This window comes from Pseudorca crassidens, chromosome 15 (genome assembly GCF_039906515.1).
Source record: "Pseudorca crassidens isolate mPseCra1 chromosome 15, mPseCra1.hap1, whole genome shotgun sequence".
NCBI classification, from domain to species: Eukaryota; Metazoa; Chordata; class Mammalia; order Artiodactyla; family Delphinidae; genus Pseudorca; species Pseudorca crassidens.
In genome coordinates this window covers 40117761-40257554 of record NC_090310.1, presented here as the reverse complement: position 1 = coordinate 40257554, position 139794 = coordinate 40117761, and the positions used below count along the sequence as shown (strand labels likewise).

The 139794-nt window shown below is 44.3% G+C and overlaps 2 protein-coding genes across 5 annotated transcripts; both read right to left on the bottom strand.

The window, feature by feature from the left end:
* Positions 1–35326: 35326 nt before the first annotated feature.
* On the bottom strand, positions 35327–101045 carry KAT14 (lysine acetyltransferase 14). Of its 4 annotated transcripts, none has more exons than XM_067707317.1 (10): positions 100787–101045; positions 98244–98362; positions 93671–93792; positions 78424–78605; positions 76419–76838; positions 75739–76304; positions 66477–66613; positions 65398–65573; positions 63427–63617; positions 35327–35620 (listed from the first exon to the last, which is right to left on the bottom strand). In XM_067707317.1, exons 1-10 carry the CDS (start codon positions 101043–101045, stop codon positions 35486–35488), a joined length of 2307 nt encoding a protein of 768 aa, XP_067563418.1. In that variant the 3' UTR covers positions 35327–35485. The 4 variants fall into 4 exon arrangements, with proteins under 4 accessions (XP_067563418.1, XP_067563416.1, XP_067563417.1 ...); XM_067707315.1 differs by lacking the exon at positions 35327–35620 and adding an exon at positions 60481–61447; XM_067707316.1 differs by lacking the exon at positions 35327–35620 and adding an exon at positions 60481–61447 and having other exon boundaries at positions 76419–76835.
* Positions 101046–101346: 301 nt separating this feature from the next.
* PET117 (PET117 cytochrome c oxidase chaperone) lies at positions 101347–104606 on the bottom strand. The gene is made up of 2 exons (XM_067707319.1): positions 104406–104606; positions 101347–101496 (listed from the first exon to the last, which is right to left on the bottom strand). Exons 1-2 carry the CDS (start codon positions 104499–104501, stop codon positions 101347–101349), a joined length of 246 nt encoding a protein of 81 aa, XP_067563420.1. The 5' UTR covers positions 104502–104606.
* Between the last annotated feature and the right edge of the window lie 35188 nt (positions 104607–139794).

Sequence of the window (139794 nt, the reverse complement as noted above, 5' to 3'; positions counted from 1 at the left end):
TTAATAAGTTAATTAATCAATTAATTAATTAATTTGTTATGCTGCACACAGGCTTTCTCTAGTTGCAGCGAGCAGGGGCTACTCTTCGTTGCGGTGCGCGGGCTTCTCATTACGGTGGCTTCTCTTGTTGCAGAGCACGGGCTCTAGGCGTGAGGGCTTCAGTAGTTGTGTTGTGTGGGCTCTAGAGCGCAGGCTCAGTAGTTGTGGCGTGTGGGCTTAGCTGCTCTGCGGCATGTGGGATCTTCCTGGACCAGGGCTCAAACCCGTGTCCCCTGAATTGGCAGGCGGGTTCTTAACCACTGGGCCACCAGGGAAGCCCAATAAGTTAACTTTTTAACCATATTCATAGTTAAGCAAGACTGAGCATCATAAAATAGATAACTAACAGGGACCTACGGTATAGCACAGGGAACTCTTCTCAATACTCTGTAATGACCTATATGGGAAAAGAATCTAAAAAAGACTGAATATATGTATAACTGATTCACTTTGTTGTACAGCAGAAACTAACACAACATTGTAAATCAACTATACTCCAATAAAAAGTTTAAAAAAAAGACAACAAAAAAAATGGGTAGGTCCCAAGCAAACCAGAACAACAACAAAAAAGACTGAGCATCATGATCAGATTTTTTTTTTTTTAAGGACAATTGCCAGCGTCAGGAAAGAGCAGATCCTGAAGAAGGAAGAAATTAGGGACAATAAGAAGTAATATACAGGAGTAAAGCCCTGGTAAAGACAAATGAGATTTATTACCAGTGAACAACTGGGAGTCATCAGAAAACTCATCTAATGTAGACTAGCGTCTTCAAACTTGAAAATGCTGGGGATTCTGACAAGATGCAGATTGTGACTTGGGGACCTGAGCTCCCAGGAAGGGGGATGCTCCTGGCCAGGCGGGGCCCATGGCAGTTGTCAGTCCCCTGGAGGCACCTTGTAAATGACAGGAGGGTGTGGATAAAGCGAACTACAGAAGGAGCAGCTGAATGAGGTCAGTCCTGGAAATGGGTTGACAAGATATCTCAGTCTAGATGAGAACCTAATGGTTCCTTTGGGATTTTGTTCTCCAATAGTTCCACGAGGGCCCGATGGCCCAGGTATGACTCAATTTCAGGTATAGGCTACTATTTCTTTAAGCTCTTCTCAGGAGCCAGATACTGTGCTTTGCCCATATTACCTTCTTGAACCTTCAGAACACCAAATGGAGATTCCCCCCTTCTTGTGGATGGGGACACAGAAACAGAGCTGGCAGCAGCCAGTAAGTTGCAGAATCCAAATCTGAACCCCTGTCTGGCCCCCAAATCCTGCTCTTTCCACATGTTAATGAAGTGCCCACCACACACCACTCGCAGGGCTCATTAAGTGAATGTGTTGCATTCCCCGCTCCAGCAGCACAGACTATCGGGGAGAGGGATGTGTCTGCAAGTAATTACCGTCCGGCCATGTTACTAGACAAAGGACCAGAGAGGTACCAGCTCTCCACTCTGCAGAATTCTTTGGTTAGAACTGTAACAAATGTCCTTTTCCAATGTAGAATCTTGACAGTTGAATAAGCTGGAGTAACATTAGAGATAATAAATGACTGCATCTATCTTAATTCTTTTCCTCCCAACATTTTATTGTGAAAATCTTCTAACACAAAATATTGGAAGAATCGGGATGTCCAGACGCCCACCACAGTTACTATTTTACCATATACATATATATTTTTTGTCACACCCCTCGCTATCTGCCCATCCATTAGTCCATCGAATTTTTGGATGCATTTCACAGTCACAGACATCAGTTCACCCCTAAGCACTTCAGAACGCAGGTCATTAACTAAAGTTCAATATTTGTTTACAGTCCATTTTTTAAGTTTACTTACAGTGAAGTGCACAAATCTTAAGAGTGTCATTTAATAAATTTTGACAAACGCAGACACCCATGAAACCCAAATCCTTCTCTAGACACAGAATGTTCCCATCACTCCAGGAAGTTCCCTTGTGCCCCTTCCAGCTAAATCCTCATCCCCACAGCCTCAAAGGCAATCACTAGATCAGTGATTCCTGTCCTAGAACTTCACATAAATGGAATTAGCTTTTTTTTTTTTTTTTTTGAGAATCCTGTGGCTTTAGCAAGCAGTTGCATACGTTCAACACACCTTGACTAGACTCCAGATATATACTTGGAAAAGAATTAGTTTAGGGAATTCCCTGGTGGTCCACTGGTTAGGACTCTGCCTTTCCACTGCAGGGGGCGCAGGTTTGATCCCTGGCTGGGGAGCTAAGATCCTGCAAGCCGTGCTGCGTGGCACGGCCAAAAAAAAAAAAAAAAAAGTTTACAGGAAACGTTAGTTTTAGCCGAGTGGTCAAGTTTGGAGGGTTGCACAGGCAAGCCCTTCATACCAAGGCAGACACATCTACAGACTAGATCAAGGAGCAGAGTGATCCCCAGGGTGGGAGATTCAGTGACTTACAGCGGTCAGCCCCAGGGTGGGGCTGCTGGGCCTCCGGGCATCCTCAGATACCTGTGTCTGTACCTGCTGTCAAAGATACCAAGATCCTTTGAACTCTTAAGATTTTTTTTTCAGTATTTCAAGGTATCAAATAGAAGCGATACACTAATCTTCCACAAGGCAGCAGAGACTGACAAAAATACCCTTCTCCCCTTGGCTTTTGGCTGTGATGACACAATCCTGATAGCTAACATTTTCGGAAAGTCCACACTGTCCCAGTCACTGTTTGAAGTGTTTCACACGTCGAATTTCACTTGGTAATATCAGTCAGTACTATAACATCTCATACATGGCAGGGTGTCTGTGCCTCTAAAAGTGAGAAAACACATTTCCTCTAAATATGCACTTTGTATGGTAGATTTTAAAAAAACTGAGGCCTATGGAGAAAGATAATGAAAGAAATGGCTAGGCTAGACAGAGGCAGGCCTTGGGACTTCCCTGGTGGTGCAGTGGTTAAGAATCCGCCTGCCAATGCAGGGGACACGGGTTCGAGCCCTGGTCCGGGAAGATCCCACATGCCGCAGAGCAACTAAGCCCGTGCGCCACAACTACTGAGCCTGTGCTCTAGAGCCCGCGTGACACAACTACTGAAGCCCGCACACCACAATGAAGAGTAGCCCCCGCTTGCCGCAACTAGAGAAAGCCCACATGCAGCAACAAAGACCCAACGCAGCCAAAAATAATAATAAATAAATAAAATTAAAAATAAATAAAATATGGGCTTCCCTGATGGCACAGTGGTTGAGAGTCCGCCTGCCGATACAGGGGACACGGGTTCATGCCCCAGTCTGGGAAGATCCCACATGCCGCAGAGCGGCTGGGCCCACTCATGAGCCATGGCCGCTGAGCCTGCACGTCCGGAGCCTGTGCTCTGCAACGGGAGAGGCCACAACAGTGAGAAGCCCGCGTACTGCAAAAAAAAAAAAAAAAGAAAGAAAGAAAGAGGCAGGCCTCTATTTCATTCTTAAGGAAATTCCTTCCTGGGGAGACTCTGGGATCCAAACATAATGAATGATTTTTTAAATCTATTTTTTAAATCATTTGATTTTTTGAAATCATGTATTGAAAATGTGAATAGTTCACATTATAGAAAGTTGAAGGTATCAATCATAAGAAATGGGCACAGTAAATTTATGAGTAATTGTTCTTAGGCTTTAAAAAGGCAAAAGAGACTGGAGTTGTGAGTTCCATTTCCCCTTGATGGGTGGCACGGGTTAGGAAATCCAGCTTTTAACCAGCTGTGACCACAGCCAAGACATTTGACCTCTTTGGGCCTCAGTTTCTCCATCTGTAATACGTGGGTTTGAACTAATCACCTCGCAGGGCCTTTCCAGGAAAGTCCAGGGTACTCTGACCTTTGACCTGAGACCCCCATCCACTGGAAGCCCTGACCCTACTCTCAAAGTGGCTTCAGCACCACTGAACAGCAGGGGGCACCCTCTACCTGGGGAGGCATTCCCTCACTGTAGGCCTCTGGCCATCCAGGCGGAGACCGGGCACAGGCCAGCAGCTCAATAGTCAGGGCTCAGCTGTCCGGAGCAGCCATCCCCTGAACAACCGAGGTGACCGCCGCCTCAGAGGAATCCACTGATCTTGTATCTTTCCAAATGTCTGTGAGATTGAAATATGTAATTGTATTTTAAGTATGGATACCATTGAAGAGGATGGAAATCATGACAAGGCCACACTCCGGGGCCTTGATCTTGGACTTCCCAGCCTAGTGAACTGTCGGAAATAACTTGTTTAAGTCACGCAGTATTTTTGTTTTGGCAGCACAAATGGACGAAGCCATGTGTTCACGTAAGAAAACATCTTTCACTTAAGGAACCGATACAAGAATCCTAGCAAAGAACTCGAGTCAAGGCATCTTCCAGCACCCTTCACCTCCACAAGATAAAAGCAGAAGCTGGAGATGCTGCACATTCTCTTCTGGTTAAAGAACATTGCATTTGACTGTAACAAGAGTTTAACCCTGATTATATCTTAAATTGTGTTTGTTCTGGCTAAAGACTGAATTCCAGGCTGGTGTCTATAGTAGGATTCCAGCAACTTGAGAATGAATGGATTGTGTTTCCTTTCAGCCTTCTAATGTCTTGGTGAAATGAATATATGTTACTGTTCTTACATATCTCACCAGTGAACCATCTTCAACAGGAAAAGAAAGCTTCTGCTAGCCCGATAGCATTTTTGTGCAAATTAGAAAAAGATGCCCCCTTCCTTAAGGCATTTTGCTTTTCCTGAAATTTTTCCTGATAGATATTCATTTCTACAAGGTCTAAGATGTAAATTGCCCTCCTTAGTTTTGTTCAGTGTACACACTGCACGGTGATATCAAACCGCTCTCCTGATAGGTCCAACCAAGAGACAAGGAGAAGAGCTACTTATTTCATAACACTGTTTTGTAATTGCTTTCTTTCTACCCTTTCCCCTTGTCACGAACTTTTCTTACCTGGAGGCAAACATAAAATTTCACCCCAGTGATTAAGAAGTCTATACCAGGTCCCAGCAATTAAATACATTCTTGGGAGAAGACACTCAGCTAATAGCTAGATGACCATAACAGCAAGCAAAGAAAATTGTGCACACACACACCCTCAAACAAAACAAAACAAATTAAAAAAACCCGGAAGACATCCCAGTCTGGTCTGGCATGGTGGGGGGAGGAGAGTATCTTTTTCAGCGGCCAGATTAGCTTTCATGCTTTTATCACATCTTCTGAACGTGTATTGCTCCATTGTTTTGGAATTACAATCGTCTGCGATCTCTTGAATCAAAACCAAGCTCTATCTGTATACGTGGGAGAATATAAGATGCCTCCCATGGGAGTGTTCTGGAGCTCCAGACCTAGTCTCCAGTGCCCGGTGGTGGGCATCCGGCAGCTCAAGCCTGTTCCCTTCCTTCCCAGGCCTCTTTCTCCTCCTTGGTCCCTTGATCTCCATTAATTTCACTGCTCTCCTCTCAGTTTCACCGATGATCACCCACCTTCCCAGAGCCTTTCCCAGCATCAAATCAGTTACCAAGCACACCCTGCCTGCTCCAGATTCTTAAATCTGTCTGATTCTCTCTGTTGCCTTGCCTCAGCCTTAGGTGTAGCCTTGAGCCCTTTGTCCTTTCTCTCTGGGAGTAACACAACAGCTGCTCAGCCCTGGCATTTGGAAAACTCCTGACCGCCTTTTAATTTTCTGCTCTCCTGTTATCTAAATAGAGCTCTGACGATTTACCCAAACTGCTTATAAACCCCCAGGGGCTCCTTGCTGCCTTCAGGATAAAATCTCAACTCTGTTCCAGTCTACCCCGACTCAACCCTAGTTTTAACCTTCACTGTCCTACTTTCTGCTTCCCCTCTGCACCTCAGGTCTTCCTGGCCACTTCGAACTGCTTAGAATTTCCTCAAAACGTTGTGCTTCTAGCTCCCCATTGTCCAGGACCCCATGGACTGAATGTCACCCCTCCTTCCCTGGCAAGCTCTTACTCATCCTTCAAGGTCCAGCTCAAGTGTTGCCTCTTCTCAGCAGCTTCCCCATACCCTCTTGATCTGACTTTCCTAGGGCAATTTACAAACCTCTGCCTTAATATATTTTACCATGGTGTGTTGCAACATGTTTCTCATGGTTTCTCTCCCATCAGGAATGATCTCCCCCCAGGCAGGTGCCGGGTCTCATTTTAGCACCTGTCGCTCTCAGAGCTGACACTCAGAAAGGACTCAAGAGCTGGCTGAACCCTTGAAATGCAAAGATAAGAACAACGAGGTGACTCCATGGATGCTAAGCAACTTCTGATGAGCGTCAAAGATGGAAGGGAGGAGGCTGCTGTGGCCTTGGTGGGCCACTGTTGTTCAGAGAACCAGAAAACTCAGAATGTGTAAAATCAGAACTTTCCAGAATGTTCTCCTGTTTTGTCCGCTTGACATTCGGGGGCTCTATGGGACTGTGGCTTTACAAAATGAAATAAAAGGATCTTTGCTGTTGACTGTAGAGTGATCATCCTTAGAAAGACAAACACTAAGAAAGAGAAAATCACCATATCAATGAATTGCAAGTTCAGAGTTCTACAATTGATTTATGGTCTACGGCAAGGTGGTCTGACAGTAAACGGTGATCTTTTTCTTCTTCCAGTTCAGTGTTCAAAAATATTACAAGAGTGAAATCAGTCTTGCTGATATATTTTGAATTCCTTGGAATTCAAGATTCTACTGAGAATAAAATATGAATGGGTCTCATTATCTTGCCTGCCAAATTCATTGATGCAATGTCAAATTCATTTTCTTTTTGCCTGAACACAGGGTTTTTCAGAATTTTTTTTTCTTAAGGAACAAAAAGATTATCTTAGATTATGAATAGTTAAGTAGATTAATTTAAAAATACATCTATTTATATCTATTTATATAAACAGATATAAATATATCTATTTATATTAGTTTGAAATATTAGTTGTATGTCTATACTAGTTCGATAACATGCTATAACATATACACAGCTGAAACCATGCATTGGGTCCTTACCGGGCTGCTGGGATTCAAAGCAGGGGGTCCTGCTCCTGCACCCAAGACACTCACAAACTTACTGGGGAGATGATGAAGTCAAGAAATACATCAGGGGCTTCCCTGGTGGCGCAGTGGTTGAGAGTCCGCCTGTCGATGCAGGGGACACGGGTTTGTGCCCCGGTCCGGGAAGATCCCACATGCTGGGCCCGTGAGCCATGGCCGCTGAGCCTGCGCGTCCAGAGCCTGTGCTCCGCAACGGGAGAGGCCACAACAGTGAGGGGCCCGCCTACCGTAAAAAAAAAAAAAAGAAAGAAAAGAAATACATCAGTGTAGTGAGTATAGAAAGGTCTTTAACACGCTGTTGGTGCCCAAAGCTCCATCAGATAATTCTCTGGGGTCCACATCAAAGGGGAACACAAGCTGGCTCCAGGTGTGGCCAAAAAAGCATATAGTCTAATCAAGCAGATTCACATATAAGCAGGTGGGAGCTCAAGAAGGGGGCTTCCGAAGTCTTCCGGTTTGGGCCTGCTCCTTTACAGTGAAGGTCCCAGGCATAGGAACCGTGGTTTGTGCAAGGTCACGCAGGTCACCACACGGTGCCAGTCCTCCGAGCCAGGTCCAGTGCCTCATCCCACTTCACAGGGGCCCTAAGTCTGGAAGGGTGTGCTAGGAGAGCTTGGCGTTCCTGCACCAGGTGGAAACCAAACTCTAAACTCGGTGCATTAGAGAGGTGCTTTTGGTTTTATTTAAAAACTGTGCTGTGTTATAGATTTAGTTAAGTAACTTTTCTGCCTTAGGAAATCAGCTTCCTATTAACCACAGGCTCAAGGGTAGATGTTTATGTCAACCACATGGGTCATGAGAACATCACGTGTGTTGGGGGCATGTGTATCACCTGGGATCCCAAGACGCTTCAGATTCTTGGTTGTCACTGAACGATACACCAGATAGGAAGAAGACTGCAGTGAACTGGAGAAAAAAATTAGATGTCTTAAAAAGGCAAATTATGTCGATGCAGTTCTTTCCCTTTTTTTGTTTCCCTCTCATGTGTGAGTATTGCAACGAGCTCCAGAAGGAATCTGTCTCTCCCTTATTTGCAATATTTTCTTAAAGGGAATGTTTCTTGATTTCATCTCTTTGTTCTTTATTTGTATTTCTTTTCCTTTTTTCCTTTTATTTTCATGGTGTGACACTTGGAAGACCCACGTGCTTTTGGCATGTGTATTAGCCAGAGATATTATTCTACAGCCTCTTTTGGTGATGTGTTAGAGTCTTCTTTGTTTCCTCTTTTGGAGAGTGTTTCAGACACCTAGGGTTTGATATTGCTGTTTTCACTTTGGATGGCAAAGCGCATATGCATTTCTCCAAACGTTCCAAAGTCTTTCGTGCCTTGTAGCCAGTGGCAACAAGCTCTAGCTGGTCCAGAACAAAAGTGAAAATTGCAGGACTAAGTTTCCAGTCTCATCTTTATGGCCAGTTTTCCAGGCAATCTTGAGACAGTCCTAACTGCCTAAGACATAATTGGGATGATAATACCCAGCCTATGGATAAGTTTGTCATATAGGTAAATGAGGTCATGTCTGCAAAGGATTCTCAGCTCCTTGAAAGGGGACAATATTATAGAGCCATGGTGATTATAGCAGTCAAAAGTCTAATTGTTTTTAGTGAGATCGGCTCTGGTGTACTTTGTCTCTGTCTGGTTTCATTGTAACAATGAGAGGTCACAGTGGGGTGAGGTCACAGTGGGGTGTTTAATGAGGACACAGAAGGATAAGAGAATCAGGAATGTCAGTCAACATGTAGTGTGTTAAATGCTGCATGTTCTTACCACTATCTTTAATACCTGGTACTCTCCAAAAGGCACTGACGTGTCCCAGTGTGATCATTCTGGACTCAGCAATCTACTTCAGAGGGTCCTCACCACCTTGTCTATGCCACCATAGACCAGGTTGGTGCATATTCCCAATGTCTTGGGAAGTGGCAGATGGGATAAGTAAGTGTCGGCCAAGGAGGCTGCACTGTCCATTTCTGCCCCAGGAGACTCTGACCTCAACAACTTGATTCCTTCTGAGGCTGCCAGGTGGCGGGGTGGGTTTCAGAATTCCCACCAGGCTTCTGGACGATGGGAGGTGGGAGGGGCTCAAAGGAAAGCTTCCTGAACTTGGGAGTCCTTTTTGTGAGTTGATGGACTGCCATTCTCAGGAAGCCCACAAAATCTTACAGGTTGCTCAAGGGGTCTGTGGGGTGTCAAGGCCAATGTCATGGAGGAGACTTTGTTATAACCTTCTCAACACTGTGGGACTCAACGGTCAGAGGTCCTATTACAATTAAGACTCCCTATTACAATTAATATTAAGTAAATCCCTTTTTCTGTCTGGAAATAAAATTTACAGATAATAAGCATATATAATAAATATTACATACATACACAAATTATATCTATCATATATCATATATGTGATGTATATATATCATATATTTGATGTTATATATAGGCATATTCCAAACCACAATATAAAGAAGTAGAAGAAAAATAATTTATAAAGAAATACTATGGAATACACATTTCAATATGTAGTTGCTCCAGCATGACTACACTAGAAAACATAATAAAAGAGCAAATACTTGCACCTCTTTGTAGAAGTTAGTTATATTTATAATTAATGAGTTGGGGTTTTTTTTGGCTTCGCCACGTGGCTTGTGGGATCTTAGTTCCCCGACCAGGGATTGAACTCAGACCCTCGGCAGTAAGAGCACAGAGCCCTAACCACTGGACCATCAGGGAACTCCCTAATAAGTTTAGATTTAACAGTAAGTGAGAAGAGGGACTTCCCTGGGGGTCCAGTGGCTAAGACTCTGAGCTCCCAATGCAGGGGGCCCTGGGTTAGATCCCTGGTCAGGGAAATAGATCCCGTATGCCGCAACTAAGAGTTTGTGTGCCACAACTAAGACCTGGAGCAATCAAATAAATAAATATTAAAAAAAAAAAAAAAGTAAGTGAGAAGTTCAGAATTACGGTCCAGATGAGAAGTACAGAAAAATAAAACAGAAGAGTTAAAGGTGGAGGATAGAATAAAAGCTAGTGTTCAGAGAAGACAGACCAGACTTACTTGCATATAATAAGAGAAATAGGGAAACAATCTTACCATGAGCAGGGATAACACTTCTACAGAGAGGAGATGATGGGCATACAAGGTATCAGCGGGCGCCCCAGAAGGAAACAGACGGCATGCTTGAAGGAGGAAGTAAGGAAAGTTCCATGAAGGCCAAGGCAGGCTCTAGGGAAGCCATCAGGGAAGGTGAAGCTCTCGAGGGTCGAGCAAAGGTTCCCGAAGCTTCAAAGGGGAGGCAGCAGTGGACAGGACGCAGTCAGTCGTGGAGCTGAAGGAGAGGGTCCCCCCCCGCCCCACCCCGCCGCCCAGAGCTGCAGCCTGAGCAGGGGAACGTGGCCACTGCTGATCCATTGCTGGTCGGGAGGAAACCAGGAGCAAGTGCCCTGTCCTCTCCTCCATGCTCCACTGTGCTCTCGGGGTCTCCCACTGCCAGATCCAGCGGAAGCTGGGGGCAAAGCACATTTGAAAGCAGCGCGGGACATGAGCTAATTCTCGACCTTGCGGGGCTGCCTCGCACATTGCTGCATGTCCAGACTCCCTGGCGGCACCTCAACCACACTTCCGCCAACTTCCCAACCATCCTCTGGGAATGGTACGCTGTTGAGGATCCCTGCTTTACCTTATCAAACTGGAAAATGCTTCTCCTGTCTAGACCCCTCGATGGATGTCACCTGCAGCCTGTGTCTAAGCATTGCTGAGCAGGTCTGATCAGCACATTGCTTTCAGATGCTCTAACTTGGCTCAAAAAACTGGCTATGTTGGTCATCCATTCCTTGCAGAACCAATCTAACCAAACCTTGGTGGCTTAAAGGAACAGTAATCATTTCTTGTTTCTCAGTTTCTGAGGGACAGGAACTCAGGACACAAAGGAGTTGTTTATGAGACTCAAAGGTTTGGGTCTGGAATGATCTGAAGGCTTGTTCACTTGCGTGTCTGTGGCTGATGCTGGCTATGGGCTGAGAGCCTAACGGGCTGCGAGGGGACAGCCATACCTCCCCTTGTGTGTGGCCTGAGCTTCTTTACAACGTGGTGACTGGGTTCCAACAACCAGAAAGAAGAGAGGTGGGGGAAGCTGTATGAGCTGGTCTCAAAAGTGACAGGCCGTCACCTGTGCCACGTTCTGCTCATCAGAAGCAAGTCACCAGGCCCAGTCCACATCCAAGGGCAGAGGGCAGGGAAGGGACTAGCTCCACCTTTTGAGGGGAGGCATGTCAAAGAATTTGCGGACATTTTGTTACTTTATTATATTTATTTTTTAGCCGCGCCAAGCCGCTGGCGGGATCTTAGTTCCCTGACCAGGGATGGAACCGTGCCCATCTGGAAGCGCAGAGTCTTAACCACTGGACCACCAGGGAAGTCCCTGCGGACTGATTTTAAAACTACCACACTGACCTTCCAGAGATCCAGCTCCTGCCCAGGGAGAGGGCATGTCAGAGACTCATCTGTCTTTTCTTTATCGTCTCCGAGCGCATATGGCAGGCACCTGGTTATCTGAATGCTGGCAAGCCAGGTGACAGCTCCTAGTCCCACGGGTAAGTCAGAAGCAGACCTGGGGATCCCAGCTTAATCTTCTCCAAAGGGACCTTGAGACAGCTGTGGAAAGAGGGGACCGACACGGACTCCATCCGCTGCACGTTCCGCTTCTTCCCGAACTCCTAAGTGAGCGTCACTGCCTGCTCTGTGCCTCCATCCGCCACCTTCGGTCTGCAGTTTGGCTGCAGATGTCACTCTCTGCAGAAGCGCCCCCCCACCCCGCCCCCTGGCCCTGGCAGCAGCATCAGAAATCTTCACGTACGGGCTGGACTTCTGGAGAGAGCACTGCTGGGAGAACACCCAGCCTTCACCAAAGCTTGTGGGCATGTGTGCCTGGCAAGCATCTTTAAGTGACCCTGGTGTACCATGCGTCCCTGATAAAAACATATGATGATAAACTTGAACTCATCACTTATTGACGCACTTATTGATCACCTACTCTGTGCCAGGCACTGTCTCCCTTATATAAAATGGTGTAGTGTTTGCATATGATGCATATGACCTACACACATCCTCCCTTATATTTTAAATCATCTCTAGATTAATTATAATACCTAGTACAATGTGAATGTTATGTAAATACAATATAAATGCTATGTAAATAGTTGCCAGTGTACAGAAAATTCAAGTTTTGCTTTTGGGAAATTTCTGGAATTGGGAGGGGGTGTATTTTTATCCACTGTTGGTTGAATCCTCATATGTGGAACCCAGGTTCACAGAGGGTTGACTGCAATCTTCCCTCACAAAAATCGATGTACTGTCCAGAGAAAGCCAAGGCTCCTCCTGTTTGGGGACAGAGGTCACCTCACTTAAGCACATGGAGCATCTGTAGACTGTACCCACTGGAGGAAAACTGCTCATTAGTAAGCCCTGGACAGAAGTGAAACTCCCAGTTAGTACTCCTTCCAGCCACTCACAGAAAATAGGCCTTCGTGCACAGCAGCACAGGAAACCCAGACCAGCCATACCACCCTTTACATTAATGGATTAAAAAACATGCTGAGGGCACCAACTTAGTTGTTAGGATTAAGCTTGGATTCAAATGCAGGTCTCTCTGTAAACGTCACTCTTTTAACTGCAACCTGTTGCTTCCCCCAGGAAAATGCCAAGATGAGAATTTCAAAATTTGAAGTTTGAAACCTAATTATTTGGGTATTTTATATCTTGCATTTTTATGTCTCTTGTGTATCTTTTATCATGCCCTGAGGAAGATATCCTGCCCTAACAGTGATTATACAGAAAGAGGAACTAACGGATAAGTAACATAATTACTTTAATGTTTTTAATGAAGCCTTTTATAGACACTATAAAATAAGTACTAAAAGTACTAACACAGCACAATGAAGTCATTTCCTCTAATTCACAGCAGGTCAGGGATCAAACCTGTGTGAGGATTTAGGCTTTTTAGTACCGGCATCACCTCTTTTTCTCTATCCTACTTGTATATACTAATATATAAGAAGTACGTAAATATATGTTGAGTGAATAATTTTATCTGAAATTAAATCCCTGTGTTTGCAATTTATTAAGTGAAAAAAATCAGAAGGTATATTCTTTGTTTAAAAGTATATGCATAGGTAATCAAAATGCTGGAGCTGGAGACCCCAACCTCCATTCCCTGACAAAGATCAACAATTAGACAGGGATCCATGAGTGAAAACAGCTCTAGGAGAGCTCTGGAGTCCACCTACAAAGCTTCAGCAACACAGTGAAACAAAAAAACCTGAGAATAACCGCATAAAAAGAGTAGAAAGGACTGCTTCATTTTGCCACGACATCCCGTACTCCAGGATGGGATGATCAGCAGCAAAAGAAATACAAAACAGCCAGAAAAAATTAATAAGATAGGGACTTCCCTGGTGGCACAGTGGTTAAGAATCCGCCTGCCAATGCAGAGGTCACAGGTTCGAGCCCTGGTCCAGGAAGATCCCACATGCCGCGGAGCAACTAAGCCCATGTGCCACAACTACTGAGCCTGAGCTCTAGAGCCTGGGAGCCACAACTGCTGAGCCCGTGTGCCACAACTACTGAAGCCCTCGTGCCTAGAGCCCATGCTCCACAAGAGAAGCCACCACAATGAGAAGCCCACACGCCACAACAAAGAGTAGACCCCACTTACCACAACTAGAAAAAGCTTGCATGCAGCAACGAAGACCCAACGCAGACAAAAATAAATAAATAAATACATTAAAAAATTAATAAGATAGTATTAGTATCCTTACCTATCAATACTTACTTTAAATGTAAATTAATTAAATTCTCCAATCAAAAGGAATAGAGTGGCTAAATGAATTTTTATTTATTTATTTTATTTATTTTTGTCTGTGTTGGGTCTTTGTTGCTGTGCACGGGCTTTTCTCTGGTTGTGGCGAGCAGGGGCTACTTTTCATTGCAGTGTGCAGGCTTCTCATTGTGGTGGCTTCTCTTGTTGTGGAGCATGGGCTCTAGGCGCATGGGCTTCAGTAGGTGTGGCACACGGGCTCAGCAGTTGTGGCTCATGGGTTCTAGAGCACAGGCTCAGTAGTTGTGGTGCACAGGCTTAGTTGCTCCACAGCATGTGGGATCTTCCCGGACTAGGGATTGAAGCCGTGTCCTCTGCATTGGCAGGCGGATTCTTAACCACTGCGCCACCAGGGAAACCTTAGAGTTGATTTTTTTTGAAAAGATAAACAAAATTGATAAACCTTTAGCTAGATTTACCAAGAAAAAAAGAGAGTACACAATTAATAAAATTATAAATGAAAGGAGACACATTACAACAGACAACAGAGAAATACAAAAGCTGATAAGATACTATTATAAATAAACATACACCACAAATTGGACAACCTAGAAGAAACTGGCATACTCCTAGAAGCATACAACCTACCAAGACTGAATCATGAAAATATAGAAAATCTGAACAGATCAATACAAGTAAGGAGATTCAATCAGTAATCAAAAACACCCCAACAAAGAAAATCCTAGGACCAGATGGCTTCACTGGTGAATTCTATCAAACATTTAAAGAAGAATTAATGCCAGTAATTCTCAAACTTTCAAAAACAAAAGAGGAGAGAATACTTTCACATTCATTTTAGGAGGTCACTATTACCCTTATATCAAAGCCAGATTAGGTCACTACAAGAAAAGAAAACTGCAAGCCAATATTCCTGATGAATATAGATGTAAAAATCTTCAACAAAATACTTGCAAACCAAATTCAACAGCACATTACAAGGATCATACACCATGATCAAATGGGATTTATCCCCAGGACGCAAGGATAGTTCAACATTGGATAGTGCAACGGGGATAGTGCACTGTTGGTGGGAATGTAAACTGGTGCAGCCACTACCATTTCCACTATGGAAAACTGTATGACAGCTCCTCAAAAAGTTAAAATAGAGCTACCGTATCATCCAGCAATCCCACTTCTGGTTATACAGCCACAGGAAATGAAAACAGGGTCTTGTAGAGATAGATACCTGCACTCCCAGGTTCACTGCAGCATTATCACAACAGCCAAGACATAGAAACAACCTAAGTGTCATCAATGGATGAATGGAGAAAGAAAATGTGGTATATATACACAATGAAATATTACTCAGCCGGAAAAAAGAAGGAAACTCTGCTATTTGTGACAATATAGGCAGACCTGAGGGCATTATGCTAAGTGGTTGGCAATGGCTTTTAGATGCAACACCCAAAGCACCATCTATGAAAGAAGAAGCTAATAACTTGGGCTTCACTGAAGTGAAAAACTGCTCTGCAAAAGACATTGTTAAGAGAAAGAAAAACAAGTCACAAGGAGAAAATTTTTGCGAAACACTTATTTGATAAAGGAATGTTATTGGGGCTTCCCTGGTGGCACAGTGGTTAAGAATCTGCCTGCCAATGCAGGGGACACGGGTTCGAGGCCTGGTCCGGGAAGATCCCACATGCCGCAGAGCAACTAAGCCCATGAGCCACAACTACTGAAGCACACATGCCACAACTACTGAAGCCTGTGTGCCTAGAGCCTGTGCTCCGCAATAAGAGAAGGCACCACAATGAGAAGCCCTCGCACTGCAACGAAGAGTAGCCCCCGCTCACCGCAACTAGAGAAGGCATGCATAGCAATGAAGACCCAACGCAGCCAAAAAATAAATAAATAAACTAAAAAAAAAGGTCTCTTATCCAAAATATACAAAGAACTCTTAAAACTCAACAATAAGAAAACAAAGAACACATTTTTTTTAAATGCGCAAAAGGGCTGAACAGAAATCTCATTAAAGAAGATATACAGATGACAAATAAGCATACGAAAAGATGCTTAACATCATATATCGCTAAGGAATTGTAAATTAAAACAACAATGAGAGGGCTTCCCCGGTGGCGCAGTGGTTGAGAGTCCGCCTGCCAATGCAGGGGACACGGGTTCGTGCCCCGGTCCGGGAAGATCCCACATGCCGCGGAGCGGCTGGGCCCGTGAGCCATGGCCGCTGAGCCTGTGCGTCCGGAGCCTGTGCTCCGCAACGGGAGAGGCCACAACAGCTCCGCAACGGGAGGGGCCACAACAGCGAGAGGCCCGCGTACCGCAAAAACAAACAAGCAAACAAACAATGAGATGTCACCACAAACCTAATAGAATGGCCAAAATCTAAAACACTGACAACACCAAACGCTGGTGAGGATGTAGAGCAACAGGAACTCTTAAAGTGGCTGGTGGGAATGAAAAATGGTACAGTCACTTTGGAAGACAGTCTGGCTGTTTCTTACAAAACTAAACATACTCTTACCATATGATCCAACCATCACCTTCCCCGGTATTTACCCAAAGGAGCTGAAAACTTATGTTCATGCAAAAACCTGAACATGAACAGCTTTAGTCATAATCAAAAAACAGGAAGCAATGAAGATGACTTTTAATAGTTGACAGAATACACATACTGTGGGACCTCCATACAATGGCATATTATTCATTAATTTAAAAATATGAGCTATCAAGACACAAAATGACATGGAGAAACACTAAATGCATATTGCTCCATGAAAGAAGCCACCTGAAAAGGCTACATACTGTATGATTCGAACTATGTGACATTCTGGACAAGGCAAAATTACAGAGACAAGAAGATCAGTGGTTTGAGGGTTGGGGGTGAGGATGAAGAGGTAGAGTACAGGAGATTTTTAGGGCTGTGAAAATATTCTCTTTGAAACTGTCATGGTGGATACATGACATGACACATTTATCAAAAACCTACAGCTCTGTACTATACAACACAAAGAGTAAATACTAATGTAAATTATGGACTTCAATTTTCAGTACTGTATCAATAGTAGTTTATCAATTATAACATATGTACCATACTAACTCAAGTTGTTAAAAATAAATATTGCATAAATAATAAAGATTGTGTGGGTATGTGTGATTACAAAAGATACAGAGATGTAATATTTAAGACAATATCATAAGCGAGGGGAGGGAATGAAACTCTATTGGGATAAAATTGATATATTTTATCAGAATTAAGGCAGTATTAATTTGAAATGAGTTATGATAAGTTAAAAATGTATAGTATAATATCTACAGCAACCAATGGGGGAAAACTTTTAAAAAACTAGAAAAGCGACAAAGTAGTTAAAATGACATACTAAATATTTGTTCAACACAAAATAAGGTGGTAATGGAGGAACAAAGGAACAAAAAAAACCAAGATACACATAGAAAACAAAAAGCAAATTGGCAGCTGTAAATCCAACATATCAGTAATTGCCTTACGTGTGAATGAACTAAGTATTCTAAACAAAAGACAAAATCAGACTTGATTTTTAAAAAAAGAAAAGCAAAATCTGACTTTATGCTTTCTGCTAGAAACACATTTGAGATTCAGAGGCACAAATAAATAGAAAAAAGTAGGCTTCCAATTTTCCCCCAGATGGAGTAAATAGTAAATCTATTTCATTCAGTGACTCCAACCAAAAACTCTGCACAAAATACAAAAAACAACTACCTAAGTACTCTTAAGAGTAAGCAAAAACAGTGTTGCAGAGATACATGGTGATTGCGTGAGTGGATAAAACTCAATAGAAATCTCATCTTTGGACCAAAGCATCTATGAAAAGGGGTCCCCATTGTAAAAGCATAGAGGAAATTACCATTTTCCTTTTTCTCTTTCATAGCTTAGCCCTGAGGACAATGGAAAATACCCCAGTCACAGAGCTGCAAGGTGGTGTAGGAGTCTAAAATTCTGATGAAAAAACTACCTTTCAGGCAAAAAACAAACAAACAAAAAACCCCAACCAACCAGAAAAAGAGACCTCTGAAGGCCAGAGTGTGTGTTTGTATAGAATTCAGAACTGGAGTGAGGTGGAGAGGGGGACCCCTTAATTCTGTGTATGTATGAAATGGCCCAAATTGAATGCCAGAGAAGAAAATTACAAAGTTTGAAATGAAAAATACACTGGGTAGGATCGACAGAAGATTTGACATTGCAGAAGAAATGATTCATTATCTTGAAGATGTAGGAATATAAACTATCCAAAATGAAACACACCAAGAAAAAAAAGCTAAAAAAGGAAGAAGAACGGAGTATCAGTTAGCTGTGGAATAATTTCAAACAGACAAATACATATGTAATTGATGTCTTTGAAGGTGGGGGAAGATAAAAATAATAGAACGGAAAAATTAAAGAATAAATGGCTGAAATATTTTCAAGTTCAATATAAACTATAAACCCACAGATCTAAGAAACTAACCAAACTCCAAGATCAAGAAATATGAAGAACGGACTTCCCTGGTGGAGCAGTGGTTAAGAATCCACCTGCCAATGCAGGGGACACGGGTTTGAGCCCTGGTCCGGGAAGATCCCACATGCCGTGGAGCAACTAAACCCATGCACCACAACTACTGAGCCTGCGCTCTACAGCCCGTGAGCCACAACTACTGAGCCTGCATGCCACAACTACTGAAGCCCATGTGCCTAGACCCCGTGCTCCACAACAAGAGAAGCCATCGCAATGAGAAGCCCGCGCACCACAACAAAGAGTAGCCCCTGCTCGCCACAACTAAAGAAAGCCTGTGCGCAGCAATGAAGACCCAACACAACCAAAAAGAATTAATTAAAAAAAAATTTTTAATAAAATAAGGAATATGAAGAAAACAACAAGGTGCAACATGATCAAACTGTTTAAAAGTAATCATAAAAAGATTACTTATTTAAAAGCAGCTACAGAAAAAAAAAGACCATTGTGAATACAGAAACAAGCATAAGCATGACAGCCCTCAGGAAACAGTACAAGACAGAAGACAGTGCAAGAACACCTTTAAAATGTGAAAAGAAAAAAAAATGTCAGTCTAGAATTCTATGCATAGCAAAAAAATATTTCAAAAATGAAGGCAATATACTCAGTACACAAAAGCTGAAAGAAATCACTAGCAGACCTTGTACCAGAAGAAATGTTAAATCCTTCATACAGAAAGATATGATATCAGATGAAAACTGGAACTATAAAAAGAATGAAAAACCTTGTAAATGGTAATTTATAAGGTAAATATAATATACTTTTTCATATTTTTAATATCCTTAAAGTAAAATTGAACTGTTTACAGCAAAACTAATAAAAATGTATCATGGGGCTTCCCTGGTGGCGCAGTGGTTGGGAGTCCGCCTGCCGATGCAGGGGACATGGGTTCATGCCCCAGTCCTGGAGGATCCTGCGGGCCATGGAGCAGCTGGGCCTGTGAGCCATGGCCGCTGAGCTGGCACGTCCGGAGTCTGTGCTCCGCAACGGGAGAGGCCACAACAGTGAGAGGCCCACGTACCACAAAAAAAAAAAAAAGTATCATGGTTTTAATAAAAGTAGAAATCAAAGTATGATGTTTTATGGTTCTAATATTGTATGCAAAATGGTATAATATTACTTAAAGATAGATTGTGATAAGTTAAAGATATACAGTTGACCCTTGAACAACACAAGGATTGGGTGCCAACCCCTGTTCAGTTGAAAATCTGCATATAACTTTACAGTCCATCCTCCGTATCCACAGTTCCACATCCATGGGTTCAACCAACTGCGGATCGTGTAGCACTGTAGTACATATTTATTGAAAAATGTCTGAGTACAAGTGGACCCACGGAGTTCAAACCCGTGTTGTTCAAGGGTCAACTGTATACTATAACTCTAAACCAAATGCTAAAAACCAAAGTGCCATATACAATAAATCAACAAAGGAGATTAAAATGAACCCATAAAAGTACTCAATCCAAAGGAAGGGGACACAGAGAAAAGAGGAAACAGAACAGATGGACTAGAAAATATCAAGATGGTATATTTAAACCCAGTGACATAGATGACCACATTAAATGCAGATGCTCTGAAGACTCCAGTTTCAATGAGCTGTGATTGACTGGATAAAGAAGCAAGACACAGTCATATGCTGCCTACGTGAAACTTACTTGAGAAATACAATTTCTCCTAACAGTGTTTTGTAGTTTTCAATAGAAAGGTACTGTACTCCTTTTGCTGATCTGTTTCATGCATATTTTACTCTCTTTATGCTATTGTGAATGCAATTATTTCATAATTTCATTCTTGGATTGTTCATTGCTAGTGTATAGAAACACAGTGAACCTGATTCTTGTGTCCTGAGACCTTGCTAAACTTAATTATCCTCATTTTGGGGTAGATTTCTTAGGATTTTCTACCTACAAGATCCTGTAATTTGTAACATAATATAGTTTTACTTCTTCCATTCTAATTATATGCCTTTCTTTTTCTTGATTTATTATACTGACTAGAAATTGCAGCATAACCTGTATTAGGAGTGGTAAGAAGGGGTATCTTTACCATGTTACTACTCTTTTTTTTTTTTTTGCAGCACGCGGGCCTCTCACTGTTGTGGCTTCTCCTGCTGCGGAGCACAGGCTCCGGACGCGCAGGCTCAGCGGCCATGGCTCACGGGCCCAGCCGCTTCGCGGCATGTGGGATCTTCCCAGACCGGGGCACGAACCCATGTCCCCTGCATCAGCAGGCGGACTCTCAACCGCTGCGCCACCAGGGAAGCCCCCATGTTACTACTCTTATATGGAAATCACCTGGCCTTTCACCATAAGAAGGATGTTAGCTATAGGCTTTCCAAAGACACCCTTCATCAGGTCGAGGTTTTTTCCTAGTTTGTTAAGGAGTTATTTGTTTTATCTTAATGAATGGGTGTTGGGTTTTATCAAATGCTTTTGCTGAATTGGCTGAGATGATTATACGTTTCTTCCTTTACTCTATTAACATGATGTTTTACATTATTTTATTTTCAAATGTAAAACCATCCTTGCATTCCTAGGAAAATGGTCATGATTTATAATCTTGCATTAGTTATCTATTGCAGTGTAGCAAATTGCTCTAAAATTTGGCTTAAAAATAGTAAACACATTATTTCGCATTTTCTGTGGGTCACGGATTTGGGAGTGGCTTAGCTGGATGGTTTTGCCTTTTCTTTTTTTTTTTTTTTTTTTTTTGTGGTACGCGGGCCTCTCACTGTTGTGGCCTCTCCTGTTGCAGAGCACAGGCTCTGAACGCGCAGGCTCAGTAGCCGTGGCTTACGGGCCCAGCTGCTCCGCGGCACGTGGGATCTTCCCGGACCGGGGCACGAACCCGTGTCCCCTGCATCGGCAGGCGGACTCTCAACCACTGCGCCACCAGGGAAGCAGCTGGATGGTTTTGGATGAAGATCTCTCATGAGGTTGTGGTCAAGAAGTCAACCAGGGCAATGACATCACTGAAAATGGCAGATTGGCAGCAGCAAGGGCCTGTCCCTCCAGAGAAACACTGAAAAGATGAGCAGAAGCTATCGGAATCAACTTTGCTGGAGCTCTGGAAAATGCTCAAAGGTATACAGCAACGACCATTCCTTTTTATATATTGTTGGATTTGATTTGTTAATATTTTATTAAGGATTTTTGCATCTATGTTCACAAGCGATGTTTGTAGTCTTTGCTTGTGATTGTCAGGTGTAATACTGCCCTTAAAACATGAGTAAGAAATTGCCCTTTCCTGGGACTTCCCTGGTCGTCCAGTGGGTAAGACTCTGCTCCCAGTACAGGGGCCTGGGTTCGATCCCTGGTCAGGAAACTAGATCCCGCATGCATGCCACAACAAAGAAGTCCACATGCCGCAGCTAAAAATCCTGCATGCCACAACTAAGACCCTGCACAGCCAAAATAAACAAATAATTTTTTTAAAAAGTTCATTCCTTTAAAAAATTGTTCTTTCCTCTATTTTTAAATAGAATTTGTGTAGGATTGTATTATTCCACTCATTTGCATTAAACGTTCAATAGACTTTACCGGTGAAGCCAGGTGCGCCTGGACTTTTCTTTGTGCAAAGATGTTAAATGACTGATTCAATGTCTTTACTTGATATTAATCTAATCAGACTTGATGCTACTTTGTCAGTTTTGTTAATTTTGCTAGGAATTCCTTTCATCTAACTCGTCCAATTTGTTGGCACAAAGTTGTGAATAATATTTCCCTTTGACTTTCTTTTGATTTCTCTAGGGCATGTACTGATGTATCCTCTTTCATTCTGATTTTGAGAGTTTATGTCTTCACTCTTTTTGTCTTGGTCAGTCTAGCTAAACATTTATCAACTTTGTTGATTTTTCAAAAAACCAACTTTGTGTATTTCATTGATTTCTCTCTCTTTTTGTTTTCTATTTCATTGATTTTCGCTGTGATCATTACTACAGTAAAGTCCCCTGCATACGAATGAGTTCTGTTCCAAGAGTGCGTTCATAAGTCCAATTTGTTTGTAAGTCCAACAAAGTTAGCCTAGGTACCCAACTAACACAATCGGCTATATAGTACTGTACTGTAATACATTTATATTATTGACACTTTTCACACAAATAATACATAAAAAACAAACACACAAAAAAACATTTTTAATCTGACTGTACAGTTCCTAGAAAAGTACAGTAGTACAGTACAATGGCTGGCACACAGGGGCTGGCATCAAGTGAACAGGCAAGAAGAGTTACTGACTGGAGGATGGAGAGGAGGTGGGAGATGGTAGAGCTGAAGGATCATCAACAATAGAAGACGGAGGGCAAGCTGCAATTTCACTCACGCCTGACGTTATGGCACAGGTTCTGGTTCCTTGCTGGATTCAATTCTATCTACCCTCTTGATAAAACAATCCAGGGATGTCTGGGTAGTAGCTCTTTTTTTCTCATCATAGATGACAAGGTAGCACTGGATTGCATTCTGAATGGCTGCTGCAAGTTTTGTGTACTGTTCTACATTCAGGCTCTGTGCCTCAAAATCTTAACAGTGCCTCCTCAAATAAATAAAATCCCCTTGCCATTTCCTGCATCATGAATCTCTTTAGTTCTTCAGTTACTTCTTCTTCCTCTTGTCCCTCTTCGTCCTTTCTCTGGGCCTCCAATTCCATCAGGTCTTCATAAATATGCTCCTTGTGTTGCACAGCAAGGAGTTCAGTGAAGTTGTCCTCTTGCAGATCTAGCTCCAGCTTTTCACTGAGGGTCACTACGTTGCTGAAGACCTCTTTGGACCCCTCATCCACCTTCTCAAGTCCACGAAAATCATGAACAAACTGTGGGCAAAGGTCCTTCCAAACCCCATTCATGGTGACAGCCGTAAACTCACACCAAGTGAAGTCAATATTTTTTATGGCCTTGTAGATGTTATAGTCCTTCCAAAATTGTCACAAGGTTGTTCCTGATTTGTCACTTGCCTTTACTGTCTGACAAAAAGTGTGACATAAATAATTTTTCTTGAAAGTCGCTATAACTCCCTTGTCCATAGGTTGGATGAGCAATGTAGTATTCAGTGGCAGATGTACTACTATGACATTGGGATGAAAGTCATCCATGAATGGGGGGTGGCCCTGAGCATTATCGAGCAGCAAAAGAATGTTGAATGGGATGTCCTTCTCCAAGAAATATTTCTCTACCTCCGGGATAAAGTAGTGGAAAAACCAGTCCTGGAAAATGGCCCGTGTAACCCAGGCTTTGGGGTTACTCTTCCACACAACAGGAAGAGAGCCCTTGGCTATGTTTTAAAGGGCTCTTCGGTTCTCTGAGTGATAAACTAAGACAGGCTTCAGCTTCATATCACCAGAAGCATTGCCACCAAACAACAGAGTTAGCCTATCCTTTGCTGCTTTATAGCCTGGCATCAACTTTTCCTCCTTACTGATGTAACTTCGGTCTGGCATCCTCTTCCAGTGCAGTCGTGTCTCATCGACGTTAAAAACTTGCTGGGGTAAATACACACCATCATCAGTAAGTTCTCGGAGTGTTTCAGGAAATTCCCAGGCAGCTACCATATATGCACTTGCTGCCTCTCCACTTACTTTTACGTTGTCAAGGTTGGCTCTAGCCTTGAACCGATGAAACCAGCCATGGCTGGCATTAAAAGATGTGCCCTCTGATTCTTCACCATGTTACTTCTTCAAGGCTTCATAAAGCCTTTTAGCTTTCTCTTGAATCAGCGTTAAGCTGAGCAGGACTCGACGCTGATGCTGATCCTGCATCCACACATTGAGGAGTTTCTCTATCTCCTCCATCACTTTTTCACGTTTCTTTGATATCATTGTTGACATCATCGTCACAGCAGCCTTCACATGTTCCATGATCTTGTCCTTGTTCTTTAGAATGGTGCCAGTGGTTGAATAATTCATAAGAATGAGTGATGTCTGCCATCTTTTTGGCTCGCTCCACTCTCTCAATTATTTTCACTTTTGTTTCCATTGTTATCACTTGGTGCTTCTGAGCAGGACAAGCTACATCACCACTGCTTTTACGCTTGCTTCCCGACATCCTGGGCTTGAAATAAAGATACTGTACTACTGTACTCTATACAGTAAAGTACACAAAAGCATAACCACTTGCAGAGGATGCACATGTGGGACAACGTACGCCAGACACGTGAACTAACGTACGTGATTTGACAAACACACGTTCACATCTTTGAAAGTTCGCAACTTGAAGGTGCGTATGTAGGGGACTTACTGTATATTCTTCCTTCTGCTTACTGTGGGTTTGACTTCCTCTTCTTTTTCTAGGTTCCTGAAGTGGAAGCTTATGTAATTGATTTGAGACCTTTCTTCTTCTCTAATGTAAGCATTTAATGCTATGAACTTTCCTCTAAGCACTAGTTTAGATACATGCCGTAAGTTTTGACATATTGCATTTTAATCTTAACTCAGTTTCAAGATATTTTCTAATTTTCCTTGTGATTTTTTCTTTGATCCATGGGTTATTTTAAAGTGTGTTATTTAATTTCCAAACATTTGGAGGTCTCCAAGATTTCCTTCTGTTGTTGGTTTCTACTCCATTATGGTTAGGACAAGTAATTTTACTGTGATAGCTAACTAATACAAAATGATGAAGTTAAATTACATCACTGCTTTCCAAACTTTAATGTGCAGGTGAATCCTCTAGACATCTTTTTTTTTTTTTTTTTTAAGACACCTTGTTTTGATTCAGTAAGGCTGGGGTGAAGCTGAGATTATGCACTTCTAACACACTCCCAGCAGAGTCTAACACACTTCAGACCACACTTTAAGTGCTAAGATTTAGCACTTAACTTAAAGGATGATAACAATTTTCAAGATACTTAGTATTTAATTTCTTAATTCCATTCAGGTTATGATATGTTCCAAGTTACCATCTTTATTATTTATTACTGGAAATGAACGTCTATTATCGTAGTGCTTTACATTTTTTAGAGACCATTTTTACACTTTATCCCACTCATTTTTCACAACAATAATGTCAAATAAGGTGGGCATGCATTTATTTGATCATCATTCCAGGAGTGAAGAAACCGAGGTTCAGAGAGGTTGGGACTACCTTGAAGTTGCTCACAATTTCAACCTTAGATCATGCTCATTCCTTTCAATAACATTATACATTTGTAAAGCTGAGTTTTCAGTGATTAAAAAAAAAAGTATCATGTGAAGATCAACGTGGTACAGGAAGTGAAGATGGTTTATCCAATCTGGGTCCAAGGTTTGAGAAGTGTGAATGCCCAGCAGGCACCTTAATATTTAATTAGTTTCAGGATACTTATTTAAGGAAGAAATAAAAAATATTTTTTCAAGCCCTGTGTATTGTGTATTATTTTTTTCAAATGGCTACTGAATACTTATATTTGAACTCAATAACAGGATTTTGGAGTATTCTTGTTGGTCTAGGGGGTGCCACAAAAAAATTACTGAGATGCTCAGGTCACTGTGAGTGGAGAAACTTTGGGGACATCTGCCATAGATAATTAATCCTATATATATATATATATATATATATATATATATATATATATATATATATATATATCCCTTTAGTTAGATTATGCTGGGGAATTTGTGATTTTCTCTGCTCACTATACTACCATGTAAATTAATGCACTGTTTTGGAATTTAAGCATGTATGAGGAGGGGAAGGTGTCTTTTCTATGTTTTTGAAAGTCATTGGCAGAGTCTCGTGTTGCTGTGGGTGTCATGCATGGGGTGTGGTGCCTTTCAATAATTACACTGATGGGAAAACTGAGAAGAAATTTCTAAAAGCCACAGGGAGAATCAGTAGCTGAACTCAGGAGCACATGAAAAGCAGGTTCCTATGGAGTCTGCCACACATTTTTGTGGACTTATTAGAAAAAAAAATCTTCTAAGTCCTTGTAAACCTTGATTTATGGTTTACTTTGGGGCAGGGAGAAGATGAAACAAAAATCGTCATCAGAATGTAAGATGTCCACCTAACCCTCAGATCTTTCAGGTACTGCCTTTAATTTGTTTATTTGCTGGTTCTCCAAACCCAACTAATGCCGGCTAACAACCAGCCCTCCACAGTGCTTGACAATGTGCTCACGTGTGAATCGATAAGGTGGAATCTTCTTGAAAGTTTTTCTTTTCCAACTTGAAGATTTCATGTACTTAAATCTTAAGTGCTTGGTTTGAGAACCATTTGAGCGCCGATTTAGCGTAACGTGAGTAAAATAAGGTCGTGAAAGCTAGCGATTGTGAAAGTCCTTTAATATAAAATGTTGCTTGCTGGTCTCGCAACGTGCATTTTCTCTTCCACCGGCGCCTGGGCTAACAACCTGGCAGGCACCCGTTCCACAGCTGTCTTTGGTGGGGGTAGCATAAATACAGATGCCAGGGCCCTGCCCCTCAAACTGTGTCACAATCTCTGGGTGTGGAGCTGGGTTTAACTATTTTTAAAAACTCCCCAGATATTTCTACTGTGCCGCCAGAGTTGAGAACCGCCAGAATAAAGTTCTTTAGCATCTGATTCATTGAGTTTCTCATCTTTCTAAATTTTCTCTTGAAATCACAGTCCAGAGGACTATGGACTTTTCCCTAGTCTCGAAAAAAAAACAAAACCCTACATTTGGATCCACTAGTTAATTCATACTTGAGCCAACATGTTGAAGGTTAATCCTACCCAAAGGGAAGAAATGAAAGTTGTTTTTTTTTTCCAAGAAGTCCAACTCATCTCACACAGGAAAACAGAGAGAGATGGCGTTTGCCTTTTCAGAATTCTGCACGCCCAGCCTGAGTCAGCACTTGAGCATGAGATCACATCATCTCTTGGGCGGGGGGTGGGGTGGGGGGGGTGGCGGTCTTATCTTCGTCTCGGCTCTCCTGGCGACCTCCTACACACTTCGCCACTATGCCAGGTTAGTGGAGTGCAAGATGGGCCCCCGGCCCTCGCTCATCTGCAGGCTGGCTGCCCTTGGGAAGCTCTCACCCTGCACAACCTTACCCTGCGGTCCTGCTGGGCTCCAGCAGGAGCCCCTTTAACACTCACTCACTCACTAATGGATTCAGCACATACCTGATGCCTTTTGATCAGGTGGGGCAAACTGACTACATTTCCTACATCATAAACCCTTGCCAAGGCTCGCCCTCCTCCACCGCACACCCTGGTCCTGGTTAAGGTCCTCACTGTCTCTTACCCGGACATCCGCAGTAGCCCCCTGATCAGACTTGCTCCCTGGAGCCTCATCCTCTTCGAACGCCGCCATGTGCTGTCCAGAGCTCCCTGTTTACACTCACATATGGCTGGTCCTCATCCCTGGTCCGCACACTCCAGAGGTGCCTGCCACAAAGGTCCGCATGACCAGTTAAAGGCGCTAGAACGGCCGTGAGCTGGTCTCTGCCCACTTCCTGGGCGGCCATCCCACTGCTCCAGCCTCACCGAATCCTCCAGCAATGCTGATTCATGGCTCCCCATGTGCATCCTGCTGGGCATTGCTTAACCGCCTCCTATTCACCTGCTGCTGAGGGGGGATTCCGGTCCTAGGGTCATGGGGATGGCCAAGGACACACACGGCGCTGGACAGAGGAGACTGTCACACATCCTCACAGCTGGGGGCAGAAGAGGACCCCACGCCGCTCAGGGCCCCACAGGGGCTGTGCTTGGGGACAGAGTGAACAGCCTGTTTCTTGCAGCGGTGAGCTCGGTGGTATCAAGGGGCGGGGTGACCTCCGGCTCAAGAGGCAGGGTGTGGTTGGCTTGTTTGAACACCTCCACAGGCTGAAACCCGCTCCTCAGGGATAAGCAGGAACTGTGCCTGGTCCCCTTGACAAGGAGGGTTGCTTGGGTGGGGGACCTCATCCTGGGGAGCAGGGTGGGGAGGGGAACCTGTGGTCTGGGCATCTGAGGCTCTGGGGGCTTTACCAGATGTCAAGGCAGCACTTAATACTGGGCCCTCGTCTTAGGTTTCACATCACAGACACGAGAACTTCCTCTCTGTGTTTCTCCATTTCCCCCTCCCATTGGCTCTCTGGCTCAGTCCTGGTCCCCCTGTACTGTCAGCTCAGGCTTTCTGTCCAGCAGGACAGGTCCCCTGACCTATCCCCGCCGGCTGGTCACCCACCAATCCCTAGTAACCCTTACCCAGAAGCTAAAAAAGTACTTTTATTTTTGTCTTTCCTTTAGAATGTAAGCTCCTTGAGGACAAGGACCCTGTACAACTTACTTGCTTTCAAATCCTTGGTAAATGCCCAAGAAAAGATGGTGTATTTTAAGAATATAACTCACAAATGTACTTTTACCAAAAAAGTTCTAGTTTACTTTTACCAAATTTTACACTGTCAGAAAAAAACAAGTCTGTTGGAATCCCTCAGAGAAAACAGGCAACAACAAAACTTTAAACTCTATAAGAAAACTGTGAGGGGAACTTATGTAAAATTGTTTTGCTAATACACCCTCCCGTCCTCTTTTCTTCACAACATTTAGTTTGGCCCACCTGCACATATGCCCTCCTCTTAAACTGTTAAGCATGGATTTAAAGAGAGCTTGTAATTCCTAAGCACCATGTCAAGTCAGCGTGTGGGCAAGCAGTTCACATGACCAGGAGCTGAGCTCACCTTTGCCATCACCCAGGGCACCCGGGCTGAGGCATTTGGGGTCAGTGCCTCCAGGGATCTTCAGGTAGGAAACAAACACAGCGACAAAGCTACTTTTATAATCCCTGGCCTACCCTTAGGGGACGACTCCAACATCTCATGACTTGTGAGAAGCAGAGCAGGACTGAAACCCAGGTGCACCCAGCCCCGGAGATGGTGCAGAGCTGGGCCTGGCAAGAAAGTGGATGCAGTGAGCAGGCTGAAGTGGAGGCTCAGGTGCAGCAGAGGGGACGAGCCAGCAGCCTCAGGCCCCGCCGGCCCAAAGACAAGTTTTCTTTGTGCTGTACTTACAACTTTTTCCACTTTTTTTTTTGTGGGAAAATATACATAAAATTTACCATGTTAACCACTTTAAGCATACAGTTCAATGGCATTAAGTATACTCACATTGTTGTGAACTATCTCCAACATCCATCTCCAGAACTCTTTTCATCTTGTAAAACTGAAACTCTGTCCCCATTAAACACTAACTCCCCAGTCTCCCCTCCCCTTGCCCCTGGCAACCACAGTTCTACTTTCTGTAGAATTTCTATGAATTTTAGGACTCTAAGTACCTTATATAAATGGAATGATATACTATTTGTCTTTTTGTGATTGGCTTATTTCATGTAGCATAATGTCGACAATGTCCATGTTGTGGCATGTGTCAGAATATCCTACCTTTTTAACACTGAATAATATTCTGTCATACGAATATACCACATTTTAGTTGTCCATTCATCCATCAATGGACACTTGGGGTACTTCCACATTTTAGCTATTGTGAATAATTCTGCTATGAACATGAGTGTACAGACATCTCTTTGAGACCCTGCTTTCAAATCTTTTAAGCATACACTCAGAAGTGGAACTGCTGGGTCATAGGGTAATTTTATTTTTATTTTTTTGATGAGTAGCCATACTGTTTTCCCCAACAGCTATACTGTTTGGCATTCCCATCAGCACCGTACAAGGGTTCCAACTTGTCCACATTCTCACCAAGACTTATTTTTTTGTTTTATTATTATTTTTAGTAATAGTCCATCCTAATGGGTATGAGGTGGTATCTCACTGTAGTTTGATTTTCATTTCCCTAATGATGATTGATGTTGAGCTTCTTTTCAATTGAAAAAATTGGTTCTCAACATGAAGAATCTGGAAATTTCTCAGCTCCAAATTCCTGGCCTCTTTTGACAAATCAAAGATCTGGCAAAGCTGGGCACTCATTCCCACAAGGCAGGTTGGCCTGAGGGCAGGGTTGCTGTCTGGAAGGCACAAGCAATCTCCAGTTCACCACAGTCCCCGCCACTCCCTACTGCCCGACCCAGAGGGCACGGGCGTTTGTGACTCCCTGTGGCAATGGTCAGCACTGCTCTCAACTTGTCCATACCTTTAGGCGAACGACTCACCCCAATCCAGCCACATGTTTTCCCCACCTGGCCCCTCGGGCCTCTAGAAAACTGTCGGTCAGCTCTGGAGACCACATATGACTGGGGTCTCCACTTCTTTTCCATAAGCTTCTTGTAATCATCTCCCAACGGGAGCCAAAAAGGCTTTGCCAAGCAAATAACAGAGAACTTTCCCTGAAAAACTTAATAAATCCATCAAGAATCTGGGAGTGACCAAGGAGTGACATCCTGAGCCCAGATGATCTCTGCCAGAGGGTTTTTGAAATAAACAGCAGGCTGAGCCCCCATTATGCTTTTACAGATGCCGTGCTTTGGAGTAAATGGCATGACTTGAGGCTTTCTTGAGATGACAGAGTCAGAATACCAAAGAAGTTGCTGGCGAGGAGCATTTCTATTGCTACACCTACTAAACAAATGCACAGAGGGCTTGCTCCGTGACGAATGCCCTCACTGTCCCCGTGGGGAGAAGCCAGGGGTGCTCCACTCTCCCCCAGTTTGCAGCCCGCACCCGGGATCTTTGGCAGAGACACCAAGACCTGCAGAAGGAAACCTGGGATATTGTGTGTCTGGGAAGACAGGCAGGACCCTCAGAGCCTGCTCCCAGACTGAAGCTGGTGAATCACCCAGCATCTCATGGTGAGGAAGGGCAGGAGCAGGAGAGTCTGGGGCAAACCCAGAGAGGAAAGGGGTCACCCGGGCCTACGGCCTTCCTGGGACCTCTTAGTCTTACCCTTATGCAAGGATCTAGTCCTATTAACCTGCCTAGCACCTTGAGGATGTGCACCCATTTCACAGGAGAGGAAAACAGAGGTTTGCATCACCGTGGCACGTGACCTTGGATGTGAACTATAAAAGTGTTATTAAGCTGGGACGAAGTGAGAGAGTGGCATGGACTTATATATATTACCAAATATAAAATAGATAGCTAGTGGGAAGCAGCCACACAGCACAGGAAGATCAGCTTGGTGCTTTGTGACCACCTAGAGGGGTGGGATAGGGAGTGTGGGAGGGTGGGAGGGAGACGCAAGAGGGAGGAGGTATGGGGATATATGTATAGCTGATTCACTTTGTTATAAAGCAGAAACTAACACACCACTGTAAAGCAATTATACTCCAATAAAAATGTTTAAAAAAAAAGTGTTATTAAAGGTCTATTTGGCTATTTTAAAATTCCGAGTCCCTAGCTAAGTTGATTACGTGCAGCCTGGATCAATTATGGCTTTAGCAAAAAGATGCTCAAGCTACCCATGGCAGCGTCTCATCATTTTACAAATGTAGGCTGGCCCAGAAATCCTTAAGGGGCGCGCGGGTTATCAGAACAAACGGGCAGCTGCATTATTATTGTAAGTAGGTTCATCGAGCACCTGCATCGAGCACTCGGGCCAAGTGTGCTTCTAAACCTTCCCACGTACTAACTGACACCACAGGTCTTCGAGGTCATACTGAACTCAGGATGTGGGGCACAGACAGGTCTCGGGGATCCGGCTTCAAGGACAGTGCTGTAAGCCATCATACGAGCCCATTCTTTCAACTACTCCAACCTCAGGGCTGTGTGTGCTTCTCTACAAGAATTACCATCTGCCCATCCTGCCTGCTCAGAGCATCATTCCAAAAGCAAATCTGCCCCCATACTCCTTTTTTGTTTCCTACAAGAAACGAGAGCATCTGCGTCTGTGATTCTCTATTCCTCACGACCCAGTGAAGTGGGTGCTGATCTAGAACCAGGAGAGGGTAAGCAGCGTGGGCACAGGTGAGTGGCAGAGGCTAGGCGCCCAGTCCTCCTGTCCCAGAGCTCGGGTGTCTGCGGTCCACCCACAGTGAGTGACCAGCAAACCTCAGGAGGATGAATAAGCACGTCCAGGAGTTCTGCCCAATTCAGGTAATTGATGACTCCACCCCTACTCCTCTGTAAGGCACAAACTCCTTGAATAACATTTTGGGTTAACATTTTTGTAAAATACATTACATACTGTTTTCCTTGCATTTCTTTCTTGGTCAACTGTCAGACTTTATTTTAGTGATTTTGATGGAAAATTTACTAAATGGCTTTACACATCTTTACATTTTTTTTTTCAGAGCAGCTTAAAAAAAAAACTGTATTATGGAGAATTTTGAAGATACACAAAAGTAGTTCATAGTAAAAACCTGCAGCGTGCACTCTGCCGGGTCTGGCCTCTGGGCTCACAATGCATTTGTAGGAACCATTCACGCTGTGAGTAAAGCAGGAATGTGTTCTTTCTCATGGTGAATGTCTCTTTCAGGCATTTTCTTTGCTACAAAAGATTATGTTGTGGCCATCATCAAAAAATCTACAAACAACAAATGCTGGAGAGGGTGTGGAGAAAAGGGAACCCTCCTGCACTGTTGGTGGGCATGTAAATTGATACAACCACTATGGAGAACAGTATGGAGGTTCCTTAAAAAACTAAAAGTAGAACTACTATACGACCCAGCAATCCCACTACTGGGCATATACCCTGAGAAAACCATAATTCAAAAGGATACATGTACCCCAATGTTCATTGCAGCACTATTTACAATAGCCAGGACATGGAAACAACCTAAATGCCCACTGACAGATGAATGGATAAAGAAGATGTGGTACATATCTGTGGTACAGTGAAATATTACTTGACCATAAAAAAGAATGAAATTGGGTCATTTGTAGAGATGGGGGTGGACCTAGAGACTGTCATACAAAGTGAAGTAAGTCAGAAAGAGAAAAACAAATATCGTATATTAACAAATTAAGAAAAACAAATATTAAGAAAAACAAATATTGTATATTAACAAATATCGTATATTAACTCATATATGTGGAATCTAGAAAAATGGTACAGATGAACCTATTTGCAAGAATAGAGACACAGACGTAGAGAATGACATGTGGGCACAGTGGGGGGAAGGGGAGGGTGGGACGAATTGGGAGATTAGGATTGACATGTATACACTACCATGCGTAAAATAGATAGCTAGCAGGAACCTGCTATAAAGCACAGGGAGCTCAGCTCGGTGCTCTGTGACAACCTAGATGGGTGGGATGGGGGGTGGTGGGAGGGAGGTCCAAGAGGGAGGTATACATAGAGCTGATTCACTTCATTGTGCAGCAGAAACTAACACAACATTGTAAAGCAATTATACTCCAATAAAAAAAAAGATTACGTTGTATGAATAAAACACAATTTATCTGTCCTTCTGTTGATGGACATTTGAGTTGGGTTGGTTGGAGGAGGGTACCAACAGAAATACTGAGAACATTCCTGCCTTTGACTTTGGAGGCTCTATGCATTCGCTTCTCAGTTCTCTTTTTTTTTAATTCAAGTACAGTTGACTTACAATGTTGCATTAATTTCTGCTGTATAGCAAAGTGCTTCAGTTGCATATATATGCATTCTTTTAAAAAATACTCTTTTCTGTTATGGTTTATCATAGGATATGGAATATAGTTCTCTGTGTTATACAGTAGGACCCTGTTGTTTATCCATTCTATATATAATAGCTTACATCTGCTGACCCCAACCTCCCACTCCATCCCTCCCCCAACCCCCTCCCCCTTGGCAACCACAAGTCTGTTCTCTATGTCCCTGAGTCTGTGTCTGTTTCATAGATGTTTATTTGTATAATTTTTTAGATTGCCCATATGAGTGATATCATATGATATTTGTCTTTCTCTGTCTGACTTACTTCACTTAGTATGATAATCTCTAGATCCATCCATATTGCTGCAAATGGCATTATTTCATTCTTTTAATGGCTAATATTCCATTGTATATATGTACCACATCTTCTTCATCCATTCATCTGTTGATGGACATTTAGGTTGCTTCCATGTCTTGGCTATTGTGAATAGTGCTGCTATGAACATAGGGGTACATGTATCCTTTTTAATTATAGTTTTGTCTGGATATACACCCAGAAGTGGAATTGCTGGATCATATGGTAATTCGATTTTCAGTTTTCTGAAGAACCTCCATACTGTTTTCCACAGTGGGTGCACCAACTTACATTCCCACCAACAGTATAGGAGGTTTCCCTTTTCTCCACACCCTCTCCAGCATTTGTTATTTGTAGACTTTTTAATGATGCCCATTCTGACCGGTGTGAGGTGGTACCTCATTGTAGTTTTGATTTGCATTTCTCTAATGATTAGTGATGCTGAGCATCTTTTCATGTGCCTGTTGGCCATCTGTACTTCTTCTTTGGAGAAATGTTTCTTTAGGTCTTCTGCCCATTTTTCAATTGGGTTGATTGTTTTTTTACTGTTAAGTTGTATGAGCTATTTGTATATTTTGGAGATTAATCCCTTGTCAGTTCCATCATTTTCAAATTATTTTCTCCCATTCCATAGGTTGTTTTTTGTGTTATTTATGGTTTCCTTTGCTGTGCAGAAGCTTGTAAGTTTGGTTAGGTCCCATTTGTCTATTTTTGCTTTTATTTCTTTTGCCTTGGGAGAATGACATAAGAAAACCCTGGTACGATTTACATCAGAGAATGTTTTGCCTATGATCTCTTCTAGGAGTTTTATGGTGTCATGTCTTATGTTTAAGTCTTTAAGCCATTTTGAGTTTATTTTTGCACATGGTGTGAGGGTGTGTTCTAACGTCATTGATTTACGAGTTTGTCCAGCTTTCCCAACACCACTTGCTGAAGAGACTGTCTTTTTCCCATTGCATATTCTTGCCTCCTTTGTCGAAGATTAATGACTGTAGGTATGTGGGTTTCACTACTCCTGAGTAGTGAGTGGAATTGCTGGGTCAGAGGCTATAGGTGTTAAGCCTTAGGAAATTATGCCAAACAGGTTTCCAAGGCAGTTGTGCCATTTTACTCCTGCCTGGGATTAGTTAGCTTTCAGAACTAGAAACATGCCTTTAATATTGAAATAATTCCAGTATTTGAACAACCCAGCTGAGGCCTGGTATGACTTGAGTGATCTGAATCACTTTTATTTTCAACAGAGGTTTGGAAAATGTTGCTCAAGGGCACAGAGAGGAGGGTCATTCTGGAAGATGCCAGGTGGTTTCTTAGTTCCAGATTCGAACCTGTCTCTCCTCTGCTTAGAGCTCTTCTCTGTTAAGTTTTATGCTAGTGGGAAATCAGCCACTGGGGTTGAGGGTAGAGAGCAGAGCATCCGGATCTGGCGTGTCCCGGCTGTAGACACAGCCTTCGAGGACAGGATAACTGGAAGATCCTTGCCCGGCCCTGTAAGAAAATCCTGCAGTAAAAGTAAATGAGTAATTAACTCTTAGGAGAAAGTATCGTTATTTGTAGGTGATATGATTTTATATCTGGGAACCCGGGAGAATCAACTGAAAGATGAGTAGAAATAATGAGAAAATTCAGTAATGTGACTGATTATAAATTTAACATACAAAAAGCAATCGCTTTTTGATGTGCAAAGAACCTGTTAGAAAATACAATCAAAGAAAAACACCACTTACAATACCCACAAAAGATAGAATATCTAGGAATAAACTCAATTAAAATGAATTTAAATGAGCCAAAGCTCTAGCAAAACTTGAATAAAAAACAACTGAATAAATAGCAAGACATACCCTATTTTCGAATAGGAAGAAGTGATATTGTATTTTCTCTCCCTAAATTTATCTAAAAATACAATCTCAATGAAAATATCTACATTCTAATTAGACAAGCTGATTCTAAGGTTCATATGAAAAGTAAAACATGCAAGAATAGACAAGAGGCTTCCCTGGTGGCGCAGTGGTTAAGAGTCCGCCTGCCAGTGCAGGGGACACGGGTTCGAGCCCTGGTCAGGGAAGATCCCACATGCCGCAGAGCAATTAAGCCCATGAGCCACAGCTACTGAAGCCTGTGCACCTAGAGCCTGTGCTCCGCAACAAGAGGAGCCACTGCAATGTGAAGCCCGCGCACCTCAATGAAGAGTAGTCCCTACTCACCACAACTAGAGAAAGCCCGCGTGCAGCAAAAATAAACTAAACTAAAAAAAAAAAAAGAATAGCCAAGAAAACTCTAGAAAAAAGGCTAATATGGGGAGACTATTCCTTCTAAATAATAAAAGGTATTATAAAACCGTACTTAATTAAAGGAGCTTGAAATAGTATATGAATGTACCAGCTAGATCAGTGGGACAAATAATAGAACCCAGAAATAGACCCAAATACATATGGAAGGATGGCATTTCAAAGCAGTGAAAAAAAGATAGATTATTCAATAAATGACTTTGGGACAGCTGAGTGCCAGGTGGAGCCATACCTTACTCCTTACACCAAAGTCAATTCCAGATGGATGGAAGTACTTTTAAAAACATAACAGTATGAGAAGTTAAGTTTGTTTTTTTTTAAAGAAATCATCTCCAAGTAGGGAAGCTCTTTCTAAATAAGACATAAGACCCAGAAGCCATAAAGGGAAAGACTGCTACGTTTATGTACATATAAAATTTATTTATAGAAGATTAATAGGTACAAACTATTATTCATAAAATGAGCTATAAGAACAGATTGTATAGTATGGGGAATATAGATAATATTTTATAATAACTATAAATGGAGTATAAGCTTTAAAAATTGTGAGTCACTATATTGTGCACCTGTAACTTATATAATACTGTACATCAACTATACTTTTAAAAAAAGTAGATTGGGACCTCCCTGGTGGCACAGTGGTTAAGAATCCATCTGCCAATGCAGGGAACACGGGTTCAACTCTTGGTCCGGGAAGATCCCACATGCGGCAGAGCACTAAGCCCATGGGTCACAACTACTGAGCCTGTGCTCTAGAACCCATGCACCACAACTACTGAGCCTGTACTCCACAACAAGAGAAGCCACCACAATGAGAAGCCCGTGCACTGCCACAAACAGCAACCCCCGCTCGCAGCAACGAAGACCCAACGCAGCCAAAAACAAATAAATAAATTTAAAAAAAGAAAAGGCAAAGGATATAATAATAAGCTGTCATTTGTGTAAATTTGTATGTGTGTGTGTGCAGGAAATTTCTGAAGGCTATGTGAGGAATATGGTAGGTTTCTGGGATAGCAGAGAGTTTTACCTTTTCAATAAAAACACTGGGTTTAGAAAGAAATATTTGCCATAAAACAGTAAAATAGTTAAGATCTAGTCATAGATCATCAAAATTCCTCCCGCCACACCAAACTTGCATTTCCCAATCTGCTCCCCACACCGGTCATACCACACCTACTGCTAGAGCCAATACTAGCCTGCTCGGCACCTTTGTGTAATTAGAATAAGGCAACCGTTCCTCTGGGTAGATGTCACCTTACAGGCATGCAGCTTGGAGGGCAGAGAGAAGGATGGGTTTCAGCCTCACTAGCCTTTCATCGGGGTGCCTTTTTTTTGCAGTACACAACATGCACAACTGTTCGTGGTGGCCCTGCCTGGAGCCACTTTTTCCCTACTTGACCAGTGTTATTATTCATAGGCCAATAAAGAACACACAGAGCCTTTGTTAAAAACACAATTTCCTTAAAAATAAATGTTTCTTTGAAAAGCTTACAAAAGGTAGAAAAGGGGAATATTCCGCTCTTTTCAGTTGTTTCATTGATGGTACAAAAGGCACCATCCAAATTTTCTGCTAATTGTTGGCTGCACTGATTTTCATAACCACAATGACCTGTGAAACTTTCTGGTTACTTGAAATTTGATGTTTTTCTCTCAGAAGGGCCTAATTGTTTAGTTAGTAGGGAAAACTCCCTTGCTCTCTATTTTCCTTTCCATCAGTTGGGTCCACATAACGGAAGCATTGTGTTGAGGGATGTGGTCTTTCTGGATGTGGTCTGAGGGCTTTAATGCGCCAAGGTGAGGCCAGAAATTATAGGGTCGACATGACATCTGATTTTGGGTAAACAAAATGCACACCAAGTGGTTTCTGTACGGCTTTTTTTTTAAGAACAAGGTACTGTATAAGCCACATTACCTCATGCAAAGAATTGTAATCATTTGTAATACTTTTGAGCCAGGGGTTCATTTGTACAAATCTGGAGAACCAAAACGACCTGGAAATGCCAAGTCAGCAAGGGGCAAAGCAAGAAGGAACGTGTCAGCTACGCTGACAGTTGGTTTTTGGCGCTTTCTCCACAGACACACAAGTTTGCCTCTCTCAACGACCCTAAGTCCATGATAAACAGGTGCTTTGTAAAACCAGACCATTCTGAACCTAAAGGTAAACCTTTCTCTCTTTTTTCTTTTTCTTTTTTTTTTTTTTTGGCCATGATGTGTGGCTTGCGGGATCTTAGTTCCCCGACTAGGGATGGAACCCATGCCCGGTGCAGTGCAAGCATGGAGTCCTAACCACTGGACTGCTGGGGAATTCCCGCTAAATCTTTTTCTATGAGACATAAAATAGACCTACTTTCAAATGTATTCTGTCCTTTAACAAATTTTTTTAGACTTAGAGAAAAGTTTATTACTTACCCTTTACCCAGATTCTCCTAATGTTACTATCTAACGTAACCATATAAAATTAAGAAGTTGTCATGGGTACAATGCTATTAACCAATCTGCAGACTTTATTTGGACTTCAGCAGTTTTCCCACTACTGCATTTGGATGTCACATATCCTTAATCTCCTTGAATCTGTGACCATTCCTGTCTTCCCTTGTCTTTTTTTAAAATTTATTTTTGGCTGCGTTGGGTCTTCATTGCTGCATGTGGGCTTTCTCTAGTTGCAGCAAGCAGGGGCTACTCTTCGTTGTGGTGCACGGGCTTCTCACTGCGATGGCTTCTCTTGTTGTGGAGCACCGGCTCTAGGCGCGCAGTCTTCAGTAGTTGTGGTGCACAGGCTCAGTAGTTGTGGCTTGCAGGCTCTAGTGCGCAGGCTCAGTAATTGTGGCGCATGGGCTTAGTTGCTCCGCAGCATGTGGGATCTTCCCAGACCAGGGATCAAACCCGTGTCCCTTGCATTGGTGGGTGGATTCTTAACCACTGCGCCATCAGGGAAGTCCCTTCCCTTGTCCTTCATGACTTGGGCATTATTGAAAAGTACTGGTCAGTTATATAGTAGAATATCCCTCAGCATCAGATGCAGGTGAAATGTTTGGGCAAGAACCCTGAGGCACTGTGCCCTCCTCAGTGTATCCTGTCAGGGGAGCAATGTGTTGACATATCTTTTTATAGTGATGTTGCCTTTGGTCACTTAGTTATGGTGCTGTGTCCTGGATGTGTATACCATAAAGTTACTGTTTTTCTCTTTGTAATTAATAAATATCTTGGGGGAGATACTTGAGATTGCAAATATCCTGTTTTTCCTCAAACTTTTGCTGACTACTTTAGGATTCATCAGTGAATCTGACATTAGATTTGTTTTCTCAAGGAGATTTTGTTTCCCTTTTTCTTTCTACATTTATTAATTAGAATTCTCCTATAAGGAAGAGCTGTCCTTTCTCCCTTATTTATTGATTCTTTAAATTTTATTTACTTATATCAATATGTGCTTACGGATTTTTTTATCCTATGGGTTATAATCCAACATTATTGTTATTTATTTCATTGCTTCAATTGTTCCAGCTTTGGCCATTAGGATCTCTGTCAGCCACTGACACATCCCCACCCTTTTCAAATACTTCCTTACTTACTCACACCGCAAGATGCTTCAGGCTCCTCATAGCAGAACTATTTACAGTTGCCAATATATGGAAGCAACCTAAGTGTCCATTGACAGATGATGGATAAAGAAGATGTGGTGTATACATACAATAGAATACTACTCAGCCACAAAAAAAGAATGAAATATTGCCATTTGCAGCAACATGGAGGGACTTGGAAGATATTATGCTAAGTGAAATAAGTCAGACAGAGAAAGACAAATACTGTATGATATCACTTATACTTGGAATCTAAAAAATAAAACAAACTAGTGAATATAACAAAAAAGAAACAGACTCACAGATGTAGAGAACAAACTAGTGGTTACCAGTGGGGAAAGAGAAGGGGAAGGGGCAAGATAGGGATAGGGGATTATGAGGTCCAAACTATTATGTATAAAATAAATAAGCTACAAGGATATATTGCACAGACCAGGGAATATAGCCAATATTTTATAAAACTATAAATGGAGTATAACCTTTAAAAACTGTGAATCACTATGCTGTACACCTGAAACAGATAATACTGTAAATCAACAATACTTCAGCTAAAAAAAAAAGATACTTCAGGCTCATCTTGCATTTTCCCTGTCCTAGTCCTAGAATAGAAGCATAAATGATATTGCTATCTAATCATGAATAAAACAAAATATAATTGATATCTGCATGATAGGACTAATATAATAGCCCAGACCTCTATATCACCGCCATTTAGAAACTCTGTAATTAGTTTAGATACTGTGATTTTGTTCATTTAAGTAATTTCTAGAACAGTACATGGCACATAGTAGGTCATAACAATATCTCTGAGAATGCAAGCTCCACACACGCATTTTTCTTTCTTAGCCTCAGAAGACTTATCCACTTGGCTGAATTTGGGTTTCTCTTCCTTAGGACACTGGAGAAGATGGTTGCATTGCATCTCTGTTCAGCCCAGGTCTCGTGCTCTGAACAGCACTCAATTCTGGACGTTAATCGCAGAACCCAGGATGGGAAAGGTAAGGGAAAAGATGGCAGAACATAGCAGGGATTCAAATGAAAGTCAAAAAGTCACCACCTCCGGAGGGCCTCCAAGTCTGCCGGCCCAGCCAACAGGCCTCGCCAGCTCACTTTCCAGGTTGTTATTGTTGTTGTTACCATTTTTTCCTGAATCTGCTCATTCTCAGCCTCAGCACTGTTTAAATTTTGACGAGAAAGAGCAAGAAAGCAAAGTAAGCAAACATAAGGATTTTTCTCTGCAAATGTTCCCTGGGTTATGTTGGCTCTGGCCTCCAGCCAAGAAAAACATAGATGACCCAAGAATCATCACCCTCAGTGGGGACCTGCCACCCTTCAGCTCAGAGGTTTTCTTATTTTGCAGGCAGGGGTGAAGAAGTGAGAGGCTGGTTTAATCCCAGTCCCGAGGCTCCTCAGCCTGCGGCTCAGCCTCCGCGTGCTGTCAACTTGTCCCAGCATGAGACAGGGCACCCCTGGGCATGCTTTCCATGGGGACCAGCAGAGAAGCCAGGGGTGTTCACGGAAAAGCAAAGCAGATTATAAAACAGAAGACTGAGGTTCGAGAACCCTCTTCATGAGTCAGCCTTGGGCTCAGAGAGGGCATAAAACCAGGCTGATGCAGAGACACCACCTGCTTTCTGCTTTCTAGGTTCCTGAAACTGTTTTTTTTTGTCCCTGTTGACTGATAGGAAGTCCCATAGCAATGACAGGAATTCCTAGGCCAGGTTTAGAATTGACTTAAACCTGAGGCTTTTGGTATAGATACTATTTTCCCAACATTGAGAAAAGTTGTTGCAAAGGAAGTATTTATTTTTTTCTTTTTTTTTTTGCGGTACGTGGGCCTCTCACTGTCGTGGCCTCTCCCATTGCGGAGCACGGGCTCTGGACGCGCAGGCTCAGCGGCCATGGCTCATGGGCCCAGCCGCTCCGCGGCATGTGGGATCCTCCCGGACCGGGGCACGAACCCATGTCCCCTGCATCGGCAGGTGGACTCCACCAGGGAAGCCCATTTTTTTCTTTTTTTAAGGAGTAGAATTCTTGTGTTTCTTTACCTCTCTATAATTTTTAAAAATAAATTTATTTATTTATTTTTGGCTGCGTTGGGTCTTTGTTGCTGCACACAGGCTTTCTCTAGTTTAACGAGCGGGTGCTACTCTTCGTTGTGGTGTGCATGCTTCTCACTGCAATGGCTTCTCTTGTTGTGGAGCATGGGTTCTAGGTGCGCGGGCTTCAGTAGTTGTGGCACACAGGCTCAGTAGTTGTGGCTCATGGGCTCTAGAGCACAGGCTCAGTAGTTGTGGCACACAGGCTCAGTTGCTCCGCAGCATGTGCGATCTTCCCAGACCAAGGCTCGAACCTGTGTCCCCTGCATTGGCAGGCGGATTCTTAACCACTGTGCCACCAGGGAAGCCCCTGATTTCGATGTTTTTTAAATGCTCTCTTGTGGGGCCTCACACATGGTGGTCTTTGAACATATGTTGGTTCCTTCCCTAACCAGCATGAAAGGAGACCCTTTGCTGATGTCTCTTCAGCCTAATAGGGGTTAGTAAGCATAATAGAGCCTGTCAGGGATCTGCCCAGACCCCTCTGCATCCCTTTAAGTGTTTGGCTATCACCCCTTGAATGTGCTTCCATGATTCACAGTGATACTCTTCAACAGAGCAGTGTTCTTGGTAAAAAGCTGGTAAAGTGTTGGTAGAAGCATCTGGGAGTTAATACTCTCCCCTGAGCGCAGCCCTCCAGACAACGTCTGGAGGATGCCAGAATTCCTTTGTCTCAGGTCAGGGAAACTCCGAGGCATAACTTACACTCCTGAGCCCCCAGGATGAAGCCACAGGACTTAACTTGAAAGCACAGAGCTGCTTACCCCTCCCGGTTCTGCTTCCCTTACTCCCACACCAGTCTTCCCAGGAAGCGCATCCTTAATAAACCATTAACACTCAAGTCCTCAGCCCAGAGTCTGCTTGTGACCCAAGACAGTCAGCTTCAGAACGCCTCATGCAGAAAAAGCTACATGATACTGAAGTTCTGATGGTCACAGTTAAAAGAACTGACCAGATGGTACATTCAAATCATTCACTACTTGACAGCCATAATAATCGTACTAGTGACACGTGCCTAATACCTGCATTATGTTCAACACTAATCCTCATCACCAGCCTATAAGATAAGTAGTTTCATCCTTTGTGGCAGTTTTTTAAATGGCATAAATCTTTGACTCTTTGTTAAGGTCTTTGTCCCTCCCCCTTGAATCCTGCTGCTTTTAGAGAGATCTGCTCTATTTTGATAACTTGTTCTTCAGTTGACAGGACCCAGCCACCCGAGGACACTCTTCACCAGGTGAGGACATCCAGCCATGCGGGTTGATTACACTTCAATTTACCTCTAGTAGACGGCAGAGTTAGGTCTTGCTTTTACATTGGTAGGTGGTTCTAAATAAGTACATAGAGGTTGAGCTTTTCTTTTTGTTCCTTTGAATGAATATTCCTACTTGCCATGGTTTGTGCTTTGGTTTAAAAACTCAGCTTTGAATAAAGCATTTGCAGACTGAGTCATTTTGACTCACTCCATTTTCAGATGGTTGTGTCAGCCTCTGGGTGGTGGGACTGCAGTCATGGAGTCCACCAATGGCTTCTGCTGGCAGATGTGAACAGCCAGTGCGCAGGGCTCTGCTGGGGTGGCTGCCAGCACCAGTGCCGGCCCTCCATCTCCCATCACTGCCGTATGCCAAGTGAAGTAACTCTCCAGGGTGACATGCTAGTAAACGACCAGTAAGTAACAGAGCCAGGTCTCAGGCCCTCACGCTGTGCACCCGGCGGTGGAGGGGAGAGCCCTAGACAGCAGCCAGGAAGCTGGGCCTGCCGAGGGTGTTGCCAGGATCACCTTGTTAATTTTCTCAAGCGGCCTCTCTCTCTTTCTTCATCTTCTGAAATAACTCAGAATCCCTGTGCCCCACCAGCAAAGTTGGAAACACCATCAAGGTACACGAAATAAACTCTTAATAAAGTCCAATTGATCAATTTTTCCTTCACGGTTAATGTTTTTGTTTTACTGCTGTGTGTTGGCCTTGTCCATGGTTGCCTCTCAGAAACTTGTGATGAACGGGTGGAGGAATGAGCAGACCCAGTGGCCCGGAGGTGGTCTGGCCTGGCCTGGCCTCGCCAAGAGACGCCTGGACTGGGAATCAAGGCCAAATGGCTAATGTTCTTTGTCTATCTCAAGATGCTCTTCTGGAAGCTTTATTGTTTTGCCTTTTATGTCTACAACCCACCTTGAATCGATGTTTGTTTGTTTTTGTGTCACCCACTGTGTGCAGGTGTCCCCTGTCCTAACTGTGCTGCCGTATGAGAATCAGAACGTGAAGAACTGGGGCAAATGCTGAAGACCTGGCAACTGCCATGGCTGAGGTGAACCAACCACCCCTCACCTTTGACCCAGAAGACTCACGTCTCCTACCAGCCCCCGTGAAACAGCCCAGCTCACTTGGTAACTTGGAAATAGGATAACATCTGAGACCCTTCACAGCTCTTGACACTCGTGTGCAAGAAAATTGTTTATGACTGTAAATCTGCGTTAGGGGGTGGTTTGCTACACGCCATGGTTGTGGCGATAGCGGACTCCCAGAGGGTAGATTTGGTCAAAGGCTGGGACTATTTTCAAGTTCTTGGTATATACTGCAATTTGCCTTCCCGAAAGATGGCTCCAATGTACACTCCCACCCCTCCAGGGATATCTGAGCAGATTTTTCCTACTGAAATGCTAAGGTTTGCTGTCCTTTTCCCCCTGCACGCCTCCCCTCAAGTAAGTTCTGCCTTCATGCTGGTTTTTTTGGTTCGGTTTTGTTTTCCTGTTGGCAATAGGACCCAGGAAATGGAGCTTGTGAATGGCAGGTGGGTCTGTTGCCAGGAGTAACGGGAGTATCTGCAAGGCCCAGAGCGATGCCCCAGTAAACCCATGGCCTGGGAAGACTAGCTCCAGATTTACATAATAAATTGCATCTCACAATCTACTCTCTGGCGCCTTCCTGAGTAATCTGTAACGGCAAGCTTGGTGGAAAGTGCCAGAGGAATGCAAGCTCGCCAGAGTTGGCCCTAAGGCCAACACTTAACAGCCTAACTTAAACAGGACTGTGGCCCTTGTGGCAGCAGGGAGCCGCTATCGCTCTGGGTGGAACTTTAATCCCCGAGGGCACGTCTGCACCTCTCTCCTCACCTGTCCCCACTCAGAGATGATAGTTCAAACCCACCCACCAGCCAAACAAAGGGCCACCTCTGAGCCTCCTGAGGGTCTCTTGAGGACCAGGATTAAGGCCAAGGAAACCCTTGGGGGTCAAGGGGGTTTGCGCAGAGAGGACAGCTGAGGCATTTAAACGTGCAACATCCACAGAAGCCACTTTTTCCCAGGTCAGAGCAGTTCGCATTGAAGCTGCAGCAGACCATGGTTGATGGTGGGTTTAGAAGACTCAGGGCAGGGGTCAGTAAGCTCACTCTGGAAAAGGCCGGAGGATAAATGGTCTCTGTTGCAACTACTCAACTCTGCCATCGCAGCGTGAACGAGCCTTAGACAACACACAAACCAGAAAGCATGGCTGTGCGCCAATCAAACTTTACTTACAAGACCTGGTGGCAGGGAGGCTATAATTTGCTGACTCCTGACTCAGGAGATGGTGGTCAAAAGACAGGGCTAGACCTTGCCTTCAGCTGCTCAGGTGGAAAATATCTTTTTTTTTCATGTCTTCATTTAACAAACAGCTAAACAGCCTCACTATGCCCCAGACATTTGGAAGAGCTTTATAAATACTGATGCACTTAATTATCACAGTGATCCTGTAAGGCAAGTAATATTATCCTCCCTGGTTTGGTACAGAGAGGTTAGGTAACTGGCCCAAGGTCACACAGTGGTAAGTGAGAGCGTCAGGGCTTGGAAGGCAGGCAGCTTGTGCTCTTACCCATCACCTCGTGCTGTACAGAGGCAGGCTGGCCTTCATGGAAGGCACATCCACTGGGCACCCTGCTCTGTGTTAGTCTGGAGGGAAGGGAAACAGGGACAGAGGTGATTAAGACCCACTCCTGAAATGGAACAGGGCCCTATAGGGCTTTTCCAGGACACAACCTCCCTACACCCGTCCCCCACCATGTCCTTCACCTGCCTCTTGTCCGTAGAAAGCCTTAGCCAAAGAATAAATTTAATCAGAGAAATGAGAAAATATAGAAACAAAGGAAAGCAGTCAAACAGGACAAAATAATAATAGTTAAGCCATTAAACAAAGTCAAGAACCTTTAGTTCCTCCTCAAGGGCTATATGGATCATATTCTGAGCCATGTCCTATGAGCTGTCTTATAGATACTGAAACCCATACCAGGTTGAAGAAGTTAACTACCTGATGACCAGGCTGTAGCCATGACATAAACTGCTGCAATTCCGAGAACTGGCCTCAAAGAAATGGCAACAAACCGACCCTGGAACTGAAGACGGACTGTGCTTAAAACAATCAAGATGATGCTGATCAGACCACTGGTGACATTTTGAGATGACTGTCAGAGCTGACTGTGCTGTGCTGCATGCGGCCCCTCCCTCTGCCTATTAAAGCTCTTGCCCACTGATGGGCAGTAGGGAGTTGGCCTTTGGACAGGAGTCCGCCTTCTCCCCCCGTTGCTGGCAACTGGAATAAAGCAAACCCTCCTTTCCATTAACACTTGTTTCTCGAGTATTGGCTTTCCAGCTAGAGCAGCTGGAGCCCTCAAGGAGCCCTCGGGGGAGAGACCAGTGCAGATTAACGATGGGTGTAATCTCGGGAAAGCATGGGATGCAGGATGAGTTGAGAACTTGCAAAACTCACCTAAAGGTCAGAAAAATGGTGGCCATGCAAAGTAAAGATGACCACAAGCGACCTTCTGCAGTGCTGGAAAGGGTCGGTGTCTTCAACTAGGTATGTCATATAACTATGTAAAGAAGTCATCAAGCTGACCCAATAAAATACACAAATTTGGAAAAAAAAAAAAAAAGAGCCTGGTGGTGCTGGGTGGAAGCTGGCAGGTGGTGAGACAGCTGTTCAGGCTGCTGCTCTCCAAGGCCTCTTCTGGGCGCTGGAGGGTCCCTTGGCCCCCATCCCATCTCCTCAGAGTTCTATGGGGAGGAAACAGGGTCATGGACAGTGACTTGACCAACTATGAACCAGTGCATTTGGCCCACCTGGCAGGCTGATGGCTGGGGGTGGCTTCCAGAGCAGAGTCAAGGCCTTTCCCACAAACCCCTTTGGGATGGGCTGGGATACTTGACACACAGCCTGGGCACACATGAGGGATCCACAGCACAGCCACCCAGGTGACCCCACAAAGAGGGACGGAGAAGGCTGCTCTCTTCTCTTTGGCCATCAGCCAGGACGTGTGCCTGCAGACTGTGTCCCTGGCCTTGCCCAGGGCCCTATGAGGGGACTCAGACTGTAAACTCCTTGAAGATAAGAGTCCTCTTGGGAATCCTGGTGCCTTGCACGGGGCTAGAGACTTGGGAAATGATCGGTCCAAACCCTGGCACTGAAGACTCTCTTGTAAAATTCGCTCGGGGCTCTCCCTCCTCTGAAGGAAGACTCTGCACTCACCGTCTCCAGCTCAGAGGACCTCTGATTGGAAAGGCCGACTCATCCCAGTGTGGACCCCACACCTCAGGCCCTCAGCCTGATGGCCCCAAGGAAGTCCACCTGGAGGCTCAGATTTATTTCCTGCCCCTCCACTTCAGAAAAAACCCAAGCAGAGATGAGGTGACAGTTGTCCTCAGCCCTCTCACATCATCTACTTGCCAACAAGCCGTCCACCCACCGATCCACTCAACCCCCCAACCACCTGCCGGGCCATCTGTCCAAAACCTCCTCCAACTTCTGTCACATGCCTGTCCTTCAAGGAGCCAAGGGTCTCTGAAGATGATTCTCTCCTTGAGGTTGACTGGGTGTTGGGGATTTTCAGAGATGGCGAGATGATTCCGCAGTCAGGAAGCCTTCATGGACGCGGGCAGATGGGAGAGGGGCTGGATGCTGGGGCGCTGCTGTCTGCCCGCCCAGGTCCGGACCTGCCATCTGCTGGCTCTGTGAGCTCGGGCAATTTAAGTAACCTCTCTGTTCCTGACTCATCTGACCTGCAAAAGCCGGTGAGGTAAACCACCAAAATGGCCACAGACCTTCACCCCTCCTTGTATCATGCCCTGTGCAATGTGACTGCAACTCCAACCACCCAGAGGTGGAGTGATTTTGCTACCTCTTGAATCTGGGCTGACCGTGTGATTTGCTTTGGCAAGAGAATGTGGCAAAAGTGATGATGTGCCGATTCTGGGCTAGACCTGAGCAAGCCTTGGTACTCTCTGTCTCTCTCCCGCTCTCACCCCTTCCCCCAGCACGTAAACACGCCCAGGCTAGCCTGCTGGGGGATGAGACACCACGTGGATGAAAATCCCCGTCGCTCCAGCCAACAGCCAGCCAACTCCCAGAAGCCTAGTAGGGAGCCCAGCCGAAGCCAGGACTGCCCATGTGAGCCCAGCCTAAATCATTCACTCACAGAATCGCAGGCAAATAACTGGTGGTTGTTTCAGGCCGCTAAGGTTTGGGGTGGTTTCATGCAGAAGTGCTGTGGCCACAGGTGAGTGATACGATAGGATTATACGACTCTTGTACCTCAGGGTCACAGTGGGAGTTAAACGAGATGCTCTATGGAAAGTGCTTAGCTCCCTGCCTGGCACGAGGCAACATCCCATGGATGTTAACTGTCATCCCTGCTGTGGGACACCGTCCTGTGTGAAGATCACAACTACAATCTCAGCCACATCAACTGGACTACAAGTTGTCTCCACTCGAGAATCCAACCAGCCACTCGGCCCCACCTACAGAAGCCTGGGCTCTGCCTGAAATTTCTAGCAAAACCTTCTTAAAGTTATATAATTAGCAGGTGCATGAACTAGCTGAGGCGGGACGTGCCAGGTCTGGCTGACACGTGGAAATGCTGGACTCCCCGGCCACCTCGATATGGGGCCCCTGCCACAAGACAGCAGACTGTTCCAGCAGTCTCTTCAGGTCCAAAGAGAAACGTGGGTGGGGGGGCACTGTTTTTCTTTTTTTTTAAAGCTTTCCAGAGGACATTCTGGCCCGCCTTGGAAATGCTGGGCTTGCGTGCGACTGGACACGAGGGTGAGCAGATGGCTGGCCTCTGGAGACCAGCCTCACTCCCACGGTGCGACAGCTTTGAACACGATGAATCGCAAAGGGTTTATGGTGCTACCTGACTCTGACTGAAATTCTAATTCCAGAAGTGAGTCACGGACTGGGCACCAATACCGTGGGTGATATGTACAAGGATGGTTTTTGCTGCCTCGTTTGTGGTGACAAAAAAACTGGAAACTGCCGGAATATCCAACAGTAGGGGGATGGTTGAAGAAACTGTGGTACTTATAAACCTCTGTTTCAAAGTAAATTAAACCTAGATTAAACCTAAATTTTTGACCTAGAAGGACTGTTATGATATATTGTTAAGAGAGAAAATCAAGTTGCACGATAATTAATGCACTGAGAATAATCCTATTTTAATAAAATGATAAAAATCCCATCTAAGTGTATAAATATTAGTACATGTTTGTGTGGGTAAGGAAAGCGTATGGAAGGATACACACCTGGAGGAGTGGAATAGGGGTGAGACTATTAGCTTTTCCTTTCTTTTTATTTTTTATTCGGAGATCATTTTAAACTTACAGAAAAGTTGCAAAAATTAAAATAGTACAAAGAATACCTATATATCCATTGCCCAGATTCACCTACTGTTAACATTTTACCCCTTTAGCTTTATGATTTGTGCATGTTCCTTGTCCCACCTTCAGTTAATTGCAATCTACACACACACACACACACAAATTCTTCCCTGATCCATCTGAGGGTAAGTTACATGCATCATGGACATTTACCCCTAAATACTGCAGCATGTATTTTCTAAGAAAAGAGATGTTCTATTACATCACCACAGCATAGCCTTTGGCTTAAGAAATTTAACACTGATACAAAGTATGTCCTCTGATCATAAGAGAATTAAACTAGAAATCAGTAGCAGGAAGATATATGAAAACATTCCCCCAAGATATGGAAACTAAATGACTCACTTCTAAATAACCCACGGGTCAAAGAAGAAATCACAAGAGAAATGAGAAAACATTTTGAATTTAACAATGTTAATACAATCTTTGATCTAATCCACCGATGACACACTGTTTATTAATTCTTCATATCCTTTGACATGTGACTGGATACTACCACTAACTGGCGTGAGTAGAATTTACCTCCCCTCCCTGCTGAAACTGGGCTGGGACATGGGACTTGCTTGGGCCAAATGAAAGGGGGCAGAGTGAGAATGTGCCAGTTCCCGACCGACGCTGGTGTTCTTCCTCTATCCTGTGTCACTGCCACCATTATGTGAACAGCATAACTCCAGCACCTGCTGCACTGCTTCCCTGGGACCCAGGGGGTACACCTGTGGGGCAGACCTGAGCTGTATGCACAGACTGAATGGGAGGGGCCGAGCCAAGCCCTGCCAACCTGCAGACGCACGGGAAAGAAATGCTGATTGCTGTGGACCACCGAGAATTTCCCATCTGTTACGCAGCGATGACTTATCGTAGAGTAGCCGACACATACAAAACACTTCCTTCACATGAGGGATCGTTGCAAGGCCTTTACTAATGTCAACTCACTGCACGGGCAACGGTCCTTTTTCACAAACGAGGACACTGAGTTTAAGCTGCCAGCCCAAACTCACATGGTTAACACGCTAATGGTTGCGTGACCATGGGATGCGCTTCCTCTGGATGTCCGCTGGGGGAGACCACAGTTGGTGGTCCCCTGAGTCAGTCTGAGCCAGGGCTTCTCCTACTTGCAGCCGAAAGTATCCTGCCAAGCCCACGTGCACAGCCTGCCTCACTCCCCCGGCCTCGTCCTCTCCAGCCCCGGGGATGTCTGACGAGCTTGGGGAGAAAGATGCACTTTTCCCAAACACTAGTTTACAGTCGGGAGCCTCCAAGATGCCCCAAGGGTCACAAAAGACAACGAGTCTGGTTTTCTGTCCACAGACGTGCAGGCAGGAAAAGAACAAACACCAACATGTGCAAAAGAAAAAGTGGTGCGACAATAAAATGGAATTAAACCCCAAGTCAGGAGAGGAAGTGGGCCCTGCTCTGGCTTCATCCAGGGAAGGTCAGTTACCAGAAGCTCAGGTAGGCCTTCGGGCTTGGAGAAGGGATGCATTTCGAAAAGTGAGATGAGGAGCCTCCCCTTGGGAGGCCCGGGGTGGCGGCGGGAGATGACGGGCAGATCCCCCCTGGACTAGTCCTCCCAGCCTGTGCGTCTCAACCTTGGCCATCAGAATCTCCTGGGCTGGGAAGCCACACCCCAGCCCAACAACATCAAATTCTCGGAGGACGGGACCCAGGTGTGGGCGATTTTGTGGCCGAGGCTGAGAAACACTAAGCAACAGCCTCATTTTAACTAGGGTCTCCCCCTCCCCGAGGGTAACCACCATTGTTCCGTGGCCCCCAGCTACCAGGCAGCCTGCCGAGTACTCCTCATGTTCTCACAGATCCTCCTCACAACAAATCACAGGTTTTTAGCAAACAGGGAACTGAGGCACAGCCAGCAAGCAGCAGGTGTGGGACTTAGGCCCGAATGGACCAGAAGCCAAGCTTCTTACAGCCATGCCACACACCTCAGTGATTCAAATGACCTGAGAACTAGGAGAGGGCAGAAATTTCCAAGAGGCCAAAAAGGAGATCCGGGCTGGGTGGGCAGAAAGAGGGGTCTGCCGTCGGACTGGGGAGGGGGGCCCAAGAGGGAAGCGGGGATCCTGGGATGGCCAGTCTGGGGAGACCAGGCCTTCGTCGACTAATGAGAGCAGATAAACGAGGGAACCAGGCCAAGGGCCCCAGAGGCAGAGAACAGATGTCCAATTCTTCCCTGCAGCCTGCTCTCCCAGGACTGGGGGAAAACAAGGACACGGGGTTGGCTGAGGACCAGGACCTACCTGCCTCTGAGTTGTTTTGTTTCTGTCTTGGTCCTTCCCTTCTCTTACCCCCTCCTCCACCTCCCTCCTTAATACCACACGAAGGGGAATTTTGAGGGACCCTCTCCACAAATTCCCCAGATGGGACCAGCCAGTTAGACTGGGTTGAGAATCACCACTTCAACTGCGGGAAGAACTCATATGAATAAATGATGAGAAACACCAAGATCTCCCTACTCCCTGGAGATTAATAGACAAAGGATGCAAACAATTTATAAAAGAAGGAATGCTACTAGGAAACAAACAATGGAAAATGTTCAACCACACTAATAATTTTTTAAATGGCAAATTACTGCCTATGTAAAAATTAGCAACAAGTAGTTCAAGTGATAATAATTAATCCTGGTAGTTTTGAGGTGAGACTGGTACCTTAACACATTAATGACAGTGTTGGCAATGACAAAGTGACAATGAAAATGTTCACATCTTTTGACTTAAGAATACCATTTCTGGGATCTAACCAGAAGAAAAAAATCCAATCCCTGGCAAAAAACCTTAAGCACAAATGTGTTCACTGCAATGTTATATATAAAAGCAGGAATCTTAATGAGGAACACTAAAAGAATAAGAAAATAGAACCATTAAAGAATGGTCATGAAAACCATTTAGCAACTTGAAAAAAATGACTGTGATATAACATGAAACGACACAAGTAAGTAATCCCTAATCTATTTTCTGTCTCTATTAACCTGCCTTTCCTGGACATTTCATATAAAAGGAATCATACAACATGTGTTCTTTTGTCTGGCTTCTTTGAAATGCTTCAATTTGTGATGTTTCACCCCTGTTGTAGCATTTATCAGTGCTTGCTCCTTTTTACTGCTGGGTAGTACTCCACTGTACGCATCTATCACACTTGTTTATCCATTCATCAGCTGATGGTCACTTGGGCTGTTTCCACCTGGAGGCCATTGTGAATAATGCTGCAATTAATATTCATGTACAAGTCTTTGTGTGGATATATGTTTTCATTTCTCCTGAGAGGAACTGCTGAGTCATATGGTAATTCTACATTTAACATTTTGAAAAGCTGCCAGGCTGTTTTCCAACACGACTGTACCACTTTACATTCTCACCAGCAATGTATGGGGGCCCCGATTTCTGCATAGCCTTAGCCACATGATTATTTATGTCTTCTTGATTCTAGCCAGCTCTGTGAATATCATTTGAATTTCTCTAATGACTAATGATGCTGAGCATCTTTTCATATGCTTACTTGCTATTTGTATACCTTCTTCAGAGAACTGTCTAGTCAAATCATTTGCCCATTTTAATTGCAGTGCTTTTTAACACTTTATTTTTTAGAACAGTTTTAGGTTCACAGAAAAATTGAGCAGAAAGTACAGAGATTTCGCAAATATCCCTGCCCCCCATACACAGCCTCCCCCATTATCCACATCCCCCACCAAGGTGGTACCTTTGTTACAGGAGAACCTACACGGACACGTCACTGTCATCCAAACTCCATAGTTTACATTACATTTCATCCTTGGTGTTGTGCATACTATGGGTTTGGACAAATAAATAATGACATATATCCATTGTTATACCATTATGCTATCACACAGAGTATTTTCACCACCCTAAAAATCCTGTGTTCTGCCTGTTAATAATCCCACCCTCCCTCCCTAACCCCCAGAATCTGATCTTTCCCTGTCTGCAGTTTTATCTTTTCCAGAATGTCATATAATTGGAATCAGACAGTAAGCGGCCTTTCCAGACTGGCTTATTTCACTTAGTAATATGTATTTAAGGTTCCTCCATGTTTTTTCACGCTTGATAACTTGTTTCTTTTTAGTGCTGAAAAATATTCTGTTTTCTGGACATACCAGTTTATTCATTCACCTGCTGAAAGACATCTTGGTTGCTTCCAAGTTTTGGCAATTATGAAAAAAGGTTCATGTGCAGGTCTGTGTATAAACATACATTTTAACATCATTTGAGTAAATATGAGAAGATTGTTGGATCATGTGATAAGAGTATGTACGCCTATTTTTGTAAGATACTGCCAAACTGCCTTCCAAAGCAGCTGTACCATTTTGCCTTCTCACCAGCAATGAATGAGAGTTCCTGTTGCTTCACATCCTCGCCAGCATTTGGTGTTGTCAGAGTGGTGGATTTGAGCCATTCTAATAGATGTGTAGGAGCATCTCATTGTTTTCATTTTTATTTCCCTGATAACATGATGTGGAGCATTTTTTCACATGCTTGTTTGCTCTCCGTGTATCTTCTCTGGTGAAGTGTCTGTTGAGGGGTTTTCCTGTTTAAAAATCAGGTTGTTCATTTTCTTATTATTGAGTTTTAAGTCTTCTCTGTATATTTTGGATAACAGTCCTTTATCAGATGTGTGCTTTGCAAAGATTTTCTCTCAGTTCGTGGCTTGTCTTCTTAATTTCTTGACAGTACCCTTTCACACAGCAGAAGTTTTAATTTTAATGAAGTCCAGCTTAGAAAATCTTTCTTTCATGAATTGTACCTTTGTAGAACCAACCAGGACCCTAAGGGGTCTTCCCTGGGACAGACCCTTCCCCCCACATCCTCTGCTTCAGCTCCTCTCTGAAGTACCCAAATAATAGTACCTGATGCACATTTCCTGAGTTGTTCTACAGATGCCAAAACCCCCACTAGATAGAAGAGGTTAACTACTTGATGACCATGAGTACACAGCCCCCCAGACCTACTACAGCCTAAAGACTGATCATGTGAACCCCTGTGACACCACCCTGTGACCTCACCATCAGCCAATCAGAGAAGATCACTTACCCTGGGACTCCCTTCCCTCACCTTACCTCTCAAAATGCTTTGCTGAAAACCATCGAGGAGTTCGTGTGCTTTGAGCATTAGCTATCCCGATTCCTTGTACAGCATGCTCTGCAATAAATGCTGCTCTTTCTTTCGCCACAAACTGGTGTCAGTTGTTTGGCTTTACTGCACGCTGGCGAGTGGACCCAAGTTTTGGCTTGGTAACATTTCATGTTGTATCTAAAAACTCATCACCATACCCTAGGTCATTTAGATTTTTTCCTATGTTAGCAGTTTTATATGATCCATTTTGAGTTAATTCTTGTGAAGGATGTAAGATCTGCGTCTAGATTTTTTTTTTTTCTGCACATGCATACCTAGCTGTCCCATTACCGTTCGTTGAAAAGATTATGTTTTCTCCACTGCATAGCCTTTGTTTCGTTGTCAAAGATCAGCTGGCCGTATTTATGGAAGTCTATTTCCGGGCCCCCTGTTCTGTTCCATGTGTCTAGCTATCTGTTCTTCCACCAACTCCAGTGTCTTGATTACTGTAGCTTTAGAGTATGTCTCAAAGTTGAGTAGTGTCAGTCCTCCAGTTTCATTCTTTTCCCTCAATATTGTGTTGGCTTTTCTGGGTCTTTTGGTTATAAACTTTAAAATCAGTTTGTCAATATCCACACAATAACTTGCTGGGATTTTGACTGAAATTGCTTTGAATCTATAGATCAAGCTGGCAAGAAATGACATCTTGACAATGTTGAGTCTTCCTGTGCATAAATATGGAACATTGCCTCATTTACTTAGTTCTTTGATTTCTTTCATCAGAGTTCTGTAGCTTCCCTCATATAGATCTTGTACATATTTTGTTAGATTTATACCTGCTAATGTAAATGGTATTGTTTTTAATTTCAAATTCCACTAATTCATTGCTGGCATATAGGAAAGTGACTGACTTTTGTATAAATAACCCCATATCCTGTAATCTTGCTATTCACCTGTTGTGTCCACTTTGGGGTCTTTTTTTTTTTTTTTTTTTTTGCGGTACGCGGGCCTCTCACTGTTGTGGCCTCTCCCGTTGCAGAGCACAGGCTCCGGATGCGCAGGCTCAGGGGCCATGGCTCACGGGCCCAGCCACTCCGCGCCATGTGGGATCTTCCCAGACCAGGGCACGAACCTGTGTCCCCTGCATCGGCAGGCAGACTCTCAACCACTGTGCCACCAGGGAAGTCCTGGGGTCAACTTTTTTCAATTCTTTCAGATTCTCTACATAGACAACCATGTCATCTGCATACAAACAATTTTATATCATCCTTCCCTATCTGTATACCTTTTATTTCATTTTCTTGCATTAGCCAGAACTTCCATTAGCTAGTATGATGTTAAAAGGAGTGGTGAGAGAGGACACCCTTGTCTTGTTCCAGCTTAGCTGGAGAGCTTCTAGTTTCTAAGTATTCTAGTTTCTCACCGTTAAGTATGATGTTTAGATGTAGGTTTTTTGCATAAGTCCTTTATCAAGTTGAGGAAGTTCCCCTGTAATCCTACTTTGCCGAGAATTTTTATCATGAATGGGTATTGGATCCTGTCATGTATCATGTGATATGATCATGTGATTTTTATTCTTTAGCCTGTTGGTATGATTGCATTATTTGGAAACGGGTATTTGTTAAACTATGGTACATGCCTATAACAAAATATAATTCTATCATATATGATTTTTTAGAACATATGACAATGTGGAATGTTATCTGTGATCACCTAAAAAAAAAAAAACCCAAAAGTCGTGTATCTTATACAACAAGATATACAATATGATCACAGTTCATTTTAAAAACTAGTATATGAAAAAAAATGACACATGCAAGGGCATATGTATGTGCATAAGACAAAAGGCCTTGTAGGATTTATACCAAAATATCTAACGCAATGGGCTATGCTGAGTTAGAGAAGCCTCTCTGGTAGCTGGTAACAAGCCAACGTGAAGTAAAGCAAAAAGGGTCATTTGACATGTAACGTCTAGAAAAGGCAAATCTATAGGGACAGAAAACAGACTGGTGGTCGTCCAGGCTGGGACAGGAGTGGGGACTGACTGCAAATGAGCACCAGGGGCCTCTCTGGCCCCATGTTCTACAACTGGATTGAGTGATAACTCCATAAATCTACTAAAAACCACTGAATTGTACACTTAAAATTGGTGAATTTTATACTATGCAAATTACACCTCCATAAAACTTTAAAAAGAAGGCGGGATGATTTACTATAAAATGGGATGGATGTAAGGGGAAGCCTTCCCCAATCCTGAGGGGGAGCCTCAGTCAGCCTCAGGGAGAGGCCTCACCAGAAATCTATCTGAAACTGTCTCAACCCTTCCTGTTCTCTAGACTGGCCCACAAACAAAATAAAAAACAAAAAACCGTGGCCACCTAGAGCTCCTGCATGCACTCTGGCTACGAGGAACGCCCTCACTGCCTTCCTAGCATGGATGAGGTGTCCACCAGCTACAGCCCACCCAGCTGCCCCAAAGGGGAACAATTCCAAGCTGGGCAGCTGCCCTCTGGGTGTCACAACTTCACAGGCTTTTCCATAATGACCCTTGTGGTTGACTATACTTTGGTGCTTGCCACCCCCCTCCCCTTGGGAACCACATATCCAGTATTTGTCCTTGTGAAGCGCTCCCTCCGGAGTGGTCTAGGAGTTCGGCCACGTCACTGGCTCCGGCTGATGGGTCAGCAGTAAGCACGATGCAAGCAGAGACTTGAGAAGCACTTGCAGTGGGGTCTGTCTTCCTGGAAAGTTGGAAGAATGTTCCTTCTTGGAACCCAGCTACCTCGCCATGAGGTGGTGTAAGCAGTCCCACGGGGAGGCAGGAAGAGAACTGAAGCCCCCCAGCCAGCACCCCAGCTGAGCTCCCAGATGACAGGGGCTGCCCCAGTGCCCCAGCCGGCACCACATGGAGAGAACCAGCCAGAAAACCCTCAGAAACCCAAGAGAAAAGAAACTGCTATGGTGTTAAGTGGCTAGAGTTTGTGGTGGTTCCTTATGTAGCACTAGGTAACACAGACATCCTTTGGCCTCTTGGTCACCAGAGAAGTCCTGGTGAGTGTTGAGAAGCGCCACCTGTAACACTGAGTGCCCGGCCCACCTGCCCAGGACACCCTGCTTTGCCCCTGGGGAGGCAGGAGCTCTTGCCAGCATCTAACTGAAGGGTGACAGACAGGCCCTCACTTAAGCTCAGGCCACTGCGGAACCCACTCTAAAAGCCGCTTCCTCAAGGAGATATGAACCTAGAAGGCCACGACGCATTGTCTGGATACTAAGACCAGGGGTGCAAAGTCTGAGTAGCAGGGTACTGACATATCTTCAGTGAACCTCTCCATAAGACACGTACTTGCGAAGTGAACCCTGCCTGCCTTAACTAAAAGTTAACCTTGCCAGAAACGGGACTTATGTCCATGGTATTCCTGCCCGAGCGCCTACAGAACCTGAACAGGAGCAAAGAGCAGACACCCCCAAATCCTGGGACACTGTGCAAACCAACTAGCCAGGACGCTTCAGAAATGTCCACATTCACAAAGACTTGGGGACGGTTCCTGATCACAGGAGACAAAAGGAGCCTGACAGCTGAATGTGACCTGCAATCTTGATCTTCTTTTGCTATAAAGGGCAGTATTAGGACAATCAGTGAAATGTGAATTAGGTCTGTACATTAACAGCAAGAGATCAAGGTTAACTTCCCTGATTTTGTCACTGTACAGCAGTTAGGTAAGAACATTCCTAGCTTTTATTAAGGGTAAAGGGGGCACAGTATCTGCAACTTACTTTTAAATGGTTCAGAAAAAAGTGTGCATGTGCACACACACGTATGTGTACAGGGGGCACAAACGTGCGAAATGTTAACATTTAGGGAACTGGGATGAAGGGTACCTGGGAACTCTGTACTCTTTTGTAACTTCTCTGTCAAGACTGAAATTATGTCAAAATTAAAATAAAACATTTCTAAGATACTGTTTGGTGAGTCATTCCTTTTGAACCTTTGTTCCAACCACCCAGCTGGCTCCAGAAAGGTCTTCCCTCCAGTCTGAACAGGGCTAGTTACTGCTTTTTGGCTCACACACGCCTCTGAACATCTGATGAAGTTTCAGGCCCCTCCCCCCAAAAAACATTCAAACTCACACACACCTGCCTTTGCACACGACCACGAACCCTGACCTGGGAGCCCAGCAAGGAAAACATGGAAGGTCAGAGTGGGAAGCGAATCAGCTCTGAATCCAGGCCACCTGTCAGGGTCCAGGGGCTTTAGGCCCTGGGGAGAGTTCCTCCCCAACGTCACACACCCCGCAGGCAGGGAGGGGCCGGCGCCAGGACTGGGGTCCTGTCCTCTGCTTTCTGTCTGTGCGCCCTGGCACGGACTTACTCATCCTCTCAAGCCCACTTTCTCTTCCCTAAAATTGAGGCAACGGCACGACCACCTCATGGAGTCTCTGGGAGAATTCAGAGCTCAGGAACGGGGCTGACGTTTTTCCTACTCCTAGCACCTTGTACCTTGTCTACTCAGCGATGCCCACCCCCAAGCCCACCGGGCTGGGTGCTGGGTGCTGCTCAGGGCAGCCAGTGGCACAGCCAGGAGGCCCCGCCTCAGGCTTATGCCCCAGAGGCCCCAGTTGCCAGCAATTCTTGTTTTTCCTGATACCCTCTGAGATCAGGCCTTTGCTTTCCATCCCACTTGGAGCCCACTGCCTTTTGCTAGACATAACTTTGATTTAATGTAGCCTTTAGCCACATTCACTTTAACTAGAATACTAGACATTTTGGCCAAACGTGAACATACGAGCAGTATATCTGCTTTTCAGCCGCCACTCACCCTCACCTGGAAGTTCTCTCTCAAAATGACACGAACTATAGGGTGTCACTCAGAGTGCAGGTCGGTCTATCTTGAAGCCCTGGAGTTTCACTGCGGAGGAAAGTATGAGAGGGCAGGTCCATGGACACACACACACCCGGGGGCACATACGGGCTGGGGCTCAAACCGCCCGTCTCCCACGAGTGTCAGCTCTTCCTCGAGCTCTGGGGTGAAAAAATCCATCACTTTAGCCATAAAACAGACACACTAAGATAGTAGAATATAACATACCTGTAATCTTAAGAACCTAAACCTTAAAGGCCAAGCAGGCGGCAGGTGACAGCCGATCCCTCCCAGCCTGTTGGGGGTCCCCGCAGGGTCAGGTTGGAAAATGCTGATTTTGACCCTGTGGAAGGGGAGAGGGTGAGGAGGAGCCCAGGAGACTCCTTTTTGGAGGCTGACCATCGCTGCTTTGATCCTGGCACCTGAGTGACTCGGCGTGTCCAGCCCGGGGCCTCATGCGGGAGAGGAGAAAGTGAGCCCCGATCCCAGCCAGGTTAACAGAGATAAGCGACAGGACAGCTGCAGACTCTCCCTGCAGGGGCGACACACATTCCCCTGGAACGAGGGCATTCAAGCTCCCTCTAAGCACAGCCTCCAGAACAGAGATGCTGTGGTCCACGGAATACCAATGCAAACTTTGAAATGTGCAGTTTTCTAGAGAGTGTTCAGCCTTTTTTGGATTCTCAAAGGGATTCATGTCCCCATAAGATAAGAACTACTGCTCTTAATTAAAAAGAGTTTGAAAGCAAACTGATGAGATTGAAGCTCTGGCCATGGGCTGTCACAAGGAAAGATTTTTATTTGAGAACATCGGATACTTCTGGAAATGTTCCTGCTAAATCCAAAAACACCTGACAGTCCAGCTCCAACACTCACAAACCCACCAACAGCCTCGTTCCGCAGACAAGACGGGACCGTCCATGGCCGGCTCCCCTCCCACCGCCGCTCGTCTCCATCCGGGGGCACAACTGAAATGCCAGGCCACTCAGCTACTCCAGCCACAGGAGGGGAGAACAGGATCCCGCCTCCCAGGCCAGGGCCCCGGTGGGGGATGCTCACGGGGGCACAGCTGAGGCGACGTCACACACAAACACCATGACCAAAGTCAGTGCCCGAGGGGTCCCCCTGGCTTCAGTGACAGCACAGCCAGGCTGGGACGGGCTGGCGTCCCCGTGTGATCATCTCACCACCCCAGGACAGCACAGTGCCTCTGAAGGAAGCACCGCAGGAACGCTTAACTGCGATCACACTTCTCACACTTTAAATGGGACAGAATCTCTCTCCCCAAGAACATCAGTTTGGACCTTCCTGGCTCAATAGGCTGTCGGGCAAAGGACAGCGCACCTGCCAGTCTTAGTTGACCGTGGAGTCCAAGGTGTGGGCAAAGGCCTGTCCAGAAAGGGCTGGACAGCGACTCAGCCGAAGGGGCACCCACTACTGACGCCACTGCCCACGCCGCTCTCAGCTCAGCTGAGATCAGAACCCGCGGTGAAGCGAGCACCTGCTGCTGGGGGTCTACTGACAGCCCTTCTCTGCGAGCATGTGTGCCCTCTGTGAAGAGGTGCACTCACATCAGCGTCGCAGCCGCAGGAAGAACGCGTGTTTACACTCCGCGCTCTCCAAGGGGTAATATTTATCGTAAAAATCTAAAACATATTCTTCAGTCTTGAATCCAAACTTCTGGTAGAGCAGCATAGCAGGGTTGCTCGCTGAGACGTGAAGGGTTACGTCCTTGCCCATGCAGGTCTGCCGAAAGAGTGGAAAAACACAAGGTGAAAATGAAAAAGCCGGAGGGAAAATGAGTGGGTGAAGTAACTTTTAAGTGTAGGCAGTCAGTTACAGAAACCAGAGACACTGGGGCCTGAAGCTGAGACACTGCAGCACCAGCAACAGCAGGAAACCTGACCCGTCTCTGCCGCCACCAAAACACTGCGCCGAAACGTTCAAGGCCAAGGAAACAGACGGTAAGCTGGGTGTGTTCTTTTTCTCTTTGGAGCAAAGAGCCAACAGGGATATTTTCACTGTCAATTGTTTTATATTCAATTGCATTTAAATACATCAAGCATATCAATACCAACATCACAACAATCTTGAAGAAAGAGAGGACAAGAGGAGACATTCTGCTTTTAAAAACCAGATGTCATCCTACAAGGGAATCGTAAAAATTCCCTGCCTAGACCTTCTAGAAAATGTTAAATTATGTAGCCAGATATGAAACATTAAGACTTCTGTTTAATTATACAACTTGAATACCTTATACAAACATTCTGAATCCCAAAGACACTCTCTCATCACTCCCAAACTTCTCAGAACTGAGGTTTCTGCATTTAGCATGGGCCTAATCCTAGGGGAAAAGAATGATGGCGTGCTCTGTCAAGTCTAGGCAAGTTCTTAGATTCTTTAATTAGCTACACAGAAGAAAGTACCCCGAAAGTCACATAAATTCAGAACTTGCTCTTTACTGAGGAGGCACTGAGATCCTGGACTTGATGAGTTCCTGAGATTTTACAATCCCAGGTCAAAGGCAGACAGATACCTTCTCTTCCCTGCTTCCCTCACATTCTGCATCCAAAGGCATTTTTAGGACAAGAACGAACGACAAGCACACCAAGGACGATAGTCCTCTTTACGCTGCAAGTTGGCACAATCCCAGCAGCCCCGTCGCCGAGCACAGCTGACCGTCTGGGTGGTACTGTGTCTGGGCCGGGGTTTATGGGCTGGCTGGGGGCCAGGCACCCACATACAAAGACGGACACTCCTCCTCCCAGCCAGGGAGCCTCAGTAAGGACCAGATGTGCCACCAGAACATCACCCCTGCCCTATCCACTGGCCCTTGCTGGTGAAGGAGGAGGCAGGAGCCCGTGGCCATCCTACCAGGAGAGGGTGGACAGGGGGAGGTCGGCCCTGCGCACAGGGTGGGTGAAGGCAGGGTGTGTTGGGGATAATGGAGACAGCCTCACACTAACTGCCAAGAGAGGAGAGGAGAATGCAATTCCTCGATAGAGGGTTCTCAAGGTTCTCACCAACATCTGGGAATTACTGAGCAAGTTTCATTAAAAACTGGAAAAAAAAAACCAACACTGAATCATCTCCATCTTCTATTTAAAAAGAATCTTTCCCACGTGACACACAATGCTCCATACCCAATGGTTTCTAAATAAGCTACCAGATAAATTCTGGGGAAAAAAAAAATCCTTGCATGTTTTTCTGGTGTTAGTATATAAATATATGGTCTATTTTCCTCAAAGGTGATACAGATATATCAAAGGATGAATTACCTAGAAGGTTCACAGCAACAGTAAATTAAAAACAAGCAGCATTAACAGAATGCACATACCACTGACTGACAGGCTGGCTAAAATGTTTAAAAATACTTAAGAACTAAAAGTCACTTCTCACTTCCACTTCTCAGAGTCACCGCGGTGGTGATTCCAAGAGCAGCAGCAGTTACGATACGGACGGTACAAGTGCTTTAGGCTCCCACTTGTGGTACTTTCCTCATTTCATTTACTACACATGGTCACACACTGATTTCTTTGAAACCTGGGTCTGAGGAGTGACCCTCTTTTAGGGGGTGAAGGCTTCTCTCTGGGTGTTAATAACCTCGTGAGCGACACAGACCGGCTCCTCTTCACTGGCGTCGCCTGGCGCTGGCCTCCTCCTCCTCCAAGCCTTTCAAGGAAACCCAGAGGCAGGTGGGCAGACAGTGAGCAGAGACAACATACCTGAATCAGATGATAAATCATGAAAGTTGCAATCCCTGCTCTTCTCCACTCAGGATGGACAAACAGAAATGAAATGTACGCTTCGTTGTACTTCACATCGGGGACCATGAAGCCAAAGGCAATGATGACTTTCTTATAGAGGACGACGACACTGAAGTCCGGGTACTGCAGGCACTCGGACAGGTCAACACCTACGGAGAGAGGCCAGCAGGGTCAGCCCGGGCTCGGGGGCTAGTGAGCAACAGGCCACTCAGTCTGTGCTTTCAGCTGCATCTGCATGCTAAAACACCCATACTGGAGACAGAGACATTACCATAGACACCACACATTCAGATCATAAAAATAAAAAAGTGAATTTTAGAAAATATCAAAATTAGCATCGCCTGGTCTACGTACATATGTTAAAAGAAGAGAAGCAGGACAGGGTGGGTAGGAGAGAGCACACAAGCTCAGAACTGGACACACCTAGTGTTGCACTCAGCCTCCGGGGCTGTGAGTGCCAGCTGGCGCATCCCTAAGCGCCCCGCCTCGGTATCTGCCTTGGGTAAGATGAGAGATACCCAGATCCCAGGGGGCTGAGGAAAGATCCCGAGACCGCCCGTACACAGACAATTGACAAGCTCTTTAGTACAAATGCCACATTTTACAATAAAGGAGTAAAATATAACATAACTCCATGTTTAACGTTTGGAAGGCGCCCAGTGTAGGGGCAGGAAGTAGCAGACACTCCCAGAATGCTCCTTTCAGCCCCATCCCAGCCCCCACCACGTGCACTGTGACATCCTGACAAAATCTCATCCAGCTCCTAGAAGACACGTATTATTTCCTTTACATTCCAAAGCAGTGCAGTAGAATAGATCCACAAAGAACGTGTTTATATTTAGCAATGAAACTGTGTTCCTTTGATCGATGGCTTCAGAGACAATATGTTAAGGCTGATAAAATCACGAATCACATTGGATTTATTCTTATTTTCAAAGTCTGTGGTTGGGGTATTTGGCTTTTTTTTTTTTTTTGTGGTACACGGGCCTCTCACTGTTGTGGCCTCTCCCGTTGCAGAGTACAGGCTCCGGATGCGCAGGCTCAGCGGCCATGGCTCATGGGCCTAGCCGCTCCGCAGCATGTGGGATCTTCCCAGACCGGGGCACGAACCCATGTCCCCTGCATCGGCAGGCGGGCTCTCAACCACTGCGCCACCAGGGAAGCCCAAGGGGTATTTGGCTTTTTAAAAAACAACTTTTGGGACTTCTCTGGTGGCGCAGTGGTTAAGAATCTGCCTGTCAATGCAGGGAACACGGGTTTGAGCCCTGGCCCGGGAAGATCCCACATGCCACTGAGACCATGTGCCACAACTACTGAGCCTGCACTCTACAGCCCGCGAGCCACAACTACTGAAGCCCATGCACCTAGAGCCTGTGCTCTGCAACAAGAGAAGCCACTGCAATGAGAAGCCCGCAAACCACAAACCACAATGAAGAGCAGCCCGTACGCGGCAACGAAGACCCAACACAGCCAGAAATAAATTAACAAAAATAAATAAATAAAAACAATTTTTGGCTGTGCTAACGCTCTCAAAAGGACCAGCTAAATAAACAAAGCACACAGAATTATTACGCAAAAATCACAAGTGTCCAAATACGCCCAAGCTATCAGCCTGTGTGGTACTGATGGACATTACCTAGGATCTAGACACATGTGGAAGCAAAAGAGGGTGAATCATTTATTCTGGAACCAGAGACAAACAGGCAAGAGGAACAAACAAAAACACTGTTTATTACTTTAACTGTTCGCTTCTTCTTGACCTTAGGAAAGAAAGAGATGTTTATATTTTAATATTTCTGAGTTAGTAGAAACAAACTGAATGAAATCATATAAGGTTTTGGGGGTCACACGACATACACTAATTTTAAAAACTGCTAAAATGAATGACACAGAAAATGGATCTGCCTAGTTCGGGAGGGGAGAACATACCAGGCCAGAAAAACTCCTGACACATGGAGTTTATCGTCGGGATGTGATTTGGCCGGACATAGCAGTAATCAAGAGGTGCGTCCGGCTCTGGCGTCCAGTGAGGGTCACTCCTGTGCAGGTGGGAACGAATCTGGGACAGCAGCTGCAGTTTGGGTGGCTTTGTTTCATAATCACGCCTCCAGAACCCAGAAAATAAACAAACTGAAGTCAAGAAAAATACCCATTATTCCCAGCCATTTGATTCACAAAACTCTTTGATCTGCTTGAAATTTTAAGTTAGTCTGCACTACTTTATATATGGCGGCTGACTTAACAGCTACATTTCTGGTATGAAATTTAAAATTCATTCTATCAATATTCGTCAGACCCAACCCCTCAGTACCTGCCAGGAACTCTACTAGTGCTGGTAAGCCTTGATGAACAGAATGGGGAAACAGAAACAGCAACCTAATTCAATGCTCTGAGTGCTGGGACACAGGACAGAGCCCAGGAGAGGAAGGCCCAACCCTGCCAGGACAGCTGGGGACCAGGAGCTGGAGGAGGCTCGCGTGCTGCTTCCCCGCGTCTGCCCGGGAGGGCGGGGCTGTGCCAGGAGGACTGCATGACTGGGGGCTGCAGAGCAAGCGTGGTCAGCAGAGACAACTATCAATCATGCACAGCCCAGTGCTGGGGCCTCTCCGGCCAGCTCGGCATCCAGGGCGCTGCCTACACAAGGAAACTCATCAGCAGTCCATATAGAGGCCCGACTGAGACATCATCCCATTTTTTCATTTCACAGACTAAATATATATACAACTTTGAAATTTAAAACAAAACAATAAGTATGATAATCATAATGAAATCTAACAGAGTTAACTTATCCTTGCCTTTTATGTTTCTTTCAAAGGACCATCCTTTCTGCAAAAATGTACAGTTGAAACAAGCCAAGGATGAGACTGGACACAGAGCACAGACTCGGTCCTTGCTGATGCCAGCTCACAGGTCTTGGTCTTTATTCGCTCCAATGGGGGAACAGAGCTTGAAAACCACAAACATTACTCCCCGCGACACACTCGACATCCCAGCTCTTCTCTGTATACCTGATGTAAGGCTTTAGGATCCGAGAAGTGTAAGGGCTGACAATGCTCTGGTCCACAGCCATATCTTCCGACCCCACCAAACGGTACAAAAACTTCGTGGTCTGGTGCCGAAATCCTTTCCTGGATGGCAAGGCAGTCTATGAGAAAGACATGTTAGTTATATAAAAATAAAATTACTCAAAGGATTGGTTTAATTTCCACAGATAAGTAGTACTTACAACATTTTTATGTGTCAGAAAGTAAGTCTTTCCACAGGATTTAACTGGAAAGCTCAAGGTTTAATACAAACTTCATAGGTACCTTCACCTAAAAATGGATATGAGAAACTAATCCCGGTTTAATAGTTTAAAAGCAAAATAATTTAAGAATTTTTAAAGTTTTGTAAAGATTTTAAAAGAGATTTAGACAGGTGAAATGCAGAATTGATCCCTGGATTTACAGCCTCTCCAGGTTTCATGTTGTCTATAAAGGCACAGTCAATCCACTCATCAAATGTTCAGCAGTCCAAGCATCAGGGGGGAGGGGTAACACACACAGGCTTCCTGTCTCATGAGTGGTCTCTGTTATCACAGGGCGTGGGGCTCAATCACTGCTGCATCTGTATGTGGATCTATTACAATATGTCTGTACCAAGTAAATCTGACAAAAGTAGGACTGATGCAGATTATCATCCCTAAAACACAGCATGAGCGGAGAGGCCCGACCAGAGGGTCAAGGGGGACGCAGTTCTGCTCCTCCAGAGGATGTCCCCACAGAAGGGATGCATATGTCTGCTCTCCAGACACTGCTGCTCCAGGGCCCTCGGTCATGTCGTAACAGAACATGAAAATTAGGGTTTTATAGCAAAGAGCTCAGATGGAAAGATTAAAAGGCACATTTATAAAGTGGTTTGCCAAGGGTTGGATGAAGTTTAGAAACCTGAGTTGTTTTTGTAGAAACAGCTTGCTCTTAGCATAGAAAATAACTTTGTTGGAAAAAGAGCAAGAATTCTTTCCTTAATAATTTGCTCTGATTACTTTCCCAAACCGGACACCAAAACTTTCAAAGGCCAACTCTGAAATTCTTCCAGGACTTTGCATTTCAAAGTGAAATTCAAAGTTGTGGTATACAGTTTCCAAATATGGCCCAATGCTTCCTCCTGTGCCTGAAGGTACAAGTGTCTCCCCATATGGAAAGGCGGAGCCAATGTCCCCTCCCCTGGAATCTGGCGAGCCTGGGACAGGCTGGACCAGTCAGAACATGGCATAAAGTAACATTCTGGGACTTCTGAGCCCAGGCCATAAGGGAGCCGGCGGCTTCCACTTCCTCCCTCCTCGAGCCCAGCTGCCACGGTGCCCAGGCGCAACCACTGAAGGGCTGGCGGCCACACGGAGACAGGCTCTGGAGGACCCAGCTCCCAGCTGAGTGGAGCCACAGGGTGCCCCTTCCTTCAGCACATGAAGGAGAAGAACACCCAGCTGAGCCAGTCAACCCACAGACTCAGAAGAAGAATTAAATAGTTACTGTTTTTTTTGTGTGTGTGGTACACGGGCCTCTCACTGTTGTGGCCTCTCCCGTTGCGGAGCACAGGCTCCGGACGCGCAGGCTCAGCAGCCATGGCTCACGGGCCCAGCCGCTTCGCGGCATGTGGGATCTTCCCGGACCGGGGCACGAACCCGTGTCCCCTGCATCGGCAGGCGGACTCCCAACCACTGCGCCACCAGGGAAGCCCAATAGTTACTGTTTTAAGCCACTAAGTTTGGGGCTGGTTTGTAATGCAGCAGAGATTACAGCAGCCCCTGAGCCCATGAAACAGCATCAGGTTAAATGGGAAGGTGAGGTCTATGAAAGACCTGGATGCACACAGTCCCCACCCCTTTCCTCTCCCTTGCTTCCACACCAGTTTAAACATCCTCAGCTTCTGCCTGGAACACTACTCTAGAATCTACTCCTGGTGAAGGTGCTGTGAAAACTGTTGAAATGACAACAAAGGACTTAGAATATTGCAACTTAGTTGACAAAGCAGCAGCTGCAAGGGTTTAAGACGACTGACTCCAATTTTGAAAGAAGTTCTAACTGTGGATAAAATGCTATCCAACAGCACTTCATGCTACAGAGGAATTGTTCATGAAAGGAAGGGTCAATCAATAAGGCAGACTTCACTGTTTACTGATTTTAAGAAACTGCCACAGTCACTATGATCAGTCCACAGCCATCAACATCAAGGCAAGACTCTCCACCAGCAAAAAGATTACAATTCACTGAAGGCTCACATGATGGTTAGTATTTTTTAGGAATAAAGTATCTTTTTAAAAAAAGAATAAATTTATTTCTTTCATTTATTTTTATTTTTGGCTGCATTGGGTCTTCGTTGCGGCATGAAGGCTTTTCTCTATTTGTGGCAAGCAGGGGTTACTCTTTGTTGCGGTGCGCAGGCTTCTCACTGCGGTGGCTTCTCTTCTTGCAGAGCACGGGCTCTAGGCACACGGGCTTCAGTTGTTGTGGCGCACAGGCTTAGCCCTGCACCACGGCTTGAACCCGTGTCCCCTGCATTGGCAGGCAGATTCTTGACCACTGCACCTCCAGGGGAGCCCCAGGAATACAGGATCTTTTAATTAAGGGATATATATTGGATTTTTAGAGATAATACTATTACACACTTGTTAGACTAAACATAACTTTTACATGCATTGGGAAACCAAAATATTCACGTGACTCTCTCTGTTGCAATATTTGCTTTAATGAAGTGGTCTGGAACTGAACCCGAAACATCTCTGAGGTCTGCCTGTAAGCACTCAACAAACAATGTTAAGGATAGGTCTCTTCAAAAAACCAAATGAAGAGATAAAGAAGTAATGGCGTCAACATTCATATTAGGAGTCCAGAAGGGGAGGAAAAAAATAAAGGAGGAATGTATTTAAAGAGCATGATGAGGAATTTCCCAAAATAAAGAAGCATGAGTTCCCCTTCGGGTTCCAGTCCTGCATGTAAGGAGCTCGGAAGTCCTCACTCCGCCATAACAAGGAAAAGGCTGCACAAGCTGAAAATCAACTCTTCTCCGACCCATCAGAGAAGTAAGGTCACAGGGCAAACCGTTGCCTCACAGACTGGAGACAGACAAGTGGATACAGAGGTTCACAACCTACTGGAGTAAGAAGCCTCGGGAAGCAGTGCCGGGAGGGGAAAACCTTACCTGCAATCGATGAACTGCTGGAGGCTCAGCGGGGACAAGTCTGAGAGAACAGAGACCAGGGAGGCCCCGCACTTGCGTGAGTTTTACCTCTAGGAGGCTCTACCAGGTGCTCACTGTGAAGATCAAAGAAAAATCCCCTCCTGCTGCCATTGGCAGTAGCTCATTTTGAACTGTCAGGGTATCTGTGCTCCTTAACAAGGCTGCCCTCGGGCGAAACTATTCTGCCAGAGCCTAACCTACCTGAGGGAAGGGAATAGCCAGCCCCTGCCCCCTCTAGCCACCCTGTCCCACCTAACAGGGGAGGAAAACTGAGAAGCCCTTGTGGAGTCTCAGCCCAGGGGCACACGCTCACTTAGAGACTGAGGACCAATCCGAGGACTGTAGAACACCTCCCCACCACATCACTAATGGCCTATTCCCACAGTGCCTTGTACCCAGGACACCATCCTTGGCTGTCAATTACAAGGCAAGCTAAAAGGCAAAAACACTGTTTGAAGAGACAGAAGCATCAGAACCAGACTCAGATATGGCAGAGATGTTGGAATTACTGAACTGGGAATAACTATGATTAGCACGTTAAGGGCTCTAATGAACAAAGTAGAGGTCATGAAAGAACAGATGGGTAATCTAAGCAGAGATGGAATTTCTAAGAAAGAATAAAAAAGAAATGTTAAGATTAAAACCACTGTAGCAGAAATGAAGAACGGCTTTGATGGGCTCACTGGGAGACCGGACGTGGCTGAGGAAAGACTTCCTGAGCTTGAGGACATGTCAACAGAAAAGCTGCCAAAACTGAAAAGCAAAGGGAAGAAAGACAGAACGGAACAGAATATCCAAAAACTGTGGTACAACTACAAAAGGTGTAATATATGCATAATGGGAATAGCAGAAGGAGGAAAAAGAAGAAACACCTGAAGCAATAACAACTGAGAATTTCCTCAAGTTAATGAGACACCAAATCAAAACCACAGTCCCAAGGAGCTCATAGAATAAGGAGGATAAACGCCAAGAAGCATGTCAGACACGTGTAACTGAAAAAGAAGAGGTGCCAAGCAAGATAAATGAGAGCAAAAAACACTGGAAACGCATGAACACAAGTCAAGATCAAAAACAAAGGGAAAAATCGGAAAGCTACCAGGACATGGGACAATAAAAAAGGAGGCCACCTACAAAGAAACAAGAGTAAGCCTGACATTGTGGCTCCAGGAACGACACTACAGCAAGACGATGATGGAGTAATAATGCTAAAACGTTAAAAGAAAAAATGACAATTTTATATCCAACTATGTTAGCATTTAAATGCAAGAATGAAGTGAAGATCTTCTGAGGCATACTGGTTTAAAAATTAACCTCAGGGCTTCCCTGGTGGCGCAGTGGTTGAGAGTCCGCCTGCCGATGCAGGGGACACGGGTTCGTGCCCCGGTCCAGGAAGATCCCACATGCCGCAGAGCGGCTAGGCCCGTGAGCCATGGCTGCTGAGCCTGCATGTCCGGAGCCTGTGCTCCACAACGGAAGAGGCCACAACAGTGAGAGGCCCGCGTACAGCAAAAAAAAAAAAAAAAAAAATTAACCTCAAAAAGACCGTATTTTAAAGAACTATCAGAGGAAGTACTCTAGCAAGAAGTTAACCCAGAAGAAGCAATGGGAAGTGAGACTGAGTGAATACTTTAGTGAGATTTACTGGTACCTAAACAAGCAACACAAAAGAAAAAAGGCAAAGGAGAGCACGCAAAGGCATTTTTTTGTTTGCAGGGTGAAGAGCACATGATCATATTAAAAAATTAATAGAGAAAAATCAATACATGTCTTAAGTTAGGACCTATAAAAAGAATAAAAACAGAACATACAATTTTCTTTATAGAAAAGATTCAACATCAAATAGACTATTTTCTTTGACTAGACATAATTTGACTAGAAATTTAATTTGACTAGATAATTTGACTAGAAATTAAATATAATTTGACTAGAAATTAAATCAATTACTAAAAGATACTGTAAAAATTCTCATGTATCTAAGAAAACTATGAGCTATTTACCACTAAATAACTCTTGGGTTAAAGAGGAAATGCTGAGAAAAATTACGAAACACAAAGTACTGACTGGATAAAAAAATCACATCATTTCAAAGGTCATGAGTCATGGCTAAAATATCATAGAGACAGTTATAGCTATGAATATATTGATCAGAAGACAAGAAAGAGAATGGATTGAACAAATGCATTTACGGCTGCTCCCCTATGTAACTGCATTAAAGTGATACTAAAATTCCAGGTTAAGATGGGGGATTAAACACAAACATCCAATTTTATTTCCTCCCAAAACCCAACTACAAGAAACAGACTTAAAAAAAAAAAAAAGACGAGCAGGCAAGAACAAAAAGATCAGGAGAAGAAACCAAAGTAACTGGGAAGCAGATGGACACAAAGTAGCAGATTTAAAGCCAAAATCCCAAGCTGGCTTTCAGTGAAATGAGAACCGGCCCAACCTGTACTGCAGAATCCTCCTAAATTACGTAGGTGGCAGCACCAGGTTCCTCTGGAAATGGGAAAAACTAAGGAGCAGGTAAAAGCTGTGGGTGGAGCAGGAAGGCCCCAAACCTCCAACCCCTCTCCCACCCGCAGGGTGGCTGCCCTCCCACAGGAGTCTGGGGCCCAGATCTACAGAAGGCCTAACCAGGCTCCGGACGGGCAGCTCACGTGGCACTGAAGGGTGAGGCCTGCACCAGCTGAAGGCTGAGACCCCCCTCTCCCGGTGGCCACGAGGGTCCCGAGACTGAGGAGTCTTCTACAGGGACTCTGACTGGCCTAAGGGCCTAAAGGAAGTAATACTGGGGGTCCTTGGCAGAGGACTGACTGGCCTAGAATTCCCGGTTCAACCTAGCTTTCCCGAAGACTCTGAAAGCACTGCTCCACTGCCGGCTTCCTTCCAGTATTGCTGTTAAGCTGGCGCTCAGCTTTACCCAGCGCTAGCTGGGGATTCTGGTTCTAAATTCAAGGCCTTTCAGACACACAAGGTCTCAACGTTTACTTCCCGGGCAGCTTTCCTCTGGAAGCCACTAGGATGTGCTTCACTAAAGAAGGGAGTAAACCTATGAAAAGGTAAAGATGGGGAGCAGGAAACAGGGGGTTCAATCCAGCAGAGGGGAAGATGGGGCTCCGGCGAGGGGAGATGCCAGGACCACGATGGCGGCCAGTGCAGAGCAACAAGTGTGACTCAAGGGTCAGACATCCTGAGGCTACCGTCACTAAGCCTCTGCCCCACGGGACCGTCTTGTAAACCTGAGGAGGCTTGTCCGTGCTTAGCTTGGTTCACAACGCATGTGAGGCTCCCCTGCTCCCTCCACGGGCTCCCTGGGTCAGTGGAGGACACTTACCCCACAGATAACCGCCCTGACTTCTGACAAGCTGGAGGGAAGCACGGCAGCCCTGATGCAGGACAGGGACCCACCCCCCCGGGACCCACCCCCCGGCAACCCCGACCAGATTTCCGCACATTCCCTGGTACACACTGCAGCCTGCTGATGCTCAGACTCCCAGGACTCCTTAACGACCTTAGCCACCGACTTCCCCAGGAAGGGGTCACGTCACGGCAGCTGAAGCCAGAACACGACTGGACGAGTTTCCTGAGGCTGCCGTATCAACACTGCACAAACAGGGGGCCTTAAACAACAGAAATGTATGTATTCCTTCTCTCATTGTTCTGGAGGCCAGAAGCCAGCCATCAAGGTGCCAGCAGGGCCGTGGTCTCTCAGAAGCTCTGGGTGGCAATCTATTCCATGTCCTTCTCTTGGCTTCTGGCGTGGCTGGCAAGGCTTGCTGCCCCTTAGCTCTGCAGACACATCACTCTAAAAGCTGTAAAAGCTGCCTCAGTCATCACATGGCATGTCTCCTGTGTGTCTCTCCTCTTGTAAGGACAGAAGTCACACTGGGTTAAGGGCCCAACCTACTCCAGTGTGACCTCAGCTTAACTACTTATACCTACAAAGGCCCTATCTCCACATGAGGTCACATTCACTGGCATCAGGGGTCAGGACTTCAATATAGACTTTTGGGGACACAATTCAATCTACATCAGTGACCCAAAAAGCCCGTAAAGCTTATCTTCTCCTGGAAGCCTTCATCTAATAGCAGCAATTTCCTTGCACAGCTCCATCTGTGCTTCCTACTTAGTTTGCAAAACAAATAAACAAACAAAAAAACAACTAAAAGTACATTGTTTAGGGATAAAGACGTTAAAAAGGCAGAGGAATGATTAACACTGAAAGTCAGAAAGTAGCTCCCTCTGGGGGGAGCAAGCAGTGCCCAGAAGGATCTTTAAAGTGTTTTTAATGCCCTGTGTCTTAACCCAGGAGCTAGATTCATAGTTATTTATCTTATTAACCTCTAAATTATATCCATATGTTCTATGCATTCTTCTATGGGTACGACGCATTTCACACTTTTAAAAATTAAGTATAGGGATTAAAAAGACAAACCTATGAGCACAAAGAAGAGGTGAGCAGATGACAGCAATGAAAGCATATGAGTAACTGGCAAGTGACTAAGACCAGGAGAGCCAAAACCTAAGGCAGGCTAGACTCTGGCGGCTCCAAAGAGATTCTGAGGCAGCCAAGGGTGGAAGCTCTGTCCTGAAAACAGGGAAATTCAGGTGAAGTTTAACAATGGCGTGGTCAGCTCCTGGTCCTCCCTATGAGGCTTCTAGGATGTAGGCAGGCAGGTTACTACTTCCCAGGAAAGGAAAGCTGGGAAATAGGGAAATAAAGAAAATTAAGGGGATCCAGCTACAGCAAGGGTCTTTGGCAAACTACAGACCCCACAGGCCAAATCCAGCCTGCTTTTGTAAATACATGTTATTGGCATACAGCGACGCCCATTCATCATGTATCATGTACGCTGCTCTCACACTGCACAGCAGGGCTGGCCTGCAAAGCCGCAGCTACTTACTATCTGACCCTTTACGGAAAAGGCTTGCAAATCTCTGGTCTAGAGTGTCCAATATCCAAACAAGAGGGGTGCTCTAAAGAGACAAACCAGAGAAAACAGAAGCTAGGAAATTCCAGAACTCAAGAAGGAGCGTTTCAGGGACTTCCCTGGTGGTCCAGTGGCTAAGACTCTGCACTCTCTATGCAGGGGGCCTGGGTTCAATCCCTGGTCAGGGAACTAGATCAAGCATATCATAACTAAAGATCCTGCATGTCGCAAAGAAGATCCCACGTGCCACAACTAAGACCCAATGCAGCCAAATAAATAAATAAATATTATTTAAAAAAAAAAAAAAAAAAGAAGGAGCATTTCAAATGGCAAGGCCCACAGATCAAAGGCCCAGCCCCAGGTAAGAAAAGCCCCACATGTGGAATCATCACTAGGTAATATCAGAACACTGGCAACAAAGACCGGACCCCACTAGTGTCCAAAGAAGCAGATAGGAAAATGTGCAAAGAGTCCAAACAGGCAATTCACAAACAACTAGGAAACAGGAAAAATGTTTAACTTCACCTGTCATCAAAGAAATGTAAATAAAAAACAAGGCTTCATTTTACAGCCATCAGATTAGCAAAACCAGTTAAAGGATGGTTAGTAGCAAACTCCACCAAAGATACAGGAGAGAAGCCGCCTTGCTCCTGCCGTGGGAAGACGGATTCCAGCACTTCTGGGTGGAATCAACTGTTCCCGGGAGCGCTCACACACAGGCATCCTCCGGCCACGCTGACCCACACTAACCCCAGCTGCTCTTTCTGCAGGGTGTCACCTAACTACACAGATGTCCACGTGACTTCACTCCTGCTCAGCTCAGTGTCCAGTATGCTGTATGTCCTCAACAAACCTGTCCATCAAAGCCACGACCCAAACCATGTACAGCCACCCTCAGGGACTAAGAGATACAAAGAAAACATCTAGGTTCCTTCTGGAATCCCCAAAAGGAAAACAAAAATCCAAACTCAGATGTATGAAAGGATGTTCATATTGGACAAATAAAAAAAAATACAGCCCAGCCATTTTTGTACCTCTCTCCCTTGCTGTTTTCTTCCACATGCCCACGTGCTCCTTGGAGCTGTGGCCCCAGGAGCTGGAGAGCGAGGCCAACACTTACCTGGTACCGGTCAAGGATTCTGAAGTCCTGACAGGTCGTCCTATACATGGCTTGTCCAGTTGGAAGCCTGGAAACTCCTTCTTTGGCCCCATAAATCCCGTCCACTAACAGAAGCGCGGCATTCACAACCTGATCCAGGTCAAAGAGCGGCAGCCCCCGGTCCCTCTTCGCCTGCCGGACAATCAGCTTCCGCTTCAGCCGCCGGGCCTCCGGGGTCATGGCCACGGCCCCAGGACAGGCTTCCAGCCGCTTGAGGAGCAGCTTCTCCTCGTAGATGCTCACAGGGGTGAACCTGGGCCCTTTGGGCTTCCGGTCCTTCTCCAGCACGGGCTTCCTTTTCTCTCGAGCCCTTGTTTGCAAGGACGTGTTGGAGTCTGTGTCCTCGCTGTCGATGTCCATCCTGTCGGGCTTCTCCTCCTCACTCTCCACCTCCTGCTTGATCTGCTCAGGGGCTCTGACCTTCTTCCTGCCTCCAACCCCTGGCCCCGAGGCAGCCGAGCCAGGAGGGGGTGGGAGGTACTCCATCCCAGGGTCGATGACACCATCGCCTTCCATCTCATCGTCATCTGCGCAGAGCAGAAAGCAGGAGGGGAATGCAGACCCACCGCCCACAGGGACAGCGCACACACTGCCATCAGAGCCACACACAACCCAAGAGACCCGAGGACGGGCCGTCTTACCGTGAAACAAGGCTTGTGGCGGCATCACGTCTGGAATCAGATCGGCTTCTGAGAGCAGGCTGGGCGTGGCTGAGTGAGAGGCAGGGGTCCCAGGGGCAGAGAAATCCAGAGACGGGGAAGGAGATGGGCTTGTCAGCGGGGTGCGGTCGGAGGAGCTCAGGGACGAGAAGTCGATCACTTCTCCTTTTTCCAGAATCACATCCGGCCTACGTCCTCGGCTGATGAACTTCACAGGTGTCGAGGAGGTGCTGCGGTCAAGAAAGCCAGCCGCCTCTTTCTGGGCTCTCCGGATGTCCTTCGCTTCCTGAGTGCGAGACCTTTTCTCTTTCAATTCCATGGCAGATTCCACAGGATTCCGACTCACCCGCTTTCTAAGTCCCTCGACAGTAATGATGGGATCTAAAGTTGGTTTCGAGGCTGCTGGAAAAGAATAAATATCTAAATTTTTTAATAGCTATTCAATGTTAGCTTCTTCTTCTACCTTACTGTGACTCTACTTCCATGTTTGAAAGAGATAGATGTTCAATGAATGCCCTAAACTAAGATTTAGATTTCTCTTAACCAGGAAAAAGGAATTATAATGCAAACATAAACACTTCTGCACCATCTTTCTCCTACTGGAATTGGTAAACGTTAAAAGTTTGATAATGCTCAGAGAGTGTAGGGGGAAAATGGATAGTTCATGCCTTTTTGATAGGGCATAAATTTTATTACAACTTTTTGGAGGGTAATTTGGCAATATGATTAAAATTCTGAATAAATATGCCCTTTGATACAGCAACCTATTTCCAGGAATTTATCACAAAAAACTGGCAAATGTGTGTAATTACAGTATTGTTTAAATACCAAAAAAGGACAGAAATAACCAAAATGTCCATCAACAGGATAAAGGTTTAATAAATTATCACACAGCCATTCAATGGAATGCAATGAAATAAAAGAAAATAGGGTAGATCTACATGTACTGTTATGGGAAGATGTCCAATGTATACTGGTAAGTGGGGAAAAAAATGGAGAACAAGTAATATAGTATGAATCAGTTTATGGGGGTTTTTTTAGTAAAAAAAAATGCTTCAATATGCAGAGAGGACTTCTGAAAGCTTCACAAGAGACAGCAGTGGCTCCGCTGGAGTGAATCTGCAGGCAGGGTGGGCATGTGGGGAACTTTCAGACTTTACACCTTCAATGCTATGAGATTTGTTTCCAATTATATTTTGAAAACTTTAAAAGGTCATTAAAAATTTTTCAGATAAAAAAATCAGATCAATGTGTGATATAAGGAGCTACTGTTAATTTTTTACAAGTGTGAAAATGGCATTATGGTTAGGCTACAAAAGAGAGTCCTTATGGATAAGAGATAAATCATGAAATATTTAAGAAGGAAGTGCTGATGCCTGGAAGTTGCTTCTAAATAATCTGAGGGTGGGGATGTGTGGAGGGTTGAGAGAAAGGACCCAGGGGCCAAGATAAAATGAGATTGGGACGTCCCAGGTGGTTCAGTGGTTAAGAATCCGCCTTCCAATGCAGGGGACGAGGGTTTGATCCCTGGTTGGGGAACTAAGATCCCACATGCTGAGGAGGAACTAAGACCCGCAACTAAGACCCAACACAGCCTAATAAATAAATAAATATTTAAAACAAAAAAACAAAAAAACCAAGATTGCCAGTGTTAACTGCTGAAGTAAAGACAAAGGTACCAGGGGATTCGCTATATTACTTCACTATATTACTTCACATTTGTATATTTAAAATTTTCCATACTAAAAAGATTAAAACCATAAATAAACAGATTGAAAATAGAGAACCTTTCAGATACTAAAGGAAATTTATTAAACTGGTAACTTGATTAGGCAGTTATAAAACATTTTTTGTATAATATTTATTTACGACATAAAAAACTGTGTTAGAATAAAACTGTGGGGCAGAGCAGCTCCGGGGAGGCAAGGGCTCCATGCCTGGTCAAAGCGGATTGTCTACACTGGCACCTCTCAGCTCACGACAGTACCTTTCACTTTCAGAGTGGAGATGGACAGCTTCTCTCCCTCGGGTTTCAGGGTAGGGGGCCTGTTGTGGACGAGCTTCCACCATCCCGGTTCTCCAAATTCCTGAGCTCCCGAGCGGAAGTACATGGGGCTCCCCACGCTAAGGCAGCCCGCCACCGTGCTCCACCAGGTGGAGGTCTTTTTCCTGGAGAGTCCAAGAATTTAAAAATTATTGGCTTTTCAACTCTATCCTTACATAGACAGTGCAGTCTCTGCCTCCAAGTCTGTGATAGGCTATGGAACTTCCCCTCTTTGAAGGAACAGAGCACAATGGATAAGGGAGAGGCTCGGGGTGCTGCGTGGCTTCAAATCCCAGCTCCACCACCTTCTAGCTGCCTCAGTTTCTTCATCTTTAAAATTAGGATAATAGAATGTGCAAGACTGCTGTGGCGATTAAATGAAGTTAATTCAAACAAAGCTCATAAAACACTTCTTATCCATGATTATGGAGTTCTACAGGCTAATTTTATTTAACTTGAGCTGCTTTTATGTATGAGTTAAACACAACTCTCAGGAAAGAAAGCAGGAGAGTCATTAGCCCTGGTAAACAGTTCATTTTACCCATGGAGGAGGATGCATCCCTCAGTCTGCTACTTGCCTTCGCATAGTAGAGTAGGAATAAAACTATATGGTATGTCCCACAAACACAGAGTTGAACCTTGGGGGAATTACCAACTCTGACCAAACCCCCCCAAAATACAGCAAGCGTTTCAAAATAACTACACAACAGTGTATACAACAAAAATTTTAAATGATATGTAAAATGTCAACTATTCAGGTTCCTGTTAAAAGTGATTTTTAAGGAAACTGTTCTATTTCCACCTTGGAAACATAAATCAATGACCGGAAATCCTAAAGAACAGTTCTTCATAAGAAAGTCAGTCTAACAGATGAAAAATACTGCTAGGGAGGCAAGAGAAAAAAGTATCCTTAGGAACAGAGATGTACTAGAAAAATACAAACCAAAAGAACCCCACAAAAAACAAAAAAACTTTATAAAGGCATGACCACATATCTGAGACAGGAGAATGACCCCCAGCATTGTGGGTCAGAGCAGAACGAGGTCTCACCTCGTTCTGACCTTTCCAGGCCCCCCTCCTGTTGCCCAGCGGTCTGACCAGAACGAACCCATCCCACTTGCTTTCTTACACTGCCCAACACTGTCCCACAGGCCCCTTGGGATCTGTTCACTTTTCTTCCCATTGTCCTATTTGGCTTTGAATCCCTCTGGTGAACTTTCCATTTCAGTTATTGTACTTTTCAGCTCCAGGACTTCTTATCTCTTTATTGATATTTCTGTTTTGTCCATACATCGCTTCCCTGATGTTCTCCACCTCTTCCTTTAGTTCTCTGGGCATCTCTAAGACAGCTCTTTAAAGTCTTTGTCCAGTAAGTCCACCATTAGGTCTTTTTCAGGGGCAATTTCTGTTAGTTTATTTTTTTCCTTTGAATGGGCCATACTTTCCTTGTTCTTTGTATTCCTTGTGTTTTGTTGGACAGTGGACATTTGAATCTAATAATGTGTTAACTCTGGACACCAGACTCTCCTCCTTCCCCGGGGTTTACTGGTTTTTGACAGCTGCAGGCTGTCTCTGTGCCAAAGATCAGCCGGAGCAGAAACTCAAGGTCCTCTCAGTCCATGTCTAAGCCTGTGCCTCCCCCGGACATGCAGGGTGGCTAATTCCCCTGTATATGTGGGTGCTTTTGAATGTCTTAGTCTTCAACGTCTGGCTCCAAAAAGGGGACAAAGAGGAAAGTGAAAGTGGGGAGGTAGGTGCCAGCCCTATAAGTCCCTTTAAAGTCACCTCAGCCAGACGGGGAGGGGCTTGCAACAATGGAGGAGGTGCAACAACAAAGGCCGCCCACGCCTTTATCAGCACCTCTGTGATCAGAAGCAGCAGTCAGTGATCAGCACAGATATGATATTTGGAGGACAGCGTCCTTTGTGTCCACCCCGGATCCCATACTGTATGCAAGCTGCTACAGGAATATGTGCATGGCTGTCTGCCACAGTTAAAACTGGCCAACGCTGATTGTAATTTATGGTCCAAGGCTTCCTCTGGAAGTTGCAAGCCTTCAGCTGACTCCAGAGTTCCAATAAAGTTACACTGGATTCTGCCAATGCAACTGCTACCTAGGTGGGCAGACAGATTTCTGGTGCTTCCCACTCTGCCATCTTCCCAGAACCCTCATCATACAGGCATAGCTCATGTTACTGCACTTCACAGATACTGTGTTTTTTAAAAACTGAAGGTTTGTGGTAACCCTGAATCAAGCAAGTCTATCGGTGCCATTTTTCCAAAAACATCTGCTCACTTCATGTCTGTGTGTCATATTTTAGATCTTGTAGTATTTCAAAGTTTTCCATTATTATTGTATTTGTTATGGTGATCTGTGATCGGTGACTTCTGATGTTACTCCTACAACTTGCTGAAGTCCAGACTATGGTTAGCATCTTTTAGCAATAAAGTATTTTTTTTCATTTATTTTTTATTTTTGGCTGAGTTGGGTCTTTGTTGCTGTGTGTGGGCTTTCTCTAGTTGCAGCGAGCGGGGTCTATTCTTTGTTGCAGTGCACGGGCTTCTCATTGCGGTGGCTTCTCTTGTTGCAGAGCACAGGCTCTAGGCATGCAGGCTTCAGTAGTTGCGGCTTGCGAGTTCTAGAGCACAGGCTCAGTAGTTGTGGTGCACAGCCTTAGTTGCTCCGCGGCATGTGGGATCTTCCCAGACCAGGGCTCAAACCCGTGTCCCCTGCATTGGCAAGCGAATTCTTAACCACTGAGCCACCAGGGAAGCCTAAGTATTTTATAATTAAGGTGTGTACACTGCTTTTTTAAAAATAATGCTATGCATACTTAACAGACTACAGCATAATGTGAACATAACTTTTATATGCAGTGGGAAATCAAAAATTCACGTGACTCACTTTATTGTGATATTTACTTTACAACAGCAGTCTGGAACTGAACCTGCAACATCTCTGAGACATGCCTGTATAATATTTTTAATTTTAAATACTATGAATGTGTTTTATCATATTTCATCAAACATAAGGTCCACTGACTTTAAGACACACCGTTTTGTGTACAAGAAGGAAAACTAGCTATCAAGTAAGCTATGATACACCATCACTTCTAAGATATATCCAGCTGTCAGAGATGTCAAAGTGTGAAAAACTGTTTATCTTAAAATCAATGAAATATGGTAATAGAAAAAATATCCAAACTATTCTTCACTAATCAAAATTATAACTTTGGGAAAAATTCAAGGCCAGGACTGTAAAACCAGATTAAATGACCACATATAAAATAGCAATTAAACTGTAGTAATTAAGCTTTTGTGTACTTTTTAACTTGCTTCTACAATAGGTACACAAAGTTATTTAGGTTAGCCCTTAATAAACCTTTATACATTTAAACCTTAATAAAATATTAAGGACATATAAGATCTGAAAGAAAATGTATTCAAATTTAAAACTTCACTATACAGTACACTATTCTCTCAGATCCTATGGCAAATGAGAAATGGTTAACATTAAGAATTTTAAAGTATGCTCCATGGATAGCAGACTAAATCTTTAGCAGCTATGAGAAATGTTTAATTGCGGAGGCAGTGAGTCTGTGTTTTCATACATGGACACATCTGAGCACTGGAGACCACCTCAGGTGAGTGGTTTCGGGGCTTTTCCAATCACTGATGCTTAAAGCAGAGTTCCCAAAGGGAAGGACAGCACTGAGGCAGGAAACTGAGTGCCAAGGAGTCACAGCGTAATTTTTAATTCTCTTTCACTCCTCTGGTTAGATCAAGGAGAAAATTAGTTGCTTTAAATTCTCACTAACACAGTCTCCCTTTTTGATCAAGAAAGAGGCCTCACAAAAAACTCATAGTTTAACATCAAAAAAATGAACAATCCGATTAAAACATGGGCAGAAGATCTGAAAAGACATTTTTCCAAATAAGACATACAGATGGCTAACAGGTACATGAAAAGATGCTCAGCATCACTAATCATCAGGGACATGCAAATCAAAATCACAATGAGCTACCACCTCACACCTGTGAGAATGGCTATGATTAAAAAGACAACAAATAACAAATATTGGTGAGGATGTAGAGAAAAGGGAACCCTTGTGCACTACTGGTGGGAATGTAAATTGGTGCAGCCAATGCAAAACAGTATGGAGGGTCCTCAGAAAATTAAAAACAGAACTACCATATGATCTAGCAATTCCACTCCTGGGTACTTACCCGAAGAAAACAAAACACTAATTTGAACAGATATATGCACCCCTATGTTCACTGCAGCATTATTTACAATAGCCAAGACACGGAAGCAACCCAAGTGCCCATCAATAGATAAAAGGATAAAGAAGATATGAGGGGGAGACCTTCAAGGTGGTGGAGGAGTAAGACGTGGAGATCACCTTCCTCCCCACAAATACGTCAAAAAAACAATTACATGTGGAACAACTCCTACAGAACACCAACTGAATGCTGGCATAAGACCTCAGACTTCCCAAAAGCCAAGAAAATCCCCACATACCTGGGTAGGGCAAAAGAAAAAACAAGAGACAAAAGAATAGGGACAGGACCTTCGCCTCTGGGAGGGAGATGTGAAGGAGGAAAAGTTTCCACATACTAGGAAGCCCCTTCGCAGGCGGAGACTGCGGGTGGTGGAGGGGGGAAGCTTCGGAGCCACAGAGGAGAGCACAGCAACAGGGGTGCAGAGGGAAAAGCAGAGATTCCCACACAGAGGATCAGTGCCAACCAGCACTCACCAGCCTGAGAAGCCTGTCTGCTCACCCATTGGGGCGGGTGGGAGCTGGGAGTTGAGGCTTGGGCTTTGGAGGTCAGACCTCAGGGAGAGGACTAGGGTTGGCTGCGTGAAGACAACCTGAAGGGGGCCAGTGCGCCACAGCTAGCCAGGAGGGAGACCAGGAAAAAGTCTGGACCTGCTGGAGAGGCAAGAGATCATAATTTCAGAGTGCACAAGGAGAAGGGCTTCTTGCTCTGTGTGCCCACAGACAGCAGAGCACCACCCAAGCGAGCTCCAGAGATGGGTGCAAGCCACAGCTATCATCTCACACCCCAGAGACAGGCATGGACCACTACCGCTGCTGCCACTGCCACCAAGAATCCTGTGTGCGAGTGCAGGTCACTACCCACACCCCTCCAGGAGTCTGTGCAGCAGGCCACTGCCAGGGTCCTGTGATCCAGGGCCAACTTCCCTGGGAGAGCACATGGCATGCCTCAGGCTGTTGCAACATCATGCTGGTCTCTGCTGCCACAGGCACGTCCCATGTTCCAATTATGACTACCGTACCCCTCCCTCCCTCTCCCTGGCTTGAGTGAGCAAGAGAGCCCTAATCAGCTGCTACTTTAACACCCTCCTGTCTGGGCAGGGAACAGAGGCCTGAGGGCAGCCTACACGCAGAGGTGGGACCAAAACCAAAGCTGAACCCCAGGAGCTGTGCGAACAAAGAAGAGAAAGGGAAATTTCTCCATGCAACCTCAGGAGCAGTGGAGTAAATCCCCTCAATCGGCTTGATAAACCCTGCATCTGTGGAATACATGCATGAAGAGACAACAAATGTTCCCAAAACTGAGGCGGTGGACTTTGGGAGCTACTGCAGTCTTGGGGTTTGCTTTCTGCATTTGATTAGTTTTTGGTGTTCTGTTTCTCTTAGTTTAGATTTTAGTGCTTGTTTTCATTGGTGGGTTTATTGGTTTGGTTGCTATCTTCCTTTTTTTTTGTTCTCTCTTTGTGAGTATGTGTGTGTGTGTGTGTATGTGTGTGTATGTTTCTTTGTGTGATTTTGTCTGTTATTTTTTATTTTTTGGCTGTGTTGGGTCTTTGTTGCTGTGTGCGGGCTTTCTCTAGTTGTGGTGAGCAGGGGCTACTCTTCATTGCAGTACATGGTGGCTTCTCTTATTGCAGAGCACGGGCTCTAAGGGCATGGGCTTCAGTAGCTGTTGGGCGTGAGCTCAGTAGTTGTGGCTTGTGGGTTCTAGAGCGCAGGCTCAGTACTTGTGGCGCACAGGCTTAGTTGCTCTGTGGCACGTGGGATCTTCCCAGACCAGGGATCGAACCCACGTCCCCTGTACTGGCAGGCAGATTCTTAACCACTGCACCACCAGGGAAGTCCCTTGTCTGTTTAGTTTTGCTTTTACCATTTGTTTGGGGGCTCTGTTTTTAATTTTTTTCTTTCTTCCTTTTCTTCTGTGCTGTGAAGCTGGCAGGGTCTTGGTGCTCCGGCCGGGTGTCGGGCCGGAGCCTGCGAGGTGGGAGAGCCGAGTCCAGGACACTGGACCACCAGAGGCCTCCTGGCCCCATGTAATATTAATTGGAGAGAGCTCTCCCAGAGATCTCTGTCTCAACACTAAGACTCAGCTCCAGTGCTGGATGCCCCATACTAAACAACTAGCAAGACAGGAACACAACCCCACCCATTAGCAGAGAGGCTGCCTAAAGTCATACTAAGTTCATAGACACCCCAAAACACACCACCGGATGAGGCCCTGCCCAAAGAGCAACAAGATCCAGCCCCACCCACCAGAACACAGGCACCAGTCCCGCCCACCAGGAAGCATACCCAAGCCATTGAACCAACCTCACCCACTGGGGGCAGACGCCAGAAATAAGACGAACTACGAACCTGCAGCCTGCAAAAAGGAGACCCCAAACACAGTAAGTTAAACAAAATGAGAGAACAGAGAACTATGCAGCAGATGAAGGAGCAAGGTAAAAACCCAGCAGACCTAACAAATGAAGAGGAAATAGGCAGTCTACCTGAAAAAGAATTCAGAGTAATGATAGTAAAGATGATCCAAAATCTCGGAAATCGAATGGAGAAAATTCAAGAAACGTTTAACAAGGACCTAGAAGAACTGAAGAGCAAACAAACAGTGATGAACAACACAATAAATGAAATTAAAAATTCTCTAGAAGGAATCAATAGCAGAAAAACTGAAGCAGAAGAATGGAGAATAATGGAAATAACTGCCACAGAGCAGAATAAAGAAAAAAGAATGAAAAGAATTGAGAACAGTCTCAGAGCCCTCTAGGAAAACATTAAATGCACCAACATTCGAATTATAGAGGTCCCAGAAGAAGAAGAGAAAAAGAAAGAGTCTGAGAAAACATCTGAAGAGATTATAGTCGAAAACTTCCCTTACGTGGCAAAGGAAATAGTCACTCAAATCCAAGAAGCGCAGAGTCCCATACAGGATAAGTCCAAGGAGAAACACGCCAAAAGACATATTAATCAAACTATCAAAAATTAAATGAAAAGAAAAAATATTAAAAGCAGCAAGGGAAAAGCAACAAATAACATACAAGGGAATCCCCATAAGGTTAACAGCTGATCTTTCGGCAGAAACTCTGCAAGCCAGAAGGGAGTGGCAGGACGTATTTAAAGTGATGAAAAGGAAAAACCTACAACCAAGATTACTGTACCCAGCAAGGATCTCATTCAGATTCGACACACAAATTAAAACTTTTTTTTTTTTTTGCGGTACGCGGGCCTCTCACTGTTGTGGCCTCTCCCATTGCGGAGCACAGGCTCTGGACACGCAGGCTCAGCGGCCATGGCTCACGGGCCCAGCTGCTCCGTGGCATGTGGGGTCTTCCCGGACCGGGGCGCGAACCCGTGTCCCCTGCACCGGCAGGTGGATTCCCAACCGCTGCGCCACCAGGGAAGCCCAAAATTAAAACTTTGAAGACAAGCATAAGTTAAGAGAATTCAGCACCACCAAACCAGTTTTACAACAAAAGCTAAAGGAACTTCTCTAGGCAGGAAACAAAAGAGAAGGAAAAGACCTACAAAAACAAACCCAAAACAATTAAAAAAATGGTAATGGGAACATACATATCGATAATTACCTTAAATGTAAATGGATTAAATGCTCCAACCAAAAGACAGATTGGCTGAATGGATACAAAAACAAGACCCGTATAGATGCTGCCTACAAGAGACCCACTTCAGACCTAGGGACACGTACAGACTGAAAATGAGGGGACAGAAAAAGATATTCCATGCAAATGGAAATCAAAAGGAAGCTGGAGTGGGCTTCCCTAGTGGCGCAGGGGTTGAGAGTCCGCCTGCCAATGCAGGGGACATGGGTTCGTGCCCCGGTCCGGGAAGATCCTACATGCCGCAGAGCGGTTGGGCCCATGAGCCATGGCCGCTGAGCCTGTGTGTCCGGAGCCTGTGCTCTGCAATGGGAGAGGCCACAGCAGTGAGAGGCCCGCCTACTGCAAAAAAAAAAAAAAAGAAAGCTGGAGTAGCAATACTCACATCAGAAAAAACAGACTTTAAAATAAAGAGACAAAGAAGGACACTACATAATGATCAAGGGATCAATCCAAGAAGAAGATATAACAATTGTAAATATTTATGCACCCAGCATAGGAGCACCTCGATACATAAGGCAAATGCTAACAGCCATAAAAAGGGAAATCGACAGTAACACAATAATAGTAGGGGCCTTTAACACCCCACTTTCACGAATGGACAGATCATCCAAAATGAAAATAAATAAGGAAACACAAGCTTTAAATGACACATCAGACCAGATAGTTTTAATTGTTATTTATAGGACATTCGACCCAAAAACAGAATACACTTTCTTCTCAAGTGCACATGAAACATTCTCCAGGATAGATCATATCTTGGGTCACGAATCAAGCCTCAGTAAATTTAAGAAAACTGAAATTGTATCAAGTATCTTTTCCAACCACAACATTATGAGACTAGATATCAATTACAGGAAAAAGAACTGTAAAAAATACAAACACATGGAGGCTAAACAATACACTACTAAATAACCAAGAATCACTGAAGAAATCAAAGAGGAAGTTTAAAAATACCTAGAAACAAATGACAATGAAAATACGATGACCCAAAACCTATGGGATGCAGCAAAAGCAGTTCTAAGAGGGAAGTTTATAGCAATACAATCCTACCTGAAGAAACAAGAAAACTCTCAAATAAACAACCTAAACTTACTCCTAAAGCAATAAGAGAAAGAACAAAAAAACCCCAAAGTTAGCAGAAGGAAAGAAATCATAAAGATCAGATCAGAAATAGATGAAAAAGAAATGAAGGAAACAATAGCAAAGATCAATAAAACTAAAAGCTGGTTATTTGAGAAAATAAACAAAATATTGATAAACCATTAGCCAGACTCATCAAGAAAAAAAGGGAGAAGACGCAAATCAACAGAATTAGAATGAAAAAGGAGAAGTAACAACTGACACTGCAGAAATACAAAGGATCATGAGAGACTACCACAAGCAACTATATGCCAATAACATGGACAACCTGGAAGAAATGGACAAATTCTTAGAAAAGTACTACCTTCCAAGAGTGAACCAGGAAGAAATAGAAAATATGAACAGACCAATCACAAGCACTGAAATTGGGATTAAAAATCTTCCAACAAACAAAAGTCCAGGACCAGACGGCTTCACAGGCTAATTCTATCAAACATTTAGAGAAGAGCTAACACCTACCCTTCTCAAACTCTTCCAAAATATAGCAGAGGGAGTAACACTCCCAAACTCATTCTACTAGGCCACCATCACCCTGATACCAAAACCATACAAAGATATCACAAAAAAAGAAAACTACGGGCCAATATCACTGATGAACATAGATGCAAAAATCCTCAACAAAACACTAGCAAACAGAATCCAACAGCACATTAAAAGGATCATACACCATGATCAAGTGGGGTTTATCCCAGGAATGCAAGGATTCTTCAATATACACAAATCAAACAATGTGATACACCACATTAACATACTGAAGGAGAAAAACCATATGATCATCTCAATAGATGCAGAAAAAGCTTTCGACAAAATTCAACATCCGTTTATGATAAAAACTCTCCAGACAGTGGGCACAGAGGGAACCTATCTCAACATAATAAAGGCCATATATGACAGACCCACAGCCAACATCGTTCTCAATGGTGAAAAACTGAAACCATTTCCTCTGAGATCAGGAACAAGACAAGGATGTCCATTCTCACCACTATTATTCAACATAGTTTTGGAAATTTTAGCCACGGCAATCAGAGAAGAAAAAGAAATAAAAGGAATAAAAATTGGAAAAGAAGTAAAACTGTCACTGTTTGTAGATAACATGATACTATACATAGAGAATCCTAAAGATGCTACCAGAAAACTACTAGAGCTAATCAATGAATTTGGTAAAGTAGCAGGATACAAAATTAATGCACAGAAATCTCTCACATTCCTATACAATAACATTGAAAAATTTGAGAGAGAAATTAAGGAAACACTCCCACTTACCATTGCAACAAAAAGAATAAAATACCTAGAGATAAACCTACCTAAGGAGAAAGGCCTATATGCAGAAAACTATAAGACACTGATAAAAGAAATCAAAGACAATACAAACAGATGGAGAGATATACCATGTTCTTGGATTGGAAGAATCAACGCTGTGAAAATGACTATACGGCCCAAAGCAATCTACAGATTCAATGCAATCCCTATCAAACTACCAATGGTATTTTTCACAGAACTAGAACAAAAAAATTTTACAATTTGTATGGAAATACAAAAGACCCCAAATGGCCAAAGCAATCTTGAGAAAGAAAAACAGAGCTGGAGGAATCAGCCTCCCTGACTTCAGACTATACTACAAAGCTACAGTAATCAAGACAGTATGGTACTGGCACAAAAACAGAAATATAGATCAATGGAACAAGACAGAAAGCCCAAAGATACACCCACGCACCTATGGTCATCTTATCTTTGATAAAGGAGGCAAAAACATACAATGGCGAAAAGACAGCCTCTTCAGTAAATGGTGCTGGGAAAACTGGACAGCTACATGTAAAAGAATGAAATTAGAACACTTCCTAACACCATACACGAAAATAAACTCAAAATGAATTAAAGACCGAAATGTATGGCCAGACAGTAAAAAACTCTTAGAAGGGACTTCCCTGGTGGCACAGTTGTTAAGAATCTGCCTGCCAATGCAGGAGACACGGGTTCGAGCCCTGGTCAGGCAAGATCCCACATGCCATGGAGCAACTAAGCCCGTGTGCCACAACTACTGAGCGTGCGCTCTACAGCCCGCGAGCCACAACTACTGAAACCCACACACCCTAGAGCCCATGCTCAACGAGAAGCCACTGAAATGAGAAGCCCGTGCACTGCAATGAAGCGTAGCCCCCTCTTACTGCAACCAGAGAAAGCCCACATGCAGTAACAAAGACCCAACACAGCCAAAAATAAATAAATTAATTAATTAAAAAAAAAACTCTTAGAGGAAAACATAGGAAGAACACTCTTTGACATAAATCACAGCAAGATCCTTTTTGACCCACCTCCTAGAGAAATAGAAATAAAAACAAACAAATGGGACCTAATGAAACTTAAAAGCTTTTGCACAGCAAAGGAAACCATAAACAAGACCAAAAGACAACCCTCAGAATGGGAGAAAATATTTGCAAACGAAGCAACTGACAAAGGATTAACCTCCAAAATATACAAGCAGCTCATGCAAGTCAATATCAAAAAAAACAAACAACCCAATCCAAAAATAGGCAGAAGATCTAAACAGACATTTCTCCAAAGAAGATATAGATTGCCAACAAACACATGAAAGGATGCTCAACATCACTAATCATTAGAGAAATGCAAATCAAAACTACAATGAGGTATCACCTCACACCGGTCAGAATGGCCATCACCAAAAAATCTACAAACAATAAATGCTGGAGAGGGTGTGGAGGAAATGGAACCCTCTTGCACTGTTGGTGGGAATGTAAATTGATACAACCACTACGGAGAACAGTATGGAAGTTCCTTAAAAAACTAAAAGTAGAACTACTATTTGACCCAGCAATCCTACTACTGGGCATATACTCTGAGAAAACCATAATTCAAAAAGAGTCATGTACCACAATGTTCACTGCAGCACTATTTACAGTAGCCAGGATATGGAAGCAACCTAAATGTCCACTGACAGATAAATGGATAAAGAAGATGTGGCACAGATATACAATGGTTACTCAGCCTTAAGAAGAAATGAAACTGAGTTATTTGTAGTGAGGTAGACGGACCTAGAGTCTGTCATACAGAGTGAAGTAAGTCAGAAAGAGAAAAACAAATACCGTATGCTAACACATATATATGGAATCCAAAAAAAAAAAAAAGGTTCTGATGAACCTAGAGGCAGGACAGGAATAAAGACGCAGACGTAGAGAATGGACTTGAGGACACGGGGAGTGGGAACGGGAAGCTGGGATGAAGTGAGAGAGTAGCACTGACATATATACACTCTCAAATGTAAAATAGATAGCTAGCAGGAAGCAGCTGCATAGCACAGGGAGATCAGCTCAGTGCTTTGTGACCACCTAGAGGGGTGGGAGGGAGACGCAAGAGGGAGGGGATATGGGGATATATGTATACATATAGCTGATTCACTTTGTTATAGAGCTGAAACTTACATAACATTGTAAAGCAATAATACTCCAATAAAGATGTGAAAAAAAAAGATGTGATACACACACATACACAATTGGATATTATTCAGCTATAAAAAAGAATGAAATCTTGCCATCTGTGACAACATGTATGGACCTAGAGGGTATTATGCTAAGGGTATTATGTGAAATAAGTCAGAGAAAGACAAATACTGTATGATTTCAGTTATGTGGAAGCCGAAAAAAGAAACAAATGAAGAAACATAACAGAACAGCAACAGTCACAGATACAGAGAACAAACAGGTGCTTGCAAGAGGGGAGGAGAGTGGGGAGAGGGTAGAAATAGGTGAGGGAAATTAAGAAGTACAAACTTCCAGTTGCAAAATAAATAAGTCACAGGTATAAAATGTATAATGTAGGAAAAACAGTCAATAATTATGTAGTATCTTTGTATGGTAACGTATGGTAACTAGACGTACCATGGTGATCATTTTGAAACATATGGAAATACTGAATCACTGTGTTGTGTAACAGAAACAAATGTAGGTTGTAGATCAATTATACTTCAAAAACAAACTCATAGAAAAAGACATCAGATTTTCCAGAGGTGGGGGGATAAACGTCCCATTATAAGATAAATAAGTACTAAGGATGTACTGTACAACGTGATAAATATAATTAACACTGCTGAATGTTATACAGGAAAGCTGTCGAGAGTAAATCCTAAGAGGTCTTATCACAGGAAAAAAATTTTTTTCTATTTATTTAATTTTATATCTATATGAGATGATGGATGTTCATTAAACTTTGTGGTCATCATTTCATGATGTATGTAAGTCAAATCATTATGCTGTACACCTTAAACTCATACAAGTGCTGTATGTCAATTACATATCAATACACCTGGATGAAAACAATATATAGATGGTATCATATGATAAAAAAAAGAAAGAGTGTTTCAGATTGCCTTTACAGGTCATGGGATCTAGCTACAAGTCAATAGCATTGCTTTATTTTTAGTGCACTTATTTTTACAGTTTCATTCTATTTATATAAGTGATATAGGTTTTCCACTTACCATGGTGGTGTGAAGTTTCTTTTTTTTCAGTGACTTGATTTAAATAAGTAAACGATAATTCAAGTGATACACTAATATGGCCAAAACCCACTAGTTTAATGGTTAAATTACAAGAAGCTGGAGAGTAATTAATGTCTTTCAGTAGAAGTATTGAAAAGAAAAAGAGCCTCAGCTGATGCCTCTCAGAACACGCTCTAGAAATGAACAAATGAAACTGAACACCTGCTGCTAAAATATGCCAACTTCCTTAAAACAGGCAATTTAAATCCAACTTCTTCCAGAAGACAATCCACCAGGCAGAACAGCACTGAAAGATCATGAAAACGTTCCAAGATCTAATTTTATCAGTTTTTTTCCCTTCCTTGTCCCTTATAAATGGGGTGTATTAAGTTCCATAAATAGAGCTAAATCATTAAACTAAGACAACATTTCCTTTCAAGAAAAAGAACCAGTTATGCTGTCAATTCTTTTCTTAGTTCTATTTTTCAATTCTATTTTTCCCTCACAGCAGCCTGCAGAAGGTCACCCCTCCATGATTCCTCAGCAACTTTGGCAGAGCTGTGACTTTTCAGCACCCGAGAAAACGGGCTGCAAGGAGTTCCGAGTGAGGACAAGCACAAACTCCCTGCTCTGACCTTTATCGTGTCCACACCGACCCAATTATGCAAGATTTATGAATCTCACACAGGACTTCAGAAGGCAACTAACAATCAGAATTTCAAACACTACTTCCCTAGTGGTCCAGTGGTTAAAATTCCATGCTCCCAATGCAGGGGGCCCAGGTTCAATCCCTGGTCAGGGAACTAGATCCTACATACCACAACTAAGAGCCCGCATGCCGCAACTAAGATCCAGCACAGTCAAATAAATAAATACATTTTTTTTTTTAAAAGAAAGAATCTCAAACAATCCGCCAATGCAACTGCAAACTTGCTAACCTCTAACAGCAATAAAAATCTTGCTAGATGCACATGGACCCTTAGTTAAAACATCTGGTGTGTATGTCTGTGCCCCGGCACCCCTAAGTCTGATGAACCAAGGAGGGGTCACAGAAAAGCACTCAGCAGCAAATTCAAAGCATCATGATGAAAAGAGTATCAAAGGAATAAACCATATGCGTGTTAATGTGCCCAGACTTGGCCAAGCACTGTGAATACCAAACAGTATACAATGATTTCTACCTCCCAGAGTTAATAAACACAAATACTAATAATCAACCAAGAGCAACTTAAATGAGTGCAGTCAATAACTGCCATCATTTCTCGTCTTCTGAACCTCCTACAAGGCACTGATTTTAAAGGACATAATATTCCTCTATCCTCAAATTAGTCACCTATCCAACTATTAAACTGCCTCATTTAATCAAAGTCTCTATTTTTTTAACATTCTAAGAATCTGTTCAACTGTCTTCCTGCTCAGTAGAAACCAACAGTTTCCTCCGAAAGTAGGATAGGAAGTATGGAAACCTACCCTTGTCATTATGTAAACTTCTACTTCGATTTTTAACTTAAAGTAACAACATTTTCTGGATTAAAAAATGCTCAGTAACTGCTACAAGTAATTACTCTAATTCTCTAAAGGCCAGCATTAGGCTGTCTCAAGTCTCATATACTTTATTCTTTACATCTTCATTCAAGTATAAGATTTTTAAAAAATCACATTACCTATTCCCAAGCAAAAAAGCCCAATGTTTCTCAATGAAAGCGCAGATGTCTTCTTTCCACCGGAAATAGCCCTGACGCCCACTACCTTCCAGGGACAAGTTGTACATCGCCAGCATGACCACCTGAAACAGAAGCAGAATAGGCTGGGAGAAAAGCACAGACAGGGATGGTAAACTTCAGGGGGGAACGTGTGTTGTTTTATACTCTGAGTATGAATAGAGGGGGGAAAAGGAAGGATAATATCTTGGAATATTCTCAGGATAGAATTCTACTTCCTTTTTTGCTTTCCATAGATGAGCATCACTGTTCCCCTTAATCACGTGCACTTGTTCCTCCCATGTTACATGTGCAAGGCTGCTGTGTGGCTGAACTGGTGAAGAGTAACTACTGCCCTAAGCAGCCCCCATCCCAGTCCCCCTCCACTACTCAAAGGCAGCGCTAAACACCGTGTTAACCAATGGCATCAGGAGGCCACAGGGCCTGCTCCAGCCGGCATTTCTGATGGACAGTGCTGACCTTTACTAAATATTCCAAGCATCACCCCTGCACACATACTTTTCTAAGCTCTTTAGAGGGCAGAAACAATAGACTCTCAGAATTTCAGAGCTGAAGTTAACGTGAGGTACCATCCACTCTGGGTTTAGCCTTTCTCAGCTGTGGAAACTGTTCCTGAGATGAAATCAGAATAGACAAGGGGCAGGGACCTGAAAGGCCTGGCTGCCTGGCCCATCCTCAAGAGAGGAGGACACCCCCAGCTCCACATCTAATCCAACTTTGTATTTAACAGATAATGAATTCACAGCCCCAAATGGGAAAGTACTTTGCAGAAATATGAATAACACAGTCTCACTGTAAAAGACTCCACTAAAAGAGAAAAGAGCAAAGAAGGAAGTAAAAATCATTTTAAATCCACCATCAAGAAATAATCCTTCTTAACATTTTCAGTGATTATCCTATTAGACATTTCTCTTCGCATCTAAACGCAATTTTGTAATCATAAATGGACAAGAAACTACACACGCTATTCAAAACCATGTTTTCAACCTAATAAAAGTAATGATTAATTTTGGGCCAGCGCAATTGAAAAGGGGGCAGAACCTACGAAGAGAATCCTTCCATAACTCTTCTTTCCATGAGGAGTAGCCCAAGGCTGTACAGGGTCTAACAGACTGCAGTTCACGTTCCCCGACATCGATGTTCACAGCCCCAAATCCCGATGGCCCAACAGGGAGACCTACAACCACACCCTCAAAGGGGCCTGGTGATTCTGATGCTCCTACCAAGTCTCAACTTCCCCCATCCTTAAACTTGTAAAATTTGCAGACAGTCTGCCAATTAACCCCATGAACAGACTTTTCAAATCATTCCACTCATTTTTGCATCAGGTCTGCGTCAGCCAACAAACCTCTCCCTTTAAAGTTACTGTTCACAGGGAGTCGTTGTTTAATAGACACAGGATTTCACTTTGGGGAGATGAGCACTTTCTGGAGATGATGGTGGTGATGGTTGCAAAACAATGTGAATGTGCTTAATGCCACTGAACTGTATGCTTAAAGACGGTGGAAAGGGTAAGCTTTGTTATGTATATATACATTTTTATAAATTTATTAATTTCTTTTTGGCTGCGTTGTGTCTTTGTTGCTGTGCACAGGCTTCCTCTAGTTGCCACAAGTGGGAGCTACTCTTCGCTGAGGTGCGTGGGCTTCTCATTGTGGTGGCTTCTCTTGCTGAAGAGCACGGGCTCTAGTAGTTGTAGCACATGGGCTCAGTAGTAGTGGCTCGCGGGCTCTAGAGCGCAGGCTCAGTAGTTGTGATAGGCTTAGCTGCTCCGCAGCATGTGGGATCTTCCCAGACCAGGGCTCAAACCCATGTCCCCTGCATTGGCAGGCGGATTCTTAACCACTGCGCCACCAGGGAAGCCCTGTTACATATATTTTACTACAATTTAAGAATGCTTTTGCTCAAGAAATACCTTAAGAAAAGGATGGAATGAGCTCTTCTGCCCACTCAGACTCCTAAAGTAACTTGGAAACGTGTATTCACTGTTAATCTCTGTGGTACAGACACAAGTGTGTTGTTTCATTTCCAGTACTTTTTTTTTGGAAACATTTCATGACTTTAGAAAGTTAAAATTCACATACTTACTTGCAAATAACTTTTCCTATTATCACCATATTTACTGAGCAAACTAAAAATCCAATCATGAAGGACATGGTTTTCCCCCTTCTGGAATTTGTAATCTTAAAGAACGAATCCCAGTTGCGTTTCTGCTCTTACACCACCAGCCCAAGCTCATAGTAACAGGCTGGCCCTGGGAACCAGCACAGCTCCAAGGCCTTGCTCAGGCTGCCACAGCCCAGCGGGCACCTCCCAAGTATCTGCTGAAGAGCATGTAGAAAGATAATGAGCGTGTCTAGGACAAGAACGTAAAAACTACCCTACTTGATAGCTTCCCTACTTTTCAGACTGTTGTTCACACATCACCGAGGAGGAGGACACAGAAAGTGTGTGGAAGGGGCCTTTTAGTCACCCCATTACTGTTGGCATTTTATAATATAAACAAGTATTTCTACTTCTTATTTTGATAAATCAACAAAGTTTAAGATTTAAAACAAAGAAAACCCACATTCCAATTGGAATATGACATCAATAGAGTCTATTCCAGACCAACGGATCCTCTTTTAGCTCTTGCGTGAGAGAGACAGAGGGAGAGGGGGAGGGAGAGAGAGGGAGAGGGAGGGAGAGACAGAGAGAGAGAGAGGGAGAGAGAGAGAGAAAGAGAGGGAGAGAGGGAGAGAGGGGGAGAGAGGGAGAGGGAGAGAGGGAGAGACAGGGAGAAAGGGAGGGGGAGAGAGAGAGAAAGGAAAAGAGATGCAACTAGAAACAATGGGCAGTAGTTTTCCAAGAACCAGGTATGTCTGGTCCCAGTTTTCACTTCATTATCCCAGGGTATTTATTATCCATATGTCTTTTGGAAGTGAAAAAATAATTTTCAAGAAATGTTAGTCTGATTAAATAAGCAAATTGAGGGCTTCCCTGGTGGCGCAGTGGTTGAGAGTCCGCCTGCCAATGCAGGGGACACGGGTTCGTGCCCTGGTCCGGGAAGATCCCACATGCCGCGGAGCGGCTGGGCCTGTGAGCCATGGCCGCTGAGCCTGCGCGTCCGGAGCCTGTGCTCCGCAACGGGAGAGGCCACAGCAGGGAAAGGCTCGCGTACCGCCAAAAAAAAAAAAAAAAAAAGCAAATTGAGCCAATACTGCCAATATATTGAGCAATATAATCAAAAGCCACTTTTTCCTTTAAAAAGAATCTCCACAGAAAACTCATAGTCTTGAAAGTAACAAATTACACACATCTGCTCTTCTTCCATTTTACAATTTTATGAGAAGCTACCTGCAGGCCAAATGCAAATCTGCCTACGTGTGCACACATGCAGAATAATCTACTAATATTAATCTGACCTTGCCTAGACACAGTATCCCATGCACACTTTTTAAAAAATCCCAGTTAGAATACTCATGAGACTGTATCCTCAATACAAACTTCCATTCATTTTCTACTTACATATTTTCAGGCAAGTCCAAAAAGGCTCCCTAAGATCACCACTGACAGATTTCAACAGATGTCCTAATAAAGCACTGATAATTAACACGATAGCCTCTGGCTGCGAACACAGCTACAATTTACAAGGAACACCCTAAGTGCCTTGGAGGGTACAACCTAAAATCTTTCTCATTACCCTGTTTATTTCCTTCACAGCAAAAAGTGCTAGGGGTAATTAACTTGTTTATTTGTCTGCCTATCATCTAAAATAAATGTCTACTGCCTGGGGCTAGGGTCTTGGCTGTCTCACTCACCACAAAGAAGAAACAGCTAGAAGGATCAGCTGGTCTCCACGAGATTCTACTCTCCAGGCCTAGAACAGTGCCTGGTTCGTCATGTGCACTCAATATTTGTCGAATGAATAAACATAAAAACTGAGTGAGTGATGTCTAATACATTTTTAGAACTTAAAGACTGCATATAACATTGGTGCCTTGTTATAAACATATTAATATAAAAACAAAACCCAAAAAATTAATACAACCTGGAGATCAGTTAAAAGATACTGTTCGGGCTATAGTTGGCTGGGATTACAGTGACCATCTTTACTTTTTTTTTTAATTTAAGTACAGTTGCTCTACAATATACAACTAGTTGCTAGTTTCAGGTGTGCAGCATGTTGATTCAGCATCTTTATATTTTTTAGAATGGTTTTATTTTTCTAAAAATAGCTGCTAAAAAAATGTGAACCTCTTCGATTAAAATCAGAGTTTGGTATTATGTATAAATGAAACCGTGGGTGGGATTTTCAGAATCTCAAACCCAATTCACTAAGTTGGCAGTATTTTTACTAAGAACTCCTTTCTCCACACATTCAGTATGATTTTCATTGTGAAATAAAGTGACCCTCAAAACAACTCAGAAGCTCATATGTAGGTTCCTCATTCCCTAGTTACTTATTCCAATAAATTTCGCAGGGGGGGGGGCGGGGAACAACCCCATGAATTCTAGAGAAAGAGCTTTAACTCACTTGCTGCCATGTCAGCTTCAGCCGCTCATACTGCTCCTTGCCATCTTCAGAGCAATCAGAACAAGTAAACCTAAAAAAATTATCGCCCTTAAGGTAACTGAGCTGTTCCCTCAGCTGACCTAGGAGGAAAACAAAAAGGCACATCACAGGTGGATCTAGAACAGAGGTAACCCAAAGTTTTCATCAATCTACCAGCCATTTCCCAAATTTCCCAGGCTGTGTTTTTCCTTTTCTTTCAGCCAGCCTGTGAGGGCAGGATGGGGATGGAGAAGGGAGTAGAGAAGGTTTTTATTCTTCTAACATCAAGTGCATGCCCACGAAGATCGCTCTGTGGTCCCCGGACTTTCAGAAGAGACACTGTTAAGGCAGGTAGGATTGTTCTCACTGGCTGTTCCAACTGTTAACATTCCCGACCCCTACAGGAGGTCTCCTCACACATTCTTCCAAGGAAACATCTGAGCTCCCACTGTGCCACTGGGCTAGGAACCAGGAACACAACACCTGAGACAGACGCGGTGCTGGCTCTCAGAGGCTTACTGATGTGGTGAGAGCTACAGAGGAGAGAGTAGGTAATCACAGCAGCACAGAGGCTCTCCACCTGGACTGTGCATCAGAACCACCCAGGAAGTTTTGTGTTTTAAATATGCCCAGGTCAGGGGCTTCCCTGGTGGCGCAGTGGTTGAGAGTCCGCCTGCCGATGCAGGGGACACGGGTTCGTGCCCCGGTCCGGGAGGATCCCATATGCCGCGGAGCGGCTGGGCCCGTGATTCATGGCCGCTGAGCCTGCGCATCAGGAGCCTGTGCTCCGCAACGAGAGAGGCCACAACAGTGAGAGGCCTGCGTACTGCAATAAAACATTTTTAAAAATTTAAAAAAAAAAAAATACATGCCCAGGTCTATTGCCCGCAAAATAAATCAACCTCTGGAAGCAGAGCATTTTCTGAAGTTCCCCAGCTGATGCTGATGCTCTGGGAGACATGGAAACCCTGGAGAGGGATGTGATGGGTGCCGTGGGGCAACGTGAGAGCACATAAAAGAGGTGCCCACCCACATGAGGAAGACAGCAGCGCTAGAAAAAGTGGGGTGGACGGGGGGCCTGAAGGATGGCTAGAATTGGCACGTGAAGAGGTGTTTGTGTGTGGGGCGGGGAGTATAGAGGCTGTAGAGACACGTGTTCCACAGAGGAAATTTACATGCACAAAGTCCTAGGGATAAGAAAGAACTGCTTGGGCTTCCCTCGTGATGCAGCGGTTAAGAATCCGCCTGTCAACGCAGGGGACACGGGTTCGAGCACTGGTCTGGGAAGATTCCACATGCCGTGGAGCAACTAAGCCCGTGCGCCACAACTACTGATCCTGCGCTCTAGAGCCCATGCTCCGCAACAAGAGAAGCCACCACAATGAGAAGCTCTCGCACTGCAATGAAGAGTAGACCCCACTCACCACAACTAGAGAAAACCAGCGTGCAGCAACAAAGACCCAACGCAGCCAAAAATAAATAAATAAAATAAATTTATAAAAAAAAGAACGAACTGCTTGTGGAGAAGGAAAAGCTCACCCTAACTGCAAAGCTCTGTTTCCATGTGGGGATAGGAGGGCACGAAGGAGAAAGGCTGGAGCAGTTAGCAGGGGCCCCAGGAGGCAGAGCATTTACAGCACAGGCTGTGAGGATGGGGGAAAGCCACCCAGGCTTTCAGGCAGAACCCTGAATCTATAAGCAGAGACAGCTGGAAAGCAAAAACTAGTTAACTTATAATAAATTTTAGGTTTGCTTTCTGTGAAAATGGTGTTAATTTATTAATAATAACTATGAATCCATCTTAAAAACACCTCCACATACCAGAAAATGACCCAGTTCACAACAATATATATACACATACACATACGTAAATTTCTCTGACCTAGTTACAAATTCTATTACACAGAGTATTCCTCTAGTACATACGTCTTTACTACTCTCCAGGTAATGGAAACATCCTGTTTTGGTTAAGAGGCCTGATGACTGGCAAAGCACCTTATTGCGTGTATATACGGCCAGCAGATCAAGGAGGCCAGCAAGGAGAAAACACGAATGGCCCTAGAAAAAGGCATAATACATATTTAATCTCCTAATTCCGACCTTATATCAACATACTATAGCAGTTGTTTTCCATGTAAGTTAGACACTACCAGAGTTATGTTTATGAGTCTGAAGTTTAGCTCTACACTGGGCCTAGAATTTGGCCCCAAAACCACAATAATGTGACCCTGATAGAAAAATGTGGCTAATTCTTTAAGTAACACAGAATTTCCAATTTTCTAATTTTTATTTGGGTTACAAGTGAGAATGTTAATTTAACAACGTGATAGAGGTTGGCAGTAATATATATTAGTACAAATGTGTTTACGTTTTATATAAATTTGCAGTTAATCAACTACACTAATAATAAATATAGGAGTTATCTTTTTATTTGGGTCTCTTTCACATTCATGTTTCTCTCACAGGTTAGAAAAACAAACCTTCCTGCAGGAATTGACAAAGGAAAGGAAAGGAGAAGCGCTTACTGGCTGGGATCCACTTCTGGCACTTGTCGCAGAAGTAGGACAGCTGCTCCTCCATCCACGACACGTCCCCTTCATCACTGTTTAGGGAGTCCCCGCTCTGGTCGTGAGACAAGTCCACAGACGCCTGGTCCTCTGACTCGACGATCAGCAGAGTCTCCCCCTCCACCTCCCCCTCCTCCAGCCCCTCCGAGGTGGACGTTCTTGTGGCTTCATCGTCGTGCCGACTGATCAAACTGCTCAGATGGATGTTACTCTCCATCCCTCCCGGCTTGCAGGTTCAGTGCTCTTGGGAACAATCCCAGTTTCTGGACACTAAGCTTGAAGGGGCTCCTTGCTGACCACACAAACACACTCTCAGAAGAGCGTCTGCCTGACTCTACTCAGACACAAGGGGCACTTAAAGCAATTATTTAGAATATACGATCCATCGTCCTTTTTCTGATCAAGTTTAAAAGGACGGTGACCACAAAAAGGCTGAAGATCGCACTAAGCTGTTCTCCATCAACACTCACACACACTTAACGCTGTCTGTTCCATCAATATCTCACACGCATTTCAAGTCACGTTTTTTGAGATCCTTTTGCCAACACCATCTTCTCTCTTTCTGCTTCAAGTTGCTCAGTCAGAAGAATCTGTTCTCCCAAAAGACGAATATTTTCTTTTTTCCGATTTTGCCTCTCAATGTCTCTGATCACTCCGTCACGAAGCCTCTAAAAATGTTAAGAAACAGATTTTAGTGAAACTCAGAACAGGTGGTTCCCTTCCTTGTGTCATTCAAGTCCTAAAATCAGTGTTACCAAAATACACTTAAAACTCTTAGATTCCAAGTACTCAATTTCTATTTTAACTTTCTGTGTAGATGTAAATGTAATAAACCATCAAATTAACTTGGTAGCGTGATAGTATTATTACAGACCTCTTATCATACTTTAAGAAATTTTGCATCATTTAATATAAAAATGGGAAATAACAATTAAAAAAGAAAAACTGCCACTATGCTGAATTTTAAAAGTTTAGTTAATATATGGTGCTTTAAAAACTTGATGAGGGACTTCCCTGGCGGTCCAGTGGTTAGGACTCCGCACTTCCACTTCAAGGGGCATGGACACTATCCCTGGTCAAGGAACTAATAAGATCCTGCAAGCAACGGCTCAGCCAAAAAAAAGAAAAAACAAGTTGATGAGAGTTACTTGAGTAACTGTGAACTACATTCCTGTTAGCAATTGTCCTAATTGAATAATAAACACCCAAGAAAGAAAATTACTAAAATTTGAACAAACTGTAAGGATGCAAGAAAGTAAAGAACTCGGCTTCTTCTATTATGTACAGAGAAAAGGTAAAAATTACAATTACATAATGGGGAGAGAAGGGGAAAAAGAACGCTACCAGCAGAGGAAAACATAACGGCCCATTGATGGTCGTTACTTTGATAAACACTAAAGACATGTAGAAAATTCCAGAATATGGACCTGGCATCTAAGATGAGACTTTCTAAAGCATCAATCCAGTCATTACTAATAACTTACACTTTACAGGTCATAAAATACTCTAATAACTTAACAGTGGCCTTGTGAGGCAGAATAATGGGGGCAGGGCCTGGGTAGGGTTTTTTTAATTACCATTATGTCTATTTTAACAACTCACCAAGTACCTACTTGCTGGCCCTCCTCCAGGCCTAGGGCTCCAGTCCCCATTACAGGGGAAGCTGGGTAATTTAAGAGTCCTGGGACTGATAACACAACTGAAAACCAACTGTCCTGAACCCTGTGCCCCTGGCAAGATCTCCATGCAGAATCGGAGGCTCTCATTCCACTCCTCCCTCCCCAGCTCATGCTCTCCTGTGCTTCTTCCATCAGGACACACCTACACACGCCACCCAAGCCCCAAAGCCCACACCGTCCACACCTGCTCTGAGGTCCTCCCCTCCTTTCTCAGGGACTTTAGCACTCGGCTTGGGATCTTGCTCTCCATCCAGCATTCGCTAGTTTCCTCCAGGTTTCAAAGTCTGTGCCTACTGCCTCGCACATCCCTCCTGCAACTTCCACTTGACTACCTTACTAAGCACCGAGACCTCTTCACCATCACAACTCTAACACCTAGAACGCGGCTCCTCCTGTAGTACTCACTGCTGGTTTTGTTGGGCTCCTGTGATGATCAAGGCTGATGTACGTAAAGTGCTTAGAACAGCGCCTGGTATGTGGCAGTCAGTCAGGAAACAATGGGGGACAACAGTCATCGTTTTAGTTCTTGCTTCCTTGAACCTTCCAACACACCCACTGTGTCAAACATTTGTCCTCCTCTTTCCCGCTGCTAGAAAGTAACCCCGCAATGAATAATTGGACATAAAACACACACAGGTTATTCCGGTCAATCTCAACCTCTAACTTCCAAATACCTAAACCTTACACTTGTCCCATTCTGACAGTGGTTCTCAACCCTGGCTGCATGTTAGAATCCCTGGGTCGCTTTTAAAGCGTACCTAAGTGGGATCCGCATCCCCAAGAGATTCTGATTCAATAGGTCAGGAGCAGGGCCCAGGCTGCTACCTGGTAAAAACTTCCAGGAACAATCGCACGTGTAGCTGGAGGTCAGAACCAAGCTTTCACCCAGCCGTACTCCACACTCGGAAAATCCCTGCTCGCTGACCTCAGAGCTACATCTGACATAGCATCTTCTACCCTATCTCAAATTTTCTCCAGCCACCAGCTTTTCCTTCTTAGAGAAGAAAATCTCCCGCTTCTGTTCCAAAAGCTAACCCCTTAGAACGACTACATTAATCCCAATCTCTAATCTCTTCCGCGCCCTGTCACCATTAATCATTTCATTCCCTCCCCTAAAATCTTGTATCATCACAGGCTTCCTCTCCTCTGACTTCCAGAGTGTGAACACGGGACAAAGGCCTCACCTGCTGCATCTCTGCACCCCGAGCACCCGGCGCGGTCCCACGCAGACAAGCCTGTTTACAGTGACTTACCCAGCGGCCTGCGTCCACTCCGGGCCAACCGGGCTCCACCGCACCCCTCCCCCCCACACACACACCCCGGCTGCCCCCGCTCGCGCTCGGCCTTCGCCCCCGGAGCAGCTGCGCGTATTCATCTCTGTTTCCCGACGCGCCCGGGGCGGAGCGTGGCGCACGGGGGCCCAGCAGTAACGTCAGCCGATGGGAAAAGGAAGAAAATAAGACTGAGAGACACAGCAAGACTGACAAGCCCCTGAGCGGTCAAATCAAGGATGTTTCCCCACATAAAACCACCGGAAAGAGAAAAATTGGAGGCCGCTATCTCTATCGTCCCCAGAATCTAGTTTCCATAGCAAACTGTTCCTTAAGAAGGAAAAACTCACCCCCCATACAAGTATATCTCCCAATTCCCGAAAGCGAGAGGCGGGGGAAGCCTCACCAGCGCTTCGACACCCGCGGGGCGGGGGCGGGGCCGGCCCAGAGCACCGGGGACCACCGCCCCCACTTCCCGGATGCCCCAGGGAGCGGTCTCCCCACCTCGGGGGAAGCGGGAGGAGAGAAAGGAAAGGCGAAGAGGAAGCGGCGCCACGCGGAGCCGGACCCCAGGCCCCAGGCCTCCGCCGCCGCGCGGGCCCGAAGGCGCGGGCACGTGACATCTACCTGCTGGTCCTGCCGCTGCTTCATATGCACGCCCGCCACGGTGGCCGCCGTCAGCACCACCGAGAGGCCCAGCACCACCTTCGAGCTCCCCGACATTCCAGCGCCGGCCGCCGCGGCCTCCGCTCCCCGTGCCCCAGGCCCAGGGCCGCCGCCGAGCGCGCGCCGTTGCCGGGGCGGGCCAGGCTCGACCCCTCGAGCGCAGAGCCCCAGCTGCCGCCAGGCGCGAGCAGTCGAGAGCCGAGCGCCGAGCAACACCCAGGTTCCGCGGAAGGCGCGGCTTCCGGTAGGGCCTAGGAATCGCAGGCATCCCCTCCCTGCCCTGCGGGCGGGCGGGTAATAACACTTCCAAGAGCCCCGGCCCAGAGCTGGCCCCAGCACCACCCAAGGCGGGGTTCCAGGCCTGAGCCCTCTCAGTTCATCACCCGCCTCCTGCGGCGGGAGAGTCCGGGGGGCGGGATGCCGGACCCGGTACCTTGCGGACCCTTGACCGCGCGCGTCCCTTCGGAGCGCGGGGCTGCCTCGCTCAATGCCAGCCTCACCAAACGCAGCCCTCGTTGCCCCTTCGGTGGGGAGATGTCAGGAGATGGAGTTTTTCTCGTTAGATGCTGTAGACACGGTCACCTGCTTTCACCTTGACGCTGTGGGGTGGCGGGTCAGGTCTGGTTTTTCTTGACATCAAAAAGTCTTCTGGCTACAGAGCAAGCTCTCTGGGCAGCGGCACGTCTTCGCCTGCTGGCACGAAAGGCGCTGTCCCCTTGTCGCCCAGGTAATCCTTGTGGCATCCCTTCTACACCTAGTTCCCGCACTCAGTTGCCCGAAATGATCGAGCGAAGCAGAGCGTCGAGAACCGCCGCAGAAGGTACTGTGCAAGGTGCACACAGAGGTTGGGCTTTCCAGTGAAAAGGTATTATCATCAAGTCATTCTTTCCCACTAGAATTCCCAAAGGACAAACTTCCTCCTAGGCAAGCAACTGTGGACGCTGTTGATTTGGGCTGAGTCTCCGTTAGCCTCACCCCAGGGCTTCTTCGACATTGATCTCTGTAGTGCCTTGCTGTTCCATCGTCTGTTGTGAGAGCGTCAATGGCTTGAGATGAGTGTTGCTCTCAAGAAATGTAATAAGAAAACAGCTTGTTTTCTTGAAATGTATTGTTATTCTACTTTTTTAAATCCCTTATGGGGGGACTTCCCTGGTGGTCCAGTGGTTAAGAATCCGCCTTCCAACGCAGGGAACATGGGTTCATATCCCTGGTCGGGGAACTAAGATCCCACTTGCCAGGGGGCAACTAAGCCCGTGTGCTGCAACTGCTGAGCCTTTGTGCCACAACTAGAGAGAAGCCCACCTGTGCACTCTGGAGCCCACACACCACAACTAGAGAGAAGTCCGTGCTCCGCAACGAAAGATCCCTCATGCCGCAACAAAGATCCTGCATGCCGCAACTAAGACCCAATACAGCCAAATAAATAAAATTTTAAAAATAAAATAAAATCCGTTATGGGGAATTCTCTGGCGGCCCAGTGGTTAGGATTTGCGTTTTCACTGCCAGGGCCCGGATTCATTCCCTGGATGGGGAACTAAAATCCCACAAGCGGGCTTCCCTGGTGGCGCGGTGGTTGGGAGTCCGCCTGCCGGTGCAGGGGACGTGGGTTCGTGCCCCGGTCCGGGAGGATCCCACGTGCCGCGGAGCGGCTGGGCCTGTGAGCCATGGCCACCGAGCCTGCGCGTCTGGAGCCTGTGCTCTGCAACGGGAGAGGCCACAACAGTGAGAGGCCCGCGTACGGCAAAAAAAAAAAAAAAACCACCTTAAAATCCCACAAGCTACCAGTCACCACCCAAAAAGAAAAAAAAATCCTTTATGTGTTAACGGTGTCAAATTCAGAAATGGATTATCTGTTTAACTATTTGTAAACCTAAGCAGGATGTTTTCTGTGATTATTGTCACATAAATTACAGAGTTGTGGGAGTGACTGCACATCATCAAACATTGAAACCAAAATTTTTTTTCATTAAACAATTTCCATCTAGTCTCAGTATATTTTTAAGTGTGTCCAGTATGTTTGAATAAAAACAGTTTTCTGAGACAACTTGAAGAGTTTCTACCAATGAATACATTTTCAAAAAGGAAAGTCCAGACTTGCTGTTTGGCTCATTTTTTTCCCCAACAGACTCTGAAATTACCAGGAGCAGTAGGTTCAAGGCAGCCCCCATCCCTCACGCAGCTGAACACCTGGAAGGAAGACAGACTGGTATCAAATAAACACAATAAAAAAGACAGGGAGACAGGTGATTGTTATCAGTCAAGTAGCAGTTCTTATGTTCTGTGTGTTTGTGTCTCCCTCAAATTCTTATGTTGAAATCATAATCCCCAACGGGATGGTATTAAGAGGTGGCACCTTTAGAAGGCAATGAGGTTTAGATGAAGTCATGAGGGTGGGGCCCCCATGAGGGGGTTAGTGTCCTTATAAGAAGGAAAAGAGACTAGACACACAAACAGATGGCACCTGCAAACCAGGAAGAGACCCTCACTAGAACGTGACCAGGCAGGCACCCTGATCTCAGACTTCCCAGCCTCAGAAACTGTGAGAAATAAATGTCTGTTGTTTAAGCTGCCCAGTCTATGGTATTTTTGTTATAGCAGCCCAAGCTGACTAAGACAGCAATTATCTGTTCCCCAAAGTTAAGTGCAGGTGTGGAACTACTGCTCCAGAGTCAGCATCACCTGACACAGGAGAAGGTTCAAGACCCAGATCTCTGTCAGGACCTTCCAGCACTCTGGGAGCCAGGTGCCAGCTTGTCTTGAGTTCTTCACTCCCTTCCTCTCTGTGGTAAATCATCACTAATGCCTACTCAACGGAAAAGTCCTGCTTAACCACTGCAGACTCTGCGTGAGAGGTGGTCCTGAAGTAATCACAGAAATAAGTACAGGCAGAGCTTCTACTATAGGGTGGAAGATTTAAAATTGAGGCCCACGCACCCACAGGGAGGGTGAGAAGAGTCACTTCATGATGTGCAAACCCTCAGCACGTTCAGGCACCATGCACATTTTAAAGCTGTTTATCCTTGGACCAGCATCTCCTCACTTGCTCCACCCCCCAGCCCCTAGCAACCACCATTCTACTCTCTACTTCTGTGACTTTGACATTTTTAGATTCCACATATAAGTGAGAGCGTAGTGTCTTTCTGTGTCCAACTTATTTCACTTAGCATAATAAAACGTCCTCCCGGATTTCCTTCTTTTTTATGGCTGAATAATATCTCGTTGTATACATATCCCACACCTTCTTTATCCATTCATCTGTCAGTGGATACTTAGGTTGTTTTCATATCTTGGCTATTTTGAATAATGTTTCAATGAATGTGGGGATGCAGATACTCTTCGAGATCCTGATTTCATTTTCTTTGGATATATACCCAACCGTGGGGTTGCTGGATCATACAGTAGTTCTACTTAATTTTTTGAGGAACCTCCATACTATTTTCCACGATGGCTGTACCAACTTACTTTCCTACCAATCAGTGCACAAGGGTTCCCTTTCTCCACATCCTCACTAACGCTTGTTATCTCTTATCTTTTTTGTTTTTTGTTTTTGTTTTTCTTGGCCGAGCCACTGAGCTTGCAGGGATCATAGTTCCCCAACCAGGGATTGAACCCCGGGCCCCAGCATTGAAAATGTGGAGTCTTAACCACTGGACTGCCAGGGAATTCTCTTATCTTTTTGATAATAGCCATTCTAACAGGTGTCTGTGATATCTCATTGTGGTTTTGATTTGCGTTTCCCTGATGGTTACTGATGTTGAGTACCTTTTCATGGGCCTGTTGACCATTTCAATTATAAGATAAATAAATTCTGGGGATCTAATGTACACAGTGGTGACTATAGTTAAAAATAGTTAAAAATACTTGTATACTGGAAATTTGCTAGGAGAGTAGATCTTAAGTATTCTCACCACACACAGAAAAGGTAAACTATGTGAAGTGATGGATGTGCTAATTACCTTGATTGTAGTCATCATTTCACAATGTATATCAAATCATCACAGTGTACACCTTAAGCATGTACAATTTTTATTTGTAAGTATACCTCAATAAAGTTGGGGAAAAAAGAAATTTTAGAAAAAATTTTAAGGACCAAGAAGAAAAATAAATTATGTACATACACACACATATACACACTCAAAAAAGAGAGAAATGTAGCATTGACACCCGATACAACACAGATGAATATTGATATCTTAAACCCATTATGCTAAGTAAAAGAAGCTAGTCACAAAAGACCAGGTATTGTATGATCCCATTTATATAAAATGTCCAGCATAGGCAAATCCATAGAAACAGAAAGTAGATTACTGGTTGCCAAGGGCAGGGGGTGTTGGAAGGTGGGGAGTGACTGCTAATGAGTTCTTTTTGGGGAGATGAAATGTTCTAGAATTAGATCATGGTGATGGGTTCACAGCTCTGTAAATCTACTAAACCACTGAATTGTACACTTTAAAAGGGTAAACGTCAAGGTATGTTAATTACTATTTCAATAAAGTTGTTAAAAGAAGGTGAAAAAACATAAAGCCGTTTATATGTATCAACTTATTTCATCTTCACAGTAGGTGCTATTATTATCCCCATTTTACAGATGAGGCAACTGAGGCACAGAGCAGTAGGTAACTTGCCCAGGGTCCACAGCCTGAAAGTTACAGAGCGACCTAATTGGTTTTTTGTTTTGTTTTCAAAAGACGTAAAAGATTAAACAAACCTGGTTTAAAAGTTTAAAACAGAGAACATATATCTTCGGTGGATAGGGAAAATGTGTATATGTAGAATCTTCCAATTCCATACTTCAGCTACTTAAAGAAAGGGAGGAGTGGAAAGAAAGGGAGGCCGCTAAGAATGGACACACAGGTGATCTGTAGGTCCTGAGGTCATAGCATTGGCCTCTCGGGATGTTCACCTGACTTCTGTGCCCCGTTCACGTGGGCCTCTGGGGTTCAGTTTTCAGGTCTCCCATTCCTCCCTTTGCAGGAGCCTGCAGTCCTCCAGCGGGATGTTGTTCTCAGAAGGTGGCATCTGTGAGCGGAGCTCTACAGCAGCAAAGGGCTTCTGGCTTCAGTGGGGACAGTCCCTGACCTCTTGGGGCCTCGGTTTCCCCCTCTGTACTGTGGGGATGATGATATGCCTGCTGCCTCCTGGGCTTGCTGGTTGAGAGGAGGAATCAGCAGCGTGAGTGCACCAAGCCAGGTGTGGGGCGGTGATGCCTGCCGCGCCCCGGCCAGTGAGCCTTCAGTGGTCCCCCGGGAGTCGTGAGACGGGGAGCCCCCTCGGCCTGGGGGGAGGGGAATCCTTGTCTTTGCATCCTCAGGAAAAGTCTGTTCATTTGCAGCTCGGAGGGCATTTCGGTGACATCCCAGCTGGCTGCAGCGGGAGCGCTCTCGCCCTGCTTGCCCAAACTGTGCGTTAGAGTTTCGTGGTTTCAAAATACTTGGTGTGGCTGAGTTCTTTTGGATTCAAAATCCAGTCACATAGTCAGAGAAAAACATCAGCGTTACTGGTTGTTAATGGAAGAAAAGAGCTGTTAAATGTAACAGCTTTAAATGTAACTTTGACTGCTGTGAATTTATGAATCATTGTTAAAAAATAATGGCTTTAACTAACAATATCACATGTTGGCAAAGACATAGAACAGGTGGAACGCTCTGTACTCCCGGTAGGAGTGTCTGTTGGAACCACTTCAGCTGAATGTGCTGGAGCTGAACAGGTGCGAACCTGGTGACCCAGAAACTTCAGCGCCAGATGGAGGCCCTGCAGAACTGCTACGTGTGTGCACCTGAACACACGTGCAAGCATATCTGTATAAATCCCACTTGCACAAGTCAGCACAGTGGTTACTTTGAGAGGAGGGGGCGGGGCGGGGGGGCACGGCGGGAGAGTATTTACTGGGAGAATGGGGTGTGAATGGGGCTTCTGGGATGCTGATGTCATTCTGTTTCCTGATCTGGGTGCTGCTACTGGGTATCCGTGAAGATTAGTCAAGTGGTACATGGATTCTGTGCTCATACCTACATGCATGACCTACTGCTATACAAAATCTTACATAAAATTATGAATGGCTTCACATTTTATCACCACTTCTTGCACCAAGAAAGTTTTTTCTCCATGATGACTATCAAGGATTGAAAATATCATATTAAGTGAAGTAAGTCAGATAAAGACAAATATATGATATCACTTATATGTGGAATTTTTTAAAAATGATACAAATGAACTTATTTGCAAAACAGAAATAAACTCACAGACATAGAAAACAAACTTATCGTTACCAAAAGGGATGGGGTGGGGGAGATAAATTAGGAGTTTGGGATTAACATGTATGCAGTACTATACACTATGTACCAAATAAAATAGGTAAAGAAGGACCTACCGTATAGCTATATATATATATATAACTGAATCACTTTGTTATATACTTGAAACTAACACAACATTGTAAATTAACTATGCTTAAAAAAATTGAAGAGATTATCATTTAAAATGTCTGAATCAGGGGGCTTCCTTGGTGGCTCAGTGGTTGAGAATCTGCCTGCTGATTCAGGGGACACGGGTTCGAGTCCTGGTCTGGGAAGATCCCACATTCCGCGGAGCAACTGGGCCCGTGAGCCACAACTACTGAGCCTGCACGTCTGGAGCCTGTGCTCCGCAACAAGAGTGGCCACGATAGTGAGAGGCCCGCTCACCATGATGAAGAGTGGCCCCTGCTTGCCGAAACTGGAGAAAGCCCTCGCACAGAAACGAAGACCCAACACAGCCAAAAATAAATAAATAATAATTAAAAATAAATAAATAAACAAATAGCTAAGGAATTAAAAAAAAATGTCTGAATCAGGAATTGTGTGCAGACATTTTAAACATAAAACTTGATATAAAAAAGTTAGATGCAGGGAAGCATGCTCTAGTTTTTCATTTTTAAAAAAATCACAGAATTGTTATCAATTTATATCTACCCAATACTTTGTTTTTATTATTTTTCCAATAATTTATAGTATGAGAGATTTTTGTTTTTATTTTTTATATCAGTAAATAAAATGTAATTAATTATTATCCACAAAGCTCCATTTAGAATTATCTAAGCTCCCTCAAGTTGATTCCAGTGAGATGCACAAATATCCTTTGTTTAAATGTTTATCAGGATGGGACAAAGATTAAGAAGCATGGCTAATTTAACACAATTTGCTTTGTAGACAGAACTTCAGAACCTTGTGTATCTGCCCTTATTCTAGTATCCCGGTTATCCAGTGATCATGTCAGCTCCCACCTTTTTCAGCTTTGGACTGACCCAGATGTGCCCAGAGTGACCACTGCTCTCCTGGAGGGGACAGCGGTGCTCCATTCACAGCTCCTGTCCCTTTAAAGTCAGCTCTAATTAGAGCTGGAGAAGAGGCTGGTGGTGACATGCAAACCTCAGGAGCTCAGGTGCTCTGGAAGCCCGGGAGCTGCAGGCTCCCGCACCCTTGCTGAGTTGTTTTCAAACCTTGAAGTCCCTTTGAAATTGATTGCTTGCGTGATACTTCTTGCTAAGTAAAACCACTGGGAGACCTAACCAATGCCATCAGATTGAACTTATTTTCTAAGACAAAAATATGACTCTGACCTTCTTAAAAACCTCTCAGTGGCTCCCCAGTCCTATAGGATAAAGCCCCAAACTCTTTAGAATAGCATACTACCCTCTGCACTCCCCTGCAGTCTCTGCAAAGTAAGAGGAAACATCAAAAAGAAGGACAGTTGGAGACCAGCGGCTTGGAGAAGAACCACGCAATGGAGACTAAGTGGCAGGGGGTACAGTCATCTCCCTGTGTTTGAACAATGTGGTCACCCAGTGCTTGTTCCACCTGCACTCACACAAGGGCGGGATTTGAAAAAATGCTTTCACCACTGAGTGTGTAATTCGGCTTCTGTTGTGTGGGCTTGAATCGGGGCCAGGTCCCCGCAGCTATTGGGGGAGAGCTGGGTTTCCAAGTCACTTCTGTCTTAGGGAATATTACTCACCTACTCTAGTGGGAGGTATTAATAGGGAGGCTTGGGTTTAAAGTGGAATAGATGGTGGACACAAATGTGCAGGTGAGGGTGGAGGCATGAGGCAATGAATGAGAAGGTTTTGTGGGCAGGGCTGAGGAAGAAATGAGGCAGAGAGGCGACGGTTTGTTTAGGAAGAAGGTGGAGGTCATCAGCCGAATTGGCACCTGTGACCACCTTTTTTTAAAATAAATTTATTTATTTATTTATTTTTGGCTGCGTTGGGTCTTCGTTGCTGTGCGCAGGTTTTCTCTAGTTGTGGCGAGCGGGGGCTACTCTTTGTTGCGATGCGCAGGCTTCTCATTGCGGTAGCTCCTCTTGTTGCAGAGCACGGACTCTAGGCGTGCAGGCTTCAGTAGTTGCGGCACATGGGCTCAGGAGTTGTAGCTCACGGGCTCTAGAGCGCAGGCTCAGTAGTTGTGGTGCATGGGCTTATTTGCTCTGTGGCATGTGGGATCTTCCCGGACCAGGGCTCGAACCCGTGTCTCCTGCATTGGCAGGCAGATTCTTAACCACTGCACCACCAGGGAAGTCCAATTTTTATATATTTTATTTGACCCAATATATCCAAAATATCCTTTCAACATGTAATCAATATAAAAATTTATTAATGAGATAGTTTACATTTTGTTTTTGTACTAAGTCTTCAAAATCTTGCATGTCATTTACCCTTACAGTACATCTCAATTCAGACCAGCCACAGTTCAAGTCTTCAGTAGCCACATGTGGCTAGCAGCTACAATACTGGACAGTCAGGTATAGAGAATCATTGTTATTGACCTTGAGGGAACTCAGCTCCAGAAATTTTTTTGCCTGTGTCTCTATGTTTCAAGTATCAGGTTTTCAGAAGAGAGAATCTCATTGGTTCATCTTGGGCCTACTTTGGACCAATCAGCCATGGCCAGGGACCATGATGTAAAATTGAAGAACTGACCACTGGGGCCATGTTGGATGAAGGTGGAGCTGCAAGTCAGGCAGATATCCTAAGAGGGAGAAAATGCACCTTTATGTTAATATTTAATCTTTTTACATGCAGCATTATAGTGATCATGTCTTTTATTTTCCATATTTCCTGCTGCTTTGACATCTTGAGTCCTTGCTGAACCTAGAGATACTGTACTTCCCCTCCCAGGGTTGGCCAGTTCCTGGAGATAGTAAAGGACTTGCCTGCAAGGAAGTGTGCCTTTCTTGTGCAAACCACCAATCCATGCCCCAACCACCCCTTTATCAGGCTCTCACACTCAGGCCAGGGATGAGGAAACTAGGAGCAGCCCCTATGCCCCAGAGCCCACTGAGGTTACCAAACTAGCCGATCTTTTTTTTTCATTATTTTCCTTCTAGTTTAATTGAGATATAATCGACATATAGCACTAGAAAAGTTTAAGGTGTAAGCATGATGATCTGACTTACATACGTCATGAAGTGATTATCACGATGAGTTTAGTGAATATCCATCATCTCATGTAGACACAAAATTAAAGAAATAGAAAAAAAATTTTTGCACATGATGGGAGCTCAGGGTTTACTCTCTTAACAACTTTCATGGGCCTTCCCTGGTGGTCCAGTGGTTCAGACTCTGCACTTCCACTGCAGGGAGCATGGGTTCAATCCCTGGTCAGAGAACTAAGATCCCTCATGCCACGTGGCGTAGCCAAAAAAAATTTAAAAACCCAAAACTTTCATATATAACATACATCAGTGTTAGTTATGCTTATCATATTGTACCTTACATCACTAGTACTCATTTATCTTGTAACAGGAAGTCAAAGTAGCCAGTCTTAAGCCTGCTTCCCCTTGGAAACCACAGTGAAGCCTCCTTCCTACATTTTCCCTCCCCTCCCTCTACCTCCTGACCAGCCCTGGTGCTTCCCCATGTGGCCCTGTGTGTTGTGCTTCCTGTTTCTAGGTGTCTGTAAGTATAAGTTTCTTCCTTCATCATGGTCATTTTTGTGTCTGTGTGTCTTAACGTACCTGATTAAAACAAATCCTGGATTTGTTTTAATCCAGGACCTTAAACTTGAAGGTTTCCACGTACAAGATGGTCTTCTTCCCATTTGTCCAGGTTTCCCACTGCCTTAGGACAACCTCTGTTTTCATTTTTCATGAATCTTTCCAGAGTTTAAGTATACAAGCAAATACAAATATTTTCCCTCTTTTTTATCAAAAAGGCAGCATAATATATGCACTGAAATAGCTTTTAATCATCTCATGTCTAATGATGTCATTTTTCCTGTTCTTGATGTGTTTGTAGGAATTTTAATAAGTTCTTACATAGTCATATGTAGTTCATTTAGTTCTTGTGTTATTATTTAATCTGCCACACCAGTAGATCTCTTCATTCCTGTCTGTTTTTTTTGGGGGGGGCTGCATTTGATCTTCGTTGCCGCTCTCCACAACTAGAGAGAGCCCGTGTGCAGCAATGAAGACCCAACACAGCCAAAAATAAAATAAATTAAATAAATAAAATTTTAAAATTATAAATAAATAAAATAAAAATACCATACACTTAAATAAAATAAATTTATTAAAAAACTCGTATCAGAACATCATTCAAACCTAACATATGTAAATAGCCTCCTCAAAAAAATGAGTCAAGGTTTAGTATTTTTCTTACAAGGAACGGGCTTACATTCTTATTTGGGAACTTTTTGTGAGGAACACGAAGGCATAAGGCAAAGAGAGCGTAAATCAAACCAACGTGGGGACAAAAGAAAGAATGAGACGTCCCCAGGAGGTCTGTTAGAAGCTAAATGGCACACAGAGCTCCTGCTTCACGATGGCTCCGGTATGAATTTTAATCTGTGCTCTTTAAAGTCCATGGCAAGGTTTTCCTTTAGGAGTGGTCTGCAGTAAGGAAGGTCTAATCCCCTCCCAATGCCACGAGGGGGTTATAGGTCCTTTTAAAAACCTTTTTCCTCTTGGGGAAAACAGTCACTTGTTCTTCTCACACAGCTGCATTTTCACCAAGCAGGACAAAACGCAATCCTGAATTTGGTGGATTCCAAACATCATCACCCCCTTTGTTATCAACAGCAAATATTTATCTAGGGCAGGGACCTCATCTTTGCTCTCGTGTCCCTGGAACCTAGCACCGTGCCCTGTCTGTGTTTGTCGAGCCAAGATAAGAAGTCTGCTTCCAAGGAACCAACAGTTGACGGTGAACCTTAGCTCCTTGTACACCATTATACAAATCAGATTAAAATAATTTTAAAATCTTAAGCATTTTAAAACATGGGGGTATTACACAAGTAAAAGTGCAAATCTTAAGTTAGCAGCTTAATGAACTTTTACAAATGAATGCATTTGCAAAGCCACCACCCAGATCAGAGCAGAGCACATTTCTAACACCCCAGAGGCCTTCTTTATGTCTCCCCAAGAGGATATGACTTGTATCCTCTTAGATTAATCTTGCCTGTTTTTTGAACACTATAGAAATGGAATTTTACAATGTATTCTCTTTTGGGTCCTGCCTCTTTCACTTACCACTCTGTGAGTTTCATCTTTGCCATTGCATGTACCAGTACTTAGTTCTTTTTCAGTGCTGAGTAGTTTTCCATAGTACGAACACACTGCAATTTACACACCCATTCTCCTGAGTGGACACTTGGGAAGCTCCCAGTTTAGGTTGTCATAAATAAAGAATGTTATGAACATTCTTATACATATCTTTTTTTAAAATTCTGTTTATTTATTTGATGACTTTTTTGTGTGTTTGTACTATTTTATGAATCTAACATGTGTGTAGATTTATACAACCACAATGCAGTCCCATCACCCCAAAGAACTCTGTGCTACCCCTCACCTCTCAACCCTGACAGCCACTGATTTAGTCTCCACCACTACAGTTGTGTCCATTTGAGAATGTCATATAGATGGAATTACATAGTACGGAACCACTGGAGACAGGCTTCTTTCACTCAGGTAATTACTTTGATATCCATCAACAGTACATCCCTTTTCATTTGCTGACAGGTTATATGCCTTTTGATGGACATCAACACTCACTTCTACTGGGTATATTTGCAGGAGTGGAATGGCTTGATCAGATTTTCTTCCATGTTGAACTTTAGTAGGTACAGCTAAACATTTTTCCAAAGAGGTGGAGCCAGCAACGCAAGCGATTCCAATCGCTCCCTGTCTTCACCAGCTTGTGGGAACCTTCTGCTTAGTCTGATTGTACGCTTTAGCCATTCTTGTAGGTGGGAATGTAAATTAGGTTTTACAGTTTGTCCTAAATCATAGAAAGATTTAGTCATCTTCTGCAGCAGATGCTCTTGGTGCCCTGCCCGGGTCGCCTGGGATCCCTGTTACTGTCGCCCCGCTGCTGCAGGTGCTGTTGCTAAAGGTTCATACCTGCAACTTTATCCAGGGCTTGCCCTTGGACCATGAGAGCTGCCACGCAGTTTTCATCCACCCCCCCCACCCCCGACCACCCCTCCACCCCAAACACACAGCCAGGGGTGCAAAAGGCCGGTTCCCTTGCCGCAAGGATTCCCAATGTTGCAGTTTATACTTCAGCGCTCCACACAGGATCAGGCTGAGACTGACTTCACCTGAAACCACGTTCATGTTTGCGTCTCCTGCTCCCCTCACCGCCTTACAAGCTTGTCCTCTGAGCACCCCCAATAAAGCACATGGACAAGAACCCTCCATTTTCAGCTCTGCTTCTGCTTCTAGGGACCCTGACCCAAGACAGCTTTGCAGTGGTTATTTCTCCATCCTCCGCCCCCAAAGGGTCTGCTTTCTGTTTTACTGTCTTCTTAGAAAAACTAGACGTTTGATTACAACTGATAGAAAAACCTGATAAGCAGTAGCTTAAACAAACAAGTGTTTGTCTGTTTATTTTCTCAAGCACCAATGTGACAAGTGCCAGTTAAGCTGCACGTTTCCACGCAGAACTACGAGAAAAATGAAATTACCCTTGACCATCTCACTTGCTCTCCGGGACCCCCTGCCCGTGTGGGTCCCTCCTTCTACTTGCTTTCCCTCCATGAGTCCCCGTGATCTCTGAACGTTCACTCCATTTTCAAACAGTACCCCCTGAGAATTTTCAGGTTCTTGGGGTGCTTCAAAGACTTTGCACACAAGAATTACTATATTATGCCAAACAATCGAATTTTTTAAAATCCTGAAATCTTTATCAGGAGGTAAATTAATAACTAGCCAGTTAATTTCATTAAACTGTTCACAACATCCATCTAGCTCTTTCTCTTTGTAGGAAGTGATTAAAGAAATTCATCCATGCTCAGATGTTAATGACGTTCACTAATTCAGTTAGTGTTTTTGGGGGGTCTGATCCATGCTCTAAACTGGGTGGGGCGGTTACAAAATGAACAATATTTTGGCCTCTCTTCTAAAGACCCTGCATGCACATGTTTCATTACATTTTTCACTCTACCGTAATTGTCGGTTTGCTGGTTTATCTTGCCTATTAGATTGTAAGCTTCTTAAGGGCAAAGACTGTGTTTATCTCTGTGTTTCTATAACTAGCGTAGTGCCTGGAACATCCCATACACATGTGCCAAAAGCAGAGTCACAGAGAAGGATGAGGGGGGACAGAGAAAGAGAGGCAAGAAGGGGCGGGGTGGGTTAAAGATGGCCACCCATTCTTTGCAGTTTTCCCACTGAGACCCTCAAACCCCCTTTTCACATGGGGTGATCTTGTGACTTGTTTGTACCAATAAAATGGGGCAGACGTGATGCAATTCCAGGCCTAAGTTCTAAGAAGGTCAGGCAGCTTCTGCTTTTGCTGCCTGTGGGAAATTAGCCCCCTGTTAGATGTCGAACTATCCTGAGGCTACCATGCTGTCAGGAAGCCCAAGATAACCTCATGGAGAGGCCACGCAGAGCAGAATGGAGGGAACCCAGCCAAGAACAAGGACTGAAGCCTAGACTTTACAACCCTGGTTGAATTGTCCTAACCAGACCTCAGCTTTTTGAGCCCATCCAGATGAAGCCCCAGATAGCACAGAACACAGACGAGCTGTTCCCACTATGCTGCCATCGAGTTCCTGACCCACTAAATTGTGTTCAAGCAAAATGGTGTCTTAAGCCCCTAAGGGTGGGGATGGTTTGTTGCACAGCAAAAGATACCTGAAATGGGAAGTATTCACCAGCAAAAGGATAATTTATTGTTTCATCATTCTCAGTAGCTTTTATTCGATTTAAGATATGCCTGTGAAAAGAGAGCAATTCTTAGTACAAAGTAAAAGTTGTAATAGTGGAGATGTTTTCGGGCAGAGAAGAATTTTCTGACACATTCCTCGTATCCTATGAAGGGTAAGGCGTGCCTTAGTTGGTCATATTGGATGCCTTGATCAGGGCTAGGAGGGAAGCTGGGGAGCCCCCTGCACGTGTTGAAACTCAGTTACCTACCCCCGTCGGTCGGGGAGCTCAGGTCAACGAATGACACGGGTCAGTGACGGCAGGTAGGGAACGGTGGGAACAGTGGACTGGGAACCACCTGCACTCAACTCCAGCCAATCATGGTCTTGAAGGAACATGGTCTTGAAGATCCTGTGTTGCTGGATCTTCCATTTTTCCCAAAGCAAAATAGCCAGATTTTTATATGAAATCTCCAGATTTTATATCTGGGCTATAAAATATGTTGGGCTTTCCACTTGAGCTCCCCAGTCCAGTGAATGAGAGCACTGGATGAGGTGCCAAACTCATCATACATTGCACATGTGTCTCTCCAGGCATCCTATGACTTTTGGGAATGAAAAGTGGTCTATGTGCTTCTCAGCAAAGTCCAACTGGATCAGAATCAGTGCTTGAAGTTCTAAGTGTTGGTGAGACATGGAGCAACCACATCTAATGGGTATGTGAACTGGTACAACCACTTTGGAGAACGGTTTGGCAATAAATACTAAGACTGAGCTTGTACCTGCCCCATCCCTGTGGCCCAGCAATGCCACTCCAGGGTAAACACCCAAGAGAAATGCAATATATGTTCACCAAGAGACGTGTATAGAAATGTGTACAGGAGCACTATTGGTAGTAGTCAAATACTGGAAACAAATAGTGTCCATCAATGCTAGGATGGATAAACAAAGCATTGATCAAGAGAGTATTACAGGGCTTCCCTGGTGGCGCAGTGGTTGAGAGTCCGCCTGCCGATGCAGAGGACACGGGTTCGTGCCCCGGTCCAGGAAGATCCCACATGCCGCAGAGCGGCTGGGCCCGTGAGCCATGGCCGCTGAGCCTGCGCATCCGGAGCCTGTGCTCTGCAACGGGAGAGGCCGCAGCAGTGAGAGGCCCGCAAACCACAAAAAAAAAAAAGAGAGAGAGTATTACACAAAAATGCAAAAAAAAAAACCACACACACACAAAAATACCCACACACAATAGAAATGTACTGCATGTTTACTGCATGAAAAAAACATAGATAAATCTCACAAACAAAATGTTGAGTGAAAGAATTAGACATGGAAGAAACCATACAGTATGGTATACAGTATATGAGGGTTCTGGTTTCCCCACATTTCCACCAACACTTGGCATATAAAGTTCAAAAATAGGCAAAATGAATCTATGATTTAGGCTGATAGAGGTTACTCTTGACAGGACCGAGTGTAAGGAGGCTTCTGGTGCCCTGGTCATGTTTTGTTACTTGTCTATGAGCTGGATACATGGATGTATTCAATTTGTAAAAAATTCACTGAGCTATACATTTTTGATTTGTACACTTTTCTGTATGTATGTTGTATTTCAATCAAATTTTTAAAAAACAAGATTTGAAAAATGTAGCACTTCTCTTGATCTGGGGCAAGCCTCTAGCTACCTGGCCTGGACATGTAGCGTGAGAGAACCTTTGTTTTCTTAAGTATCCAGAAAATACTGCCGTGCTCTGGGACGGCTGCTAACTGTCCTCTCTGATTTCTTCTCCGTCGTCCTGGATACAGGGCAGCCTAACTGGCCTCTCATTTCCCAGTCTCTCATCCTGGGCCAGTCGGAAGTCGGCAGATGTGAAGGATGTGAGCAGCTTTCTAGTTACCTACAGCTTACAACGAACCACATACTGTGGCTTTCTCAGGTGCCTCAATGTGGAGATGGCAAGGATCCACCTTTGACCATACAGACAAAAAAGGAAGAAAACAAAACAAAACAACCCAGGGGATGGTGGAGCCACAGAATGGAAAGCAAGCAGGTCTCTGATGTCCACGTGACTCAGAATCACCCTGTCATCCTGCATGAGCTGGAATGTTGACTTGGGAGAAACGAGCCTCTTTTTCACTTAAGTTGCTGTATTTGGGGGTCACTTTGTTACAGCAGCTAATCCTCTGCCCTTTCCCAGACATTTCACAGGGCAGCTGTCCTCACATCCCCACAGGCAGCAGGGTCTTAGGGCTCAGGGGCTGCAGCTGTGGAACTGCTGAATACGCCGAAGTCAGTCAGAATTACCGTGTACTCTGGGTCCTTTGAAGCCATAACCGTGGGAAGGCATTGAAAGAAACGTTGAGTGTGGATATGAGAGGTTAGAGCACTGATTCTCAAAGCAAGGCCCCCGGAACAGCAGCCACCACGTCACTGAGAGCTCGTTAGAAATGCAAATTCTTGGGTCCCACCCAGATGGAATGAATCAGAGGCTCGGGGATGGGGCTCAGCAATGTACGCGTTGGTAAGCCTGCCAGGGGTTCTAATGCCCACTCCAGTTCGCGAACTACTGATTTAGAGGGGTCAGGAAACTTTTTCCGGAAAGGGCCAGATAGTAAATATCTTAGGCTCTACAGGCCACACAGTCTCCGTGGCAGTGACTTGGCTCTGCCAGGACAGGGTGGAAGAAGCCACAGACCACATGGAAATGGGCCTTAGAGAATCAGCTAAATGCAGGACAATGTGATCTTATTTTTGAGAAAGAGAATGTCCCCCGAGCCTCCATCTCCCCTGTGGTCAGTCTTAAAGTCTATACCAGGCACCCTCAGGGCTCCCAGTTCTGAGTCCCTTATCCTCTGTGGCTGAGCCTCCACTCCAGGTTCCCTGCCTCACCCCCACCCACACCTCTAAAATCTGCTCTCTGTGAAATTCTATTACGATTATTAAAGTCTGAGCGCTAAGAGTGCCACCTCTCCCAGAGGCCTTTGCATATGACTTGGGACACCTGCTGGTGGTGGCAGGGGGAAGTCTTGTGTCCAGCGTTGGCCTGAGCTCATCCATGGGCAGGTGTTTACAGAGTACGGGAAGGCTTCCTGTCCTCGTGAAGGTGACTTCAGGGGACAGACTCCGCTTTCATGTAAATCCTGCTCTGTCTGTTTTGGGCTCAGATATTCCTGGAAGAAAAGTAGAAATCTACTGCCTTTTAAGGGTTTAGATTGCGGTGTTCAGCGGAGCTGCTGGCATCTTGTTCTGTCCTGGGTTCAGAGAACCTGCAGGGAGGAGCCCCAGTGGGACATCCTGGCCATCCCTCCTGGGCTGGGGGTGCCTGGCCTCACAGGGATCAGGCAGGTTTTCCCTCCTGTGGAGGCAGAGAACTGTCCCCCTGACCCCCATGTCTCTCTACACAAACCTGCTAACAGCCTAGGGCCATGGGAGGCAAACATCCCCTCTCTCTCAGGAAGCTGACCTGAGGAGACCCCTTTTCTCCCCCATCTGATATCCCTGAGGAATCTTAGTCACAAGTCAAATTGGGTTTAAACTAAATAGGGGATTCCTAGCTTATTTAAGTGAAAACATGAGGAGTAATTCTGCCTTGAAGCACAGTTTTGTTCAGGGGCTCAGATGTCACCACAGGGCCTGGCTCTTCATTCAGCCTCTGGAAGCCTCTCTGTGGGCTCTCTTTTCAGATGGCCTGGCAAGATGACTCCAGCAAATCCAGGCTTCATCCTTGTATTGGTCAAGGTTCTCGGAAAGTCAGAACCAGAACCAAGAGGATATCTACCAAATATCTGTACACACATATGCACATCTATCTATCTATCTATCTATCTATCTATCCTTTTGAAACTTTAAAAGGAGAACTTATACTTCTTTTGCTTGACTCAGTGGGGTTTTTGTTTGCTTGTTTTTTTAAAATTAATTTATTTAATTAATTAATTTTTGGCTGCATTGGGTCTTCTTTGCTGCGCTCGGGCTTTCTCTAGTTGCGGCAAGCGGGGGTTACTCTGTTGCGGTGCATGGGCTTCTCATTGTAGTGTCTTCTCTTGTTGCAGAGCACGGGCTCTAGGCACGTGGGCTTCAGTAGTTGTGGCACACAGGCTCAGTAGTTGTGGCTCGCAGGGTCTAGAGCGCAGGCTCAGTAGTTGTGGCACACGGGCTCAGTTGCTCTGCGGCATGTGGGATCTTCCCAGACCACGGGTTGAACCTGTGTCCTCTGTATTGGCAGGCGGATTATTAACCACTGCGCCACCAGGGAAGCCCCTGTTTACTTGGTTTTTAAAACTATTTTACTATGATCTGTTTACTTTGTGGTGTCTGGATCTTCTGATTTTTTTGGTGCAGGGGCTTCAGAAAAGAATGTTTTTCCTTCTTTGCTTTTCTTTCTATTTTCATAGAGTGATTTGTATAACATGGGAATTAGCTGATCTTTATGACTTAGACACTTGAAGGATTTCACTGGTAAATTATTTGGTCCTAAGTGATTTTTTCAAAGTATTTAAACTTTTAAAAAAGTTTTCAAAGTAGTTTTAAAGTATTTAAACTTTTAAAAAATTTTATTATAAATGTGTCTTTTTGTAAGGAGTTTGTAATTGAGTTAGAAATAGAGTACTTGTCTTTAAAGGGGAGGGGCTTACATTTTCTTATTTTAAAACATAATCTTTATTCTTCAGAGCAGTTTTGGATTTACAGGAAAATTACAGAGATAGTACTAAGACCTCCTGTATACCCCAAGCCCAGTTTTCCTTATTATTAGTGTCGTATATGTGTGATATATTTGTTACAATTAATTAACCAATATTGATACATTATGGTTAATTAAAGTTAATATTTTATTCAGATTTCCTTGGTTTTTATGTAATGTCTTCTTTTTTTCCTTTTCCATTATGGGTATTACAGGATATTGAATATAGTTCCCTGTGCTATACAGTAGGACCTTTTTGTTTATCTATTTTATATATAGTAGTTTGTATCTGTTAATCCCAAACTCCTAATTTATCCTTCCTTCACTCCCTTTCCCCTTTGGTAACTGTAAGTTTGTTTTCTGTTTGTGAGTCTGTTTCTGTTTTGTAAATAAGTTCATTTGTATCATATTTTAGATTCCACATATAAGTGATATCATATAGTATTTGTCTCTGTCTGACTTACTTCACTTAGTATGAGAATCTCTAGGTCCATCCACATTGCTGCAAATGGCATTATTTCATTCTTTTTTATGGCTGAGTAATATTCCATCGTATGTATGTACTACATCTTCTTATCCATTCCTCTGTCGATGGATATTTATGTTGCTTCCATGTCTTCGCTATTGGAAATAGTGCTGCTATGAACATTGGGGTGCATTAGAGTTTTCTCTGGGTATATGCCCAGTAGTGGGATTGCTGGATCATATGGTAAGTCTCTTTTTAGTTTTTTAAGGAACCTCCATACTGTTCTCCATAGTGGCTGTATCAATTTACATTCCCACCAACAGTGTAGGAGGGTTCCCTTTTCTCCACACCCTCTCCAGCATTTATTATTTGTAGACTTTTTAATGATGGCCACATAATGTCCTATTTCTGTCCCAGGATCCTACCTAGGACACCACGTTGCATTCAGTCATTAAGTTTCCTTAAGCTCCTCTTGACTGTGACAGTTTCTCAGATTTTCCTTGTTTTGTGGTGCTATTGTCAGTTTTGAGGAGTACAAGTAAGTATTTTGTAGAATGTTTCTTAATGGAGTTTATCTGAGGTTTTTCTCATGGCGAGGCTGGGGTTATAAGTTCTGGGGGAGGTAAAGTGCCATTTTCGTCACGTCTTATCAAGAGGGCGCATGACGCACCTGACTTACCACATTTGATGTCGATCTTGATCACCTGGATGAGATAGTGTTTATCAGGTTTCTCCACTAAAGTTACTCTTGTTTTCCTTTCTGTACTGTCCTCTTTGGGAAAAAAAAGTCGCTGTGCAACCCACACTTGAGGATGGAGAGTCAGGCTTCACTTCCCTGAGGACGGTGCAGTAGCACAATACTGCCCTCCCCCCAGCTGCCCACGCCCTAGTCCCTGGAACCTGTCAATATGTCTCAGACAGCAAAGAGGAATTAAGGATGCAGAGGGGTGGAGAGAGAAAGGAGGGATCAAGGATTCTTCCTCTGGGGCTGCTGAATGAACACCATTTATTGACGTAGGGAAGGCTGGGGCAGGGACGGGGGTGGGGGGGAGGAGAAATTTCGAGGAAACCGTCAAGACTTTTTCAGACTTACTGGGATGGTCAGGAGACACACAGATGGAGATACCAAATAAACAGCTGATCTGGGGGAATCTGGAACTCTAAGGAAGGTGTGGGTTGTACCTATGACTTTGAAGGTCAAAAGATTTAACAATAAGGAATGGGTGAGATCTCCTTGGGAAAGAATGCAGGTAGGGAAGTGAAAGGAGTCAGCACCAAGCTCTGAGGAAGAGTTGAGAACAAAAGCCAAGCTGGAGGGGGTTCACGGGAGGAAGAGTGAAGAGAGAGTGAAAAAGCGTAGGTACATATCGTAGAGAACATATGTGGTTCTCAAACCCAGATGATTAGCAGCATCACCTGGAGGGCTTGTAAAGCCCAGACTCCTGGGCCCAGAGGTCTTGGGTGTCGCCTGGTGATTTGCATTTCTAACAAATTCATGGGTCATGCTGATGCTGCTAGCCTGAGGACCACAGCTTGAGACCCACTGGCAAAATAAACACTTTTGATATGAATGGGCATCAGAAAACTGGAGGGCAGGGGGGATAAAGGAAGAATTTTTAAAGATTGAAGTTGAAGGGTATTTGCTTGCTGATGGGAGTGATTGATAGGGTGAGAGAGACGGACGATACAGAAAAAAAGGGATAAATGAAGGGGCAAAGTCCTTGATTCTGCAAATGGGGCTGGATTTGGAGCATCATAGGGGCTTTGGCCTCTGGTAGGAGCTGGACTTTTACCCCATGGTAGCAAGTGTGCATAGGTTTGGCGGATTAGACGTGGAACATTGAGCAAGCTTGTACCAGGGAGCTTCCATACCACCATAAAGAATGAAGAGTGTGTCTGGAAGCTTTCGTATTCTGTATTCTCAGGGAAGAATGAAAGCAGAGTGGAGAAGATGATGGAGGAGGTTTGAGGCAAGGGGACAAGGTATGAACCTGTTGTCTTAGGGAACAAAAAGTCAATTTCCTGGACCAGCCTAATAGAACTTTCTGAAATCAGAAAAATGTTCTATAATCTGTGCTGTCCAGTATGGTAGCCACTAGCCACATAAGACAATTTATATTTAACTTAATTTACATTAAATAAAAGTAGAGATTTAGTTCCTTAGCTCACTAGGCACATCTCATGCCTCAGTGGCGCATTCTTAGAGAAACAGATTTGGGCTGTGGAACTGAGTTGAAGGTGGGCCTGGGGTTTGTGAAACCAGCTGGCCCTGGTTGGTCATTTTTCTTCAGCAACACTCACCAGTTCAGGGCCAGGGCCAGAGAAGGGGGATGATACAGGACTTTCAGGGTGGAGCTTTTTCAGATTTGTAGGACAAAGGGAGAGAAGACCAAAGCATCAAGGGTACTGGGGATGGAGTGGCTACAATGCAGGACTGTAGAGTGTCTGGTGCAGGACGTGAACAAGAAGAACATTGAAGACAAGAGGACTCTCAAATGTGTCCTCACTGTGGACAGAATAAAGCATTTATCTTACTTTATCTGTAAACTGTATCTCAAGGATACATTTTTTTTTTTTTTTTTTTTTGCGGTACGCGGGCCTCTCACCATTGTGGCCTCTCCCATTGCGGAGCACAGGCTCCAGACGCGCAGGCTCAGCAGCCATGGCTCACGGGCCCAGCCGCTCCGCGGCATGTGGGATCTTCCCAGACCGGGGCACGAACCCGTGTGCCCTGCATCGGCAGGCGGACTCCCAACCACTGCGCCACCAGGGAAGCCTAAGGATACATTTTTGACAAGGGGAAGCTTCTCATTATGCAACATTCCAGCTAATAAAGAAGGAATGATAGAATTAGAGGATAACAATCTATAAATCCCTAATGAAATAACAGATATAGGCGATGCTCATCAATGGCTGCTAAAACCACAAAGACGAGGGACAAGATATTTTATGCTGCTTGATGGAAGAATTCAAATGCAGTCTTGCCAAAAAACCAGCTCTGAGTCTGACCTGGCTTCTAGATCCAACAACCCCTTCACAGAACATGTTAGCGCCAGGGGGATAGAATCAGCACATCTAAATTGTGGGAAATTCTACCAGATACACGACTTGGCTTCTTGAACAAATTAATTACAATGCGGGAAAAAAGAGATGGAGAAGAAATCTAAAAGAGATTTATGAGACACGTCAATAATAACTGATTGTGGTTATGTTGTTTACGATCCTTATATTTTAAGAATATGAACTAAAATACTCACAGGTGAAATTACATATCTGGGATATATTTCAAAACGAGCCCAATGGTGGGGGCATAAATAAAGGAAGAGCGGCTACTGGAGGATTAGTGGTAGCTGATGAGGGGTACTGGGGGCTTCATTATACTATTCTTTCTTTTTAATTTTTAATTTATTTATATTTTGGCTGTGTTGGGTCTTCATTGCTGCATGTGGGCTTTCTCTAGTTACGGAGAACGGAGGCTACTTTTCATTGCGGTGCATGGGTTTCTCATTGCGGTGCATGGGTTTCTCATTGCGGTGACTTCTTTTGTTGCAGAGCAAGAGCTCCAGGCGCTCAGGCTTCAGTTGTTGTGGCACGTGGGCTCAGTAGTAGTGGCTCACAGGCTCTAGAGTGCAGGATCAGTAGTTGTGGCGCATGGGCTTAGTTGCTCCCCGGCATGTGGGATCTTCCCGGATCAGGGCTCGAACCCGTGTCCCCTTCATTGGCAGGCAGATTCCTAACCACTGCACCACCAGGGAAGTCCCTATACTATTCTTTCTACTTTCTGTATATTTGAAATTTTCTATCATGAAAAGGTTAAATAAAATAATCCCTCCTACACTGGATGCTCTTCCCAGATATGAACTTGTCTCTCTCCTTCCTTTCACAGCCAAGCATCTTGAAGGAATTGTCTCTGCTGTTTCTTCACATCCTTAGTCTCTGCCCATGCCTTGCACCATGCAGTCTTGATCTGCCCGCGTTCCTTTCTCAGACCTGCTCAGCCTAAGGTCCTCCAAAACAGGGAACATTCTTCTGCCCTCACTTCCCTGACACTATTGGTCACATCTTTCTTTTCAAGCTCTCCAAACCAGGACAACTAGAGTCAGACAACAAGAGCTCGTATCAGATTGGCCACATCTTGGCTTGATCTTACTGGAGAAGCGCTCTCATTCTCCATCTCCCCAGCTCAAAAATGATGATAATAATAGTGTCTGCCTGTCCTGGGTACTTACTGCCGTGTAACAATCCACCCCCAAACTGAGGAGCTTGAAACACTATTTATGATCTCCTACGGTTCTGGGGGTTAGTGGTCTCAGTCGGGCAGCTGTAGTCAGATGGTGCCCAGGGCTTAGGTTGCCTTCACTCACATGCCTGGCCCCAGATTGGAGTGGCTGGAGCAGCTGGAACTGGCCAGGCATCTCGCTTTCCCCGTGTGGCCTCTCTCCATAGGTAGCTCGGGCTTCCTCTCAGGATACTTGGACTTTTTACATGCCAGCTAGCTTCCCCCAGAGTGGGCATTCAATGAGACAGGAAATAAAACTTCTCAGTCTGCAATCTGGCACAACCTCACTTCCACCATATCTATTGGTCAAAGCTATTGCAGAGCCTGCTAGGATTCCAAAGCGGGGGACTTGGTGAAGTACCAAGGAGAAAGTCTCAAAGTCATTCAGCTGTGAAACAAACCTACTCTTTATTATAAATAGACTCTCTTCCCCACACCCTTTCTCTTTCTCTCTCTCTTAGCAGTGGCTTAAACAATACAGGGTATTTTTCTCTCATTATAAAGAATATGAAAATGAACAGTTGCTGGCATTCCTTCAGCTGCTCAAGGATTCCTTCAAAGGCCCATGCTCTTTCTTTCTGCTCTGCCAACATTGGCACATGGGCTCTCATCATTGTGCTGCCATCCTCATGGTCACAAGATGGCTGCCACACCTCCAGACATCATATCCAAGCCGAGTTCTGCCTGGGACTCCTTGGATGCAACTATGTCACATGGCCATAACTAGCTGAAAGGGATGCTGGGAAAGAGAGTGGAGCTTGGTACATTACTATGCCACATGAAATTGGAGGTCTGTCACTAAGGAAAAAATGGAGAATGGATATCTAGTAGGCCACATTGTGTCAGCCATGTTTCCCTAAGTAGCTCATTGCTTGGCACTTGGTAGATCGTAAATATGCAACAATGATGGACTGTGGCCACTGTGGATTAGAAATCAGGACCCCAGGTCACCTCCTCTAAGAGAGAGTCCCTACCCTTCACCCTGAGATAGAATTAACTACATCCTCTGCCCAGCAATACCCAGGACAGGCTTTTATCAAAGCACGTGAAAGACTTAGGACTCATTTTAAATTTACATTTCTGTCTCCTTCTTCTCGATGCGACCCTTTGAGGTCAGGAGCCCAGATTTGTTCCCCTTTGGGTCCCCATCACCTAGCAGGATGGGGAAATTAATGTGATATTGACCTCCAGGTTTGGGGAGTTTTGATAATAGAAGGTCTACTTAGGAAAAGTGAAGGAAATCAGAAGACGAGAAAACAAAACAGAAGAAACATTCAGAGCCAGTCACAAAATTCTCTTGAAAATAGGCTTATAAGGTGCATTAATTAGCAAGTAAAATTACTCATGCTGATTCAGTAAAAAGGAGAGTAAAACCAAAAAAAAAAAAAAAGAAAAACCAACAACAAAAAACCTAAAAACAACAACAAAAAAAAACAAACCTAGAAGGTGGTTAAAGAGAATAGAAATTAGGAGGAAAAAGCACAAGAGGAAGGGAGAAAAGAAAGGAGAGGAGGAAAGAAGGAAGGGAAGGTGGATGTTGGTTTCCTGGGGCTGCTATAACAAATTACTACAAACTTGGTGGCTTAAACAACAGAAATGTATTCTTTCTTTCTTTTTTTTTTTTAAATATCTATTTATTTGGCTGTGCTGGGTCTTAGTTGCTACTCGGGGGATCTTCGTTGCTGCATCCAAACACTTAGTTGCGGCATGTGGGATCTAGTTCCCTGACCAGGGATCGAATCCAGGCCACCTGCACTGCAAGCGTGGAGTCTTAGCCACTGGACCACCAGGGAAGTCCCCAAAATACATTCTTTCACAGTTGTAGAAGCCAGAAATCTGAAATCAGTATCCCTGGGCTGAAATCAAGGTGTCAGCAAGGCCGTCCTCCCTCTGGAGTCTCCAGAGGAGACTGCTCCTGTCTCTTGCAGGTCTGGGGGCAGCTGGTGTTCCTTAGCTTGTGGCCGCATCACTCCAGTCTCTGCATCTGTGCTCACATGGTCTCCCCTTCTGTCCGTGTGATGCCCCCCTCTGTCTCCTCTTACAGGGACACTTGTCATGGCATTTACCCTCCCCCCAGCAGATAATCCCGGATAACCTCCTCATCTGAAGATCTTTAACCTAATCACCTCTGCAGAGACCCCTTTTCCAAATAATATCACATTCCTGGTTTCCAGGGCATTTTTCAGCCGAGGAGAGGACATGGATGCGTCAGCTCCCCCACTTGAAAAGCCGCCTCCCTTTAGAGCTACATTGGCCCCAAATCATTCTTTCCAACACCAGCCTGCGGTATCTTAGCTCTATGTACGTACGCACCACCGTTCCATCACATGGTGGCCGTGAGAACATGCCTCTCCTGTCCCCACCTGCGGGAGTGTGATTGGCCCTGGACCTCAGCTGCTGCTCTGAAGCAGGGGCTGCTCCAGCCGGTGACTGAGCACAGCAGGGATACTGAGGCTGCCGCCGACCCCCGGGAGGCCCCTCTGAGAGGTGACTTTGGCTGAGGACTCCCTGAAGGCCTCGCTGGCTAGGCCTTAGAATTTCGCGGCTGTCTAAGACCATCCACCCAGCCTCCCTCCCTCCCACTCTCTGTCACTGGGGTCTGGACTGGAGCCTGGTCGGACAGTTCTCCAAATTTTCCCAGTCCCCTCTCTTGTTTTGTTTTGTTTCGGTTTTGTTTTTTTGGCCGCACTACATGGCTGGCAGCATCTTAGTTGCCCCACCAGGGATTGAACCCAGGACCACAGGGGAATTCCCTCCTTTCCGTTTTCTCCCAGGCATATCCCCTAATAAACTTTTTGCACATGTAATTCCTTCTTGGTATCTGCTTCTTAGATAATCTGGATTAACACATATTACCTACCTAATACTTATCTTTAAGTAATTCATCATTAAATAAATGTATTTAAAAAGGATATTTTAGGGCTTCCCTGGTGGCACAGTGGTTAAGAATCTGCCTGCCAATGCAGAGGACACAGGTTCGAGCCCTGGTCTGGGAAGATCCCACATGCCGCGGAGCAACTAAGTCCATGCGCCACAACTACTGAAGCCTGCGTGCCTAGAGCCTGTGCTCCGCAACAAGAGAAGCCACGGCAATGAGAAGCCCGCACACTGCAACTAGAGAAAGCCCGCGCGCAGCAACGAAGACCAAACGTGGCCAAAAATAAATAAATAAAATAAAATGTAAAAATAAATAAATAAATAAAAAGGAAATTTTAACTCAGCCATAAAAAAGAATGAAATTCTGCCATTTGCAACAACGTGGATGAACCTAGAGGGCATCATGCTTAGTGAAATAGGTCAGACAGAGAAAGACAAACACTGCACAATCTCACTTACATGTGGAATCTAAAAAATGAAATAAATGAATGAATATAACAAAGCAGAAACAGACTCACAGACATAGAGAAGAAACTTGTGGTTACCAAGAGGGGAGGGGGGAGCAGGAAGGGGCAAGAGAGGGATAGGGGATTAAGGACTACAAACTAATATGTATATAATAGATAAGTAACAAGGGTATATTGTACAGCACAGGGAATTATAGACATCATCTTTTTTAAAAAATTTAATTTAATTTTTTTTTACACAGCAGGTTCTTATTAGTTATCTATTTTATACATATTAGTGTATACATGTCAATCCCAATCTCCCAATTCATCCCACCACCACCCCCTTCCCTGCTTTCCCCTGGCCATCGTCTTGTAATAACTTTTAATGGAGTAGAATTTGTAAAAATACTGAATCAGTATGCTGCATGCCTGAAACGAATATAATACTGTAAATCAACTATACTTCAATTTCAAAAATTAAATAAAATAATCTAATAGAATATAAACATAAATAAATAAATAGGACATTTCACACCACTACAAGAAATAGAAAGCCAATGTCACTTGCCATAAACAGGGGGAAAGCTGAAAATATAGATAGCAATATAGACCAGCAGAATGATGTTGTTAAAGTTTAACTGGGTACCCATTGCTTGTCTGACAGAGGATCAAAGCCTGAGGTTGGCTTGCTCCTTACAGGGGAGTCTTGCCAGTACTAGAAAGGAGTTAAAGACCTGTTAGCACCAAGCTGAGACTTTCTCCTGGACCTAATCAGAAAGGTCAAAGAGAATTAAAAAGAAAACAACTTTCTCACCTGGGGCTTCCATGTTCGTGTTTACCTGAGACCAGTAAATACGCCTCAAACAGCCACAGAGCCTTGCCTTGTTGAGTTCATTGCTGGGAAGCCTTGCGGTGGGAATATTATTGAGATATTAACTTTTATTATGTTCAAGTAGTAATTTTTCCTTCATCAGTACCAATCAGGTAGATGTTCCTTGATGCTTTCTAGTCCTTGGGGAGGTCTGGGTTGAAAAAGCAAAGGCTTTTGAGGCATCTCTCTTGCAGTCTTTAAAGAAAACCTAAACTCACAAGTTGGGGGGAGAGGTGTGGATCGAGGGAGAGCAGGGAGGTTGGATCCCAGGATCCAGAAGCAGTGAGGACCCTCATGCCCCTCACTGGGGACAGGATCTAGAAGAAAAGGTAGAGAAGGTGGCTTCATGGCAAACCCACCACATTGGGATGGGAGCTTGGAGTCAGGTAAAAGAAAATAAAATTGTGACGTTGTCCCTATACCTGAGTTGTGAATCTGGATTCGTACACACCTGTAAGCATCTTAGAAGATTAGATCAGTAACTCACAATGATAATCAACTCACTCCCAAGCCATTTATCTATTTATATTTATATGGTGCCCAAATGATGGAGATTTGCTGTTTCTCATGTACGTCCTTAATTTACAGAAGCATGCCCTCTGTCTCATAGGAATAAGCTAAGAAGTCATTGTGGTCTGGTGGCCTTTGGAGACCCAGCTTGTGGTTCATGGGGAAGGGACACACTGTCTTTTCCATGAATCACAGGACAGCAGAGAAGCGAACAAGTGTCATTTTTATTAGGTATTTAGTTGAAACTCTTGGTAGAAAGTGAGAAAGCACAACTCCCACTGGCTTGAGCAAAAATACGAAAGAGAGAATTTATTCAACGTTTCCAGGGGTAGGTTTGCTTCAGGCTGTCATGAGGACTCAGTCTGTCTCTCTCCATCTTTTGGCTTTGCTTTCCTCTGTGTTGGCAGCATTCTCAGGCAGCTGCTGGTGGCAAAGGTGGTTGCCTGCCCCGGGCTTATGTCGCATGCTCTCTCAATCTCAAGGGAATCGGAGTCTCGGCAACAGCTCCTGTCCAGCACTGGTTCAGTTTGGATCTCTGCCCTGTGGCCAAGTTGAAGGTTCTAATTAGCCGAGTTAAGCACCCACCTCCCGCAGGAGGCGTAGAGTCAGAACCGTACTGGACAGTCAGAACTGTCCAGAACAGTATGTTCAGTTACTGGAAGACAGGGGAATGGATGCCCGAGGGGCAGGTGGAAACACCAGGTGGCCTCCACAGGTAGACATCGCCCTTCCCCAGACACAGGTGCGCCCAGGAGCAGGGAGAGCTCATTAGTGTGGAAGAGACACCGAGATCTTGTTCTTGGAAGATTCTGAGTGTGTTTACAGACAGAGTAACCCTCAGGCGAGGGGGGTACCCCGCATGGCACATCCCAGGCTGGCTGGGGACCCTGATGGACACACTGCTGGTTTCTGCTGAGCATAGGTTGGATGTTCTCGGCATCTGGTGCTTTTCTAACGAGGGGCTCGAGAGAAGGGGTCCTTGACCTTTCTAAACCTTTGCTTTCTCACTTGTGAAGTGGGTATAAAAAGAGTTTTTCTCTCCCACAGATGGTTGCTTAGTGAAACAACGTGGCTAGTGCATATTACCCAGCGTCTGGATTAGAGAAGGCATTCGATTAACATTGGTCATTGGCATCTAAACAATAGGAAAATGCTTCCTACAGGCACGTTCACAAATATGATCCCATTTTATACTCACAGTAACTGTGTGAAGTAGGTAAGAGACACGTTATCGTTCCATTTTAGGGATGAACACACTGAGGTTCAGAGAATTGAAATGACTTTGCCATGTCCCTGGAGTGTGTCAGTGGCAGAGCCATGGTCCAATGCCAAGTCCTGGTCTCTCAATGCGACCTCCCTGTCACCCCCCAAATCACAGTGCTGACCAGGAACACATGGGGATGCTGAAGGACAGCCGTCCAGAACAGCATAGGCGCCTCATGCTGGTCACTAACAGTCTAGACCAGCACTGTCAGATGGAATTACATCTCGAACCACAGATGTCACGTTAAATTTTCTAGTAGCCACATTAAAAAGTAAAAAACAAAACAAAAAACCCTGAACTCTATTTTAATAATACATTTTATTTAATGCAATATATCCAAAATATTATCATTTCAACATATAAATTAATATACAAAACTATTAATGAAATATTTTGCAGTCTTTTTTTTTTTCCAGTAGTGTCTTCAACGTCCAATGTGTATTTCACACTTACAGCACATCTCAGTTCAGACCGATCACCTTTCAGGTGCTCAGCAGCCGCATAGGACAAGCTGGTGGTTCTCGTTTTGGACAGTGCAGGACTAGAGGCAGATTAGGTGTCAGTTTAGAGCACCAGAAAAGCAAGAGCATGAGAGGGGCTGAGAGAAGAGAGAGAGAAGTTTCACGTCCAGGAGTTTAACCAGCACCTTGCAAATTATTCTAGAAAGCAAAGATTTAAAATAAGGATACATATTTTGTGGTTTGTGTTGTTTTTATTTTGAGTTATAGTAGCGTGGGAATGAGACTTCATAATCTTATCATTGATTGGAAGACAACATAATGAGGTCCTGGAGACAACGCCAGTTGCAGAATAGATGACCCAAGATGTGGCAACAGACTCCACTCTAGCTTGTTCAATGCGAAAAGGAATTTATGGAAGGTTGTTAAGTAGCTCGTGGAATCTCTAGGAGACCATAGAATCAGTCTCCGAAGCGAGCCGCCAGAAACGATGCTCAGACTGCAGTTCCGGGCGTCTCCAGTAGGGGCTCTGTCGCCGTGGTCCGCGTGCCCGGGGTCCCATCCTCGCTGAGCACAGGACGAGCCTCCAGGACTCTGACGCCCGCTCCTTGTGCTAAACCCAGTGTGTGTGTGAACCCCCGGTCATGGATCCCGGGTCACAGGCTTGCACCCAGCAGCGAGAGAGTCTGAGAAAGCAATCTTCTGGCTCCCTTGTGAGGAGGTGAGACTCCTAAGGGAAAATTACCCAAAAGGGAAGGTGTGCCAAGTTACTAGCTTTCCTCAAGCAGGGCTCATGTGCGCTACATCAGCTGGTTTGGTTTTTTAGTTTTAAAAATATTGTCAAACATATTACATAGACAAGAATGTGTAAATATGTATACATGGTTAAATAACAACAACAATTATTCTCACTTCCCAGGTTGAGAAATACGGTATTACCAGTACTTTGGAATGCCCGCCCCACTCCATGTTTATCCCTCCCTAATTTCAGACCCGTTCCTCTCTCCAAGTGAGCAGCATTCACCTGACTTTTGTATCAATCATTTTCTTGCTTTGCCTACTGTTTTTTAAAATTGAGATATAACTGACATATAACATTCTATCAGTTTTAGGTGTACAATGCAGATTTGATATACGTATGTATTGCAAAATGATTGCCACAATAAATTTAGTTAACATCCATCATTACACATACTTACAGTTTTTTTCCTTGTGATCAAAACTTTTAAGATCAACTCTCTTAGCAACTTTCAATTTTTTTTAAATTAAACTTTTCATTTTGAGATAATGCAGATTCACATGCAGTGGTGTGCCCTTCATCCAGTTTCCCCAATGGTAAATTTTATGGAACGAGAGAGGGTATTATCAGCAGGATATTGACACTGAGACAACCCACAGGTCTTATCCAGATCTACCCAGTTTTACCTGTACTCACTGGTGTGTGAGTGTGTGTGTGTGTGTGTGTGTGTGTCTGATTCTAAACAATTGTATCACAGGTGCAGGTTCGTGTATCAGCTACTACAGACACTGAGCAGTCCCATCACACAAGGATCCCTTGCTTGACCTTTTACAAACCCTTAACTCTTGACAACCAATCTTTTCTCCATTTTTATGATGCTGTCATTTCAAGAATGTTATGGGGGGCTTCCCTGGTGGTGCAGTGGTTAAGAATCCACCTGCCAATGCAGGGGACACGGATTCAAACCCTGGCCCGGGAAGATCCCACATGCTGCGGAGCAACTAAGCCCGTGCACCACAACTACTGAGCCTGCACTCTAGAGCCCACGAGCCACAACTACTGAGCCCACGTGCCACACTACTGAAGCCCTTGTGCCTAGAGCCCATGCTCCTCAACAAGAGAAGCCACTGCAATGAGAAGACCACACACCACAACGAAGAGTAGCCCCCACTCACCGCAACCAGAGAAAGCTCGTGAACAGCAGTGAAGACCCAACACAGCCAAAAATAAAAATTAATAAAGTAAATAAATTTATATTAAAAAAAGTATAGGGCAAAAAATAAAAGATTTACAAAAAAAAAGAATGTTATGGAGCCCTAGCAAAATAATATAAAATATATAAGTAATATAAAGATGGAAAATTAATTTTTTTTAAAGAGAAAATAACTAATTTCAGAGGGATCAGAGACTGAAGGGAGATTGCCCTAAATCCTTATTTTCCCATGTAGGATATTAAAAGATAATGCACTAAACTCAAATGTACATAGGTATCACTGTGAGCATATTTAGTTTCTAAACCAAACAAACAAGCATAACCAGAAAAGATTTTGTTGCCTCTAAGAAACTGTCAAGGGTTACAATGGCCTTTTGGTAAGCCTGTTAGAACAACTGAAATTTTATCTTCCTGCATTTCTTTACTACAAATAAAAATGGAATAAAAATTTTTTAAATAAAAAGTAAACAATAAGAAGAATGTTATATAAATGGAATCATACAATGGGTAACCTTTGGGATTACTTTTTTTTTCTTTTCTTTTCCCCAGCCGGGCCACATGGCATGCGGGAATCTTAGTTCCCGAACCGGGGGCCGAGCCCGTGTCCCCTACAGTGGAAGCACAGAGTCTTAACAACTGGACCGTCAGCGAAGTCCCTGGGATTCCTTTTTAACTCAGCATAGTCTCTAGAGATTCTTCCAAGTCGTTGCTTGTTGCTTAATGGTTTTAACAAGTGTCTATATTCTTAAACAATATATTGTTTACATTGATGTTTTTTAAAATCATTTGAATCTTATAGTACAATTCTTCTGTAACTTGCTTTTTTCTTTCAACAATATGCTTTTGAGATTTACTTTTGTTAATGTGTGTGTCTGTGAGCCATTCCTTTCCACTGTACAGATTTATCACCATGTATTAACCCAATCAGTTATTGTCATTTGGGTTGTGTTGAGGTTTTTATTTTTTTTGAGTATGACGAATAATGCTATGATGAATATTCTTGTCTGTGACTCTTGGTGCAAAAGTGCAAGACTTTTTCTAGATTACAAAACCTGAAGTGGAATTTCTGGGTCATTTAATATGTGTATGTCCAATTTGACTAGGTAAAGTCAAAACTCTTTTCCAAAATGTTTGAATCAATGTACATACACATTAGCAATGTTTGAACAATTTCATTGGTCCATATCCTCACCAACACTTAGTATTGTCAAACTTTAAAATTTTGCCAGCCTGGTAAACATAAAATCGCATTTCACTGTCATTTTAATTTGTATTTTCTTGTTTACTAATGAGATTGAGTATTTTTTATATGTTGATGAGCCATTCATGTTTTCTCTTCTGGGAGATGCCTATCCAAGTCTTTTGACATTTTTCTGTTGAGTTTGTCTTTGCATATTCATTTGTAAGAGTTCTTTATATATTCTGGATCCTAAGCATTTGTAAGATAAATGTGTTGCAAAAAGTTCTCTCAGTATGTTGTTTAGCTTATTCTCTTTAAAGGTGCCTGTCGGTACCTTTAAAATTTTTTGGCAGTCAGACTTATCAAATTTTTTATGGTCTGTTTTTTGTTTCTTAAGAAACTCTTCTCTACCCTGTATCATAAATATGTTCTTTTACATTATCTAGCTCTCTATTGGGTTGGCCAAAAAGTTCGTTCGGATTTTTCCCAAACGAACTTTTTGGTCAAACCAATATATATGTATAATTATACATATATAGTTCAATGTTTAATCCACTGGAAATTGTTCTGTGTGTGTGTTAGTCAATTTCCTTTATTTTTCCCCAAATGGATAACCAACGTTCCAGTTCCACCTATTGAATGACTCATCTTTTCCCACTGCTCTGCCATGCCTTTTCTCATAAATCAAATTTCCACATATGTGTGGGCCTGTTTCTGGGCTCTCTGTTCTGTAATGGTGGTCAGCCTGTGCACCAATGTCTATCTGTGCACCAATGCACACTATTTTAATTACTACTGATGTCTGACAGAGCAAATCTATACACCTTGGCTTTTTTTCGGGAGTGTGTTGCTTATTCTTTCATATAAACTTCAGAATAATTTTGTCAGACCCCACAAAAAGATCTTTTTCCCCCCAAGTATTTTTAAGAATTGTATTAAATCTGCAGATGAATTTGGGGATTTTTGACCTCTTTTTGACTCGGAGTCTTCCAATCCATTAGTATGGTAAATCTTTCCATTGATTAGTATCTTCTTTAACGTCTTCCAATAAAGAGTTTTCTAATTTTATCCACAAGGAACTTGCACAATATTTTTAAAAAATTTACTTCAAGGCACTTTTATTTTGGTTGCTGTTGTAAGTCAATTTTTTTATTAGACTTTTAATTTTTCTGTTACTGCCATATGGAAATGCAATTGACACAACACATATCCACTCTCACAGGCACACACACACAGATTTTATACACAACAACCTTGCTAAACTCTCTTTTTTTTTCTCGGTACGCGGGCTCTCACTCTTGTGGCCTCTCCCATTGCGGAGCACAGGCTCCGGACGCACAGGCTCAGCAGCCATGGCTCACGGGCCCAGCCGCTCTGTGGCATGTGGGATCTTCCCGGACCGGGACACGAACCCGTGTCCCCTGCATCGGCAGGCGGACTCTCCAACTACTGCGCCACCAGGGAAGCCCTAAACTCTCTTATTAATTTTAATAATTTATCTGAGGATTCTTTTGAGTTTTCCACATAGACAATCATACTGACTACAAATCATGTTGGTTTGTTATTTCCTTTATAATCCTTATACATTTATTTCTTCTTTTTTGCCTTATTGAACCTATAAGGAAGCTGGTCTAATGTTGAATGGAATGTTGAGAGCCGGCAGCTTTATCTTGGTCTAGGGTGCTGGTTCAAAGGTGAATTTGGTTTGTGAAAATTTATCTGGCTGTGGCCTTATGATCTGTGCATTTTTTCTAACACTGTGTTATACATCAATAAAATGTTTTAAAAAAATTTAAGGAATATTTTCCTGACATCCTAACCTCTCCTCGTAACTGTCTGCTCCAAGGATGCCACTGAGCAGGTTTGTACCTGTCTATTTCAATCTCACCATACATTACTGGAGAAAAGAAGTCTTAAGTGAGAACACCTATGGTGCTTGCATGCTTTAGAAGAACTATCAGGGGGAGGGGGCTCAGCAGCCCCTGAGGGCAGAATGGAGAGGGTAGATGGAAATGCAGGGAAACAGATTTCCATACAGCAGAAGGAAAAGCTTTCAAGATCAGTGTTGTCTAACCAGAGAATAGGCTGCTTTTTGGAAAAATGAGCTCTCCAGCACTGGAGGTATTCAAGCAGGGCTGGCGACACACCTATCAAGGGCACTCTGCCGGGACCACCTCCTCCCCACAATACTGGGTGAGCTCTGGACCATAGCGCGTCTTCCGTCTCTTCCAACTCCAAACTTTTGAGA

Coding starts and splice junctions, on each gene's coding strand:
- PET117 (XM_067707319.1), bottom strand. CDS start 104,501: ATGTCGGGGAGCTCGAAGGTGGTGCTGGGCCTCTCGGTGGTGCTGACG. Junction 101,497..104,405: donor AGCAGCGGCAGGACCAGCAG/GTAGATGTCACG, acceptor TAACATTTTTAG/AGGCTTCGTGACGGAGTGAT.
- KAT14 (XM_067707315.1), bottom strand. CDS start 101,045: ATGGAGAGTAACATCCATCTGAGCAGTTTGATCAGTCGGCACGACGAT. Junction 76,839..78,423: donor CTCCACTCTGAAAGTGAAAG/GTACTGTCGTGA, acceptor ATTCTTTTCCAG/CAGCCTCGAAACCAACTTTA. Junction 76,305..76,418: donor GCCACAAGCCTTGTTTCACG/GTAAGACGGCCC, acceptor TGCTCTGCGCAG/ATGACGATGAGATGGAAGGC.